The sequence below is a fragment of the Macaca mulatta genome, chromosome 2 (genome assembly GCF_049350105.2).
Source record: "Macaca mulatta isolate MMU2019108-1 chromosome 2, T2T-MMU8v2.0, whole genome shotgun sequence".
Lineage (NCBI taxonomy): Eukaryota > Metazoa > Chordata > Mammalia > Primates > Cercopithecidae > Macaca > Macaca mulatta.
Genome location: NC_133407.1, coordinates 91,531,662 through 91,648,447, shown reverse-complemented (window position 1 = coordinate 91,648,447; position 116,786 = coordinate 91,531,662). Strand labels below are relative to the sequence as shown.

The 116,786-nt window shown below is 40.3% G+C and overlaps 3 protein-coding genes and 1 non-coding gene across 9 annotated transcripts; 2 read left to right on the top strand and 2 right to left on the bottom strand.

The window, feature by feature from the left end:
- Window positions 1–15,472: 15,472 nt before the first annotated feature.
- Window positions 15,473–34,279, bottom strand: NDUFB5 (NADH:ubiquinone oxidoreductase subunit B5). 2 transcript variants are annotated; one of them, NM_001266533.2, is given in 6 exon segments: window positions 15,473–16,043; window positions 20,276–20,382; window positions 22,047–22,108; window positions 23,035–23,101; window positions 24,023–24,111; window positions 34,132–34,279. In NM_001266533.2, coding segments are annotated over 6 exon segments (570 nt in total). In that variant the 5' UTR covers window positions 34,256–34,279; the 3' UTR covers window positions 15,473–15,922.
- On the top strand, window positions 24,209–24,312 carry LOC114676619 (small nucleolar RNA U13). Its single transcript, XR_003727668.1, has one exon. It is a non-coding gene; the product is annotated as a small nucleolar RNA U13 (small nucleolar RNA).
- A 153-nt stretch (window positions 34,280–34,432) lies between the features above and the next one.
- Window positions 34,433–50,295, top strand: MRPL47 (mitochondrial ribosomal protein L47). 2 transcript variants are annotated; one of them, NM_001265881.1, is made up of 7 exons: window positions 34,439–34,544; window positions 36,254–36,399; window positions 37,259–37,319; window positions 40,289–40,385; window positions 45,190–45,320; window positions 46,387–46,482; window positions 50,086–50,218. In NM_001265881.1, the coding sequence occupies exons 1-7, from the start codon at window positions 34,447–34,449 to the stop codon at window positions 50,207–50,209; spliced, it is 753 nt and encodes a 250-aa protein (NP_001252810.1). In that variant the 5' UTR covers window positions 34,439–34,446; the 3' UTR covers window positions 50,210–50,218. The 2 variants fall into 2 exon arrangements, with proteins under 2 accessions (XP_028699140.1, NP_001252810.1); XM_028843307.2 differs by lacking the exon at window positions 36,254–36,399 and having other exon boundaries at window positions 34,433–34,544; window positions 50,086–50,295.
- ACTL6A (actin like 6A) lies at window positions 49,805–78,603 on the bottom strand. Of its 4 annotated transcripts, none has more exon segments than NM_001104559.2 (14): window positions 49,805–51,123; window positions 52,141–52,227; window positions 54,180–54,275; window positions 56,294–56,374; window positions 56,504–56,618; window positions 56,815–56,876; window positions 60,817–60,906; window positions 61,000–61,106; window positions 61,410–61,504; window positions 63,237–63,334; window positions 64,251–64,351; window positions 68,591–68,765; window positions 68,932–69,008; window positions 76,101–76,305. In NM_001104559.2, coding segments are annotated over 14 exon segments (1,290 nt in total). In that variant the 5' UTR covers window positions 76,126–76,305; the 3' UTR covers window positions 49,805–51,042.
- Between the last annotated feature and the right edge of the window lie 38,183 nt (window positions 78,604–116,786).

The window sequence follows — 116,786 nt, the reverse complement described above, 5'->3', positions numbered from 1 at the left end:
TAGTTTATTTGCGTAGAGGTGTTTATAGTATTCTCTGATGTTAGTTTGTATTTCTGCGGGGTCGGTGGTGATATCCCCTTTATCATTTTTTATTGCATCTATTTGATTCTTCTCTCTTTTCTTCTTTATTAGTCTTGCTAGCGGTCTATCAATTTTGTTGATCTTTTCAAAAAACCAGCTCCTGGATTCATTGATTTTTTTTGGAGGGTTTTTTGTGTCTCTATCTCCTTGAGTTCTGCTCTGATCTTAGTTATTTCTTGCCTTCTGCTAGCTTTTGCATATGTTTGCTCTTGCTTCTCTAGTTCTTTTAGTTGTGATGTTAGGGTGTCCATTTTAGATCTTTCCTGCTTTCTCTTGTAGGCATTTAGTGCTATAAATTTCCCTCTACACACTGCTTTAAATGTGTCCCAGAGATTCCAGTATGTTGTGTCTTTGTTCTCATTGGTTTCAAAGAACATCTTTATTTCTGCCTTCATTTCGTTATGTACCCAGTAGTCATTCAGGAGCAGGTTGTTCAGTTTCCATGTAGTTGAGTGGTTTTGATTGAGTTTCTTAGTCCTGAGTTCTAGTTTGATTGCATTGTGGTCTGAGAGACAGTTTGTTATAATTTCTGTTCTTTTACATTTGCTGAGGAGTGCTTTACTTCCAACTATGTGGTCAATTTTGGAATAAGTGCAATGTGGTGCTGAGAAGAATGTATATTCTGTTGATTTGGGGTGGAGAGTTCTGTAGATGTCTATTAGGTCCACTTGTTGCAGAGTTGAGTTCAATTCCTGGATATCCTTGTTAACTTTCTGTCATTGATCTGTCTAATGTTGGCAGTGGGGTGTTGAAGTCTCCCATTATTATTGTATGGGAGTCTAAGTCTCTTTGTAAGTCTCTAAGGACTTGATTTATGAATCTGGGTGCTTCTGTATTGGGTGCATATATGTTTAGGATAGTTAGCTCTTCCTGATGAATTGATCCCTTTACCATTATGTAATGGGCTTCTTTGTCTCTTTTGATCTTTGATGGTTTAAAGTCTGTTTTATCAGAGAATTAGATTGCAACCCCTGCTTTTTTTTGTTTTCCATTTGCTTGGTAGATCTTCCTCCACCCCTTTATTTTGAGCCTATGTGTGTTGCTGCATGTGAGATGGGTCTCCTGAATACAGCAAACTGATGGTCTTGATTCTTTATCCAATTTGCCAGTCTGTGTCTTTTAATTGGAGCATTTAGTCCATTTACATTTAAGGTTAATATTGTTATGTGTGAACTTGATCCTGTCATTATGATATTAGCTCGTTATTTTGCTCGTTAGTTGATGCAGTTTCTTCCTAGCACCGATGGACTTTACATTTTGATATGTTTTTGCAATGGCTGGTACCAGTTGTTCTTTTCCATGTTTAGTGCTTCCTTCAGGATCACATGTAGGGCAGGCCTGGTGGTGACAAAATCCCTAAGCATTTGCTTGTCTGTAAAGGATTTTATTTCTCCTTCACTTATGAAACTTAGTTTGGCTGGATATGAAATTCTGGGTTGAAAATTCTTTTCTTTAAGAATGTTGAATATTGGCCCCCACTCTCTTCTGGCTTGTAGAGTTTCTGCCGAGAGATCTGCTGTTAGTCTGATGGGCTTCCCTTTGTGTGTAACCCGACCCTTCTCTCTGGCTGCCCTTATCATTTTTTCCTTCATTTCAACTTTGGTGAATCTGACAATTATGTGTCTTGGAGTTGCCCTTCTCAAGGAGTATCTTTGTAACGTTCTCTGTATTTCCTGAATTTGAATGTTGGCCTGCCTTACTAGGTTCAGGAAGTTCTCCTGGTTGATATCCTGCAGTGTTTTCCAACTTGGTTCCATTTTCCCCATCACTTTCAGGCACACCAATCAGATGTAGATTTGGTCTTTTCACATAATCCCATATTTCTTGTAGGCTTTATTCATTTCTTTTTACTCTTTTTCTCTTCTTCTCTTCTCACTTCATTTCATTCATTTGATCTTCAATCACTGATACTCTTTCTTGCAGTTGATCGAGTCAGTTACTGAAGCTTGTGCATTTGTCATGTAGTTCTCGTGTCATGGTTTTCATCTCTATCAGTTCTTTTAAGGTCTTCTCTGCATTGATTATTCTAGTTATCCATTCACCCATTCTTTTTTCAAGGTTTTTAGTTGCTTTGCACTGGTTACGTAGTTCCTCCTTTAGCTCTGAGAAGTTTGATTGACTGAAGCTTTCTTCTCTCAACTCGTCAAAGTCATTCTCCATCCAGCTTTGTTCTGTTGCTGGTGATGAGCTGTGTTCCTTTGGAGGGGGAGATTCACTCTGATTTTTTGAATTTCCAGCTGTTCTGCACTGCTTTTTCCCCATCTTTGTGGTTTTATCTGCCTTTGGTCTTTGATGATGGTGACGTACTGATGGGATTTTGGTGTGGATGTCCTTTCTGTTTGTTAGTTTTCCTTCTAACAGTCAGGATCCTCAGCTGCAGGTCTGTTGGAGTTTGCTTGAGGCCCACTCTAGACCCTGTTTGCCTGGGTATCAGCAGCGGAGACTGCAGAAGATGGAATATTGCTGAACAGTGAGTGTTGCTGTCTGATTCTTGCTCTGGAAGGTTCGTCTCAGGGGTGTACCCTGCCATGTGAGGTGTGAAGTGTCGATCTGCACCTAGTGGGGGATGTCTCCCAGTTAGGCTACTGAGGGGTCAGGGACCCACTTGAGTAGGCAGTCTGTCCCTTCTCAGATCTCAGCCTCCATCCTGGGAGATCCACTGCTCTCTTCAAAACTGTCAGACAGGGGCATTTACCTCTGCCGAGGTTTCTGCTGCTTTTTGTTTAGCTATGCCCTGTCCCCAGAGGAGGAGTCTACAGAGGCAGGCCAGCCTCTTTGAGGCTTGGTGGGCTCCACCCAATTTGAGCTTCCTGGCGGCTTTGTTTACCTACTTAAGCCTCAGCAATGGTGGGCGCCCCTCCCCCAGCCTCACTGCCACCTTGCAGTTAGATCTCACACTGCTGTGCTAGCAATGAGGGAGGCTCTGTGGGCATGGGACCCTCTGGGCCAGGTGTGGGATATAATCTCCTGGTGTGCCATTTGCTAAGACCCTTGGTAAAGTACAGTATTAGGGTGTGAGTTACCTGATTTTCCAGGTGTTGTGTGTCTCAATTTCCTTTGGCTAGGAAAAGGAATTCCCTTCCCTGTTGTGCTTCCCAGGTGAGGTGATGCCTCGCCCTGCTTCAGCTCTCACTGGTCAGGCTGCACCCACGGACCAGCGTCAACTGTCCAACACACCCCAGTGAGATGAACCCGGTACCTCAGTTGAAAATGCAGAAATCACCCGTCTTCTGTGCTGCTCACACTGGGAGCTAGAGGCTGCAGCTGTTCCTATTCGGCCTACTTGGGTGCGCCCCCAGGGTTTTCTAAATATACAATCATGTCATCTGCAAATAGTGACACTTACCTTCCTGTTTTCCTGATTGAATACCCTACCTTCCTGTTTTCCTGATTGAATACCCTTTATTTCTTTATCTTGCCTGATTGCCCTACCCAGAACTTCCAACACTATGTTTAATAGGAATGGTGAGAGAGGGCATCCTTGTCTTGTGCTGGTTTCCAAAGGGAATGTTTCCAGTTTTTGTCCATTCAGTATGATATTGGCTGTGGGTTTGCCATAAATAGTTCTTATTATTTTGAAATACATTCCATCAATACCTAGTTTATTTACAGTTTTTAGCATGAAGGGCTGTTGAATTTTTTCAAAGGCCTTTTCTGCATTTGTTGAGATAATCATGTGTTTTTGTCATTGGTTCTGTTTATGTGACGGATTACATTTATTGATTTGTATATGTTGAACCAGCCTTGCATCCCAGGGATGAAGCTGACTTGCTTGTGGTGGATAAGCTTTTTGATGTGCTGCTGGATTCAGTTTGCCAGTATTTTATTGAGGATTTTTGCATCAATGTTCATCAGGGATATTGGTCTAAAATTATCTTTTTTTTTTGTTGTGTCTCTGCCAGTCTTTAGTATCAGGAAGATGTTGGCCTCATAAAATGAGTTAGCGAGGATTCTCTCTTTTTCTACTGATTGGAATAGTTTCAGAAGGAATGGTACCTGCTCCTCTTTATACCTCTGGTAGTATTTGACTGTGAATCCGTCTGCTCCTGGACTTTATTTGGTTGGTAGGCTATTAATTATTGCTTCAATTTCAGAGCCTGTTATTGGTCTTTTCAGAGATTCAACTTCTTCCTGGTTTAGTCTTGGGAGGGTGTAGGTGTCCAGGAATATATCCATTTTTCCTAGATTTTCTAGTTTATTTGCTTAGAGGTCTTTATACTATTCTCTGATGGTAGTTTGTATTTCTGTGGGATCAGTGGTGATATCCCCTTTTTCATTTTTTATTGCATCTGTTTGATTCTTCTCTCTTTTCTTCTTTATTAGTCTTGCTAGCAGTCTATCAATTTTGTTGATCCTTTCAAAAAATCAGCTCCTGGATTCATTGATTTTTTGGAGGGTTTTTGTGTCTCTATCACTTTCAGTTCTGCTCTGATCTTAGTTATTTCTTGCCTTCTGCTAGCTTTTGAATTTGTTTGCTCTTGCTTCTCTAGTTCTTTTAATTGTGATGTTAGGGTGTTGATTTTAGATCTTTCCTGTTTTCTTTTGTGGGCATTTATAAAGTGCTATAAATTTCCCTCTACACACTGCTTTATTATTATTATTATTTTTATACTTTAAGTTCTAGGGTACATGTTCATAACGTGCAGGTTTGTTACATATGTATACTTGTGCCATGTTGGTGTGCTGCACCCATCAACTCGTCAGCACCCATCAACCAGTCATTTACATCAGGTGTAACTCCCAATGCAATCGCTCCCCCCTCCCCCTCCCATAATAGGCCCCGGTGTGTGATGTTCCCCTTCCCGAGTCCAAGTGATCTCATTGTTCAGTTCCCACCTATGAGTGATACACACTGCTTTAAATGTGTCCCAGAGATTCTGGTATATTGTGTCTTTGTTCTCATTTGTTTCAAAGAACATCTTTATTTCTGCCTTCATTTCATTATTTACCAGTAGTCATTGAGGAGCACGTTGTTCACTTTCCATATAGTTGTGTGGTTTGGAGGGAGTTTCTTAATCCTGAGTTCTAACTTGATTGCATGGTGGTCTGAGAGACAGTTTGCTGTGATTTCTGTTCTTTCAGTGCTTTACTTCCAATTATGTGGACCATTTTAGAATAAGTGCGATGTGGTGCTGAGAAGAATGTATATTCTGTTGATTTGGGTTGGAGAGTTCTGTATATGTCTGTTAGGTCTGCATGTTGCAGAGCCGAGTTCAGGTCCTGGATATCCTTGTTAACCTTCTGTCCCATTGATTTGTTTAATATTGACAGTGTGGTGTCAAAGTCTCCCATTATTATTGTGTGGGAGTCTAAGTCTCTTTGTAGGTCCCTAAGGACTTGTTTTATGAATCTGGGTGCTCCTGTATTGAGTGCATATATATTTAGGATAGTTAGCTCTCCTTGTTGAATTGATCCCTTTACCATTATGTAATGGCCTTCTTTGTCTCTTTTGATCTTTGATGGTTTAAAGTCTGTTTTATCAGAGAGTAGGATTGCAACTCCTGCTTTTTTTTTTTTTTTTTTTTTTGCTTTTCATTTGCTTGGTAGATCTTCATCTATCCCTTTATTTTGAGCCCACATGCTGGGTCTCCTGAATACAACACACTGATGGGTCTTGACTCTTTATCCAATTTGCCAGTCTGCATCTTTTAATTGGGGCATTTAGCCCATTTAGATTTAAGGTTAATATGGTTATGTGTGAATTTGATCCTGTCATTATGATGTTTGCTGGTTGTTTTGCCCATTAATTAATGCAGTTTCTTCATAGCATTGAAAGTCTTTACAATTTGGCATGTTTTTGCAATGGCTGGTACCTGTTGTTCCTTTCCATGTTTAGTGCTTCCTTCAGGAGCTCTTGTAAGGCAGGCCTAGTGGTGACAAAATCTCTTAACATTTGCTTGTCTGTAAAGGATTTCATTTCTCCTTCATGTATGAAGCTTAGTTTCGCTGGATATGAAACTCTGGGTTGAAAATTATTTTCTTTAAGAATGTTGAATGTTGGCCCCCACTCTCTTGTGGCTTGTAGGGTTTCTGCCGAGAAATTCGCTGTTAGTCTGATAGGCTTCCCTTTTTGGGTAACCCGACCTTTCTCTCTGACTGCCCTTAACATTTTTTCCTTCATTTTAACCTTCGTGAATCTAACAATTACATGTCTTGGGTTTGCTCTTCTCGAGGAGCGTCTTTATGGTGTTCTCTGTATTTCCTGAATTTGAATGTTGGCCTTCCTTGCTAGGTTGGGGAAGTTCTCCTGGATAGTATGCTGAAGAGTGTTTTCCAGCTTGGTTCCATTCTCCCCATCACTTTCAGGTACACCAATCAAACATATATTTGTTCTTTTCACATAGTCCCATATTTCTTGGAGGCTTTGTTCATTTCTTTTTACTCTTTTTTCTCTAACCTTGTCTTCTGGCTTTATTTCATTAACTTGATCTTCAATCACTGATACCCTTTTTTCCACTAGATCAAATCAGCTACTGAAGCTTGTGCATGCATCACGAAGTTCTCATGCCATGGTTTTCAGCTCCATCAGGTCATTTAAGGTCTTCTCTACACTGTTTATTCCAGTTAGCCATTCATCTAATCTTTTTTCAAGGTTTTTAGCTTCTTTTTGATGGGTTCAAACATCCTCCTTTAGCTCGGAGAAGTTTATTATTACCGACCTTCTGAAGCCTACTTCCATCAACTCGTCAAAGTCATTCTCCGTCCAGCTTTGTTCCGTTGCTGGCGAGGAGTTGCGTTCCTTTGGAAGAGAAGAGGTACTCTGATTTTTAGAATTTTCAGCTTGTCTGCTCTGGTTTCTCCCCATCTTTGTGGTTTTATCTACCTTTGTTCTTTGATGTTGGTGAATTACAGATGGGGTTTTGGTATAAATAACCTTTTTGTTGACGTTGATGCTATTCGTTTCTGTTTGTTAGTTTTCCTTCTAACAGTCAGGTCCCTCAGCTGCAGGTCTGTTGGAGTTCTACTCCAGACCCTGTTTGCCTGGGTATCACCAGCATAGGCTGCAGAACTGCAAATATTGCAGAACAGCAAATATTGCTGCCTCATCCTTCCTCTGGAAGCGTCGTCCTAGAGAGGCAGCTGCCTATGTGAGGTGTCTGTCAGTCCCTACCGGGAGGTGTCTCCCAGTTAGGCTACATGGGGGTCAGGGACCCACTTGAGGAGGCAGTCTGTCTTTCTCAGAGCTCAAACGCCATGCTGGAAGAACCACTGCTCTCTTCAGAGCTGTCAGACAGGAACATTTAACTCTGCAGAAGTTGTCTGCTGCCTTTTGTTTAGTTATTCCCTGTCCACAGAGGTGGAGTCTAGAGGCAGTAAGCCTTGTTGTGCTGCTGTGGGCTACAAATAGTTCTAGTCTCCTGGCTGCTTTGTTTACCTATTCAAGCTTCAGCAATGGCAGATGTCCCTCCCCCAGCCAGTCTGCTGCTTTGCAGATCAATCTCAGACTGCTGTCCTAGCAGTGAGCAAGGCTCTGAGGGTGTGGGACCCACCCAGCCAGGCACGGGAGAGAATCACCTTGTCTGCCGGTTGCTAAGTCCTTGGGAAAAGCACAATATTTGGGCGGGAGTGTCCCATTTTTCCAGGTACAGTCTGTCATGGCTTCCCTTGGCTAGGAAAGGGAAATCCCCTGGTCCCTTGCACTTCCTGGGTGAGGCGATGCCCTGCCCTGCTTTGGCTCACCCATCGTGGGCTGCACCCACTTTCCAACCAGTCCCAATGAGATGAACCAGGTACTTCAGTTGGAAATGCAGAACTCACCCATCTTCTGTGTTGATCATGCTGGGAGCTGCAAACCAGAACTATTCCTATTTGGCCATCTTGCCTCTTTAGTTTTTATTTCTTTTCCTTCAGTAGTCAAAAGTCCTCTCTCTTTCTATATCACCCATGGGTGTGCAGAGTTGCAAAAGCATATTTGGAGTCAGTATATATCTTTACTTTCTTCCCCTTGGCCAATAACAGTGCTCTGGTTAATGCTATTAATTCAGCCTTCTGAGCAGAAGTCCCAGAAGGTATTGCTTGAGTCTCAACCACCGAGTGTTGGGTCACTACTGCATACCCTGCATATCGCACCCCATGTGTTATGAAACTGCTACCATCAGTGAAGTATTCAACATCTGGGCTCTCCAAGGGGGTATATTTGAGGTCTTCCCAGTTCAAGAACACTTTGTCCACTATATTTATGCAACAGTGGGGAAGGTCCTGCCATCAGTGAGGTAACCCACCGTCCTTCCAATAGGGTTCCTCCACAGGCAGCAGGGTAGCTGGATCAAGGTATTTACAGTCTCTAGTGTTATCTGGGGATTTTTACACAGAAGTCCTTGATACTTTAGCATTCTAAAGTTGGACAGCCAACGATGTCCTCTTTGTTCCATTAAGATGACTACACCTAAGGCACCCGAACTATTAATTGCTAACCTAGGGCTAGCTTGTTGGCATCTTCTATAAGGATTGTGGTAGCTGCCAATGCCCTGAGGCAGTGGGGCCAACCTAAGGCCACCAAGTCCAGTATTTTGGATAAGTATGTTACCGGCCGATGCCAAGAGCCCAACAACTGAGTTAAGACTCCGACTGCCATTCCCTTTTGTTCATTCACATACAAAAAGAGCTTTTTTACATCTGGCAATCCTAGTGCCAGGGCCTGGATGAGAGCTTCCTTTATATCCTTGAAGGCTTTTTCCTGTTCCTTTTCCCATAGGAGGGGCTCTCTTTCCTTACCTTTGGTGGCCTCATATAAGGGCCTTGCTATAACGGAGAAGTTTGGAATCCAGATTCGGCAGAATCCTGCCACGCCTAGAAATTCCCTGACCTGCCGCCTTGTAACTGAGGTAGGCAATGCACATAACAGCCTCCTTGTGTGCACTTCCAAGCCTGCGCTGGCCTTGGGATACCATGAATCCTAGATATCCAACCTCCCAAAAACAGGCTTTGCCTTCTTCTTGGACACTTTATAACCAACTTCACACAGCAGGTGAAGAAGCCTCTCTGTTCCTTGGAGGCATTCCTCCCTCATGGGGGCAGCGAATAACAAATCATAAATACATTGTAATAGCACACAATTGTCACTAGGTGGCGTAAAAGCCTCAATATCTGTAGCCAAGGCCTCCTCAAAAATGGTAGAATTCTTAAACCCTTGCAGCATCCTTGTCCAGGTATATTACCATTGCCCCCACTGGAAGGCAAATACAGGCTGACTTTGGGGAGCACGCCTCAAACAAAGGAAGGCATCTTACGGGTGCAGTACACCAATGTGGCACATGTATACATATGTAACAAACCTGCACGTTGTGCACATGTGCCCTAGAACAGAAGAAGAAGAAGAAGAAGAAGAAGAAGAAGAAGAAGAAGAAGAAGAAGAAGAAGAAGAGGAAGAGGAAGAGGAAGAGGAAGAGGAAGAGGAAGAGGAAGAGGAAGAGGAAGAGGAAGAGGAGGAAGAAGAAGAAGAAGGCATCCTTTAAGTCCAGACATGTGAACTAAGCAGCATCAACAGGAATATGTCCAGCATTGCGTATGGGTTGGGTACTATGGCATAGATAGTGACAGTGGCCTTGTTTACTGCCCAGAGATCCTGCACTGGCCTGTATTCTCCATTTAGTTTGCGCACTGGAAGCAGAGGAGTATTCCATGAGGACTTGCATTTTACTATAAAATTCCATGTGTATAAACCTGATTTAGATGCTTTGTTATTCCATCAATTGTCTCTCTGGGTAGTGGATACTGACAGACTTGTACTGGGGCAGCATGAAGGTTAAGCTCTACTACCATCTGGGGTCTGTTTGCAGCAAGTCCAGGGGAGTTATCCTCAGCCCATACGCCCAGTACCTTCAAAAGCATCCCCCACATATTGTGTAGGTCCCTCTGGTGGCCTTCTGGCACACAGTTCATAGAGCCACCATTCCTCAGTCCTTGGGACAGTTAGAATCAATATCATTGCCTTAGACTTTCCAAACTTTGGTGTCATATTCCCTTTAAGTGTAAAGGAAATTTGTGCCTGCAGTTTCTGGAGTAAGTCTCTCTCCAACAAGGGCACTGGACAATTTGGCATATATAGAAACTCATCTCAGCCGGGTGTGGTGGCTTACGCCTGTAATCCCAGCACTTTGGGAGGCCAAGGCAGGCAAATCATGAGGTCAGGAAATCGAGACCATCCTGGCTAACAAGGTGAAACCCCATTTCTACTAAAAATACAAAAAATTAGCCAGGCATAGTGGCGGGCACCTGTAGTCCCAGCTACTTGGGAGGCTGAGGCAGGAGAATGGCGTGAACCCGGTAGGCGGAGCTTGCAGTGAGCCAAGATTGTGCCACTGCTCTCCAGCCTGGGCGAAAGAGTGAGACTCCGTCTCAAAATAAAAAATAAATAAATAAATAAATAAGAAACTTATGCTGCACTTCTTGTCTGCCAATAACACATCTCCTTTACTTGCAAAAAGATCTCTTTTCTTTGGCCCCAGTAGCCCCTACTATAGTAGCACAGTTCTTCATTGGGGGGCTAACTGGGTGTATTTCCATGGAGAAATCAGCACCAGTATCGAGTAAAATCTCTGTTATCCAGCCCCCTACTTCCATAGAGACCGTAGGCTCCCCAGGATCTAAAAAGATGGAGCTCAGTCTGTTTCAGTCCTCAAAATTCTTGGCCCCCACTAAGCTGATCAGATCAGGATCTGCCTTTGAGGCACCATGACTAGCTACCAAATGCTGCACTTGGGTGTTAGACCATTGACCATCATTTCAATCCTTTTCCTTTTCAGGGCACTCATCTTTCCAGTGGCCCATTTGCCTACACCTTGTACATTGGTTCCTGTCCAACTGGGACCAGCTTTCCTCTCCCGGTGTTGTCTGGCCCCTTCTTCGGCCGCTACCTCAGCTACGCCCTCTATCAAATCCAGGGTTACTTTCTGCTAGGGCAGCAGCTATAAATTGAGCTGTGTCTTTGTTTCTGTTTCTGGTTTTTCTTTCTTTCTTTGGTTGGGCTGCCCGAGTCACTAATGCCTTGTAATATCCTTCTAGGCAGAGCTGTAGCCACTTGGGGCGAGTTTGTGCCACATTGAGCCAAGAGTCTATACAGGGAAACTGGTCTGGGTATCCTGGTTGTCCTCCAACTCCAGTGACCACCTTAAACACATGGCCAATTAATTCCCTGTCTATTGTACCTTCAGAGGGTCACCCCACATTGAAAGCAGGCCAACCTATCTCACAGTTTGTCCTTAACTTTTGAGCATCCAGTATCATCCCATAATCACCTCTAAATCCTTTTGTAAAATTCTTTATCATGCACTCCAAAGGAGTTGGTTTTGATGCTTTCCCTCCCATTTCCTCCCTTGCGGCGCACTTTCACTTTCATTTTCACTCTCAGGTCCACCAGACCGGGTCCTATTACTGGAGTTTCAGATGTTGCTTAGCCAGGAACGTGCCTTCCCCTGTCACAGCCTGCTGTGGCTGTGAAGCTGGTCCTATCAGCCGTATGCAGCATCCTAGGTCTGAGTTCCCCCACAGTCCCTTCAGAGCAACCAGCCCATGCTAAGGGATCCATGCCTCCCCACGTCACTCCCTGCATTGGCGTCTCCAGAGACTGTCTGTTTCACATACTTTCACACACCTCCCCTGCCCCAGGACTCCTCATCGGGCAAAATGAGCCTCTCTCATGTCCCAGGTGGGTTCACACACACCCACACACTCCCATTTCCTGTCTCCAGATCCAGTGAACCACTTTCACTTTGTTAGTGGGGACACGAGGTTCATCCAAATTGGCAAGCCACTCCTGCCGCCCCCAGCCACTCTGGGTTGGATTAGTCATTGTTCCCTGGGAGGTGATCAAGTTTCCCTTCATCCCTATGGGACAGGCTTCCCTGCATTGGGCCCTTGCTCCTTACCATGGTTCCTGAAGTGCTGGTATCATTCCACAACCCCGTCCCTGGTCCTGTTGCCCTGCCGGGCAGGCTGCTGGGACGTGGGAGCTGGTTTCCGCCTGGGTGAAGCTCCCCCATGGCATGCCTTGGATGCTGGGTCTCCTCCAGCCCTGGGGCTCTAGTCCCACAGGCAAAGGAGATGATAAATCTGTTGTCTCCAATCCCAGACAAGCCCCCAGAAATGTTGCAGGATTTTTATGGAATCAGAGAGACTGATGGGGTTCATGAGGATATTTATTATTTAGGTGCACTGGCCCAGTCAGATTAACATCCAAAGGACTGAGCCCTGAACAAAGAGTTAAGCTACCTTTTAAGCATTTCGTGGGGTTGGGGGAGATCTGTGCAGGGGAAGCATAATACAGAAGCAAGAAACAAAGACAGTTATTCAATCGAGATATGCATTACATCATTTCTTACTTTTCAAGGAAAAACATGTTTTACAACTTGGGTTTATCTGTCTAGTGACCTTGCAGCTGCACAGCTAGGGAAACATGGTCTTCACAATGCCTGGGAAGGGAGGAGAGATAAGGCTCACTAGCCACAGAAAAACAGGCAGTTAATTTTTAAAGGACTCCAGCTCTTTATCTTTCTCAGGGGGAATTGAGTTTTCTTACGTACAACTGAGTTTCTGCTTACACACTCTAATCTCTTTTAATGCCTGTTCCAACAAGAGTGAGTTCTTGAGAGACCTGGTTCTTTAAAACAGCGTGTGGTACCTCCTCCACCTCTCTCTCTCACTTTCTTGCCACGTGATGTGACTGCTCCTGCTTTGCTTTCTGCTATGAGTGAAAGTTCCTTGAGGCCTCCCCAGAAGCCAAGCAGATGCTGGTGCCATGCTTCCTGTACAGTCTGCAGAATTATGAGCCAATTAAACCTCTTTTCTTTATAAAATACCCAGACTCAGGATTTTCTTTATAGCAACACAAGAATGGCCTAACACACCATCTAACAAGGGATTCATAACCAGAATATATAAGGAACTCAAACAATTCAATAGCAAAAAACCAAATAACCTGATTTAAAAATGGACAGGCCGGGTGCGGTGGCTCACACCTGTAATCATAGTACTTTGGGAAGCCAAGGTGGGTGGATCATGAGGTCAGGAGTTCAAGACCACATTGGCCAACATTGTGAAACCCTCTCTCTACTAAAAATACAATAAAAGTTAGCTGGGTGTGGTGGTGCACACCTGTAATCGCAGCTACTCACGAGGCTGAGGCAGGAGAACTGCTTGAACCTGGGAGGCAGAGGTTGCAGTGAGTCGAGATAACACCACAGCACTGCAGCCTGGGTGACAGAGTGAGACTCCGTTAAAAAATAAAAAAATAAAATGGACAAAAAGGCCAGGCACACCTAAATTCCCTGCACTTCGGGAGGTTGAGGTGAGCAATCACTTGAGCACAGGAGTTCAAGACCAGCCTGGGCAACATGGTGAAACCCGGTCACTATAAAAGATACAAAAAAATTAGCCGAGTGTGGTGGCACTTGCCTTTGGTCCTAGCTACTTAGGTCATCCTGCGGTGGAATGATCACTTGAGCCCAGGATGCAGAAGCTGCAATGAGCCCAGATCACCTCCAGCCTGGGTGACAGAGTGAGACCCCATCTCAAAAAATTAAAAAAAAAAAAAGTTAAATAAAGGGCAAAAGATCTGTACAGACGTTTCTCAAAAGAAGACATATGAATGGCCATTAGATATGTGAAAAAATGCTCAACCATAATTAAGGAAATGTAAATCAAAACCACATTAAGGTATCATCTCACCCCAGTTAAAATGGGCATTTTTTAAAAAAGAAAAAAAAAACCATGCTGGTGAGGATGTGCAGAAAAGAATGCTCATCCACTGTTGGTAGGAATGTACACTAGTACAACCACTATGAAGGTTCCTCACCATGAAGGTTCCTCAAAAAACTACACATAGAACTATCATATAATCCAGCAATCCCTTTGCAACCTGTGTCCATCAACAGAAGATAAATGGATATAGAAAATGTGGTATGTATGGACAATATTATGAAAAAGAATGGGATTCTGTCATTTGTAGCAACATGGATAGAACTGGAGGTCATTATGTTAAGTGAAATAAGCCAAGCCTAGAAAGACAAATAGTGAATATTCTCACTCATATGTGGAAGATAAAAAAAAAGGATCGCGTGGAAGCAAACAGTAGAAAGGTGGTTATGAGGCTGGGAAGGGAAGGGGAGAGTAGGAAATTTAGAAAAGTTGGTTAATGGCTATAAGAATACAGTTAGATACAAGGAATAAGTTCTAGTATTTGATAGTACAGTAGGTAAATTATAGTTAACAATAACATATACTTATATGTTATCTTATTTTGAAATATAATTTTGAAATGTAGTTATCATAAGTTATATAACTCATACTATATTTCAAAATAAATGTTCCTAACACAAGGAAGATAGACGTTTGAGGTGATGGATATCCTAAATACCCTGATTTGACCATTATACATTGCACACATGTATTAAAATAGCATATTACATGTACAAGTACATTATCGATAAAAATAATAAAGGTATTTGTTGAATCAATGGCCTGTGTCTTTTCAATTCACTTGTGTGCTTAGGCAGCAAAAAATTATTTCTCCATTTGGTTTTAAGTGGAGACTCACTGGCCTGAATCTTAGGAAACCTGGATTCATTTTTACTTTTATGAAGAATGTAAAACATACTTGTAAGATGAGATGCATTGATAAGCTGTTACAGGTTTGAAAATCCTGAGTGCTTAAGCTACAAAGCCATTTTGGAAGTTGAAGTGTAAATATTTTAAATGTTTATTTTTGTAAATGCCGAGTTTGTGTTTAACATCTGAGCCTCAGGTTTCTAATGTGTAAAACTCAAGAGTAATACTACCTCGTAAGTCATTTTGAAAATAATGTTGGCTGGGCGCCATGGCTCAGGCCTGTAATCCCAGCACTTTGGGAGGCAGAGATAGGCCAATCACCTGAGATCAGGAGTTCAAGACCAGCCTGGCCAACACAGCGAAAGTCTTTACTGAAAGATACAAAAATTAGCCAGGTGTGGTGGTGGGTGCCTGTAATCCCAGCTACTCGGGAGGCTGAGACAAGAACTGCTTGAACCCAGGAGGCGGAGGTTGCAGCGAGCCAAGATCGCAGCATTGCACTCTAGCCTGGACGACAGTGCAAGACTCCGTCCAAAAAAAACCATGCAGTTATTTAATACAGTGCCTAGCAGACAATAAATACTTAATAAATGACAGTCATTTTTATCTTTTACTCACATTTTATAATCTCTGCAGGAATCATATTACCTAGTACAACTACTTCCCCAGTGTTTACAAAATAGGACTCTAAGGGATCTCAGAGATTGCATCTAGGAAAAGAATGTGTGTGTGCATGTGTGTGTGTGTGTGTGTACATGTCTGTGTGTATGTGTGTAGTTTAAAAAAAGAACAATACATAGCAAAAAAAAAAAAAAAAGAAACATGAAAGCATTATAAACTTTAAAATTTGCTTATTGAAAATCTGTTTATTAAGGAGTTAACATTACAGAGTTGGTTCAATGCTTTATGGAACTTCAAATCCTGAGTTGCACCTCAATAATACAGACATCTACAGTACAGGCATTTCTACAAAATACTACAATTACTTGTACTTAACATAATTAAACTTCTTTTCTATAACTTCCATTTGTCAGGTAAATAAAACACTAACCTTTCAAAGTTGCTACAACTTTAGGAGTTTACAAATTCCTATTTCTCCAGTTTTTATTAGTACATTTTAAATCTTCTTTGTGGACTGGAAGCCAAACTCCCTAAACGAAAGCCTCAGTCTGAACCAACACAGAGACAGTAATGTCAGAAGCTCGTTTGTTTTTCACGGAGAGCAAAAATACAGAATATATTTACTAATTTATTTTCCAACAAAGAGAACATACTTTGTATTTGGAGAAAAAAATGCTTAATTGTCAGGAGTTGCTTTTGGAGAATGATCAATAAGTTCCTTATCAATTGTCTCATAGTAATACCAGGGTCCATCTCCTCTCATACGCATCAATCTTCGTACTTCCAGCTCCTTCAACCTGTAACAAATGGAACAGCAATATTGACATCCCAGCACTTCCAATTATAAATTTAATGAGCCATTTCCATAAAGGACAATCACTAGAGTCTGCTTTTGTGTAAAGTATAATGTCCCTCCACAGACCTTTATGTAGGCATACATCTGGTATACATCTATAAGCAAAAGTTGGGACTTAAATTTTTGACTTTTATTATGTTGCTTATATAGGGAGCCATCAAACAATTTTTTTGTTTGTTTTTGTTTTTGTTTTTTTTGAGACAGAGTCTTGCTCGGTTGCCCAGGCTGGAGTGCTATGGCGCAGTCTCAGCTCACTGCAAATTCTACCTCCTAGGTTCAAGTGATCCTCCTGTCTCAGCCTCCCAAGTAGCTGGGGCTACAAGGGCCCACCACCACGCCCAGCTAATTTTTGTATTTTTAGTAGAGACAGGGTTTCACCATGTTGGCCAGGCTGGTCTCTAACTCCTGACCTTGTGACCTGCCTGCCTTGGCCTCCCAAAGTGCTGGGATTACAGGCGTGAGCCACCACACCCGGTCCACCAAACAGTTTTTAACACCAAAACATTACTCGAATTGATACCGAATTCTCTCCTTCACTGTGCCTGCACAGATCACTTTCATCTGAATTGTTACAGTGCTTTTCCTATCTTCTCACCTTTTAGATGCTAGGAGAGTCATTTATAGAATGTCTACTATTATGGTCATATGCTGTGCTAGGAATTAACATATGAATAAACTTTCTTGGAGTTTCACATCTTGTGTCTGCCCATCGCCATTAGGACAGAAAGCTTTCTGAGAGTAGAACTGGTTTTTTATTTGCCAGCATTATACCAGGCCCGGTCAACATCAGACACTCAGTCAATATTTATACAAACATAAATAGAAAGCAAGAAAAATCAAGATCAAGAAAAACATTCTCCAACTCTAACATCTACTTACTTGTTCTTGTTCTTCACAAACTGAATACTCTCGTATTTTATACAGGTGCTTTCCCACTTCAATATCTAAGTCTTTGCACAATCACACATTCCTGAAGCAGTGCCTTCTCCATCAAACCTTCTACTTTCTGTTTTTACAGAATACATATTTTTTCATAGGACTTAAAATTTATCACAGTTAAATGAGTCACTTTATTAACCTCAACCAGCTCACTAACCCTATGGGAGATTATATGCCTTTGTGATGGTGTATTTAGCAGGTATCATTTTTTGAAGGATTAAAAAACATCCTCTTTCTGGTCTACTCTTTAGAGTATAACTACCCAAACCATGAGTAATTAAAATATTTATCAACATGAGACTAACTGGTTAAATTATGATTCATCCACATAATGAACTACTATGTACCTGCTAAAAAGAATAAGGAGAATCTGTATGTAGTAACATGGGAGGAGATACTACATATACTGTTATGTCAAGGTATAAAATAAGCATGTGTAGCACTTTCCTATTTCATTAAAAAATAGTAAGCTGGGCCGGGCGCGGTGGCTCAAGCCTGTAATCCCAGCACTTTGGGAGGCCGAGACGGGCAGATCATGAGGTCAGGAGATCGAGACCACCCTGGCTAACACAGTGAAACCCCGTCTCTACTAAAAATACAAAAACTTAGCCGGGCGAGGTGGCAGGCGCCTGTAGTCCCAGCTACTCGGGAGGCTGAGGCAGGAGAATGGCGTAAACCCGGGAGGCGGAGCTTGCAGTGAGCTGAGATCCGGCCACTGCACTCCAGCCTGGGTGACAGAGCGAGACTCCGTCTCAAAAAAAAAAAAAAAAAAAAAAAAAAAAAATAGTAAGCTGGGAGCAGTGGCACATGTCTGTAGTCCTAGCTACTCGGGAGGCTGAGGTGGGAGGGTCACTTGAGCTCAGGAGCTCGAGTCCGTCCTGGGCAACACAGCAAGTCCCCATGTCAAAAAAAAAAAAAAAACACAAAAGCCAAAAACAGGCTGGGCAAGTTGACTCATGCCTGTAATCCCAGCACTTTGGGAGGCCAAGGCAGGAAGATTGCTTGAGCCCAGGAGTTCAAGATCAACCTGGGCAACAGAGCAAGATCCCATCTCTACCAAAACAAACAAACAAACAAAACCCCCAAACAATTAGTTGGGCATGGTGGCCAGCACCTGTGGTCCCAGCTATTCAGGAGGCTGAGGCTGGAGGATTGCTTAAACCCAGGAGGTCGGTGCTGCAGTGAGTCATGACTGCAACACTGCACTCCAGCCTAGGCAACAGAACGAGATCCTGTCTCAAAAAAACAAAAGGAAAGCACAAGTGAATATTAAAAAAAATAATTTTGGATTTATATATTTACTGATTTAATTATCATCAGAGATCTCTGTATGACACAAAATCCCAAAAGCCAAAGACTGGCAAACCTGACAATAATTAAATGAGTAAATACATAGAAAGTAATTAAAACACTGATACAAAACGTATTAAAAATTTTATTAGCGGCCAGGTACAGTGGCTCACGTCTGTAATCCCAGCACTTTGGGAGGCTGAGGCAGGCAGATCACTTGAGGCCAGGAGTTCAAGACCAGCCTGGCCAACATGGCAGAACCCTGTCTCTACTAAAAATACAAAAATTAGCTGGACGCGGGGTTGGGCGCCTGTAATCCCAACTACTTGGGAGGCTGAGGCAGAAGAATCGCTTGCACCCGGGAGGCAGAGGTTGCAGTGAGCCAAGACCACACCATTGCACTCCAGTCTGGGAGACAGAGCAAAACTGTCTCAAAAAATAAAAGGAAAAAAAGAAAATGCTCTTAGTTACTATTACAAATTTGTCTGAAAATATAAAAACACTTCTGTGTTGCAAAAATTTCTACACTGCCAAAAGACAACATATAGAGAAAGAAATACACACGGCCAGGTGCAGTGGCTCATGCCTGTAATCTCAGCATTTTGGGAGGCCCCGGAGGGTGGATTGCTTGAGCCCAGGCGTTTGAGACCAGCCTGGGCAACATGGTGAAATCATGTCTCTACAAAAAACAAAAATAAACTGGTCATGGTGTCATACACCTGTAATCTTGGCTACTAGGGAGGCTTGGGTGGGAGGATGGCTTGTACCTAGCAGACCAAGGCTGCAGTGAGTCAAGATCATGCCACTGTACTCCAGCCTGGCCAACAGAGCAAGACTTTGTCTCAGGAAAAAAAAAAAAGAAAGAAAAGAAATACACACAACTAACAGATATATGAAAAAACTACTCAACTTTACAAAGAAATATAAAATTGAAATGATGAGGCAACATATTTCAATTACCGTATCAGCAAAATGTTTCACTTTGATAAATTCCATTACAGAGAAACATGGAAAACTGAAACATGGAAACTGATGAAGAAACAACTCGTGCAACTTTTTGGAGAAGAGTTTGGCAATATGTACCCAAAGTTTAAAAGCATGTGCTATTTGGCTTATCAATGCCACTTCCAGAAATTTATTTTCCAGATATGTTACATAAATATGCAAACAATATGGGAGAAAATTAAACACAGCAGTATGTATAATACCAAAAAACTTGGAAAGAACCCAAGTATCAGCAACAGGGGACTGGTTAAAATAATACAGGCACTCAGCAGCATAAGAGAAGGGAAAAAATATATATGTCTAGTTTTTTAATATGTAAATAAAATATAATATATAAGAAAGAAAATCCACATAGCTTTCCATAACAGCATATATCCCTTTCTTTTTAATGGCCACATTATACATTTCATTGGATGGATATATCCATCCATTTGCTGCCCAGCTGGGGCAACAGAGCAAGACTTCAACTCTAAAAAAAAATTTTTAAATTTTAAAAAGAACTCCTTTTAATCTGACACATATCTCCTAATAGTCTCCTTGTCACCAGTTTATAATTTTCACTCCAAACAAGCGAATTCTATCTTTACCCCCCCGCCTTTTTTTTTTTGAGACAGAGTCTCGCACTGTCACCCAGGCTGCAGTGCATTGGCGTGGTCTTGGCTCACTGCAACCTCCACCTCCTGGGTTGAAGTGATTCTTCTGCCTCAGCTTCCTGAGTACCTGGGATTACAGGCACATACCACCATGCCCAGCTAATTTCTGTAGCCTCCCATAGTGTTGGGATTACAGGTGTAAGCCACTGCATCTGGATATAAATTTATCCTTTTACATAAAACATTCTATAGTGCTGAAATAGTAATAGTTTTATTAATTTTTTTTTTCTGGTGGTTGGCAACCCTAGGAAGATTTTCTTTCCCACCAACCCCTCTTTTTTCCTACCGTAATTCAGCCTTTTCAGCTTCAATCTGAAGGACGGCCATTGATTTTTCATAAATCTTTTCAGGACTGTCATAGAAATTACGGGCAATCCATCTCGATATGGGATGCTACAAGAGAAAATTTGTTTAATATTAGTCCATTTCTGAATAATATTTTGCTTTTCTAGTTGACTATTCTTTAAAATGATCATTTCAGTTAGATAAACCAATAACATCTAGTATGATGTTATTTGATTTATATCTAGTATGATTTATATATATATATATAAAATAATTTTAACAGATTAGGTGGATACTATTTTTGTCCACATTTTAAAGATAAGTGAATTGCACAAAGTTACGTAGCTAATAAATGGCAGCACCTGGACTCAAACCAAGTCTGACTCCAAAGCTATGTGCTCTTTTCCATTACACTATGCTGAGCATCTTAGGTGGCAGATTCAGAAGCCAAACCCAGGTTTTGGTAATTCAAAAATGGGGCTCTTTGCACCAGTTAGCATAAACGAACTAATTCTAAGGCCTGCCTTAAGATTTAATGGTTTAAGATTTATATTTAAAATATAATTCATTCAGATAATAAAACATGATGGGATAATAAGACATTTTTAGACATCTCTCTGTGTAAGGCATTATTTATAGGTATTCCATGAGTTTCTCATTTTGTTTTTATATACTGTAACAAGATATAATAAAAGACATATTATTTCTTCTGGTCTTCCCTATACCTATGATACGAAACATTTTAGGATTCAAGATGTTAGAAGTACTTTGAACAAAATTTCCCATGAAAATCTAACGTTTATTGTCATTGACATTTTCATTCTTTGTTAGAGGACTATAGTTTTGTTTTTTTTTTGGGACATACTCTATTCAAGGCTCATGATAACACTTGTAAACAAATAACAAAATTAATTTTGGGTTTTGGTAGCAGTGGCAGTATGGCGTAATGACCAACAGTGCAGGCTCTGGAGTCAAAGTTGCCTGGGTTGAAATAGTGACCCTATCTAGACAGGTCACTGAACTCTTTTAGCCTCAGTTTCTTCATCTCCAAAGAGGGAATAATAATAGTACATTTTACATGGGATGAAATAATAAATGTTTGTAAAACACTCAGCACAGTACCCGTTACACAGTAGGTGCTCAATAAATGACAGCTAGCATTAACATTGGTGAAATCTTTCCTAAGGCATTGAACTTAGGATAAATTATGTTAGTCTGTTAGGCTGAGAACACACTGCAATCATTCTTTAAAAAATTGTAAAGCTTAAAATGATTTTTAAAAAATTAAGTATCAAAACTAGTTGTTTATAAAAAGTATGCAAAAAATGTATCTACTTGATATAAAAAATGAAATATAAAACTCTATCATGGCTGGGCACAGTGGCTCACACCTTTAATCCCAGTACTTTGGGAGGCTGAGGTGGGCGGATCACTTGAGGCCAGGAGTTCGAGAAAAGCCTGGCCAACATGGTGAAATCCTGTCTCTACTAAAAATACCAAAATTAGCCAGGATCACACAGCAGACACCTGTGATCTCAGCGACATGGGAGGCTGAGGGATGACAATTGCCTGAACGCGGGAGGCAGAGATTGCAGTGAGCCGAAATCGTGCCACTGTATTCCAGCCTTGGCAACAGAGAGAGATGCTGTCTCAACAAAACAAAGCAAAACAAAACAAAAAACCTGACTATATCATAATTGCTGAATTAAGATATTAACTAGTGCATTGACAAGGCACGTAACAGTATGTAATTGTCAATGTCCTATACAAACCTTATAATATTCCCAGTGTTCTGGGATATAGCCTTCTGGAATTTCTGCTAGTTCAGCTTCACCTAATAAGAAAAAATGGTTATGTTCAACTTCAGCATGAGGAGTTTAAAAAATTAATTCTTCACCATTAAAGTAATAAAACCAACTTCTTGTGGTTTTAAAGGATCCTTTAAAAACTGTACCAATGAAGATATCTAATATCTTTAATTCACTTTAATCTGGTTGACAATCAATTCATTTGTTAGACATTTTTAGACATCTCTCTGTGTAAGGCATTATTTATAGGTATTCCATGAGTTTCTCATTTTGTTTTTATATACTGTAACAAGATATAATAAAAGACATATTATTCCTTCTGGTCTTCCCTATACCTATGATACGAAACATTTTAGGATTCAAGATGTTAGAAGTACTTTGAACAAAATTTCCCATGAAAATCTAATGTTTATTGTCATTGACATTTTCATTCTTTGTTAGAGGACTATAGTTTTGTTTTTTTTTTGAGATGGAGTCTTGTTCTGTCGCCCAGGTTGGAGTGCGATGGCACGATCTCAGTTCACTGCAACCTCCACCTCTCGGGTTCAAGTCATTCTCCTGCCTCAGCCTCCCGAGTAGCTGGCATTACAGGCGCCCACCACCACGCCCGGCTCATTTTTTGTATTTTTAGTAGAGACGGGGTTTCACTATGTTGGCCAGGCTGGTCTCTTGAACCCCTAACCTCATGATTCGCCCGCCTCGGCCTCCCAAAGTGCTGGGATTACAGGCATGAGGCACTGCGCCCGGCCGAGGATTATAGTTTTATGTGTTCTAGGATGGATTAAAAAATTCTTAGTTCAGGTTGAGATTTGGTTATTTTAAGATCAACTGCCATGCTTATGCTTAAAGAACTTTTCATTACAATATCCGTAATTTCTTTTTTATATTGATGTACATATGTTTAAAAATTTTTCCAATCTGGTGGTGCTGGCAGGGGATGGAAGTGACTTACCAATGAATACATTCACCAGAGTTATGATAATTACTACTGGAATCCCAGTCAATGCAATGTAGAATCTCTAAGATAAAAAATAAAAAAATGTTTCTCATGACCGTTTCGTAACTCTCCCCACACACAAATCATCCTCATGATATGATTTCCTCATATTTCTTATAAAATAAACTTGCCAAATTGGGCATACAGTACGAAATTATTAATTTCTGTGATTTTACTTTTTGGTAAAGCAATGTCATGAAAGAAAACAACACGTTAAGAACAAAAGTGTAAAAACATCAGGGTGATTTCTATCACTAAACAGGATTTGAGCTGGTCATAACAAGAAAAGCAAGGGCTCAACCAAGGAGATGAAAAAGGTCATTAAACACAATGGAAGGGCAAGAGAAAGTTTTAAGGTCAGTACTCAAATGATTCAGAGCTTTATCTACAGTGGCAGATGGTTCAGACAATCTCCCATTTTCTAAGCCTCTACTTTGTTCCTATTGAGCCTTGAGACAGAAATACAGTCAGCATTCTAAATAAGCAATGTAATTATATTATTGCTAAATTAAGATGGCACTATAGATCCCTGTTACCCTCTGAAATCAGTGTTCTTGAGCAACATATAAATATAAAACCATATCCCAAAATAATGTAGCTCCTTTATTTAAAAAAGTCTTTCAACAAATTCTTTGGTCATTTAAAGAATATTTTAGTTATAGCAACACAGATTCTATTTCGAAACGCCATAATCTTCAAAAGAAAGGAATGGTTCATGTTTTACCTCCATTTAGTGTAAATCCTTTTGTGAAGAAGGAAAGCTTCACTAATTTAAAGAGAAATTCAGTAACAAATCAGACTTTACAATCTCAGTCTCTTCTACAGAAAGAAATATAAATTTACAAAATAAAATATTTCATAAAATGAAAGATGTTTTCTAAAGAGGCAAAAATTTTTTCCATTACATGCAGAGACTCTAATTCAACAAAAAATTTAAACTTACCAATAACTTCAAAAACCGGATGTCATAGAATCTAGAAGGTTTGATGACAAATAGTCTTTTCCCATGGCCTCCACTGTGTCGAACAGGAGCTGGAAATATTGAATTACCCTGTTTTATACAAGGTTCATATGGGTATACTGTTATATTCTGAGTTAAAATCAGATTATAAAGAAAAAAAATACAAGGATCCTTTTGCAGATCATAAGCAGGGTGACTGGGTTTTCACATTCATGTGTGAGATATGCCTCCCTCAAACCTTGTTATGAGGTAGGCACATTACTCATCTGACATGAAACAAAAAGAAAATATACATTCTTAGATGTTTAATATAAGATTTTAAAATGTCTTATTTGAGTAACAAGGCCAGGTCAGATAGGATATCTTTAAACAAAGATGGATCTACTGTTCTAAAGCATAACTTTCCTCATTTTAATTCAAAGTTAAAGAAGTATCTAAATAATCATTTTAATTTGTTTCAATAGCAGGCCGAGAGGTTAGCTACTTAATGAGCTGTTTATCTGTGTCTCCTCTGCAACAAATATTTGCTAATGCTGCAAAAGAAATACATTTAATGTAAATTATTCCATTATGACATTTCACATGACACATTATCTGTATTATATGTATTATTATGCTGCAAAATAGATGGAAAGGACCAGCAGTATTTATTCAACAAATCACCAGCAGGAATTAGAACTTGTTATCAAACTACACACTCTAAAATATCTTGATAAAATCACATGGTAAACCATTGCTGATTAAGAATATCCTCTTCAAGTCTCCCCCCTGACAGAATTTAATCAAGCCTTGCTGGAAGTAAATTGAGGCAAAATTTCACTTCTGGATCCTCTTTTTACATTCTTCCTCTTGAAGGTCTGGAAGGATCACTACAGGCATTCCAAGCCCTTTGCACTGGGAACAGGAAAGGATCTAGCTGTTACTTAGAAACTGAAGGTTCCTATGTTTTCACTGTGTAACTACTCTCAAGGATATTTTGCATGTGAGTCACTGTGGAATAAAAAACTTTAATTTCCCATTGAAGGAATTTCAGTCATAATAGATGTCAGAAAGATCTGAATCTTTTGTTCATGTTTAATATCTAGAAAGGTGTCCCCTCTCCTAAAATCTGTATTAGGCCCAGATAACATCTTATCTTCCAAGATGCCAACATTCTTCCCAACCATACGAGATCTTTCCTACTTTTGAATTACTATACATTACTGTGATGTGTATATTTGTGTTCACTGCTGCCACTTTTAAGTATAAATATCTTGAAAGCAGGAACTGTCTTCTTAACTTTGGTTAACACCTGAAAGCAGCTTGCAGTGAGTTTGGGAGGTAGAATCACAAGGGAAATTAGAAACTGGCATGAATTTACTATATATAATTCATACTACTAAGGCTTTTTAAAGAACAAGATTAAGAGAATTTGACAAAGTAAGTATGGACTTCAGCAAATCATCTGAAAGATACATAATAGAATTTTTTTGTGGACTAGATGAAGAAAAAGGGTTGGATGACAGTACAAAGTACTCATTAATTCAATACATATTTAATTGCATACTATGTGCAGATCCTATGCTAGACCGATATACGGTCTAAGAGGGATATATATCTTGCTGGGAGAAATACACAATACACAAATAATTACAAATCTGTAACGGTAACAAGGGAAAGAAATAGGATACAGTGGCCCAGAAGAAAAGTTCCTATTTGGACAAGATGTGGGGGCTAGGAAGAGGAGACATTATAAGCTGAGAGAAAGAGCAAGTTAGAGAAATTTGTAATGGGTACTTGATTGACTGTAACCAAAAGGTACTGATTAATTATTGCAGTAACCTGGCAAAGGGATCTCTCAAAAGTCCTGCAGCATCAAGGTTTTTATGAATGGCTTAGATGAGGTGGATACAGCATTCCTGACTTGTCAAGTCTTAGAAACACAAAGCTACTGCTACAACACAAAGAACTACTTAGAAACACAACTACTTAGAAACACAAAGCTACTGCTACATCATCAGTGGCTAAGACACTGATGAAACAGGGTCCCTAAAGAGTCTTTACACACATTACAAAAGGCTGAATCCAAAAGGATTCAATGTAATAAGGTAAGTGGGTTTCCACCTGGAACTCCCAGAAATTTAGTTGCTCACAAAAAAGCAAAAGGCCAATTCAATATTAATCTGATACACTAGAAGTACAGGGTCAAAACAGGATGATCTTCCCTGTCCCTTATCCCCTGACTACACCTGCAGAAATGTGTTCATTCAAGAGCATACTCTCTTAGAGGGACAATCTATTTTCAGCTTAATATTAGGTTGGTGCAAAAGTAATTGCAGTTTTTGCAATTGAAAGTAATTGTGGTTTTTGGCCGGGTGCGGTGGCTCATGCCTGTAATCCCAGCACTTTGGGGGATTGAGGCAGGCAGATCACGAGGTCAGGAGATGGAGTCCAACCTGGCTAACACGATGAAACCCCGTCTCTACTAAAAATATATAAAAAAAAAATAGCCAGGTGTGGTGGTGGGCGCCTGTAGTTCCAGCTGCTGGGGAGGCTGAGGCAGGAGAATGGTGTAAGTAAACCCAGGAGTGAGCCTAGGTTGTGCCACTGCACTCCAGCCTGGGTGACAGAGCGAGACTCCGTCTCCAAAAAAAAAAAAAAAAGTTTAATGCATTTAGTAATGTGAACAGCTTGCTCTTTCTTTACACATATTACCCAATTATTAAACAATTAGTCATGTCACTAAAAGTCCTAGATAACTTATTAATATTGTTTCAAAGTAAATTTCATAGCATGTAACTCTTTTTTTCTTTTTTCTTTTCCAGAGACAAGGTTTTTCACTATGTTACTCAAGCTGGTCTCAAACTCCTGGGCTCAAGAGATCCTCCCACCTCAGCCTGCGGAGTAGCTGGGATTACATCACGCACCACCACAACTGACTTGCACTTAACTCTTTTTAAATGTTTTGAGCCGTCATGATTTTTGATGTAGTAGGGCCATCTGCTTAAATCTAAAAATATTAGTGTGTAACCAGGAATGGCGGTACGTGCTTGTAATCCCAGCTACTCAGGAGGCTGAGGCGGGAGGATCACTTGAGACCAGGAATTTGAGGCCAGCCTGAGCAACATAGCTAGACCCTTCCCCCTAAAAAAAAAATTAAATTATAGGGTGAACATTGCTTACAATGAAGTGACTACCAGGATTTCTGGAACCCTGATCCTCCTGACACCAAAAATAGGCATCTTTCACTGCTCTCTAAAGCCTGAAATTTCTCCATTAAGTATTCATTAATTTCATAGGCCCAAGGCCTCAATAACTAATTTTTTAAAAGCAAATAGCCTCAGAAAAGTTACTAAGCCTTTGACGATTGCGATTTTTATAAGAATTGAATAAGATAATGTAGGAACTTTTTGTGTATCAAAGACAACAATTGGGCTGGGCACAGTGGCTCACACCTGTAATCCCAGCACTTTGGGGGGCCGAGGCGGGCAGATCACTTGAGGTCAGGAGTTCGAGACCAGCCTGGCCAACATGGTGAAACCCTGTCTCTACTAAAAATACAAAAAATTAGCCAGGCCTGTAATCCCAGCTACTTGGGAGGCTGAGGCAAGAGAATCGCTTGAACCTGGGAGGTGGAGGTTGTGGTGAACCAAGACTGTGCCACTACGCTCCAGCCTCGGTGACAGAGTGAGACTCTGTCTCAAAAAAATAAAAAAATAAAAAGACGACAACAATAAAAATTGGTCATTTTCTTTCCGTCATTCCCAGTAAAGGGCACCACCATCTCAATTACCTTGGATAAAAATCTCAATCATCTTCCGTGCATCTATCCTTCATTCATCATTTGCCAAGGCCTCTTGATTCTAAGATTTAAACTCTCCATTTCATTCCATGCCTTCTTTACCTTACTGGCCTAGGTAATCAACATACCCTATAAGCCATCCAATATTCAGAAGCATCTTCCTAAAACACACTCCTGATATTGTTCTTCTGCTATAACACTCTGTTGCCTACAAAATCAAATGAAGATACTTTGGCTTTGTAGTCAGTCCCTCCCCTCCCCCAATTTGGTCCCAACTTTCCTTTATTTGCCTTTTCTCCCAACACCTACCTGCCCCAAGAGTCATATATCTAATAAAAAAAACTTAACCTTTACTTTTCTGCCAGTTCCACCAATTAAAACTATCCCTTTAATTCGGTTAAAATGCCCCATCTATTCCATGTCTGGATTAACTCCACAGCACTCTTGTTTATATATTCATATTAATATTCTTCACATTTTTAAAAACCATAAGTTGTGCATATCAGTCTTCAATTATAAATTAAATTTACCTGCAGCTGAGGGGAGAAATTAGCTCATTTCTGGAATTACACAATCTCTGATGTTTAATAAATAATTTAATTAAATAGAATAGCTTTATCTGCTAATTTTCTGAGAAAGGTTTACAGAGGGTGATGGAGAACATGACAGCACTAGACTTTTAGGAAAGATGAGGCTATAGGTATTTGTAGAAGGCTAATGCCAGGACTTCAAAGGCACAGACAAAAAAAGAAAAATCAGACAAACTGGACTTCATGAAAATTTAAAAATTTTGTCTGAAAGGACGCTATCAGCAGAGTAAAAAGGCAACCCACAGAATGGGAGAAAATATATGCAAATCATATATCTGATAAGGGATTGATATCAGAACACATAGAAAACTCAACAACAACAATAAAAAACCAAATAATCCAATTTAAAAATAGGCTGGGCATGGTGGCTCATGCCTGTAATCCCAGCACTTTGGGAGGCTGAGGTGGGGAATTTCTTGAGCCCAGGAGTTTAAAACTAGCCTGGTCAACATAGCCAGATCTCATCTCTACAAAAAACTTAAAAAATTAGCCGGGTGTGGTGGTGTGTACTTGTCATCCCAGCTACTCAGGAGGCTGAGGCAGGAAGATCACCTGAGTCTAGGAGGTTGAGGCTACAGTGAGCTATGACTGCGCCACTGCACTTCGGCCGGGGTGACAGAGCAAGATCCTGCCAAAAATAAACGAAAAAATAAAACAGGCAAATAGCTTGGCAGAGTGGCATGTACCTGTAGTCCCAGCTACTTGAGAGGCTGAAGCAAGATTGCTTGAGTCCAGGAGTTCAAGTTCGGCATGGGCAACATTAGGGAGACCTCATACTCAAGATAAAAAATAATAAAATAAATAATAAGCAAAGGATTTGAATAGACATTTCTCTAAAGAAGATATATATACAAATGGCCAAGAAGCAAACTAATTAGGGAAATGCAAATCAAAACTACAATGATATCATCACATACCCATCAGAATGGCTACTTTCAAAAAACCAGAAAATAACAAGTGTCAGAATATGGAGGAATTGGAATCTTTGCACACTGTTGGTAAACAAAGGAATGTAAAATGGTATTGCTGCTATGGAAAATAGCATGAGGGTTCCTCAAAAAATTAAAAACAGAATTACCATATTGTGGAATCCTAGTAAGATACATAAGCAACAAGTAAGGGGCCCCAGGAGGAGGAAAGCAATTCTGCTGAGACACGGCTAATCACAGGCGACGCACGGGCACAACATCCTGTTCCCAAATACCTCATTCAACACATAGCCCCAGCAGAGTGACCTTATCTGCACACCTTCTCTACTCATAGTCCCGTCAGTATGACCCTATAAAACTTCCCTGTAGCCCCTGATTCTGCAGATAGCCCCTTCTCTGCTGTGCTGCCCACTGTTCCCTTGCAACTTTATCTTTGTATTTTCTCTAACAAATCTGTCCTCTTTACCTATGACTGTCTTGGTAAATTCTTTTACCACCCACAATGCCAGTCCCAGCCAGTGACACCCATGACACACATGACCCAGCAATTACACTTCTGCAGATACACCCACAAGAATTGAAAGCAGGGTCTCAGAAGAGATATTTGTACATCCATGTTCACAGAAACATTATTCACAAAACAAGTCACACTCAATGTCACTGATAAGTTCTTGGAAACTGTGACTTTAAGTGAAACCACATACAGCAGGTCCTTAAACAACATCATTTCCATCTTTATTATAGGTTCTGAGGGTTGCAGTTTCAAAAGCCAATGATGTTAAGTGAAGCTTTACAGTAATTAAAATCTGCAAGTGCTTGGGTGTAGGCTCACAGCTGTAATCCCAACACTTTTAAGAGGCCAAGGCAGGTGGATCACTTGAGGACAGGAGTTTGAAGGAATTCTTAACAGAACCCATTTAGGATTAAACACGTTTTATTGTGGGTATGAAGAAACTCCCCAGGCCTCCACAAACAAGTTTACTGGGGGTCTGAAGGAACTTCCCAAACCTCCATGATTTAGCAGGAGACAAGATAAGGGTAATCACCCCAGTACCTGGACCCATTTAGATTAAGTAAATTTACTAAGGCTCCAGAGGAAGGTCTTCAGGACTCAGACCTTAATTATCGATTTTAAAAACTTAGTCACTTATGTCTTTAGATGAGTGCACACTTACACGTAGACATACAGCTTAAAAGGTCTACGGGCTCTGGAAAACCGTAATGTTAAGTTGGTCTGGCGATAATTTCCAGGACTTATCCCTGTAACCGTTTACAGGAATAAAAACTCTTTCTGGCCAGGCGTGGTGGCTCATGTCTATAATCCCAGCACTTTGGGAGGCCGAGGCAGGCAGATCACCTGAGGTCAGGAGTTCAAGACCAGCCTGGCCAACATGGTGAAACCCCATCTCTACTAAAAATACAAAAATCAGCCGGGCGTGGTGTGGCATGCACCTGTAATCCCAGCTATTTGGGAGGCTGAAGCAGGAGAATCCCTGGAACCCAGGAGGCGAAGGTTGCAGTGAGCCAAGATCGCACCACTGCACTCCAGCCTGGGCAACAGAATGAGACTGTGTCTCAAAAAAAAAAAAAAAAAACCCCTCTTCCTCCCCAGTTCATCTGCATCTCATTATTGGGCAGCAAGAAATAGCAGCCTGACCCTCAGTTTGATACGAGAACACTGGAAGCCAGGGGTTGCGGTGAGCCAAGATCATGCCACTGCACTCTAGCCTGGAAGACACAGCAAGACTCTGTCTCAAACAAACAAACAAACAAAAAACCTGAAGCAACCCAATTGACAGATGATGGATAAGCAAAATGGGGTAAATACATACAATGGACAATGGACAATTCAGCTTTAAAAAGAAGGAAATTCTGACATATGCTACAACATAAATATGCCTTGGGATATTATGCTAAGTGACAGACAAATATTTTATGATTCTACTTACATGAGAAATAGAGTAGTCAAAATCATAAAGACAGCAGAATGGTGGTTACCAGGGTCTACGTGGAAGGGGAATGGAGAGTTACTGTTTAACGGATACGGAGTTTTAGTTTTACCATATGAAAAAAGTTATGGAGTCGGATGACGGTGATGGTTGCATAGCATTAGGAATGTATTTAATACCACTGAACGGTGCACTTAAAAATGGTTAAAATGGTAAATGTTATGTGTACTTTACCACAATTTTCTTAAAGGTTACTGCTGCCAGGCACTGTTGATTTTTTCCACTCTTCACAACTACCTTTTGAGGCAGGTTAAAATTCTCATCTTTTTTAAAGAGGAGGAAACGCAGGTTATGAGCAATTAGGTGTCTTCCACTTTAGCTTCCAAGATGTGATGATCACAGACATGGCTTCTAAATTCTAGAGCCAGAATTTGAAGATAGGCAGTCTATCTCCAGAGAAAACAAGACAAGACAGGTTGTCTACTACACTAGAGCTTACATTCTTGTAGGGACAGATACAAACAACCATATAAGAGATTAAAACCTTTCATATCACAGTGACAGATGCAAAATACCTTTGAAAGCAGGTACACAGCAGAAAACACAGTAACCTTTAGTAAAGATAGCTATTAGATCCTTCCCTGCTCTGACTGGAAAGGGCGCAGAACACGGTAATGATTCTTTGAGAAGCCCAAGAAAGGGCAATAATGTAGAAAGAGAAACTAGGGGTGAAATTTTGCTGCAGTTTATCTCCAGCTAGATTTGATTGAATACTACCAGGGCGAGTATTTGAAGTATTTGTATTTGGCTATATGAGGATATTTGTAATCAGAAAAGACTTAAAAGGGATTTTCATCAAGGAATGTTAGCATATGTAATTTTGTAACAAGTTCAAATTCCTGCTGGAAATCTGTTAAATACCACTGGTTCTTTGCATCATGTTTCGAGCAAATCCCTATGTATATTGCCTCATCCTGTGGAGTGGCATAATTCAAATTAAATTGGGAGAATAAGGGTAAAAACAGAACAAGATATTTTGAGGCTGGAGACAACTTTTTGACTTTAAAGTTTCACTTCCTCTTTACCTGTTTCTATTGCACAGGGCAAATAGCTCACAGTATATATTTAACGAGGAGGATTAAATAAATTAATACTTTAAACCCTTAAAATGATGCTTGAGGTCAGGTGCGGTGGCTCACGCCTGTAATCTCAGCACTTTGGGAGGCCGAGGTGGGTGGATCACGAGGTCAGGAGTTCGAGACCAGACTGGCCAACATGGTGAAACCCCATCTCTACAAAAAAAAAAAAAAATTAGCCCGGCACGGAGGCATGCACCTGTAAACCCAGTTACTCAGAAGGCTGAGGCAGGATAATTGCCTGAACCCAGGAGGCAGAGGTCGCAGTGAGCCAAGATCACACCATTGCACTCCAGCCTGGGCAACGCAGCAAGACTCCGTCTTGAAAAAAAAAGGAAAATGATGCTTGACACATAACAGGTGCTCAGTAAATGTTGGCTGTCATTATCATTTAGTACAGTGACACATTATTTAATAATTGAGTCAGTTTCCTCATCTGTAAAATGAAAATAACATTGTAATTTCTTTGCACAGTCTTTGAGATAATAAAATGCACCGAATACCAAGCATTTGATGCTTTGCTATGATTATTCACACCACCATAATGCAACTCACTAGGTCCAAATAACCCTGTTAAGACTGTATTGGTCAGGTGCAATGGCTCACGCCTATAATCCCAGCACTTTGGGAGGCTGAGGCAGGCAGATCATTTGAGGTCAGGAGTTCGAGACCAGCCTGGCCAACATGATGACACCCCATCTCTACTAAATATACAAAAATTAGCCAGGCGTGGTGGTGTGCACCTGTAGTCTCAGCTACTGGGAGGCTGAGGCAGGAGAATGGCTTGAACCCGGGCAGTGAGCCAAGACGGTGCCACTGCACTCCAGCCTGTGTGACAGAGTGAGACTGTCTCAAAACAAACAAACAAAAAGACTGTATTATGACTTTCCTGAGACCTAGGCACTTTTGCCTTCAAGGGCCCCTTCCTCTTAAGTTACCAAAAATCGTATGTTATGACTGCATTGGTATAAAATGAATATAATACAGGCTAGATTCGTTATCATATTCATAAACATTATGATCTTTTTAAAAAAGAAATTTAAATTAAAACACTTTCGTGGACCCCTAAAACTATCATGAGTTCAGGCAGGTGAATCGCTTGAACCTAGGAGGCGGAGGTTGCAGTAAGCAAGATCGCGCCACTGCACTCCAGCCTGGGTGACAAAGTGAGACTGTCTCAAAACACAAAGAAAACAAAAAAAACCTCTCTTCCCCCCCAGTCCATCTGCATCTCATTATTGGGCGGCACCGTACTTACTGTGCCTAATGAATAAGTTGGCCCTGAGCCTCTTTACCTGTCTACATATTACCTGTCTTCATATTCCTTACATAGGTGGGCTTCTCAGCAACATGACTTTGCATATGTGGGACTAGAACCCAGCCTTTGGGCAGGTGGAACGCAACAATAAGCTTGTGACCTAGAGATACAGGTCTCAGCTCTATAGCTTCCTAGACTCAGCTTCATCCGCAAATTAGCATTGAGATGGTGAATAACAACGTTTTAGAAATGCTAATAATGTAAACGCGATCGATCTGACTACTTCAGGAAAACCCCTCCTATAGCTCGCGCTCCGTCTCTCCTCTCAGCCCCAAGCCCACAATTTGTCCCGGCTCCCTCCGGATCCCACCAAGGTCACCCTGGAAGCGTCCTCTCTTTTCTCGCCCTGCACCCGCTTCACGCCCGTTCTCCCAAGGCCAGCACCCACCAACAGCCTTCGGAAAGCCACGAGTGAGGAAGCCCCCAAATCCGAGTCGAGTGCCAAGGGAGCGGCCAGAAAGCGCTGCCACCGCAGTAACCGAAACCCGTCGCAACAAACTCATGCCCGCCATGGCTACTGCGAGCAACAGGAAAAATGGGGGCGGGTCACGGAAGCTGAGAGAGCCAATTTACCAATGAGGACAAAGGCAGGAAGTGGCCATCTTAAGTGAGGGCAAGTTTCTAGTCCCTTCACGGCCGGCTTGAGACGCCGGAAGTAACGCCATCGTTGGCGGAAACGCGGTTTGCCTAGTTATGCGAAAACATGGCTGCGGCAGGTTTGGCCCTTCTTTGTAGGAGAGTCTCAGCTGCCCTGAAAGCTTCCAGGTCGTTAATAACTCCTCAGGTCCCTGCCTGCACAGGGTAAGTGATGGGTAAAGTAGGTTTGCCCACCTCTCCAACTCTGGATCTTCTTTGGTTGCGGAGATGCCAAGAACAGTTCAAGAATGGAAAGGCCGCCTGGATGGCAGAGCAGGAGCCCACTTTGGTGAGGAGTGAGTGACCTTGGAGAAGTCGCCCACCTCCGACATTTCTATTTCTTCCTCATTTTGTTGCTGCCCGCTGCGGACAAGACAGTATATGGGGTTTGTAGATGTCCAGAATTTGTTCAAGTAAATAAACCTATAAGTACAGAAGCATCCTGTTGGGCTGGGTGAGGTGGGAAAAGCTTTACCTAAGATGTTTTTGTTATGATACTCAAGTCTGTGTCAAGTTTGGATGGTTTAAAAGGTGTTTGTATTTACAGAATGTGTTACAATGAAAGTAACTGGTAACTTCGTAACTTCTTTAATTTTTTTTTTTTTGGTTCTGGATCCAGTGAAGGATCATTTATTACATTGGTTGCCCTGACTCTTTAGTCTCTAATCCGGAACAATTTCTTTTTTTCTCTGTCTTAATGTTGTTGACATTTTGATGAGATTAGCTTTTTAAGAATCTCTCTTCTTTTGGATTTTTCTGATTGTTTCCTCATGATTAGATTTAGGCTAAATATTTTTGGTAGGGATACAACACTTGTGATAAACTTCATTATTTAGTTTCAGATCATCTCAGGTCATTATTTTTTAAAAACAGGAATTTTGAATTACTGCATAATAATTTATCCAGATGCACAATAATTTTTGAACCATTCTCAGCTGCACATTTACATAATTAAAAACTTGATATCCTATATAGTGCTTTAATAAACATCTTAATTTACAAATTCCCATCTATGATAATTTCTTCAGTTGAAATTTCTAGATGTAGAATTACTGAGTTAAAGGAGGAAGTATTTGAGGCTCCTGATACATGTTGCAGAATTGTGGGGCTTTTTTGTTTTTGTTTTTTGAGACAGGGACTGACTCTGTCGCCCAGGCTGGAGTGCAACGGTGTGATCTCAGCTCACTGAAACCCTCTGTCTCCCAGGCTCAAACCATCCTCCCACCTCAACCTCTCGAGTAGTTGTAACTATAAGACACATGCCACCACTCCTGGCTAATTTTTGTATTTTTGTTAAAAGACGAGGTTTTGCCATCTTGCCCAGGCTGCTCTTGAGCTCCTGGACTCAAAGTGATCCTCCCACCTCGGCCTCCCAAATTTCTGGGATAACAGGTGTGAGCCACCGTGCCCAGCCCACATGTTGCAAAATTGACTGCTCTTTTTACCTGTGCTTGCACCCATTAGCAATGTAAGAAGGACCCAAAAATGTTACCTTAAAATATAATTGTGTTAATGTGTTACCTCTGAAATTATAAGGTAGCAGCTTCTATAATGCAATATTGAAAATACTTTCTAAAGCATTTTCAACATTTATTGTGACCAAACATGGTGGCTCATGCTTGTAATCCCAGCACTTCGGGAGGCCAAGGTAGGAAGATCACTTGAGTCCAGGAGTTCGAGACCAGCCTGGACAACATAGTGAGACCAAGTCTCTAAATAAGAAAAAAAAAAAAATTAATTCTTGTGCAGAAACCCTGAGTAGCTTTTTAAAACATTATAGATGACAAAATGATTATATTTATTATGATAATGTTTGCTGCTTATAAAATCCAAATATTATAAAACTTTACTTGTTTATATGTGTTCAATTGCAGGTTTTTTCTTGGTTTGTTGCCTAAGAGTACACCAAATGTGACATCCTTTCACCAATATAGATTACTTCATACCACATTGTCAAGAAAAGGACTAGAAGAATTTTTTGATGACCCAAAAAACTGGGGGCAAGAAAAAGTAAAATCTGGTGAGATACTTGGATTTGTCAACATTAAATATATTTATGGAACCTCCCCCCATCATTCTAGGATTATTTATCCAGTTTAGGAATTATTTAGATGTTTCCTTTTTCAGTTTTCTTTGAGACTGTCTACTAGAGAAAATTAAAAGAACCATATAATAGTAGAGTTAATTGTTCCTTGGCAGATGGGCAAGATAGTTAGAAAAGGAATAGGTTGAAATTATTAACTAAAGTAAGGTTTAGGGCTTATTTTAGATTTTATTTTTTAATGATAATTAGAAGTTTATTTATTTATTTAGAGATGGAGTTTTGCTCTTGTTGCCCAGGCTCGGGTGCAGTGGCACAACCTTGGCTCACTGCAGCCTCTGCCTCTCGGATTCCAGTGATTCTCCTGCCTCGGCATCCCAAGTAGCTGGGATTACAGGCATGTGCCACCATGCCCAGCTAATTTTGTATTTTTAGTAGAGATGGGGTTTCGCCATCTTGGTTAGGCTGGTCTTGAACTCCCGACCTCAGGTGATCCCCACCATCTTGGCCTCCCAAAGTGCTAGGAATACAGGTTTGAGCCACTGCCCCCGGCCAAAAAGTTAACTTATAATGACATAAAGTATTTTGTCATTAGGGTGTGAAAATACATTCTGTACTAATGCTAACATTTTTTGAATGCTATTGCCAATCATGTTAATGTTATTTTCATATGTTACCTAATTTATCCCTAATTACAAATTATGTTATATACTGTAAAAAAGCTATTATATAGTTTACAGATAAGGAAACAGGTTTAGACAGGTTTAGAGAGCTTAAATAATTTGCCAAAGGGCACATGGCTAGAAATATTATTTCATGTTATGTATTATTTTAATAGGAGCAGCATGGACCTGTCAGCAACTAAGGAACAAAAGTAATGAAGATTTACACAAACTTTGGTAAGTATAGTAAGTACATTAATATCTAGACGTTTGAAGCAGTTATAATGTAACAATGAGGTAAAAACTAAATCTGATATAGGAAATTGAGTAAAGTGATTTGTTTTGTAGTACTATGGATGATAAATCTGATATTTAAGATCATGAAAGATTTTATATGACAGAGGTTAGGTTATGACAAATGTCACAGTTCTCAAGTGGTCGGGAATTCAGAAATTTTACTGTGATTTACATTGGTCCTACTAACACCTTTATACTAGCAATTTCAGTGAATTAATAAAATGAAACGGGGAACAGTTGGTTGCTTTTGTTTTTTTCTTTGAGACAAGGTCTCGCTCTGTTGCCCTGGCTGGAGTGCAGTGGTGCAGTCATGGCTTACTGCAGCCTTGACCTCCTGGGCTCAAGCGATCCCCCACCTCGGCCTCCTGAGTACCTGGGAGCACAGGTATGCATCACCACACCCAGCTAATTTTTTTGCATTTTGTGGTGAGGGAGTTTCCCTATGTTGCCCAGGCTGGTCTCACTGGGGCTCAAGTGATCCTCCCACCTCGGCCTCCCAACATCCTGGGATTACAGGCGTGAGCCACTGTGCCCAGCCATTGGTTATATTTAGAATTCTCTCCTTTTTATTATGTTTTCATGATCTGTAATCTTTAGCGTATTTGCTTTGGAAGGGCATGTTGGAGGGTGCATTTAATTGGGAATATAGGTAGATTTTTCTGGCGGGCTCTGATGAATTAGAGAGGGTTGAGAAGATTTAAGACAGGATTGCATTTTTAATGTACTATATGTAGGCCAAAGATATGTTTTGTTTGGACCATAATTGTTTTTTAAATTGGGAAGTTTCACACAGAAAATATTATTTCTGTCGGCTCTTGAATAACGAGACCTGTGATTTGGCAACACTGGCCCTGCATTCCTACGTGGCAACAACTTGGCTGGTCTGTGGAGCAACTGCCCCTCCTAGATGGAGCAGGGACACACCACTTCTTAGGCACCCTGTGGTTCTTTCACTGTGTCTACTTCCTTCATGATTGTTATCTGCCTAAGAACTCTAGTAGACATTTACTTTTTTTTATTTTCTTTTTTTGAGACACAGTCTCGCTCTGTCACCCAGGCTGGAATGCAGTGGTGTGATCTTGGCTCACTGCAACCTCCACCTCCGAGGTTCAAGCAATTCTCGTGCCTCAGCCTCTGAAGTAGCTGGGATTACAGGCTCACGCCGCCATGCCCAGCTAAATTTTTGTATTTTTAGTAGAGACGGGGTTTCACCATGTTGGTTAGGCTGGTCTTGAATTCCTGGCCTCAAGTGATCCGCCTCTCTTGGCCTCCCAAAGTGCTGGGATTATATACAGGCATGAGCCACCGTGCATGGCCAGCATTTATGTTTTTTCCCCTGATGTAAAGCATTGTTTATCTTTCTTGACAAATTAAAGAATTGTAAGGTATTTATAAAAACCACTGATACTATGTTTATTCATTATAGAAAAATAAGTTGTTTTAAAGCACTATTAGTTACCATGGGTTATCGGTGAAAGGATAGTTAAGGCTATTTCAACATTCATCATGGCTGCAACCAACCAAAGTTTTGCCATTTCTCTTTTTTGTTTTTGTTTTTGTTTTTTTGAGACAAAGTCTCACTTTGTCGCCCAGGTTGGAGTGCAATGGCGTGATCTCAGCCCACTGCAACATCTGCCTTCTAGGTTCTCGTGTCTCAGCCTCCTGAGTAGCTGGGATTACAGGCGCACACCACCACACCCAGCTAATTTTTGTATTTTAGTAGACACGGGGTTTCACCATGTTGGCCAGGCTGGTCTCAAACTCCTGACTTCAAGCGATCCACCCACCTCAGCCTCTGAAAGTGCTGGGATTACAGGTGTGAGCCGCTGTACTCGGCCCTAACTCTTATTCTCAAATAGATGTATTCAGAAAATCTGTCTTCACTTTAGCTCTGCTGCTTCAGTACCTTTGATTATGTTTGCTGTGCTCTCCCTTCTATGATAAACTGCATCTCCTCTATGAATCTTTCCCTGGTCATCTTAGCTAGAAAAGATGTTTCTCATCTCCCCCACTTAATTCTTCTGGTACTTATTGCCTGTCCCACTTATTATCCCACATACATTACAGTTTCAGAAGCAGCATGGTGGAGTTAAAATAGAATGGATTTTGTACACAGAGATCAGGGATTTGAATCTTGAATTACCTGTATGACCCAGAATACCTTACTTCTCTCAGCCTTAGCTTCTTTGTTTAGTAAGTGGAAATAATGCCAACCTCAGAAGGCGGTTGTGAAAACTAGATGAAATTAGTGTATATAAAATGGTTAACACATTGTCTGGCATATAATAGGTACTCAACAAATGTTATTTATCTTCCATCTGCCTTCTCTACTCTCCACTCAGAATGTAAGGACTATATTTTATGCCTCTTTGTAACTATCTTTGCACTTAATACATGTGGCAGATGAAAAGTTTATTGAACAAATGGATAAGCAAAGATAGTTATGTATATAGGATTATTCTTTGTAATCATATTCTATATATTGAGATTTCTAGTATGACTTTTTTTTTTTTTTTTTGAGACAAGATCTCACTTTATCCCCAGGCTGGAGTATAGTAGTGTGATCTTAGCCCACTGTAGCCTTGAATTCCCAGGCTCAAGCAATCCTCCTGTCTCAGTCTCCCAAACAGCTGGGGCTACAGGTGTGTGCCACCATGCCCGGCTAAGTATATTTTTTATTTTTTTGTAGAGATGGGGTCTTGCTGTGTTGCCCAGGCTGGTCTTGAATTCCTGAGGTCAAGCAATCCTCCCACCTCAACTTCCCAAAGTGCTGAGATTACAGGTGTGAGCCACAGCACCTCGCCCATAAGTGACTTTCAAGTACAGACAATTAATTTTGATGTCAGAAATCACAACTTTATTAACATAACCACAGAATAGCATCACAAGGTTTGTGTTCTTTTGTTTAGGTATGTCTTACTGAAAGAAAGAAACATGCTTTTAACCCTAGAGCAGGAGGCCAAGCGGCAGAGATTGCCAATGCCAAGTCCAGAGCGGTTAGATAAGGTAAGAATTGGGGGAGGCTGGAGACTGGTATACACGATTACAGCTAAAAGGAGTTTAGTTATGTGGTTCTTGTATTTGTTGTCAAATAGATTTTTTTTTCTTATTTGTTTGAGTTTTAGTAAATGTGAGTAGTGCAACCATCATAGCTCATTTGGAAACATTTCCATCCCCCCTAAAAGAAATCTGATACTCATCTGCAGTCATTCCTCATTTCTACCTGCAAGGTTTTTTTTTTTTTTTTTTTTTTTTTTGGTGGGGGCGTGGGGGGCAGGAGGGTCTCACTCTGTCACCCACGCTGGAGTGCAGTGGTGTGATATCTTAGCTCACTGCAACCTCCACCTCCCAGGATCAAGCGATTCTCTTGCCTCAGCCTCCCAAGTTGTTGGGATTACAGGCACGTACCAACATGCCAAGCTAATTTTTGTATTTTTGGTATAAATGGGGTTTCACCATGTTGCCAGGCTGGTCTCAAACTCTTGACCTCAAGTGATCTACTCACTTCGGCCTCCCAAACCTACCTGCAACTTCTAACATAAATGTGGACAACTGTTTTTATTTGAGTAGATACCTAGGAGTAAAATTACTGGCTTATATGGTAAATCTATGTTTAGCATTTTTAAGAAACTGCCAAACTGTTTTCTAAGTAGCTATACCACTTTACATTCCTAGTTCTGGTTTAACCATTTCATTAATAACTAGATCAGTTTTTTACTGCTTTTTAAAATACTGTGGTAAAAATCACATAACATAAAATTTACTATCTTGACCATTTTTAAGTGTAATAGTCAGTAGTGTTTAATAGATTAACAATGTTTTGAAAGGTTGGTTACTTTTTTTTTTTTTTGAGACAGAGTTTCGCTCTTGTTGCCCAGCCTGGAGTGCGATAGCGTGATCTCGGCTCGCTGCAACTTCCGCCTCCCATGTTCAAGCAATTCTCCTGCCTCAGCCTCCCAAGTAGCTGAGACCCCAGGCACACACCACCACGACTAGCTAATTTTTTGTATTTTTAGTAGAGACGAGGTTTCACCATGTTGGCCGGGCTGGTCTTGAACACCTGACCTCGTGATCTGCCTGTCTCGGCCTCCCAAAGTGCTGGGATTACAGGTATAAGCCATCGTGCCCAGCCAAAGACTTATGTTTTTATTTAGATTTATGTTTTTACTCGATTGCTTTCAAGATCAACCCTTTATTGATTTTTTTCTGTGGCATAGTAAGTAGTGAGAACAGAATTCAGTTTTTGTAATAGCATTAGTGCTGCTAGCTAACCTTAGCTACTTTAGTTTCCTTTCCTCACGCCAGTCGCAGCCATTGTTACCACACTGCCTTTAAGATGGAAGGACAACAATACCTGGAGAAAATCAAAGAGGAAAAAAATGAAACCTCATTGATTTGCCCTAATTATGGAGAAGGTTATTCTGATGTAGTTAAAGTTGAGTTATATAACATTTTTTTCTTTTATCTTTATTTTGACATAATATTAGACTCACAGAAAAATTACAAGAATAGTAGAAGGAATTCTCATATACCCTTTACCCCGATTCCTCTGTTTTACTGCATTTACCTTATCCTTCTATTCATCCATCACTCCTCCATACACATTATTTTTTCTCAAATGTTTGAGAGTAAGTTGTACACGTGACATCCCTTTATCTATAAAAACTTCATAAAAACCAGGATATTCCCTTATATAACCACTGTGTAATTTTCAAAATCAGGAAATTAACATTGATACAATTCTATTAGCTGTAATCTACAGATCTTATTCAGAGTTTATCAGTTATCCCAAGTGTCCTTTATGGCAAAAGAAAATTCTGCATCATGAATTTTCATGTGTCTCTTTAGTCTAATCTGGAGACTATCTCCTTTAATCTTTCATTGTGTTTCCTGACATTGAACTTTTTTAAAACGATAGGGCCTGGGAGGTTGAGGCTGCAGTGAGCCCCGATTGCACCACCAAACTCTAGCTTCGGTGACCGAGCAAGACCCTGTCTCAATAAATAAAAAACTGAAAGTGCATTGACAAGGATGTTTTATAAAGAACACATTATTTGATGAAAAAGCTTTTGTTATAATGGTGCTGTTATAGAACTTCAACAGTGGATTATCTGCTTTAAATATATATTTCAGAGGTGAACTTCAGCCCAGTAGGTCATATGTACTGCACTTTCTCAATCAGTAGAACCCAAAATAATAGAAGTTTACTCCAGAGAAGCTGAAAGTGACCGTAATTTTTTCAAACTTCAAATATATCTGGTGTTTCCAGTGTTTTGTGACATACTACTAGGAAACTTTATTAAGCAAAAATGTAAAAAAATTTCTCAATATAAGATAGAAACCAAAGATTTGGAACTATTTTAAGGAAAACAGAAAAGAAGAATTATAACTGGGATATAATTCTTATCACTGGGCTGATCTGAGTTGATACCCAGTTCAAGCATATTACAGACAAATTTTACTTACAGAATAATAGAAAAATTAAGGGAGAAATTGTATAATTCTGGCACAATAGCTATGATTGTAACTAAAGTATTAACTATCCATCTGAGATTAAAAAAACCCTCACTATATGTGCTTCTCTTCAGAGTATTAGTACCTATTTATCACACAAATAAATGATATTATGTTACTTCCCTTGTGTTTGAAATACAGAAACAAGGCACATGATAAAAGATTGATTATAATTTTGCAAGTGTATCTTTTTGTCTCTTTTTAAAAAATGTGTTTCAAGGGCTACTCTGTAATATTAATTCTTGGCTGTAAAGAGAAGTGTATACTCTTACCCTGGAACACAGTCCTATTAATTTTATATTCTCTCAACTGACACTTTTGGCACTAAGAAACTTACAGAAAAGATGGGCTCTTTGAGGTTGACTTGTTTACAGTTAGGTATATCTAAATAATACTTCTGATTTTCCTTCACATTTCTTGGCATGAACTTCTGAATGTTAATTCTGTGGACTTGGTAGCCATTTTCTTTCTATCTTTGTGAGCTAACACTGGATTTCAGCTGAAAGCCTCAAGTCTTACCCTTGCTTAGGCAAACTGTTAGTGTAGTTAATCAACAACCAGATTTACTAAAAATTTCTAAAGATTAGCGAATTTTATATAAAGCCCTTATCAGTGTGGTCCCTTTACCCTCCTGAGTTTGCTTGTCTTCAAAATAGAATTTGTCTTAGTCATCTTTTCTTTTTCAGGGATTTTGTAGAAAATAAAATAGTTAAGAGGAAGGCATGTGAATTCAGCTACTGTAAGCCATTTAGTGAAGTTGAGGATAGCAGAAGTGCTGAGTGTGAACCGAGCAGGTTATGGGCCGGGTGCGATGGCTCACGTCTGTAATCCCAGCACTTTGGGAGGCCAAGGCAAACAGATCACTTGAGCCAGGGAGTTTGAGACCAGTCTGGGCTACATGGCAAAACCCTGTCTCTACCAAAAACATACAAAAATCATTCGGGTGTGATAGTGCATGCCTGTAGTGCCAGCTACTTGGGAGGCTGAGGTGGGAGGACTGCTTGAGCCTAGGAGGCAGAGGTTGCAGTGAGCCAAGATCGTGCCACTGCACTCCAGCCCGGGTGACAGAGCTAGACCCTGTCTCAAAAAACAAAAATGAAACAGATTATGAAATAATTTATCTAAATTTGTGGCTTTCACATCTTTTTCAGATCTCATAGCTACCTGGGAGATTATAATCTGTGCTTTTTTTGAGGATTCTTATGAGAAACAAATGTGCTTATGCAGTATTTGATATCTCTTGTGATGCTTAAGGGACATACATAACACATAAAATGGCTCTCAGTATGTATTTAGAACTATGAAAAAGTTTGGCCCATCTCACATTACAATCCCCAACATATGAATATTTATGTATAAACAAATATAAGGCCGGGTATGGTGGCTTATGCCTGTAATCCCAGCACTTTGGGAGGCCAAGGTGGGCAGGTCACCTGGGGCCAGGAGTTCGAGAGCAGCCTGGCCAATATGGTGAAATCCCGTCTCTACTAAAAATACAAAAAATTAGCCGGGCTTGGTGGCGGGTGCCTGTAATCCCAGCTGCTCAGGAGGCTGAGGCGGGAGAAACACTTGAACCTGGAAGGTGGAGGTTGCAGTGAGCTAAGATAAGTGAGCCGAGATCACACCACTGCACTCCAGCCTGATTAACAGAGCAAGACTCTGTCTCAAAAAAAAAAAATATATATATATATATATAAAAAAACTCTGCCAATGTATACATTATAAAACAATAGAAATCTTAAAGAGGTAAAATTAAATAGAAGTTTAATAGTATCATCTTGCATCTTGATAAATCTTTGGAGATTCTTATCTAGATGGACTGCTATTCCTTTCCCTGTAGTAGCAACAGCTACCAAGCAGGCTGCAATATCTGTGTCTGCATGTCAGGGACACAATGATTAGTTGAGACCAGAACATGTCTTTTTTAATATAATGAAAATAGCAAATTGTTGTCACTTCTTATTAGCTCATTGAGTTTTGAAATAACATCAATCAAATTGGGTCTCCAAAAAGAATCTATATAAGTGTATCTCACTCCAAACAGAACTAATATGTGGAAATAGATTTGTAGTTAAATAAAACTATAAACTTTTTTAAAAACATAGAAAGTGGTAATCTAGACACCCATGTAGACATACTTGTGCCAAAAAGATTTTTAGGAAATCCTTAACAGAGTGGTTCTTTGGTATAAATATTCATCATAAGTTTTCTGTAGCGGAGTGTTTATACATTCTCTTTTTTTTGGAATTTTGTAGTAGGTGATTGTTGAAATTGTATCTTTCTGTTCTCCTTTCAGGTAGTAGATTCCATGGATGCATTAGATAAAGTTGTCCAGGAAAGAGAAGATGCCCTAAGGCTTCTTCAGACTGGCCAAGAAAGAGCCAGACCTGGTGCTTGGAGAAGAGACATCTTTGGAAGAATCATCTGGTAGGTAGTTACGCTGTGGCTCTTCTAAGATGAGAGTGGAAATCCATGCCTCATTCCCCTGCCCAATATCTTTAAAAAAAAAAAAAACACTTGCACCGTATGAGATATATTAGTGATATGTCTAATAAAAGAAGAGGCCCCACACTCCTTTGCACTTTAACGAAGGGGGATATGAATGAAGGTAGCTTTATCTGGTAAAACCAGCCCAGACATCCCATTCCCATGATTCAGTTACCTATAAGTCTTTATTGTAGTGGTTCGTAGTCTTACATGAATCACAAGGCCTTTTGAGACTTTGATGAAGGTTATGGATCGTTTCCTCAGAAGAATGTACATGCACACGTATCATTTCAGAAGGTATAAAATCCACGAAGCTAACTTCAGGACACACACCTGCCCTCTTTGCCCATTGAGAACCTGGAACTATTTTTTTTAAAGTCTCAGGGAATGTCACATGAACCAGTTTCAGTTTGCTCCCGTTGCCATCAGGATAAACCCTAGGACAAGTTATGAAATAGTTTATTTAAAAAAAAAAAAAGAGAGAAAAATAGTTTATTTTTTATACCTCCTTGTTTCTCCTACATTCATATCCCAGAGTCTTGTCGGCCTTTGGGAAAGGATCTGATAATCAGCATTCATGCTGAGGTGTGAGTAACTAAGAAGACCTGGTGTAAATAAACCTCGTTCGGTGGGAAGGCTGTTCAACCCAAAGGTAAATAAACTTCCGCTCAGAAGGAGGTTTATTTATCTTTGGGCTGAACAACCAAGATGAAGCATCATTAGACTTTTAAATGTAGGCAGAATGGGGAAGGCATTTTGGTTAGAGACCTTCCCTGTACTCTTGACATTATACCACTTAACTCATAGCTCATTTGGTAGGTTCTTTCAATGGAGTTTAAGTCCAACACAGAAAAGAGAGAAATTGCCAAAACATCTCACTAAAAACGTTTATCTGTTTTATTTTCTACTAATTTGTACTTGGACTAACCCATTTGAGGTAAATTAGGAAAGTGAAAATGTATGAAATGTTTTCTTTAAGGCAAATAACTTTTTGCTTTATTGGCAGGCACAAATTCAAGCAGTGGGTTATACCTTGGCACCTAAATAAAAGATACAATAGGAAACGATTCTTTGCCATGCCTTATGTGGACCATTTTCTCAGGTGAGCACAAGTACTCTTAATAAAACATACTATCTTTATACCAGATGACATAAAGAAAGTCATAAAGACATAAAGAAATATGACATAAAGACATAAAGAAAGCTTTCTTTAAATTTTAATTTCTGTTATTACATAAGTATTTTTAAAAATAGAAAAGTCAGGCCGGGTGCGGTGGCTCACACCTGTAATCCCAGCATTTTGGGAGGCCAAGGTGGGTGGATCACGAGGTCAGGCGATCGAGACCATCCCAGCTAACACAGTGAAACCCCGTCTCTACTAAATATACAAAAAATTAGCCGGGCATGATGGTGGACACCTGTACTCCAGCTACTCAGGAGGCTAAGGCAGGAGAATGGTGTGAAGCCAGGAGGCAGAACTTGCAGGGAGCAGAGATCGTGCCACTGCACTCCAGCCTAGGTGACAGAGTGAAACTCCGTCTCAAAAAAAAAAGAAAGAAAAACAGGAAAGTCAGGTAAAAAAGAAAATTGAAGTCACATATAAGCTCACTATCAGAAATAGCCACAGTCAGCCAAGCGCGCTGGCTCACACCTGTAATCCCAGCACTTTGGGAGGCCACAGCAGGCGGATCAGTTGAGGTCAGGAGTTTGAGACCAGCCTGGCCAACATGACGAAACCCTGTCTCTACTAAAAATACAAAAATTAGCCGGCCGTGGTAGCATGCACCTGTAATCTCAGCTACTTAGGAGGCTGAGGCATGAGAATTGATCGAACCTAGGAGGTGGAGGTTGCAGTGAGCTGAGATTGCACCACTGCACTCCAGCCCAGGTGACAGAGTGAGATTTCGTCTCAAAAAACAGAAAAAAAAAAAAAAAGAAATAGCCACTGTTAACATTATAATATGTATCCTTTGAAAAGTTTTATTGCCTTTCTATTCTTGTATCTATATGTAAATGGAAAAATTTCTCCTCTTATGTTAAAATGAAGGTCCAAATAATTCAGTTGCATACAGTGTGAGTTCATGTTATTCGAAGGCTGTTGAAAAGAAAATGGGGCTAGAAAGAGAAGTCTGTTGTATTATATGTAAACTCACATTGTCCTGCAGAATGTTGATCTCCAAATATTTCCTTTAGCACATTTTTCCTGCATTAGGTTTATCATTGAATAGGGAGAACATAGGGCTTCTGTTATGATAGAGGAGCGCGTGTTCCCATGAACCACTCGCTGATAACTATACAAACTTAAGATTTTTTTTTTAAAGAGCTATTTTAAAACACTTGGGCCATATCCAAAAGGAGACAAAGCCAGAGGATAGAGTTTAATCCCCAAAACTGCAATTAGAAGGGAAAAGTATTGCAAGTTAATGGTTTCCTGGGCCAAGGGTGCTACTCAATTCCCATTGCTGTGGCTCCAGAGAGAGGGCAGAGGAACCAAAAGGCTCCTGGCTAAGGGTGCTAGAAGTCAGAATTCAAGGCTGGGAAGGCAGCTAGAAAATTAAAAGGGAAATCGTAGCAGCACAAGAACCACAGCTTTTAACAACTCTCTTGAATAATACATTCTGCTTTTAGCAAGTTCCTCAAAAACTGATTCTCTCCCGCCCCCCACCACGAAAGATTTTCATACCAAAACAAACTTTTAAAAACAATTTAAACAGGAATGGAATGTATCTTTAAGCTTGGCTTTAAAGTGTTTAGTGTACCTTAGAATCACATTTAAAATTACTTATCTTCCCTACTGAACCAGCTACCTCTCCTCATTTCATGTGTAGTACATCCAGTCTGCATGGCACTAAACCATCAGTCGTCTTTTTCATCACCATTGCTGTATATTTAATCAGTCCTTGATTTAATTCTTGCTGCAGAATGTCTCCAGGATCTGTCTTTTCTTCTCCCATTGTCTTTGCCCTAGTGCAGTCTCTGTCTTTATCAAATTGAATTACCGCACATCCTCTTGACTGCAGTCCAATCAAGTATTGCTTCCTGGCTAATTTTCCTCAAGACTTTTTTTTTTTTTTTTAAATCACATCAGGGCTGTTCAGAAACATACAGCAGCTTCTTATCTACAGGATCAAATCTTAAACTCTTTTCCTCCCAGCATTCCTACAAGTCTTAGCTACCTACCCTTCATCGAAGTCAGAATTCTTGCCTTGTTTCCTAAATATTCCTTGCTCATTTTCCACTGTTGCTTCTTCTGTGGCAAAAGCTTTTAAATCTTTGCTATTCACATTTAAGACCTAGTTGAGATGCTAAGCAACTGAAGAAATCTGAGTCTGAGATTTCTCCAAGCCCAGTGTTGTGCTGTTTGATCCTTTTGTCCCTTAGTCATACAGGGTGGTTATAAATCACTTTTTTTTTTTTTTTTTTTGAGATGGAGTCTTGCTCTGTTGCCAGGCTGGAGTGCAGTGGTGTGATCTCAGCTTACTGCAACCTCTGCCTCCCAGGTTCTAGCGATTCTCCTGCTGCAGCCTCCCGAGTAGCTGGGACTACAGGTGCATGCCACCACGCCCAGCTAATTTTTGTAATCTTAGTAGAGACAGGGTTTCACCCTGTTGGCCAGGATGGTCTCGATCTCTTGACCTTGTGATTCTCTTGCCTTGGCTCCCAAAGTGGTGGAATTACAGACATGAGCCACTGCACCTGGCCATAACTTTTAAAATAATGTATGAGAATGTATCAATCCTGTATCACTTTTACAGGTTTTATACACATTCTGATTTTGTTTTTGAAAGTACCTTTTTTAGCCTCACCTTCAGAATTTGGCATCATCATCTTAATATTCTTAAGAATAGCAAACCTTTATTCCTTCAGATGGGTCTTTGTTTTTGTAAATGGTCAAAATTTAGTTGGAGCAAAGACTGATGAATAGAATGGGTAATCTCATTTTGACTGTAGCCTTTATACTTTTCCTATATATGTGCATATTTTTTACTTCACCCAATTTTCTATGACCTCTCCCACAGCACTGGCATATTGTATTCAGCCTTTTTTTCCCCAAAAAACTCATTTGTAGTAACTTTATTGCTGTATTTTATATAAGCTTATTTCTATTGATCAATATCCTGTAAGATATCAATTTAAATGGAGGTTTGGTATCCAAGCATTTTTTTTCATTTTCAATTTTTACAACTCCCAAGTTGACCCTACAGGTCAAGTAATTTATGTTGTAATTTATGCAGCACATGTGTCATGCCCTGGGATACTGATGTGTGGGAACAAACTCATTTAAGGAATAGTAAGCCTAGCCAGAGCCTAAGAATTTATTTTTGACATCATGAGATATATCCTGAGACTTGTGGGAATTCCCTACTTTCAAATAGTACTCACTCTAGCTTATCATTTCCCTTATACACAGAGTAAAACCCTGCTAAGAGATGATGCTTATTAAGTCCCAGTTTGTTACAGGTTCGTAAGATCGGGACATTCTTTCTAGTCAAGAAACAGGGATAGTTGGTATAGGGTTTCAGATGCTCTTGACTTGTATAGGTTTACAGTGATTACTATTCAAGTTTAATAATATATATAACACACCAGATACAGAGACTGGCATGTTTGAAGCTTTGATGTAATTGATTTATGCATATTTTGATAGTATTGAATAACAAGGAAATATTTTTGTATAAATTGCTTTATGCTTTTTTTATTCTAGACTGGAACGTGAGAAACGAGCCCGCATCAAAGCACGGAAGGAAAATTTAGAGAGAAAGAAAGCAAAAATTCTTCTAAAAAAGTTTCCACATCTTGCTGAAGCGCAGAAGTCAAGTCTTGTCTAAGATGTCTGAACTCTTAAATTTACCATTTTGTTTTTCTTGAATAGTCTGTGTACAAGAGTAAATATGTTAAGTGGTTTATAAAGAAATTCTGTTTTTAGTCAAGTGACTTTAATCAGTTGTTCTAAGTGTGAATATGGCATGCTAATTAGCTAATTTGGTAGAAGCTAATTTACCTCTAAAAATCAGGTATAAAGTTCGGATTAAATTCCCACTTTATGAATTCTGACATTTAAGCAGGCTTTAAATGTCGCCTGCTATCTTAGAGGGTGAAGGTGATGGTAACTGCCACGGCAAAGGCAATAACTGAATTTGAGTAATAATTTTACCTCTGTTGTTAATAGGATATGAAGAGGATGTGGGTACTGCTTCAAAATAATGATAAACACATTCAGTCCTTAAAGTAGTAAGTCACAGTGCACCACAGTCCAAAATTTATTTCTGGAATGGCTAATTTTTATTTAATTCTATAAGCCTAAGGTAAAAAGCATAGGCAGTAACTTTTACTAGTCAATAAAAAGCAATTCTACCAATCCACTGGTAATTAATATACTAAACAGAGTTGGAAAGCATTTTACTGAAAGCAAAATATTTAGAGAAAATAGACATTTATACAAAATTATAAAAATGCTTGTAATAAGAATAAGTGCATTTCAAGGAAAGCACAAACTTATCTTAATTTATAGAGCCAGTTAAAGCTTTAAAAAATTTAAGTGGAAATTGAAATATGCAAAAATGTATAAACATTCTACAAAAGATGGTCATTCTTTTCCTGAGTATACTAAAGCTATGAAACGTAAGGTGACAAAGGAAGGTAGAAGCTTGGGAACTCTTTCTCAAGGGCATTTTCTTTCTACACACTGCTTCCCTCCTTCTTCATATTCTTGCTTGGAAATCCACATCTGTTGAAAAGTACCCTGTAAAATGGAAAGAAATTTATATAATTATGCCTTACTTTTTACTAGAAATGGCTTTTCTTAATTTATTTTTTTGAGAGAGGGTCTTGCTCTGTCAGCCAGGCTGGAGTGCAATGGCGTAATCATAGCTCATAACAACCTCGAACTTCTTGGTTCAAGGGATCCTCCCACATCAGCCTGGGACTCCAGGGGCATGCCACCTTGCCTAATTTGTAACTGTTGTAGAGATGGGGCCTCACGCTATGTTGCTCAGGCTGGTCTTGTATTACTGGGCACATGTGATCCTCCTGCCTCAGCCTCCTAAAGTGCTGGAATTATAGGTGTGAACCACTGCACCAGCCTTTTTTTCTTTTAATATCTTATTTTCATAACTCCTAAACTTTGAATAATTCATTTAAGAGTCCCACCTCCCAAAATAGTACTCGATTATTTCTGTCCTCCTCCAGAACCATACTCCAGAACAGTATATATGGTGTGTATATATACAGTATATAAAGGGGGAGGATGCTGTAAGTCCAGGATGCAGAAAAGTATAAGGATTTTTTTCTCCTTATTCAAGGCAGATGGTAGTCCAAGAAACATCTTACACACAGCACCATGACTTCACCATTTGCTCCAAGAACCAATTCCTGACTTCCTAGACATCACTGTAGACCTCACTGTAAACTGGGGAATGACCAGAACTTGAGAAGGAATGTTTCGATTTTAAATACATTCCAGACAAGCCCTGACCAGTGCCAATGGGGGTATAATTAGAAGAGGCATGCATATGTTAACATATTTCCACCTCTGTTTGAGAGGGGACATTGAAATTAGGCTGACAGATGTCCACTAATTAGGCAAAGAGGCATTTTGTTATATCAGAACACATAAAACTGGTTATTCTATTAGGTCCTCCGCTCATTTGACAGTTATAAAATGCAAAGACAAATGAAGCACTGGAATTGTTTTTTGTATTTTTACTAAATTTAGTATAATTCAGTAAGAACATTTTTGCAAAGTAGCTCATCTACTAACCAAAGAGGCTAGAATGGAGCCGCCAATCCATGAGCTAAACCTCCGTTCCACTGTTGTATTATTTGCAATCAATTTCAGCCGCATACTCTGAAATAGAAGAATATGCATTAGTTCAATCAAATCTTGTGACTCAACTTAGGAAATTGTTTTTTCTTTTTTTTCTTTTTTAAAATAGAGACAGGGTCTTGCTCTCCATATTGTCCAGGCTGGTCTCCAACTTTTGCACTCAAGCAATTGGTCCATCTCACCCTCCCAAAGTGCTGGGATTACATGCATGAGCCACTGCACCCAGCCAGGAAATTCAATTTTGACAGACTTCTGAATGGCTCCCTGTGGTTCAAACACTGATTAAAATACGGTAATTTTGAAATAGGATAACAAATCTCAAATCAATCAATAAATCAATCTAATGATTAGTATTATAATTCAGGTAATGCTCTAGATCTCCAAGAATTTAGAAAATACAAGGCAGATGTCTGTGTGCCTATATATTTAGATATCACTTGTAATAATAGAAATGTGGCATATGTAAAACATTCTTTTATATGGGAAGCTAAAAGACTATTAAATATACAGATTTATAGACATTGTTAGGGCATATGTAACCACTAATATGGGTTTTAAAATTTAATATTTAGTGCAGAACACCTTACAAAAAAACCACTTGAAGTTTTGTTGTTTTTTTTTTTCCTGAGCCAGAGTCTTGCTTTGTCACCCAGACTGGAGTACAGTGGCATGATCTTGGCTCACTGCAACCTCAGCTTCCTGGGTTCAAGCAGTTCTCCTGCCTCAGCCTCCCAAGTAGCTGGGATTACAAGCACGTGCCACCATGTCCGGCTAATTTTTGTTTTGTTTTTTTTTTTGAGATGGAGTCTCGCGCTGTCACCCAGGCTGGAGTGTAGTGGCGCAATCTCAGCTCACTGCAACCTCTGCCTCCCGGGTTCAAGCAATTCTGCCTCAGCCTCCCGAGTAGCTGGAATTAAGAGACGCCCGCCACCAGGCCCAGCTAATTTTTGTATTTTTAGTAGAGATGGGGTTTCACCATGTTGGCCAGGCTGGTCTCCTGACCTCGTAATCCATCTGCCTCGGCCTCCCAAAGTGCTGGGATTATAGGCATGAGCCACTGCATCCAGCCAATAAAAATTTTAAATTTAAAGTTAAAAGATTATAACTGCCATTCTGTTATTGAAGTACTATATAAATTACCTTCTCAAACCGAGTTTTTCTATTCTCTTAAAAGTTATTACAATATACCCACTGATCTTTCTAAAACAAACATATGAGCTCATCAGTCCGCTGCTAGATTTTATCCTGTGAAGAAGGAAGTATTTTCCCCTAGAGATTCAGCATAGCCCCACTGACACCTTGAGGCTTCTAGCCTCAAGAACTATAAGACAATAAATTTCTGTTTTAAGCCACCAACATGTACTTTGTTATGGCAGCTCTAGGAAACTAATCCATCTTTCTAGCCATATTGCTTTCCCCACTTATGTAAAGACTAGAAGCCAACTACTTTGAATTACTGGAACATACCCATCTTCTCTTAATATTTTTGTAAATGGTTTTATTCCCTCCATCTAGATACCCTTTCATAAATTAGTAATGAGTTGAACTATTCATTCAAACTATAGCTTCTTCATGAGCTATTCTCTGATACTCCTAGCGAGTTAAGTAGTGGCTTCTTGGTGTTCCCGACAGCACCTGGTCCATGACATACTGAACTGTTTAGCATGCTACAGTCATCATTTTCTGCATGTCTAACCATCCTAGTAGACTGAGCCCTTGGTGTGCATGGACTAGTGCCTAGCAAACTATCCATATTTAAATATTAAGTTAATAAATGAGATTCAAATAATTTAAGAGAAACTAATAGATGTTAACTAGAAAAACTTGGTTAAAGGATATTAACTTTAGTGATACTATACCAAGCACATACAAAATATGTATCTATTGAAAGATGAATGCTTATCTACAAAATGACACCATCAGTGAGGAAAGATATGACTGAAGAATACCATTAAAGAACAAACAGAACTTACTGGAGGAGTTTTCTGAGACAGCTCTCTATTCAACCTGTCAGTAAAACTCTGTATTAGTGTGTTTCCTCCTGCCACTATTACACTGCCATAGAGACCCTAGGATAAAAATACAAGAAAAATCAGTTCCACATGTTTCCAAAAGTTTTAAATACAACTAAAAATGTGCGCTACTACAATCTTCCCTTTCATTTTTTGGAAATGTTTTACTATTATATAGACCTAATAGCTTAATCCATCGATTCTCCATCCTAGCTGTACATTCAACTCATCTAAGGAGCTTTTAAAACACAAATTCCTAGGGGCAATTACATAAAAATGTCTGGGGATGGGATCCAGGCAAGATTACGTTTAGAGACAGGGTCTCGTTATATTGCCTACATTGGAATGCAGTGGCTATTCACAGGCACAATCATAGTGTACCACAGCCTCAAACTCCTGGGTTCAAACATTCCTCCTGCCTCAGGCTCCCAAGTAGCTGGGACTACATGCCACTGTGCCTGGCAGGCATGGTTTTTAACTCCCAAGATTATTTTAATGTGCATGAAGTTTTAAGAACCACTAACTTAAAGGAATCATTCTAAAAATCATAATTTTTTTGGCAGATAGCTGCCAATATTTAATTAGAAGTACATTCTATAATGACTTTATCTTAGAATGGTCATCTGGAAATATTAATAGCAACCACCAGCCAAAAATTAAAATTACAAATATTTTGAAAAAGAATGCTCATCTGGAAGTTAGGATATTCAAAATTAGACAGATTATTTTATGATTGTGACAGACAATGATAAACTGAACATATTCCTGGCCAAAATGATTGCTACCTTTCTCTTTTGCAGAGGTATATATACATCAGAAGCACATGGGAGCTTTTCCAAAACACACATGCTAAGGCCTCCCCAAATACAAATAAATTACTACTTATATTTACTTTGAATTTGCATGTATGCATCAGAAAGTTAAATGTCAACCTGTTTTAGTGGATAAGTTCCTATTTTTAAAACGTATTTCAAATGTCTAAATCATCTAAGTTTTGAAGTAGAAAATAGAATGCAAAAGTATCTCATTAGTTAAAGGGAGAAATTTCACTAAAAACAAAGTTATCACTGTTGCAATAAATATACTTCAATTCAATTACCTTCCCCCAAAGGTGGAATTGTATTTGCACTAAAAAAATCCCAAACTTATATTACTATTGTCCTAGAAACATCACATGCCTACCAGGTTACCAGGTGAAATAAAGGTAAAATAAAGTATGATTTTCATAGCCACTCAAAGACTTTTTTGAACAACATAGTAGCTATTAGCACTATGCTTTAAGCAAATTCATTTATTCAAAATCTAGGCAGTATGTGGGTGAGAAGCTGAATTAGGTTTAAATAAGATAGTCAGTCCTCAATGTTATCAATATGACCTTGGAAACTGACTTTCAACAAAATGACATGTAACAAAACCAATTTTTTTCCTGAAACAATGTCCTTCAAGGACTTACTGTACATTGTTTCACTTAAAGTTCAGTCTCCAAGAACCTATCACTGATAATGAGTGAAATATATAATATGGAGTTAGTATTTAAAACCTGACAAAGCACAAAAAATATGAAGATCATTTAAAATAAACTTCATGTAAAAGTTACTCATACCATTTAAACCACACCTTCCTGAAAAATAAAAGTAGAAGTTGTACTATCTGTAAGAAAATCACCAACAATACATATTTTGGTTTGCTACATTTCAGGAAATCTCTAGTGCAGCATTGTCTACAGAACTTTCTGTGATGGTGCAAATGTTCTATATCTGCACTGTCTGATGCAGCAGCCACTAGCCACATTTATAATGAGGCTATTACAACTGAAGAATTGAGTTTTATGTTTTTACTTATTTTAATTTAAATTGCCACATGTGGAGGGTAGCTACAAAACTGGACACCATGGCTCTAGAGTTGCACATTTTTCTTTTTCTAGTACTTCATCTTTTTATAGATACTGTTATAAAATGAACTTCAAAGTCAATGACATTGACAACCATTAGGTCACTGTCAACCTAACAATGATTTGGGGGCATTTCAATCCCCTAAAAGGTACCTTTAAACCGTAACAGGAGACTGGCACTTACTGGTCTGATATCAATATCACACATCCCAACACTTGTGGTGACAACATGACTGACTCCTAACATTGTGTTTCCTGATAACCCCTACAACAAAAGAAAACAAGTAGTCACATGGAGGCTCTTCATACAGTAAAGCATATCCAAAACATTTTAGCCACAAAAGCTCTTCACCTATATAGGAAAAGCCAGGCTAATTATGAAAAGCTTTTATACCTTTACATTGGAAGGGTCAAATAATCCTTCTGGAATTTTTAGCCGCTCTGCACCAAAATCACAATTGTAGCCATTGGGGAACTCATAATGAACAGTTGGCATCTGTGCAGCCACTCTGAAAACATGTTAAACAGTATTACACAAAAGACAAAAATAATTCTCTTCAAAATTATAAAGTACTAGGGAATTATCAACTTGTAAAAAAATGGGAATGAGAATATTTTAAACATTATTCAATTAAGTACTTTCTATGTTTTCTAAACAAATCCTTTCCTCATTTATAAAGTATACAATTTAAATAAAAAACATACTGTTCATCATAAGTTGAATCCGACACTTGAAGTACCGAAGCTTGAAAATCCTGGATAACACACTGTGAGTAAAAGAAAAAAGTTTAACAAACAAGGTTGAGATTTATCTTTGTAATCTATACTTTTATAATATATTTTAAATACTTTTCAGAATGAAATTGGACCATGTTTCTAGATGTGTAAATCATTTCAACAGTATTAATCTACCTAACAAGAATTCTGAGTATCAAGAAACCTAATTCTAAACATTTGCATTAGAAGCTAAATTACACACATTTAAAAGTTACAACAGTTATGAAACGATGAGAGATAAACAACTGCAGGTGCAGGAACCCCTGCACCACAGTCCTGCATAACAAAACCAATTTCAGAACACCACTTTCTTCTTAAAAATAAGCTAGATTAGAAGCAAGATTTCATTACCTACATATACACATGTGCATATACATCACATTTTATGCAACTTTTAATGACTGTACATAGTATAAAACAGTTTAATAAAATGCTATGAACTAACATGACCTCTAGAAAAATCTTGTCTAATATCTAGGAAAAATGAGTAATACTAATTTTTCCTCATATATTACATGTACACACACACAAAATCTTTAGGTGCAAAAACTGTCAGAGCTGGGTGCAGTGGCTCATGCCTGTAATCTCAGCACTTTGAGAGGCCGAGACAGGAGGATCGCTTGAGGCCAGGAGTTCAAGACCAGCCTGGACAACATAGTGAGACCCTGTCTCTATAAAAATAAAAAATAAAAAATTAGCCGGGCATGGTGGCGTGCACCTGTAGTCCTCCCTACTTAGGAGGCTGAGGCAGGGGGAGCCCAGGTGTTTGAGGCTGCAGTGAATTACAATTGCACCACTGCACTCCAGCCTGGGTGACAGAGAGAGAGACCCTGTATTTATTTATTTATTTATTTAATTTTTATTTATTTAGACAGAGTCTTGCTCTATTTATTTAGACAGAGTCTTGCTCTGTTGTCCAGGCTGGAATGCAGTGGCACAATCTCAGCTCAACGCAACCTCCATCTCCCATGTTCAAGCAATTCTCCTGCCTCAGCCTCCCAAGTAGCTGGGATTACAGGCACTCAGCACCACACCCAGCTAATTTTTGTATTTTTACTAAAGACGGGGTTTCACCATGTTGGCCAGGATAGTCTTGAACTCCTTGCCTCAAGTGATCCACCACCTCGGCCTCCCAAAGTGCTGGGATTACAGGTGTGAGCCACCGTGCCCGGCCAACCCTATCTTTTTTAAAAAAAAAAAATATATATATATATATATGTATATGTGTGTGTGTGTATATATATACATATGTGTGTGTATATATATATAAATATATAAAAAATTATATCATATATATTTATATCATGTATATATCGTGTGTATATATCGTATATACATATATATACGATATATATACGATATATACATATATATACATATATATACGATATATACACACGATATATACATGATATAAATATATATGATATAATTTTAAAAAACCTGTTAGATGTGATCCTTCTCATAGTAATTATGACTTATATAATTTTACTCTTAGTTTCTTTTGCTGGATACACATTAATTTCTATCAACAGAGTAAGCAAACAACCTACAGAATGAGAAAATATTTGCGAACCATGTATCTAATGAAGGTCTAATACCCAGCTTCTATAAAAAACTTAAACAAAAAAACCCACCTCATTAAAAAGTGGGCAAAGGACATTAACAGACACTTCAAAAGAAAACATATATGCGGTCAACAGCATATGAAAAAAAGATCACTATCACTGACCATCAGATAAATGAAAATCAAAACCACAATGATACACCATCTCACACCAGTCAGAATGGCTATTATTTATTATAAAAAAGTAAAAAAATAGGGCTGGGCACGGTGGCTTACACTTGTAATCCTAGCACTTTGGGAGGCTGGGGCAGGTAGATCATGAGGTCAAGGGTTCGAGACCACCTTGGCCAACTAAGAATACAAAAATTAGCCGGGCGTGGTGGCACACGCCTGTAGTTGCAGCTACTCAGGAGGCTGAGGTAGGAGGATCACTTGAACCCGGGAGACGGAGGTTGCAGTGAGCCGAGATTGCACCACTGCACGCCAGCCTGGGCAACAAAGCAAGACTCTGTCTCGAAAAAAATAAATAAGTAACAGATGCTGCTGACAAGGCTGCAGAGAAAAATGAAAGTTTATTCATTTTTGGTGAGAATGTAAATTAGTTCAACTATTGTTGAAAGCCGTGTGGCAATTCCTCAAAGAGCTAAAGACAGAACTACCATTTGTTTTTTTTTTCTTTTTTGAGGTGGGTTCTCACTCTGTTACCCAGGCTAGAGGGCACTGGTACACTCACGGGTCACTGCAGACTCGACCTCCCAGGGCTCAGGTGATTTTCCCACCTCAGTCTCCCACGTAGCTGGGACTAAAGGTGCACACCCCTACACTTAGCTAATTTTTCTTTTTCTTTTTTTTGAGATGGAGTCTCACTCTGTCACCCAGGCAGGAGTGCAGTGGCACCATGTTAGCTCACTGCAACATCCATCTCCTGGGTTTAAGCAATTCTCCTGCCTCAGCCTCCCAAGTAGCCCACCTCCACACTCAGCTAATTTTTAAATATTTTTAGAGACGGGATTTCACCATGTTGGCCAGGCTGGTCTCAAACTCCTGACCTCAGGTGATCCACCCGCCTCGGACTCCCAAAGTGCTGGAATTACAGGAGTGAGCCACCGCACCTGGCCCCACTTAGCTAATTTTTCTGTTTTTGTAGAGACAGGGTTTTGCCATGATTCCCAGGCTGGTCTCTAACTCCTGAGCTCAAGGGATCCACCCACCTCAGCCTCTCAAATTACAAGCGTGAGCCACCATGCCTGGCCCAGTACTACCATTTGACCCGGCAATTTCATTACTGGGTATATACCCAAAGGAATATAAAGCACTGTATCATAAAGACACATGTATGCGTATGTTCACTGCAACACTATTCACAATAGCAGAGACATGGAATCAACTTAAATGCCCATCAGTGGAAGACTGGATTAAGAAAATGTGGTATATACAGACCACAGTGAAAAAAAAAAGAAACAAAGAATGAGATCATGTCTTTTGAAGGAACAGGGATGGAGCTAGAGGCCATTATCCTTAGCAAACTAATGCAGGAGCAGAAAACCAAACACAGCACGTTCTCACAAGTGGGAGCTAGATGATGAGAACACATGGACACAAAGAAGGGAACAACAGACAGTGGGGCCTCCCTGAGGGACGAGGGAATGGAGCAGAAAAAATAACTATTGGGTACTAGGCTTAGTACCTGGGGGACAATAATCTGTATGACAAACTTCCGTGATACGAGTTTACCTATATCACAAACCTGCACATGTACCCCTGAACCTAAAATAACAGTTTTTTTAAACAAAACAAAAAGAAATTAAGGTGTATCTGTGGTGTCAGGTTGTTTTACTAACCTCTTCCCCATCAGTAAGCCATATGTTCAGAGATGGGTTTTTAGTAGAGAATCTCTCATGGGTTCCTTGTTCTGAACAAAAACACATTTTTGATATGGCTGACTGATGCTGGGAAACAGAACATAACTGAGACATACTAGTAGGCCTCTCCAAAACCTAAAACCATTTTCTCAGTCAAAAATGTTCAGAATAGCATAAAACAAAAATTCCTTCCAGGTCTCACCATAGTAATCCAAGTGAATATGTAGTGATTTGCAGAGACATTTGTTTGGCAAATATGAAAAGCATGCCTCTCACAGCAAAGCTCTTTTGTTAGTAAAGTATCATTAAAAATATAGAGTGTAATCCTGAGATCATGCTCTATTTAATCTTCAAAATATATTTAGTAATTTAAAAAAAAGAGCTTGAAAATATAAAGTGCTCATATTTTACTCAAGGATTTACAGCCTATATATAACTTTTTTTTTAACACTCACGCAAAAAGCCTATAACATTTTTGTAAAGAGAATGAGGGTTACTTACATTACACATATAATTGTGCCAAGACCTTGTAACCTGAGGCAACTTCTCTTTTCTTTTCCAGTTTGCTGGAGATCCTTCACGAACAGCTTCCTGAGAGTACCAAGAGATGCTATGTTAATGGAGTTCATTTCATAGGGGTGGGGGAGCTAGAGGTAAGTTCTAGAAAGAAAATTCAATACTTACTTTTGATGCAATCATATATGGAGGAACCAATTCAATATTCATTTCTTGGAAGAGTTCTCTGCATTGCATAGTAATAAAGTCTCCAGCAAGAGGGGATTTCACAATGCCTATGAAACAGATGAGACAAGGCTAAGAGAGCAGTTAAGTCCAAACTTCCTAGAACGAATTTCCCCTACGGGTGTATTTATATGAATAACTTTTTCAGGTAAATGAACTATCCTTCAACACATAAATAAAGCAATGCATCAGTTTTAAATACACATTATATACTAAAGATTTTTAACATACTTAAAAATGATCTTATTCAGAAACTGATATGCTTTAAAAGTGCTACTCATCATTTTATTTCATTATGTGCGTCCTCATAACACCTAAAATCATCTCAGTGTATCCTGGTTAAATACATTTACCTTGTTGAAGGACATAGCCATCGTGGACTGGAATTGCAGTGGTATGAGTGGCTCCACTGTCCAAAATCAGCCCAGTAGAACGACCATTAGCAAATCTAGTTTAAAACATTAAGGAAAAGAAAGTATCAAGGCCGCTAAAATAATGTTTATTGTAAAGGGCAGGCTCTTATATTTCAGAAACTATTTCTTAAACATCTATCTCATAGTTAAAAATGTATTACAGTGAATCTAGGGATAAAAATTGGTATAAAATAATATTTATGGCTTAAGAACAAATAGCAAGAGGCAGGAATTCTAGAATGGAGGTATCAGGAACTCAGGGAAACCTTTATCCTAGAAACAGCTACTATTAAGCTGGTCAAAATTAACATAATCATTGAAAGTCTCTGGAGACTGATCAAAGCGCTTACAACAAACTGAGATGCATTTATTTAACAAAATGTACAGAAACTTGGTAAGAACAGTGGGAGGTTGTGACAACTGAGCTAGGGACTATAACCATTCTCACATAGCATTGAAGAGGACCTGTTTCAGCAGTTTGGCAAAGCCATATGGCAGTTCCTATCTCCTCTAACTCAATGGGCAGGAAAACTATGCCAGGTGAATTCCACAGCTGGTGAATATTGGCAGATCCCATTTTCCACATTCTGTGCTGCAGAAGGCCTATACTACCTGAATATACTAAACTGAAGTTTAGGAGTAGGGGCATTCACTCATTCATCAAATATTTACTGAGCATCTATTAGGTGTCTACTAAGTCTGGTGCTTAATAAGGAGGGAGGGAGGAAAGAGGGAGGCTGCTCACCTGGCACTAAAATTCCTTTAACACAGTAGACACACAATGGTGCACCAAAACTGCCTTTTCCCTGAAGGTTATCCTGTTTAGTGAAGTAGATGATCAATAAAGCTGTAAAAAGAAAAGCTCACGATGTCCCAGGGAAGGTGGTGGTGTAAAAGAGAAGCCTATTCCTGGGATATCCAATTGTTAATTATGGGGAAGGGAATATGGGCAAGAGTAGGAGCATGTGGGAAGACCAGGAGGCAAGAGAACACAGCGAGGTCAGAGAACTGCAAGCACCTCAGTACGGTCTGAAAGTAAAAGGAAGAAATGTAGAAGATGATTCTAGCTTAAAGCAGACTAGCACTTTAGAAAGATTATTAGAGGCTGGGCATGGTGGCTCATGCCTGTAATCTCAGCACTTTGGGAGACCGAGGCAAGCAGATCGCTTGAGTCCAGGAGTTAGAGAGCAGCCTGGGCAACATGGTGAAACTCCATCTCTACCAAATAAATAAATAAATAAAAATAGAAAGATTATTAGATCAACAGTGTAAAGAATGGGCAGACAAGAGGATGTGCTTCAGTAATCCTGGAAATAGCTTCCACCTAATGCTGTGGCAGTGGGAAAGAGAGAAACAAATAGCAGGAAAGAATAGGTGGGACTTGATGACTGACTAAATTTGAAGGGGAATGAATTTACAGCCAATTTCCAGTTTTCTGTGATATTGGAAGGGAGGGAGAAAATGGCAATCTTTCATTTCGTCTAAGCCAACTGGTTAAAATATTGCCTTCTATCCACATGCACCTTCCTAAAAACAAAAACGTCTTAACACTCAGAATTTGAGTGTTACTTTATTTCCCTCATACTTTCTAGTGTATCATCAGTTCTAATGAGAAACACCAAAAGATGAATAGCTAAAAAGCAAGAGAAAAGAGAAAAAAACAACTTCTGAACAAGCAATAATTGGCTTATGTCTTCTGCCAGAGTTATCACATTCAGTAGTATGGTATACACTTCAAGAGGAAAGGTATTACTCTTTCAAGGATACGCCGTCAAAACTGCAGTTTTGCAAAGGAAGAATGCAGGGATGTTGTAGTGTTCAAACATTAACTCTGTCAGTTTCTCTCTCTTTGCTCTAGTATTCCACTTGAGAAGAGGGGAAAAAGAAATGCAAGTTATTAAGAATTAAAAAGTTGATTTATCTCCAGATAAAATCTAGCACTATATTAACAAAGAAATAAAACAATAAGAACAGCAAAAAATACCATGGGAAATAATCTTTCATAATAATATCTCACAAAAATAAAAACAAAACCTCTATATTTCTTTAGATGTAGATTAAATTTAACAAATCAATCAGATAAGAATTAAAATTCTTTAATAATAAAATTGCTTCTATAAATTCTAGAAATTAGAGACTTTTCCACATATGAGGAAATCAGTATTCTTATAAACATATTATTAAATCTAAAGAGTAAATATGGTCAATCCAAATCCTAAGTATGAATTTTAGACCACCAAATTCTCCCACTTATAGATGGTATTCATAAAAGAAACTATAAGTTAGCAACAATAAGATACTGATAATTTATGACCATTATGCTTGCTTTCTGGGTCGTTTCTGTCTATGTACCAAATGTATTTCACAAGAGACTTTGGTCCAGAAATTTCCAGCCCTTGTTCAACATCTCAATTCTCTCTTGGAAACTTGAATAAAGTAGATATACGCTGCCCTTGGGGCACAAGAAATGATTCGTAATTCAAAATGGGAAGCAGTCCTAGGAAATAAAATGTTAAATCCCTAGAAATACATAAATAACCACAAGAATTCATTAGTGTGTTTTGTTGTTCTCTGCATATTTTATCAGAATAGTAAAATGAAAGTTACAATAGTATTAAAAAATTAATCTTTTTCCCTAATTTTCAAATTCAAAATATGAATTTCTGAATTTCTATGCCTCTTTATAGAAAAATATTCATCAAATGAGTAGAAAACTAAAGGAAAAAAGAAAAAAAAAAAAAAACAACTACAGAAACATGAAAAAGAAAATCTTTATCTCACCGGTGCCTCTGACATGAGAACAGGATGGAGGCTGGCTTCTGATTTGACATGCATTTTGTAGGTATGATCCAAAATAGCCTGGAAACTATCCCAGTCTTCAACTAGAATATAAGATTAGTAACTTGGAAACAATGCATAGTTGAAGATGAATACAACATATTTTGAGAAATTGTTTCTGTGACTTAACAATTAATACCGTATTATACAGAACCTACTGATTTTACAGATCAACTTCATACCACAGTACTTTATATAAAGATTACCTTTGTCTTCTAGATATATAGAACTTCTTTTTGGTCCCTCCAGCCCCCAGACCTATCCCAAATGTAATTAATCTAACAGACCTAAAATACCAAGTAAATGTTATTCAATTCAATAAATACTTATTAGAGGCCCAGAATGTGATCAGAATAACAGGAAGTACAGAAGAATTATATGGCCTTCTAAATGATACTACTGCTGGGTTTAAAAAAAAAAAAACAACAAAGATTTGTATGGTCTAGACCCAACACTCAAAAAAGCTTACAATCTATTTGGAAAAAGACTAAAAGACATGTTAAAAATTCAAAGAAGAACATCTGTCTTCAATTTGGCTTCCACCTAAACATTCCATTAAAACTACTGACATAAGTCATTAATGACCTTCTTTTTTTTGAGATGGAGTCTCACTCTCTCGCCCAGACTGGAGTACAATGGCGCAATCTCGGTTCACTGCAACCTCTGCTTTCTGGGGTCAAGCAATTCTCCTGTCTCAGGCTCCCAAGTAGCTGGGATTACAGGTGCCCGCCACCATGCCCAACTAATTTTTGCATTTTTAGTAGAGACAGGGTTTCACCATGTTGACTAGGCTGGTCTCTATCTCCTGACCTCAGGTGATCTACCCACCTCGGCCTCCAAAGTGCTGGGATTACAGGTGTGAGCCACCGCCCCCAGTCGCGAATGACCTTCTACTAGGCAAATTCATGGACACTTAACATTTTTAATCTCATCTGACTTCTCTAAATTATAACAGTATTGCCTTCACAAGAGTTTACAAACTTTTCTACTGCAGCCCAAAGAAAAAATGTCATTAATTATATATTTCCACAGGCCCACCTGGATTTTTTTAACTTCTTTCTTAGTGTAAAGCTTTCAATGTCACAGCGGAAAACACTGAGAATAAATGGAATTTTATGCTTCCAGAAACTTTTTCTTTTCTTATTCTTCCCCTGAATTTTTTCCTACATCCCTAATTGTTCCCTTTCATTCTCCTTTAAGGGTACCTTTTATTCTCTATTGGTTAAAATATACAAGTTTTTTGCTAAGAACTCCATCTTCAATCCTCTTCCCATATTCCAAATTTTTTCAGAGTAATAAAAAGCAATTCCATGTCTTAAAATCTTTCTTATAATCTTTTATTCCCCTGTTTACAGAATTGTCACCTGGATGTTCTAAGCACTTTTAACTTAGTGAACCCATTTACTTACTATACATGAAAGAGTTAACACTGCAAGCCTGAGAAAGGCCTGCTTGTAAAGCTCACTCTTAGCTGGTGTCTGGAAACACGATTGGCAAACAGTTCCCTATGTTCATATAAAACTTGTCCCTAAATGGTAAGAGTAGCTCGCTATACCTACACTGTTTGTACAATGTGGTTGGTTCTGAACACTTGCTTTCCTTCTGATAATCTAAAATTTTGTTACATGCCAGGTACATGGTACCTACATAACCAGCCCTCTGTAAAATCCTTGGGTACTGAGTTTCAGAGTTCTCCTGGAAGATAACACAGGTTGTAACTTGTTGATGGAGGGATTAAGCACATCCTGTGTGACTCCACTGTGAGAAAACTCTCCGAAGCTTGCATCTGGACTTCATCATCCCCTGTCCCTTTTCCCTTTGTCGATTTTGTTTTGAATCCGAATCTTCAGTACAATAAATCTTAGCTGTGAATACAACCATATGCTGAGTCCTGTGAGGGAGTCTTGCTGGTGAGTAACTGAACCTGAGAGTGATTTGGAGTATCCCTGATAACCTCGCTTTTTTCTTTTTCTTTCTTTTTTTTGAGACAGAATTTCGGTCTGTCACCCAGGTTGAAGTGCAGTCATGGGATCTCAGTTGCAACCTCTGCATCCTGGGTTCAAGTGATTCTCATGCCTTAGCCTCCTGAGTAGCTGGGATTACAGGTGGTATGTATCGCCACACCTGGCAAATTTTTGTATTTTTAGTAGAGATGGGGTTTCACCATGTTGCCCAGGCTGGTCTCGAACTCCTAGACTCAAGCAATCCACCCGCAGTCTCAGCCTCCCAAAGTGCTGGGATTATACAGACGCAAGCCACCGCGCATGGCCAACCATGCCTTTTAAAACCATAAAACTTGCTTCTTCCCTTTCTATTCCTATCTCAATGCATGGTACTCTCTGTTCAGAGTTACTCCAACCAAAAATCTAGGAAACTTTCTCAACTTCTCTCTTGCTTTCACTCCCTCGATCGTTTAGTACCATTTGTTTCCTGGTTACCCTGAAAGTCCCTTCAGGATCTCTACCAGCATTATATAAGAGTTTAAACCTTTTTCATTTCTCATCTGGACTCTTACCTCCCTTATTGAGCTCCATCTCTAGTGTCTCCTTCCAATCTAGACTACATATTACTATTCATCTTTCCAGCTGGCAAATACGAGCATATCACATCTGTTTAAATTCCTTTGGGGTTATCCTTCAGTAACTAGCTTAATACAACCCTGGGATGGTTTACAAGCCCTTTTATGACTGCTCCCTGCCTACCTTTCCTGCTACTGACCCTAATGAGCCCAATGCTGCAACCATACTTAATTCTATTACATTTTTAAGCACATAAGCTTCTTTCACAATTCCATCCCTTCACACATGCTGGTCCCTCTGCTTTACCCAGCTTTGTCAGCCAGACTCTTTTTTTTTTTTTTTAATTATACTTTAAGTTCTAGGGTACATGTGGATAACGTGCACGTTTGTTACATATGTATACTTGTGCCATGTTGGCGTGCTGCACCCATCAACTCATCAGCACCCATCAACTCATCATTTACATCAGGTATAACTCCCAATGCAATCCCTCCCCCCTCCCCTCTCCCCGTGATAGGCCCCGGTGTGTGATGTTCCCCTTCCCGAGTCCAAGTGTTCTCATTGTTCAGTTCCCACCTATGAGTGAGAACATGCGGTGTTTGGTTTTCTGTTCTTGCGATAGTTTGCTGAGAATGATGGTTTCCAGCTGCATCCATGTCCCTACAAAGGACACAAACTCATCCTTTTTTATGGCTGCATAGTATTCCATGGTGTATATGTGCCACATTTTCTTAATCCAGTCTGTCACTGATGGACATTTGGGTTGATTCCAAGTCTTTGCTATTGTGAATAATGCCACAATAAACATACATGTGCATGTGTCTTTATAGCAGCATGACTTATAATCCTTTGGGTATATACCCAGTAATGGGATGGCTGGGTCATATGGTACTTCTAGTTCTAGATCCTTGAGGAATTGCCATACTGTTTTCCATAATGGTTGAACTAGTTTACAATCCCACCAATAGTGTAAAAGTGTTCCTATTTCTCCACATCCTCTCCAGCACCTGTTGTTTCCTGACTTTTTAATGATTGCCATTCTAACTGGTGTGAGATGGTATCTCATTGTGGTTTTGATTTGCATTTCTCTGATGGCCAGTGGTGATGAGCATTTTTTCATGTGTCTGTTGGCTGTATGAATGTCTTCTTTTGAGAACTGTCTGTTCATATCCTTTGCCCACTTTTCGATGGGGTTGTTTGTTTTTTTCTTGTAAATTTGTTTGAGTTCTTTGTAGGTTCTGGATATTAGCCCTTTGTCAGATGGGTAGATTGCAAAAATTTTCTCCCATTCTGTAGGTTGCCTGTTCACTCTGATGGTAGTTTCTTTTGTTGTGCAGAAGCTCTTTAGTTTAATTAGATCCCATTTGTCAATTTTCAGCCAGACTAATTCTTATTCATTGATCAAGATTCATCACAAGTTACCTCCTTTGTGAAAACCATCACTGACTCCCAACACTAGAGTAAAATACCTCTCCTCTCTAATCCCATTGCTCATTGCATATACCTATATTGTAGCACTTATCACAGTGTACCATTATTTGTATATATACATACATCTATTTCTCCTAACTAAGCTTTTAAGGAAAAGGAACATTTCTTATGTATCTTTATATTCTCAGTGTCTGAAATCAGTTTGTGGAATAAAAACAAAACAAAAAACAAAAAAAAACCATGGCTGATGTTCAACTTATAGGAAGCTACTACTTTGTATGTAAACTGTAACATGTATACTCTATAATCAATTCCATGGGGAAAACATCTTACCCATCCCATTTTTTAGAGGTGAAATGGCCTCCATATTCTCCCTTGGAACACGCAGAGCATTAGTATCTATGTAGTAGGTGGGACCGCCTTGTTTGCCTTTATCGCCATCTATTTCCATTAATGTGCTTCCGTCATCTCTTTCTACCACCATACCAATAGCTGTAGGAAAATCCACCTGTAAGAGTCAGAAATATGATACACAAGTTTCACCTTTTATCAAGGAGGCATTTTTCCCCCAACTAATGTAATTTATTATATTTTGTTTTAAATTAGAATTTCTGCATGACTTTAATTTACATGAATAGCTCTACATATCCAATTAACTCTAACTTTACACTTACCTTGGGGCAGTCCTCACCAGCATAACCAGCTCTCACAGTATAGGATCCAATGTCAAAAACAAGGGCTCCAACTTCATCTGAAAAGATTAAAAGATAATTAGCATTAACAGCTTGCAGAAGTATCACATGAAAATCACAGCTCACTGCAGCCTCAATCTCCTAGGCTCAAGCAATCCTCCTGCCTCATCTTCCAAGTAGCTGGGGCTACAAATGCATGCCAGCATGCCCAGCAAATTTTAAAAAATTTTTTGTAGAGATAAGGTCTCACTATGTTGCCCAGGCTGGACTCAAACTCCAGGGCTCAAGCAATTCTCTGCCTCAGCATCCCCAAGTGCTGCAGGCATGAGCCACTGCACTCAACTCAATTATATTCATATTATTATTCACTTGAACCTAGTTTCAAATACACCTTAAAGAATCATTTAATTAAAATATAACAAGTCATATACCGTATTTCAGTAGAGGTTCAATCAGTTAAGAAATGGTACACTAAAACTGGGTAATTTGAGTTTACTTATTAAAGGGAATTATTTGCAAAGATATAGGTGAAATACGGACAACCAGAAGGAACAGTACAGTACCCCAGTACTATAATGATAACTAATAATAATGGATCCACTGCCATTCTTCAAACTGAAGAAACAAGAAGAAATTACTGTTATGAGAATCTGGAGAGAAAGTTGTATGGGGAGGGCTACCTGATAGGAGCTGTGACTTTTAGTAGAGGGGATGCAGTTAGCCATAGATTACCCTGAGGTGAATGAATCAGGCTAATAAATATACCAGTAACCTCCCTCCACCATCAACTAGGGTGATTCTATAATTTATTATCCAAAGTGGGACAACCACTATGGGAAATTTAGTTACATCTACTAAAGTTGAAATTGTGCATACATAGAATTACACTTATTTATTCTGGAGACACTCTCTCATACAGGTTGCAAGGAGACATGTACAAGAATGTTCAACAGCTACAAGAACTGAGCAATTTATTAACCTCTCTGCTTCAGTTTCCTAACATGTAAAATATACATAATAGCTCTTACCTCACCGGATGCGCTAATGATTAAACGTATTAAATACTTTCATGTATATGAAGTCTTAGAAAACTCACACACTAAATGTAAGCTGCTATTATAATTGACACACTGCTTGCCATAGGAAAAGGCAGAAATAATCTAACGGTCTCTCAGTAGTGAAATAGATAGGCAATAGTATATTCATACAATGGAATCCTGTACAGCAGTTCAAATGAACACTCTAGATCTACATATGTCAGCATCAATAAATCTAAAAGAACGCTTAGTTTTAAAAGCTAGTTACCAAAAAACTATATATGTATACACACACACACCCCCCTCAAAAAAAAAAAAAAAAAAAAGAAAGAAAAGAAAATACGCATGGGGTCTGGGAATGTTACATACCAACTTCAGTTCAGTGGTTACCTGAACTGAAGAAGTGAGAGGAAATCTGTATCAATTAACATTTTTATTCTTAAAATATCTGAGGTATTAATATGGCAAAATATGACATCTATTTAATCTCACTGGTGAATATAGTATTGTATTACATACAAACTTATAGTAATATTACCATAATATCACATACAAACATATATTTATATATTTTTTATGTTTATATATTTTTAGTATGCTTAAAATATTTCAAAAACTTCTTAAAAATTTTAAAAGTAAACCCATTACTTTGCAAATATCAGTTAAGAGATAGTATCTTTGCAGAATGATTTTTTTTTTTGGACTCGCAGTCTTGATGTGTCACCCAGACTGGAGTGCAGTGGTGTGATCTCGGCTCACTGCAACCCCCAACTCCCGGGTTCAACTGATTCTCCTGCCTCAGCCTCCCGAGCAGCTGGGACTACAGATGTGCACCACCACGCCCAGCTAATCTTTGTATTTTTAGTAGAGATGGGGTTTCATCATATTGGCCAGGCTGGTCTCAAACTCCTGACCTCGTGATCCACCTGCTTTGGCCTCTCAAAGTGCTGGGATTATAGGTGTGAGCCACCACACCCAGCCTTTCGTTTTTACTCAAATAAAACAAAGACACATTTAAATTTCTAATATAAAAGAAAGTTTATGTATTTGTTACATTTCTCAAGATAATTAACACAACCCTATAAAATTCTCTGGTCCAAATTATTTTGTCAGAAACTAGGGGATCCTTAAAAGGAGAACACTGTATTTGTTTTCACCACAGCACCTAAACTTGAGTACAAATGGTAAGTATAGCAATGAACAGGAGTTGATAACATTTAATACTTTTATTAACCAGAATGCTGGGTAAAGAGATTATCCTAATTAAATGAATTAATTGTATAGTTAACCAAAAATTTCAACTTCTGTTCCTCAAGGATTTATCTTTTGCCCTGCACTAGGAACCCTTAACCTGTTCTGTGTTATGGACCCTTGTGACAGTGTTGTGGACTGAATTGTGTCTCTAAAATTCCTATGTCAAAATCCTAACACCTAGTACCTCAGAATGTGATGTACTTGAAACCAGAGTCTTTATTCTGTACTTTTTTTTTTTTTTTTTTTTTTTTATGTTTTGAGAGAGAGTTTCGTTCCTGCCACCCAGGCTGGAGTGCAATGGCACAATCTCAGCTGACTGCAACCTCCGCCTCCTGGGTTCAAGAGATTCTTCTGCCTCAGCCTCCTGAGTAGCTGGGATTACATCTGCTGGCCACCAAGCCTGGCTAGGTTTTATATTTTTAGTCGACACTGGGTTTCACCATGTTGGCCAGGCTGGCCTCAAACTCCACACCTCAGGTGATCCACTCACCTTGGCCTCCCAAAGTGCTGGGATTATAGATGTCAGCTACCATGCCCAGTGAAACCAGAATCTCTGAAGAAGTAATTAAGTTAAAATGAAATCATTAGATTGGGTCCTAATCCAGTATAACTGATGTTTTTAAGAGAAAATTCGGGCCGGGTGTGGTGGCTCACACCTGTAATCCCAGCACTTTGGGAGGCAGGCGGGCGGAACAGGAGATCAAGACCATCCTAGCCAACATGGTGAAACCCCAACTCTACCCAAAATACAAAAAATTAGCCGGGCATGGCGGTGTGCACCTGTAGTCCCAGCTACTCGGGAGGCTGAGGCAGGAGAATTGCTTGAACCCAGGAGGCGGAGGCTGCAATGAGCTGAAATTGTGCCACTGCACTCCAGCCTGGGTGACAGAGCAAGTCTCCATCTCAAAAAACAAACAACAACAACAACAACAACAAAAACCACAGAAAATTCAGACTTGGACTTGTACAGAGGGAAGGCCATGTGAAGACAGAGGGAGGAGATAGCCATCTACGCACAGAGAGAGACCTCAGAAGAAACCAACTCTGCTGACACTAAGATCTACCTCTAGCCTCCACAACTGTGAGAAAACTAATTTCTGTTGTTTAAGCCACACAGACTGTGGTACTTTATTATGGCAACCTACAAACTAATACACACAGTTTAGGAAATTATGAATCCCTTCTTAGAATGTTTTTAAATGTTTATAAAAGAAACCAATTATAATAAAACATAGTTCTACCATGGAAACTTTGGGAAGGCCACAAACCCCATGTTAGGAGCCCTTTCCCTAATTTACCCTTTCCTGGATAATATACTGTACTCCTATAGCTTCAACTTCTACCTAAATACTGGTAATTCCAATCTCAAAACTCTCTCTCTCTCTCTCTCTCTCTCTCTCTGTCTCAGCTCTAACCAATGTCTAGATCCATATCCTGAACTTTTTACTGTACAACAACATAATTGTATCTGATGTCTCATGGGTATCTCAAATTCAACACATCTGAAGCACTGCTCATCTCAGCATTGCCTAACACATTGCTGACCACAGTCCACATTGGCAAAAAGCTGAGAGTTGTTGTGAACACCTCCATCTTTCAAGTTCTGCCAAATATTTCTGCTAAGTATTTCTCAAATCCCCTCCTTTTAAATACCATTGCCCCTGCCTTCAATCAAGCTCTTATCTCAACAGGGAAACTACAATTCCCTACAGATACCGTGCCTCCACCTCTTTGCCTCTTAAATCTACCCTTCCAACTGCTGCACTGTGATCTTTCAATATTGTAACTGTCATTATTTTGGTACATAAATCCTTCAACAAAAATAAGGGGGTGAATCATTCCGTGGTTTCTCATCATTGAATTTGATAAAATTTAAATCACTCTAGCCAGTTGAAATTCAAGGCGTAGCAATATCTGGTAGCAGTCTCACTTCCTGCCTCATACACTGACTTACTGGGTAATATGTCATCTCCTGAACACACCACATACTCTCAGCTAACCTTTGCATATGTTGTCCCTTTCCACTCCTCCTCCATCATCCCCATTACCTCTATTGTAAAGTCCCTTGACTCCACCACATGGAATCAATAACTTTATTCTCTGAACTACCTTTGCACTATATATATATAACATATGTAAATATATATAACATATATAAATATATAACATATAAATATATATAACATATATAACATAAAAATTATATATATAATTATATATATAAATTATATATAACATATATAAATATATATGTTTGTTTTTGTTTTTTTAGGATACAGTCCTGCTCTGTCACCCAGGCTGGAGTGCAGTTCCGGGTTCAAGTGATTCTTGTGCCTCAGCCTCCCCAGTAGCTGGGACTCCAGGCATGTGCCACCATGCCTGGCTAATTTTTGTATTTTTAGTAGAGACAGGGTTTTGTCATGTTGGCCAGGTTGATCTTGAACTCCTGGCCTCAAGTGATCCGCCCGCCTCAGCCTCCCAAGTTGTTGGGATTACAGGTGTGAGCCACCGCACCTGGCCCCTTCTACATATTGTTATCAATGAACAGCTCTCATTGAATTACAGTTACCATTTCTGATCAATATAAGATGCTATCAACTACATGATGCACCACTATTTCCGGCATCACTAAGAAAATAATATGGCAATTAAAACTCTGCCAGGCCAGCACTACTGAGACATATTCCGGCTGGGGGCAGTGGCTCAAACCTGTAATCCTAGCACTTTGGGAGGCTGAGGCGGGAGGACTGCCTGAGCTCAGGAGTTCAAGACCCGTCTCTATTAAAAACAAACAAACAAACAAAAGACATATTCCAACTTCAGCTGTTTAAATGTGGGAAAAATGTACAATTAAGAATCGGTGAAATATGGTGTCTATTTACCTAACGGATTCATCTACAAGACTGAACTTCTTGATGACAACAGCCTATACCTGCCACATAGTGCTCAAAAAACATTTTTGTGAAATAGAAAAAAATCCAACATATCAGCTCATTTTCCTGCCCTAATTAGTAAACTGGATATGGTGGAAGTTTAATTTAAGACTCTAAATTCTTAGAATTTTACATCTGTTCCTTTTTCAGGATGGGAGATACATCTAATTCCTGTACCCTGCTTCATTAAAAATCAAGCCCCATGAACCCTAAGTAGGAGAGTGGCAATGGGAGGCAGGAGGCTTAGTAGAAAGAACCACAGAGTTCTGGATGTTTAAAACCTAGGATGCAATTTCTAGTGTATAAAAATCCTCAAGAATTGAACCTCGGCCGGGCGCGGGGGCTCAAGCCTGTAATCTCAGCACTTTGGGAGGCCGAGACGGGCGGATCACGAGGTCAGGAGATCGAGGCCATCCTGGCTAACACGGTGAAACCCCGTCTCTACTAAAAAATACAGAAAAACTAGCCAGGCGAGGTGGCGGGTGCCTGTAGTCCCAGCTACTCGGGAGGCTGAGGCAGGAGAATGACGTAAACCCGGCCACTGCACTCCAGCCCACTCCAGCCCGGGCGACAGAGCGAGACTCCGTCTCAAAAAAAAAAAAAAAAAAAAAAGAATTGAACCTCTATTCTACTAAAAAGGCTTTTTTTCTTTTTTGAGGATTTAAATGTTTTTCTCCTTCCAAGTTTAGGGGTGATGTGATTTTCTTGGGGAACATGAAGGAAAAATCTTATTTTTGTTGTATCTTACCTGTAAAATGACATCCTTTATAGAAACAGCATCACTACTAGACACAGCAACAATAGCAATAGTCTGGATTTGTTTTCTGGGTCTCTAACTCATCAAACACAACCCAAAACATTAATTATATGTATCAGTGTTTTGATTCACCTGCAGATCTTGCAAAAATGGAGGCTCTAAATCAGTAGATTTTGAATGACGCGTGAGATTCTGCATTTCTAAGAGGCTTGCAGGTGATGCTGACACTGCTGGTCCATGGACCAGACTTTAAGTGGCAAATGTAGCATTATTTCATTTAACCTTTACGCCCATCCCCATTGGCTAGGAATTATTCCACAAATGAGGCCTGAAGTTGGAAAATTATGTAAATTGCCTAAGACCAAAGCGCTCAACAGTGAGGCGGATATTTCAACTCAGGTCTGTAACCCCCCGCACCTGGTAATCTTTCTGCCACACCAGTCTAATCAAGGATAAGTGAAAAAACAAGACGCCTAGGACCCCCGGCAAACTTTCTGGGCATCCTTAAACTACACGTGCTCCTGAATTAATCTCAAACAGACCCGCCCACGAGTCACTCTGGAGACTCCGCAGCCAACAAACAGGCAGGAGTTACTGAAAGGTGAGGCAGCTCGCGCATGGGGCACAGACAGGGAGGAGGCAGTACCCTAAGTGGCCGCCGCTTCCCTAGTCAGTTCTACGGCTTGAGGCTCGCATTGCCACCTGTGAGACGCTCTGGGAACCCTCCGTCCACGCTTGCAAACCGCCGGGACCTTCCAAGTTTAGGCGCGAGCACATGCGCCCCGACACAGCCGAGTCCAGGAGGCACTCGTGGAGATGCGACCCTGGGGCGGTAACGCAACCCGGGGCCCGGCGGCCGGCTGGACTGAGCTTCCCGCCCAGCCCCGAGGCTCTCTAGAGAAACGAGCGTGCATCCCAAAACCCTGCTTCTCCGGGGGCAGAGGCAGGAACCGGCCACAGAGAGCCGCCACTCCAGGGCGCCCGAGGCGCTGGCCGAGCCTGGTGGGCTCCGGGGGCGGGCAGAGCGTGGGGCGGGGATGGGGCGGGGAGGCCGGGGTCCCGAGAGGGGGAAACCGGAAGGGAACGCCGAGGAGGGGAGGGCTGGGAGCGGCGGTTACAAACCCCACACGCCGAAAACGCGCGCTCTCTCCTCCGGCCGCACTCACTCACCTCCCCCGTACACGCCGCCGCTCATGGCTGCTGCCGGCGCGACCCCTACCCTAAGGGCTAACTGGAGAAGTGACTGCAGTGGCCGCGACTGCGAGTCCCGAGAAGCGATAGCCCCTGACTCCCTTAACTTCCACCGCCACCCCCCTCAGGCAACAAAGCGGCGTCCACACACCCCGGAGCTCAGCTACACTTGCTGTCTCCTCCTATCAGCCAATCACGAGGGTCCAGGCCTACGTTTAGTCAATCAGAATGCGGCTGCGCCGCATCCCCGCCGCGGCCCAGCAGGTTTAGCCAATCGAAGGCAGCCATGGGGGCGGGGAAAGAGGAAAGCGACAGCCGGACAGAAGGAGTTGGGTTGCGGAGCTGAAGCGGGCGGAGCTTCCCGGGTGGGCGAGAGAGTGGGCGGAGGCAGTGGGAGAAGAAGGAGGAAGGCTGGAGGGAAGCATGGGAGGGGCGTAAGAGGTGCGGCTGGGCGCTGAGGAGCTGCGGGAACCTGGGTAGGGGAAGGTAGACTTCTGGAAATTGAACGTGTGTCTCCACGCTGAGATTCCTGTCCAGTGACTGTGGGCAATGTGGATTTCTTTCTTTTTTTCTTCAGAAAAAGTATTTTAAACTAACTTTAGGTTGAAGAAATAAAAATTTTGCGCTCCACTTTGGGATAGGGGAATCAGTAAATCAGACAAATTGATAGGATCTTGTAATTTTTAAAATGGTTATTAATAAGTAAAAGAAGAATGAAATGATGCATTATCCCAGCTAAACCTAGGTAGCGCTTTAAAAACGATTTAAAAAATCAATTTCTTAAAAAAAAAAAAAAAATTTCAGGCCGGGTGTGGTGGCTCACCCGTGTAATCCCAGCACTTTGGGAGGCCGAGGCGGGTAGATCACGAGGTCAGGAGTTCGAGACCAGCCTGGTCAACACAGTGAAACCCCGTCTCTACTAAAAATACGAAAATTAGCTGGGCGTGGTGGCACACACCTGTAGTCCCAGCTACTTGGGAGGCTGAGGCAGGAGAATCGCTTGAACCCAGGAGGTGAAGTGTCCGGAGCTGCACGCCCGGCCATAGTGAATAATCATTAAAGATTAAATGCCTGAGCTATATTCATTTCCACCCCACATCTTCTCCCTAGATTTACCTTCTTCCCTGTATTAATACCGCCATTAAAAGATGGCGCTCTTCCTGCTTCTTTTTCATTCTTTTTTCCCGCGCCTGGGACAAGACTACCTGACTGCGCAGGCGCAACATGACGTCCGACCGGAGAAACCGAGGCTTATCTGGCCACGCCTTCCTTTTTTAGGTAATTTCCGCCTTAGCCCAACCCCTTCCCCTCCAAATGTATATAAGGCATTGCATTACCGCCATTAAACGAGACTTGATCAGGATACTGTCTTGTCTCCATTTCTCGTGTCTCTTGTTCCCCAAATTCCCACCCCCTCTTCCAGGGCCTGCTTTGACAATCCCGTGGGCCGGGACTCGTGGCGCCCAAACGTGGGGCCTGGAAACGAGGGACTCCGTGAGGAAGAGGACGCGAAAGACCGGTCGATCGTTAACAAAGACAAAAGAAGTTAAACTCCTCCGATCACCGCGGGAACCTGCCGCGTCAGAATCGAAGGTAAGTGACGCGTCGGAAATGGGACAAGAATTAAGTCAACATCAAATCTATGTAGGACAATTAAAAGAGGCTTTAAAGATACGAGGAGTAAAGGTTAAAAGTAATGATTTGTTTAAATTTTTTGATTTTGTAAAAGATACTTGCCCTTGGTTTCCACAGGAAGGAACTATTGATATTAAAAGATGGCGTAGAGTAGGGGATTATTTTCAAGATTATTATAATACTTTTGGCCCAGAATAAATTCCTGTGACCGCCTTCTCTTATTGGAATCTCATTAAAGAGTTAATAGATAAGAAGGAGGCCAATCCGCAAGTCATGGCTGCGGTCGCTCAGACAGAGCATATTTTAAAGGTTAGCTCCCGCTCTAACCTCACAAAGCCTCCGCAAGATACGGAGGAAGATCTCATTTCCCTCGAAAGTGATCATGAAGAAATCAAGTCTCCTTCTGTAACAGATAAAGAAATACCACACGAAAATAAACCAAAAAAATACCCAATTTTACAGATGTTTCAAAAGGAGGAGGAAGTTAATAAGCCTAATCAATCGGATATAAATTGGGATAATTTAGAGGAAGAGGCGGCTAAATATCACGACCCTGATTTGCCTCCCTGTTCTTCATACCCACCCCCATATAATAAGACACATAATGAGGCTTCTGCGCCCATTGTTATGGCAGCAATAGATCCCAAAGAAGAATTAAAGCAAAAAATTGCTCAACTAGAAGAACAGATTAAACTTGAAGAGTTACATCAATCATTGATAATTAGGCTCCAAAAGCTAAAAACAGGAAATGAAAAAATACCTAACGCAGACGCTATGGAGGGTTCCTTGCGCCCACTTCAGCGGCCTGGACAACATGTCCCAAGAGGGGGGTTAGTTGCTAGCCGACACAGAGAAGACTCCTCCCCCAAAGACGTTTTTCCGGTCACTGAAACCATAGATGAACAGGGACAGGCTTGGAGACATCATGCTGGGTTTGATTTTACCATCATAAAAGCTAAAGACTGCTGCCTCTCAGTATGGGGCTACTGCTCCATATACTCTTGCTATAGTGGAATCTGTAGCCGATAATTGGCTCACCCCTACAGACTGGAATACCTTAGGGCAGTTCTTTCTGGGGGAGACCACTTAATTTGGAAGTCAGAGTTCTTTGAAAATTGTAGAGATACAGCTAAAAGAAATCAACAGGCAGGAAATGGTTGGGATTTTGATATGTTAACTGGTTCAGGTAACTATGCAGACACTCAGGCCCAAATGCAATATGACCCTGGACTGTTCTCACAAATCCAGGCTGCTGCTACAAAGGCCTGGAGAAAACTTCCCGTTAAAGGAGATCCAGGGGCCTCGCTCACAGCGGTTAAACAAGGACCCGATGAGCCATTTTCAGACTTTGTGCATAGACTTATGACCACGGCAGGTAGAATCTTTGGAAATGCAGAAACGGGTGTAAATTATGTTAAACAGTTAGCTTATGAAAACGCCAACCCCGCTTGCCAAGCGGCAATCAGACCTTATCGAAAGAAAACAGATTTAACAGGATATATTCGCCTTTGTTCAGATATTGGGCCCTCATACCAACAAGGTCTAGCAATGGCTGCCGCCTTCAGCGGTCAAACAGTAAGAGACTTCCTCACTAACAAAGGTAAAGATAAAGGGGGATGTTTTAGATGCGGTAAAAAGGGACACTTCGCAAAAGATTGCCATGAAAACCAAAATAAAAATCCAGAAACAAAAGTTCCAGGTCTTTGCCCAAGGTGTAAAAGAGGAAGGCACTGGGCAAACGAATGTAAATCTAAAACTGACAGTCAAGGAAATCCTTTACCCCCCAGGCAGGGAAACGGGATGAGGGGCCAGCCTCAGGCCCGGAAACAAGCATATGGGGCAGTCAGCTTTGTTCCAGCCAGCAACAGCAATCCATTTCAAAACTTAGTAGAGCAACCCCAGGAAGTGCAGGATTGGACCTCAGTTCCACCTCCCACACGATACTAACACCTGAAATGGGACCGCAAGCCTTAAATACAGGAATATATGGGCCTTTACCACCTAACACTTTTGGGCTACTTTTAGGAAGAAGTAGTGTCACCATGAGAGGCTTACAAGTCCTCCCTGGAGTTATCGATAATGATTATAAAGGAGAAATTAAAATTATGGCCAGAGCTATTGATAGTATTATTACTGTCCCTCAAGGAGTTAGAATAGCTCAATTACTCCTGCTACCTTTGGTTAAAACAGATAATAATATCCAATACTCTAATAGAAATATAAAAGGTTTCGGATCATCAGATATATATTGGGTGCAACCAATTACAAATCAAAAACCCTCTCTAACCTTATGGTTAGACGGGAAAGCATTCACTGGACTAATAGACACAGGGGCTGATGTAACTATCATTAAACAGGAAGATTGGCCCTCTCATTGGTCTACCACAGAAACTTTAACTCACTTGAGAGGAAGTGGACAAAGCAGTAATCCTAAACAAAGTTCTAAATACCTAACATGGACAGATAAAGAAAACAATTCAGGCCTCATTAAGCCATTTGTCATCCCTTACCTACCTGTTAACCTTTGGGGGCGAGATCTGCTCTCTCAAATGAAAATTATAATGTGTAGTCCAAATGATATAGTTACTGCACAAATGTTAACTCAAGGATACACCCCTGGTAAAGGTCTTGGAAAAGGAGAGAACGGTATCCCACAGTCTATACTGGTTTCAGGACAACTTGATAAAAAGGGGTTTGGAAATTTTTAGCTCAGGCCACTGACATACCTGCACCCCAAAGGTGCGCTGACCCCATTACTTGGAAGTCAGATAAGCCCGTTTGAGTTGATCAGTGGCCTTTACTCAATGATAAACTAAGTGCTGCCCAACAGTTAGTGCAGGAACAACTAGCAGCAGGACATATTGAGGAAAGTAATTCCCCTTGGAATACACCTATTTTTGTTATTAAAAAGAAGTCTGGTAAATGGAGACTCTTACAAGATTTAAGAGCAGTAAATATCACTATGATCCTTATGGGTGCCTTACAACCAGGATTGCCTTCACCGGTTGCGATTCCTCAAAAATATTTTAAAATCATTATTGACCTTAAAGATTGCTTTTTTACAATTCCCCTTCACCCTGCTGATCAGAAAAGATTTGCCTTTAGTCTTCCATCTACAAATTTTAAACAACCAATGAAGCGCTATCAATGGAAAGTCTTACCTCAGGGTATGGCCAATAGTTCTACCTTGTGTCAAAAATATGTAGCTGCCGCTATAGAGCCAGTCAAAAAAACATGGACACAAATGTATATTATACATTATATGGATGATATTTTAATAGCAGGAGAAATTGGCGAACAAGTCTTGCAGTGCTTCGCCCAACTCAAACAAGAGTTAACAGCAGCCAGACTACAAATAGCCCCAGAAAAAGTACAATTACAAGATCCATACACTTATCTTGGTTTCCAGATTAATGGACCCAAAATCATTAATCAAAAGGCCGTTATACGTCGTGATCATTTAAAAACTTTAAATGATTTCCAAAAATTACTGGGAGACATAAATTGGCTTCGACCGTATTTAAAGCTCACCACAGGAGAGTTAAAACCTCTTTTCGATATATTAAAAGGAGAATCTAATCCAAAATCCCCCAGGTCCATTACTAAAGAAGCATTAATAACACTCCAACAGGTGGAACATGCCATTGCAACACGATTTGTTACCGGTATTGATTATTCTCAGCCATTAATATTCCTTATTTTTAACACAACAATAACCCCTACTGGCCTATTTTGGCAGAACAATCCCATTATGTGGGTACACCTGCCCTCCTCCCCTAAAAAGGTTTTGTTGCCTTATTATGATGCCATAGCTGATCTAATTATCTTGGGAAAAGAAAACAGTAGGAAATACTTTGGAATAGAACCCTCTACCATTATACAGCCCTACACTCAACCACGCATCCATTGGCTGTTACAAAATACGGAAGCCTGGCCAATTGCTTGCCCTTCTTATACTGGCGCGATTGACAACCATTACCCACCTAACAAACTTATTCAATTTTGTAAACTTCATGCGTTTGTATTTCCCCATATTACCAGTAAAGAACCTCTCAATGACGCATTACTAATTTTCACTGATGGATCTTCCACAGGACTTGCCGCTTACACTTACAATAATGTAGTCGTTAAATTCCAGACCACTTATACATCAGCTCAGCTGGTCGAATTGCAAGCTATAATTGCAGCACTATCAGCTTTTCCTTGTCAGCCACTTAACATTTATACAGACAGCGCCTACTTGGCTCATTCAATACCCCTCTTAGAGACCGTGTCTCAAATTAAACATATTTCAGACACAGCTAACCTATTTTTACAATGTCAACAACTTATCCGAAAAAGGACTACTCCCTTTTTTCTTGGGCATATTAGAGCACATTCAGGATTACCGGGACCTCTAACACAAGGTAACGCAACAGCTGACACGGCAACAAAATCCATAGCCACAGTCACTATAGACAATTTGCAACAAGCACAAAAAGCACATGCCTTACATCATTTAAACGCCCAAACCTTAAGACTTATGTTTAAACTTACCAGAGAACAAGCTCGACAAATAGTTAAACAATGCGCCAACTGCATAACATATTTACCTGTTCCCCATCTAGGAGTTAACCCCCGAGGACTCATCCCCAACAAAATTTGGCAAATGGACGTTACTCACCACTTAGAACTCGGTCAACTAAAATATATCCATGTATGCATAGACACCTATAGTGGATTCATCAGTGCAACTCTCCAAACAGGAGAGGCCACCAAACATGTCATAGCTCATTTATTACACTGGTTTTCTATTTTAGGAATACCCAAACAAATCAAAACAGATAATGGCCCCGGTTATATAGCCAAAACCTTCTTACAATTTTGTAATACCCTACAAATTAAACATACCACAGGCATTCCCTATAATCCCCAAGGACAAGGTATAGTAGAAAGAGCTCATCTGTCATTAAAAACTATTATCACAAAATTAAAAGGGGGGAGCTGGTACCCCGTGAAGGGTACCCCCAGAAACATAATCATGCCCTGTTTATCCTTAATTTTTTAAATTTGGACAGTCATGGAAAATCGGCTGCCGACCGTTTTTGGCATCCTGAATCTCAAAAACAGTTTGCAATGGTAAAACGGAAAGATCCACTTGATAGTTCATGGCATGGCCCCGATCCAGTTTTAATTTGGGGAAGAGGCTCAGTATGCATCTTCTCACAAAAAAATGATGCAGCCAGATGGCTGCCTGAAAGATTGGTAAGACAAATAAATCATAACCATTGTCAGTCCAGGGAAGATAAATCTCCCTGAGAAGTTCTTTCCTTCTTGTTTTTCAGGAAATGAAGCCTAACATGAAATTCCTTTGGAGAATAATCGCTCTATATAACATAGTGACAGTCTGTGCAGGTTTTGGTGACCCTCGTAAGGCAAAAGAATTATTACGAAAACAATACGGCCAGCCTTGTGACTGCAGAGGGGGACAAATATCTGAACCTCCGTCAGATAGAATCACCCAGGTGACCTGCACGGGCAAGACAGCTTACCTAATGCCAAACCAGTTATGGAAATGTAAGTCTACCCCAAGAGATACCTCACCTAGCGGGCCGCTCCTAGAATGCCCTTGTAGCTCTTTCCAATCTTCTGTACATAGTTCCTGTTATACCTCCTATCAACAATGCAAATCAGGCAATAGAACATATTATACGGCCACGTTACTTAAAACACAAACTGGAGGTACCAATAACGTACAAGTATTAGGATCCACCAATAAACTTGTACAATCTCCTTGTAATGGCCAAAAAGGACAGCCTGTTTGTTGGAGCACTACCGCCCCCGTCCATATCTCTGATGGAGGGGGTCCATTAGATACTGCTAGAATTAAAACTGTTCAGAAAAAATTAGAAGAAATTCATAAAGCCATATCCTGAACTTCAATATCACCCTTTAGCCCTGCCTGAGCTTAGAGGTAATTTTAAGCTCAATGCCCAAACCTTTGATATCCTCAATGCTACTTACAATTTACTTCAAATGTCCAATACAAGCCTGGCCCACGATTGTTGGCTTTGTCTTAAAATGGGCCCCCCTATACCTCTAGCTATACCTAATCTTTTATTATCCTATGTCAATTACTCATGTGAGTCCTTGGTCAATAACTCCTGTCCTATTATCTCCCCCCTCTTAGTTCAACCAATGACGTTTTCTAATTCTTCTTGCCTCTTTTCACCATCATATAATAACACTAAAGAAATCGATCTAGGTTACGTTATATTCACCAACTGCACCTCTATAATCAATGCCACCAGCCCTTTATGTGCTGTAAAGGGCTTGGTCTTTGTCTGTGGAAATAACATGGCATATACTTATCTACCCATAAATTGGACAGGGGTTTGTGTTCTGGCCACTCTTCTCCCCGATATTGATATCATCCCTGGAGATGAACCTGTCCCCATCCCTGCTATTGAACATTTTTTATATAGGCCAAAACGAGCCATACGATTTATTCCTTTGTTGGCTGGACTAGAAATCACCACTGCATTTACAACAGGGGCTACAGGCCTAGAAGTTTCACTAACCCAATATACCAAATTATCCAATCAATTAATTTCCGATGTACAAACCTTATCTAGTACTATACAAGATCTACAAGATCAAGTAGACTCATTAGCTGAAGTAGTTCTCCAAAATAGAAGAGGTCTAGACTTACTAACAGCAGAACAGGGAGGGATCTGTTTGGCCCTACAGGAAAAATGTTGTTTTTACGCTAACAAATCCGGAATCGTCAGAAATAAAATAAAGACTTTACAAGAAGAACTAGAAAAGCGCAGAAAAGACCTGGCCGCCAATCCATTGTGGACTGGACTCGATGGACTTCTCCCCTATCTCCTGCCTTTTCTTGGTCCTTTACTCACTCTTCTACTCTTCCTCACTCTCGGGCCTATAATTCTTAATAAGCTTATGGCATTCGTCAAGCAACAAATTGAGGCCTTCCAGGCCAAACCTATACAGGTTCATTATCATCGCCTTGAGATGTCTGAAAATGGTGAGTCTTATTTGCCCTAAAGAGACCACCTCCCCTGTGAGCTGAACTGGTCAGTCAATGACGGGTAAGAGGACACTATCTCCATCAGAGCCTAAGACAGGAGGGCCGCCTTTGCTGCTGCCTTATCCCATGACGGGCCTAGAAGGTGGGGGTGAGTTGACCCAACCTAAGACAGGCGCAGTTCCCGAGGGGTTTTCTTATAAAAATATAAAAAGGGGGACCTGTCCGGAGCTGCACGCCCCGGCCATAGTGAATAATAATTAAAGATTAAACGCCTGAGCTATATTCATTTCCACCCCACACCTTCTCCCTAGATTTACCTTCTTCCCTGTATTAATACCGCCATTAAAAGATGGCGCTCTTCCTGCTTCATTCTTTTTTCCCGTGCCCACGAAAAGACTACCTGACTGCGCAGGCGCAACATGATGTCCGACCGGAGAAACCGAGGCTTATCTGGCCACGCCTTCCTTTTTTAGGTAATTTCCGCCTTAGCCCAACCCCTTCCCCTCCAAATGTATATAAGGCATTGCATTACCGCCATTAAACGAGACTTGATCAGGATACTGTCTTGTCTCCATTTCTTGTGTCTCTTGTTCCCCAAATTCCCACGCCCTCTTCCAGGGCCTGCTTTGACGATCCCGTGGGCCGGGACGGTGGAGGTTGCAGTGAGCCGAGATTGCACCACTGCACTCCAGCCTGGGCAACAGAGGGAGACTCTGTCTCAAATAAATAAATAAAAATAAATAAATTTATTTTATCCTGTGAGAGGTATTTAAAACAGCTAATCAATCTTCATTCAAGCAAGCACCCAATCCTAAATATACATCCTATAAACAGCCTGTCTTAGTCCCCTGTTTCTACCAGCCTAGTCCAGATCACCTTCCTTTATCCCCGGATTACTGCAGCAACTTGTTGCTCTGTCTCTTTGCCACTCTTGATCAACGGAGGTTCATCTGTAAAAACAACCAAACCCAATCAGGACACTCCAGCGCTCAAACCCGTAAGATTGTTGCCTATCCTTATAATTGATAGCAGTTCTTAAGTTGATATGTCTAGAGTCTAGACATGCAGAGCCTGCTTTTAACCTCAGAAACAATTGACTAAAACCCCATCAGTCTCAGTGGCAGCAGGGTGGCAGAAAGTGATGAGGCAGTAGGGTGGGAAACAAGGCTAGCGGGAAAACTCTTTCCCATTCACTTGACAATATAATCACAGTATATCTGATCATTTAGAAAAGCCCTATTAACCCAGTGAGATAATGCGGATGTCAGCAAATTAAGGCACTAGGGCCAAATCATCTTTTGTGTGTGGGGCAGGGAGGGGAGGTGGGGAAAAAGGGAAGTAGGTGGGAAGACTGCCTTTTTTTTTTTCTTTTTTTACGACCATGAGCTAAGAATGATTATTTCTGTTTTTAAATTATTTTTTAAAAAATTTTAAAGAATAATGTGTGACAGGTTGGGCATGGTGGCTCACACCTGTAATCCCAGCACTTTGGGAGGTCCAAGCGGGAGGATCTTGAGGCTAGGAGTTCAAGACCAGCCTGGGCAACACAGGGAGACCACCCACCCCTCTCCGTCTTTACAAAAAAATTTAAAAATTATCTGGGTATGGTGGTACATGCCCCCTAGCTACTCTGGAGACTAGGGTGAGAGGATGGCTTGAGCCCGGGAATGTAAAGCTACAGTAAGCCGTGATCTCCCCAATGCACTCCAGCCTGGGTGACAAAGCAAGTCCAAGAAAGAGAAAGAGAAAAAAAACTATACGAAATTCACACTTCAGTGACCTTAAACTAAGTTTTATTAGGACACAGCCCATGCTTATCCATTTATGACTACTTTTGCTCTGTAAGGGTAGAGTTGAGTAGTTGGGAGACAGAGACTGTATGTCCCACTAAACTGGAGAATACATTTATTACTGGACCCTTTACAAGAAAAGTTTGCAAATCTAAGCTAACACATGTGATATAAACAGCATAGCATGCATAAGTACCCTATGTCAACTGTTGTCCCCATTATTATAGCTGTCACTGTAGACGTATATCAAATCCCCAAATATTTCTTCTTCCAATCTGTTTTTATGATGTGTTTGACTAGTAGCTGAAGAGTTATAAAATATTGAGATGCTTTCTAATAATTAAATATTGAAGAGATGCTATTTGTGAGTTTATAATACACAGTTATCCATTTAAATCAATGTAGCATTTAAATGCCAAGTAATTTATATACAGCAAATTAACTAGATTTTGATATTGCTGAACATTGATATCTCTCTTCAATACTATCTCCAACATCTCTCATATTTGAAGATAATATGTCCTAGAAGTAAAATACCTATCTAGGCTAAGAGAGTAAAATATTTGTTCCACTTGTTCAGCGTTTATCAGAAAACAAAACGGTTCAAAAGGGTTGATGAGGACCACACCCCCTAGCCTCTGGAAAGCCTGAGATGGGACTGTCTCCTCCCCAGATTTAAGACTGTCCTGAACTGTGTGCAGAGTAACCACACTGTGCAGGAGAATCGTAAGCACAAAGAAGAAGAAAGTCACACTTACATGATTTTGCTTAAAGTCAGGTTTTGCACCATTTGATAATTTGGAAAAATACTAGACTGGTCATTCGTGTGTTTGTTCATTTGTAATTTCAGGTTGGCTTGATCTCTTGATGTCCCATTGGAACCACGGCTTCATTTAATAATAAGCCATTGAAATGAATTTCAAAGGAAATAAACTTCACAGTACATCTGATGTTTCAGGACAAATCACATGTTGACACAGATAGAAGTGCACACTTTTGAAGCCTTTAATAAATTTTAATCAATAAAAAATGTAATAGGACACTAAGATTATTAGCCCTGAAGTATTGAATTGCTGGAGGATGGGATTGTTCAGAAAGAAAATCTATTCAGGCTTCTAAGAGAACTATGTCAGGGGACGGGCATTCTCCACATTCATGACGTTATTTCCATTGACTTACAGCATAGCAGTTTGTTTTCTTTGATTCTTCTTTTTCTTTCTTTTTTCTTTCTTTTTTTTTTTTTTTTTTTGTGAAACAGAGTCTTGCTCTGTCACCCAGACTAGAGTGCAGTGGCATGGTCTCGGCTCACTGCAACCTCCATCTCCCAGGTTCAATTGATTCTCCTGCCTCAGTCTTCCCAGTAGTTAGGATTACAGGCATGTGCCACCACACCCAGCTAATTTTTGTATTTTTAGTAGAGAAGTAGTTTCACCACGTTGGCCAGGCTGGTCTCGGACTCCTGGCCTCAAAAGATCTGCCTGCCTCGGCCTCCCAATCTTCCATTCTTAGGAAAACTAGTTGAAAGTACATTAAAACAAAAGTACTAACCCAGCAAAATCTGCTTTATGAAATATAAAATATACGAAGGTTGGGGTTTTTTGAGTAGTGATATTTCTCCCCTGTTGTCTAAAATGTTTAAAGTGTTGGCTCAGCCTATATTAATGTTATCAATAACTAGTCAGATTAAACAGCAACAACAACTCAAGGTTATTGTCTGTTATTTCAGTTCTCAAGGGCACAGCATATCAAAACTATCAATGCTTGTAAAATTTCCCCTGAACCAATATATCAGGTATGTCAACCTAAAAACAAAAGATGTTGAAGTAACAAGTATATAAATTTATCTAGACCACAGTAGGTGCTCAGTGGTTGATTCTGAATCCAGTTCACAAAAATAAAGAGCCTTTCAAAAATCCTTTGTAATAGCCAAGCATCCAGAATTTCCTCTGCGACCCTGGGTGCAACAATTGGCTTTGCCACATTGGGTCGCTGGTCCTCCATTCTTGGAATGCTGCACCAGGACTTGTGATGCTGGATCCTCTCTCCTTTCTTCACCAGCCCTGTCTGCACTCAAGTTATAGAATTTCAGCAGTTATTATGAAATGTTACATATCTTGTCCTCTGTCTGAGCTTTTATTAAGTTCAGCATTGAAAAAAATGCAACTGCTATTTATGCAAGCTAGGAAACAAATTCAGAAAATTATCATCCGTCTGTCGGGAAGGAATGACACAGAAACTTATGTACATTTAGAATTATTTTGTTTCATGCTGCAAAATATATAAAGTTGGCAATAGTAAAAAGCAATTTTCAATATAGACATTTTGTATGTGTATGAGGAGTCATTGTAAGCACCATCCTTTGTGTACTGAAGTTCCAAATGTGTAACACTCATCGGAGCACTACTGAGATAAAAGATAAATACCTGGTATCATATATAGGGTTTTTCTTTTTTTGGGGGGGGGGGTTTCAACAATAGAAATATGATTGGTCGGATTCATACATGTTTGCCGTCGGAATAGTAAGAGATCTATCCATTTCAATAATATAACCTAGATATACAAAGAAGCAAATAAAAGTATGTTTGGTCACAGCTGGTAACTTTATAACACACTAATAGGTTTGCTATAGTATTAACAATGGTCCTGAAGAGACAAGAAAGGAAAGAAAAAAAGATGAAGTGCTAAATGCTCAGTGAATTTTACGAATCTGTACTGTTATTTTATTATCTTTAAAAAAAAAAAAAAAAAAACCTCTTCTTTGTTCGTTTGATAGAGCTTTTGGGGAAAATCACAATGTGCGTAAGCAATGCCAACATTTAATCAACTGGTGCTGTAAAGTGACACTGTGTTGCTTGGGGCCACTTTTGGGCAAATCGGGGCTTCTCATTGATCTAGGTCAGTAGCAACACCATGTTGTAAGGCTGTTGTTACACAGCTCAAGCAGCAACACTCTCCTGAGTCCAAGGTTCTTGCTATGGATGGCTTCTTTGGAACACTTGAAACTGTTTTGGAATAGAAAGGATTTCATTGGCCATATGATAATAATGACTACAAATTACTGAACTTTATGTGCTATCATAGGAAAGATGCTTTATGTATAATATTTTCCATTTAATCAACTTATCCTTCTGAGGGTTTTGGCAGAAGAGGCCCAGAGATTTACCAGCTTTCCCAACATCACAAAGCTATTGAGATTCAGGATTTGAAACTAGGGTTGTCTGAACCTACTGAGTATGCTGTTTCTACTTCAAGATTATTTTTCTCTTTCCACTTCCATGCTTCCAGTAAATGTTAAAAACAATAATTTCAATTATATGTAATATATAATAATATAATCTACACATATTACGTATGTATATATACAGATATGTATGTAAATCTAAAGGTACAAAAAGATACAGAGAACTAAGTCTTCCCTTTTACCTGTATCCCTAGCTGTCTCCTCTTCAGGGTGGTTCTATGCTTAAACAACTGATTATGTAGATATATTCCCCCTACTCTGTTTTTTCTGATCCAAATGTAACTCACAATACACTAGTGATCTTTAAGAAGCATTCTTGGCTGGGCACAATGACTCACACCTGTAATCCCAGCACTTTGGAAGGCTCTGATGGGAGAACTGCTTGAGCCCAGGAGTTCAAGGCCAGCCTGGGCAGCACAGTGAGACCCTCTTCTCAATAAAAAGTAATAAAAAAAAATTAGGCAGACTGGTGGTGTGTGCATGTAGTCCCAGCTATTCAGGAGGCTGAGGTGTGAGGATCACTTGAACCTGGGAGGTCCAGGGTGCAGTAAGCCATGATTACATTACTGCACTCCAGCCTGGGATACAGAAAGAAACGCTGTCTCAAAAAACAAAACAAAACAAAACAAAAAGCATTATTCTCTTTAGAAATCAATTTTAAAATATTTACTTTGGACATTTTTATTTTAATAATTTTAAATGGTCTACACACAGCTAGAAACTGAAATGACACAACAGTAAAAAACAAAGCTCCCTTCCTTCTCTTTCAATCCTCCCAATTCCTCAGTTCCTTTCCCCAAATTGAACAACTGTTACCAGTTTCTTATGTAACCTTCCAGAGATAGTCTTTTCAAATAGAAACCTATATTTATATTCCTTCCCCCCATTATTGTTATTTACACAAGCTGTAACATACTGAACAGGTGTTGGAGGTCAGTCCATGTCAACATGTATAATTCTTATTCCTTTTTAACATCAGTACAGAATTCCATTACATGTATATGTCATAATTTATTTCACCAGTTCTCTGTTGAAGAGACATTTGTTTCTAGTCTTTTACTATTACAAAGAATGCTGTAATGACTATTCTTTTCTTTGTGCATATATGAGAGTTTTTGTGCAGGATGAAATAGCAGAAGTGACATTGCTGGGTCACAGGGTATATACATTTTTAATTGTAATGGTCATTGCCAGATTACACAGGACTTAAACAATTTACATTTCCCCAATGATATGTTTGGGAGTACACTTTTTTCCTCCAACCCTCACCAACACAGGACTTTTTAAAACTTCTGTTAAGATGGAGCTTTTATATAAGATGTTTTGTTCATTCATTAGCTGTTTAGGTAGAGCCTATGATTTACTGTTTGTACCAACAACAGTGCACCAGATCCAAGAGCGCATTTTGGGGGCTCTAAGACTTTCAATGAAAAAAGAAGCAGAATAATTTACAAGCAAAACTTCTGATCTGCTAACTTTTTGAACTCCTGCTCTAAGCCTGGCCCCAGGGATACTAGGAGAAATGAGCCATTCTTTCACTCAAGGGCTGTAACAGTTCTCCCATTAATGTGAAAGTGGCTGATAGCACATTCCAGTTGCTATTTGGAGAATGGATCCCAAATATCCACTTAGGCTGAGGTTTCCACCAATGCTTGAGAAGATGTGGGTGGTGACTGCACAGTTCCTTCCTCCATTTAAAGTTGTTTCTCTTCCACCCTGGCACATGATTAAAACAATTGTAAACAAGAGAAAAGGCATTTGCCACACGTAATATGTAGTATTCACATTTTAATTGTAGTGTGCACTACATTTCTAACCAGGGATTGGTTATAGAGTTTGTTTTCTTTTGTTGGAATGAAGGAAAAAGGCATTTCTTTTGTTCTTTTGTTTTTTGTTTTTTTTGCAGGGGGAGGAGTGTGGAGGGAGGTGGGAAAGTTTGCTTTTTTCTTTTTAGGAAAAATCTGTGAGAAGCAGGGAGATTATTATTTTTATTTTCCCCCTCTTACTAACCACTATACAAATGAGAAGGGATTATTAGTTACCAAAATCATTGGTCTTTGTAAAATTATTCAAATAACTGCCAGTTACCAGCTCTACCTAAACTGACTGGAAGAAATCCTATATTTAAGCTTACCATTGTGTTTGTTAATTTCTAATAAAACCTGCTCCCCAAATGGTCATAACCAGAAGGAAAAACTAAATTATTGAAGAATTTGAGCATTAAATTAGGCCATAATCAGCCTACTGTGCCTACCTGATATTATGAGGTTAGCATTGTTGAGTGCACACTCTCCTTGCCACTCCTCCCCTTACCTCATATAACCTAGAGAATCACATTATGATACTCTAGGATCACTCACCTTGATTATCAACTGTCAGACTTTGATAAACTCCCACAGGGATTTAAAAGCCTCTGTTTGCTCTGTCTGTGGTACACCAGATCCAGAAGCACATGGGGACTCTAGACTCTGGATGACAAAAGCAAGCAGAATAATTTGCAAATAGAACCTGTGATCATTCCATATACACTTGACCCTTGAACAACATGGGTTTGAACTGTGCAGGTTCAAAATACATGATTTTTTTTATTTTTTATTTTTTTTTTTTAAATTTTTGAGACAGGGTCTCACTCTGTTGTCTAGGCTGGAGTGCAGTGGTGCAGTCTCCGCTCACTACAACCTCTGCCTCCCGAGTTCAAGTGATTCTCCTACCTCAGCCTCCCAAGTAGCTGGGATTACAGGCTTGTGCCCTCACATGCAGCTTTTTTTTTTTTTTTGTATTTTTAGTAGGGACAGGTTTTTGCTATGTTGACCAGGCTGGTCTTGAACTCCTGGCCTGAAGTGATCCACCTGCCTCTGCCTTCCAATGTGCTGAGATTACAGGCATGAGCCACCACACCTGGCCATGAATTTTTTTCAATAAATATATTGGAAAATTTTTTTGAGATCTGTGACAGTTACAAAAGACTGACGAATGAACTGCATAGCCTAGACATATCCAAAAAGTTAAGAAAAAGGCATGTCATCAATGCATAAGATATAGCAGATACCAGCTATTTTATCATTCACTAACATAATACACAAATCTATTATAAAAGGTTAAAATTTGTAAGAACTTACTATACACATAAACACAGATCTTAAATGAGCCCCGTTCACAGTCAAGAGAAATAAATGTAAAAATGCAGTATTAGGCTGGGCAAAATGTCTCACGCGTATAATCCCAGCACTTTGGGAGGTTGAGGCGGGCAGATTGCCTGAGCTCAGGAGTTGGCAACTAGCCTGGGTAACAAGGTGAAACCATGTCTACTAAAATACAAAAAGTTAGCTGGCATGGAGGCGTGTGCCTGTAATCCCAGCTACTTGGGAGGCTGAGGCAGGAGAATTGCTTGAAGCTGGGAGGTGGAGGTTGCAGTGAACCGAGATTGCACATGACAGAGTGAGACTCCATCTCGGGGAAAAAAAAAAAAAGCATTATTAAAACATGGCTGCATAAAATTAAATGTAGTACATACTGCACTACTGTAATAATTCTGTGATCATCTCCTGTTTCTATATCTGTGAGCTCAAGTGTTGCAAGTATTTGATTGAAACACGGCGTGGTACTATTCATCTTCGTGTGAGTAAGTCATGTCTCCATTAAATTGCATATTGCAGTAAAAAGTGATCTCTCATGGTTCTTAAATATTTTTTATGTTGTTTAGTGCAAACCATAAATCTTGAATAACACCATGGGACTCATATGAAATGCCACTGGTCGTGCTTTAAGTGCTCCCAAGAAGCAGAGAAAAGTCATGATATTACAAGAAACAACTTTCTTTACAAAAATAAGATGGCTGGCCCGCAGGTTGTAGTTTACTGACCCCTCTTCTAAACATTTTTTTAAAAAATTAGGTAAATCCATAAATAATGTGAAAACTTTTCAAATTACATTGTAAAAAAATGTATGTTTCAAAATAGATTGTGTAGGGTGGGTGCGGTGGCTCACACCTGTAATCCCGGCACTTTGGGAGGCCGAGGCAGGTGGATCACTAGGTCAGGAGTTTGAATCAGCCTGGCCAACATAGTGAAACCCTGTCTCTACTAAAAATACAAAAAACAAAAAAAATAAGCTGAGCGTGGTGGCGGTCACCTGTAGTCCCAGCTACTCAAAGGCTGAGGCAGGAGAATCGCTTGAATCCGTGAGGTGGAGGTTGCACTGAGCTGAGATCGTACCACTGCACTCCAGTCTGGGCGACAGAACGAGACTGTCTCAAAAAAAAAAAAAAAAACAGATTGTGTATTTATAGAGTATGTTGTTATTTTATTAAAAGTTATACATAAAAATTATATAAATAAAACTCTGTAACTACATAATTATATATAATTATTATATATTATGTGTGTAACTACATGTAATTATATATTAAAATATAGTTATATATGTCTATATATAAAATTATATCTTTATATAGATAAGCAGGTAATATAAGCAAAGGAAAAAAGCCTGATGTAATATGCACCAAAATGTTAACCTGGTGACTAAAACCTCAATTTGGGATTGTAGAAAGCTTTTCTTAATATAAAAGTTAAAAATTTTTTTCAGACAGAATCTCGCTCTGTCACCCAGGCTGGAGCGCAGTGGTGTGATCCTGGCTCACTGCAACATCTGCCTCCCGGGTTCAAGTGATTCTTCTGCCTTAGCCTCCTGAGTAGCTGGGACTACAGGCGCCCGCCACCATTCCTGGCTCATTTTTGCATTTTTACTAGAGACAGCATTTCACCATGTTGGCCAGGCTGGTATTGAACTCCTGACCTCAGGTGATCTGCTCACCTCAGCCTCTCAAAGTGCTGAGATTACAGGCGTGGGCCCCCGTGCCTGGCCTAAATGTTTTTTAGAAAGCAATAATCTTAAAACAAATTTATGACACAAAATGAAACATTTTAAAATGTACACATTACTAGTTATATACAATCACTTTTGTCTCTTTCTTTTCAATGCTTGTCTGCACTTTATGCTTGTCAAAGTTTACATATTTTCCTAGTTTTCTTTGCTTTATTCTTATTGTGTGCTCAGGGTCAGCAGCTTGCAATAAACCACAGTTTAAAAAATATTAGGCCAGGCGCAGTGGCTAACGCCTGTAATCCCAGCACTTTCAGAGGCTGAGGTGGGTGGGTGATCGCCTGAGGTTAGGAGTTCGAGAGCAGCCTGACCAACATGGTGAAACCCAGTCTCTACTAAGAATACAAAAATTAGCCTTGCGGGGTGGCGGGCGCCTGTAATCCCAGCTACTTGGGAAGCTGAGGTAGGAGAATCTCTTGGACCTGGGAGGCAGAGGTTGCAGTGAGCCGAGATTGCACCATTGCACTCCAGCCTGGGCGACAGAGCAAGACTCCATCTCAAAAAAGAAAAAAAAAGAAAAAAAAATTAGATAAAAGTTGTGATTATAATCATAGTGGTAGTAATGTGAAATAGAGCAAGTTTAGGTAAAATTTCTAAAAATAAGCCTTCTTGGGGAAAACCAACGCACTCAAAATGTTACTCTCAAGTGTTACTCAAGAACCTTTCAGATGGGCTATTGTGTAGAATCTTTCAGAATATCTTTGTTCACATGTCCCAGGAGACAGACACCAAAAAATTCCAGGAGCATTGCTACTCTCTGTTTCTTACTACAGCCCAGTTGGCACAATGGGAACGACTCTGATGCTTTTAATATCTGTAAGAACTACAGTTGACCCTCGAACAATGCAGGGGTTAGGGTTAGCCTAAGTTAACTACTAATAGCTTTCTGATGACTATTTATGGATAATGTAAATAGTTGATTGACATATTTTGTATGCTTGTACTGTATTCTTACAATAAAGTAAGCTAGAGAAAAGAAAACATAATGAAGAAAATCTTAAGGAAGAGAAAATACGTTTACAGTACTGTAAATGTATTTATAGGCACTATAGATTTATGTCATCTGTTTACAAAATGAATTGTATGCCTGAAATAGCGGGTAACTGCAGCTGCAGGCCTCAATCTCCGGTACATATCAAGTAATTCAACTTCTGTACTGCAGCCTGGGCAACAGAGGGAGGCTCCATCTCAAAAAAAAAAAAAAAAAAGGAATGGCTCACTTTTGTTAAAATAGTGAACCCCAGAACTCATAGGAACTATTTTTTTTTTTTTTCTTTCCAGAAAACCTAATCTTCTTCTGACTTCTCTAGTCCTTGGATGGGCCTGCTTGTTCTTTTTCCACCTATATCAGGAAAACGGCTCAAAACCAAAGTACAGTGGCAGGTAGCTGCTGCCTGGGACTTGGTCCCCTTACTCTGGTGTGCTCCAGCTGCCTGGGACTGAGCTGATCTTCTCAGGCTGTGGGTTGAATTCTTTTATCTCGTTATTTGTTTCACTTTCTCTGTCTCTGTCTCTGTCTCTCTCTCTCTCTCTCTCTTTCTTTCTTTCTTTCATTTTTAACTGTGACAGGGTCTCGCTCTTTCACCCAGACTGGAGTGCAGTGGCATGATCACAGCTCCCTGCAGCACTGGGGCCTTGAACGCTGTCACAGCTCACTGCAGCCTCAAACTCTGGGGTTCAATCCATCCTCCCACCTCAGTAGCTGAAACTATAGGCATGCACCACCACCACCACACCCCGCTAATTTGTTATTGTTGTGGTTGTAGAGACAGGATCTCTATATATTGCCTGGGTTGGTCTCAAACTGCTGGGCTCAAGCAATCCTCCTCCCTTGGCTTCCCAAAGTGCTAGGATTACAGGCATCAACTACTGTGCCCTGCCATCTCCTCATGCTGACTAGCACACTAGAGGACCCTGCCTGGGGTCCTGCCTGGCCTGGCTCTCCTCACACAGCCTACCCACGGCTCTACCTGTGTCCCTGCCTTATTTGGATTTGATTTTTGTATATGGCAAGGATACGGGTCTAGTTTCATTCTTCTATATATGGATATCCAGTTTTTCCAGCACCATTTATTGAAGAAACTGTCTTTTCCTCAATATATGTTCTTGGCACCTTTGTTGAAAATGAGTTCACCATAGCTGTATGGATTTATTTCTGTTCCATTGATCTATGTGTCTATTTTATGCCAGTACCATGTTGTTTGGGTTACAATAAGCTCTGAGGTATAATTCGAAGCCAGGTAATGTGACTGCTGTAGTTTTGTTCTTTTTGCTCAGAATAGATTTGGCTCTTCTTGGTCTTTTGTGGTTCATATAAATTTTAAGATTGTCTTTTCTTTTCTTTTCTTTTTTTCTTTTTTCTTTTTTCTTTTTTTTGAGATGGAGTTTCCCTCTCGTTGCCCAGGCTGGAGTGCAATGGCGTGATCTCGGCTCACCGCAACCTCCGCCTCCTGGGTTCAAGCAATTCTGCTGCCTCAGCCTCCTGAGTAGCTGGGATTACAGGCATGGACCACCATGCCTGCCTCATTTTGTATTTTTAGTAGAGATGGGGTTTCTCCATGTTAGTCAGGCTGGTCTCGAACTCCTGACCTCAGGTTATCTGCCTGCCTCGGCCTCCCAAAGTGCTGGGATTACAGGCATGAGCCACCATGCCTGACCAGGATTGTCTTTTCTATGTCTGTGAAGAATATTGTTTGTATTTTGATAGGGATTGCATTGATTCTGTAGATTGCTTTGGGTAGAATGGAATTTCAGCAATATTGATTCTTCCAATTCATGAACATGGAATATCTTTCTATATTTTGTGTCCTCTTCAATTTCTTGCATAAACGTTTTATAGTTTTCATGGTAGAAATCTTTCATTTTGGTTAATTCCTAGGTATTTAATTTTATTTGTAGCTATTGTAGATGGGATTACTTTTTAATTTCTTTTTCAGATCATTTGCTGTTGGCATATAGAAATGCTATGATTTTTATATGTTGATTTTGTATCCTGAAACTTTACTGAATTTGGTTATCAGTTTACATAGTTTTTTGGTGGAGTCTTCAGATTTTTCCAAATATAAGATTATATCATCTGTAAATAAGGATAATTTGACTTCTTTCATTCCTATTTGGATGCCTTTTATTTCTTTCTCTTGTCCAATGTTTCTTTGTTGATTTTCTGTCTGGATACTCTATCCAGTGATGCAAGAGGGGTGCTGAAGTCTCCAGCTATTATTCTGTTGGGGTCTATCTGTTTTGCTCTAATAATATTTGCTTTACCTAATCTGGGTGCTCCACTGTTGGGTGCATACATATTTACATCTGTTATCTCCTCTCGCTTAATTAACTCCTTTATAATTATATGATGACTTTCTTTGTCTCTTTTTATAGTTTTTGTCTTGAAATCTATTTTGTCTGATACAGCGATTCTCACTCTTCTTTTGGTTTCCATTTTCATGGAATATTTTTTTCCATCCCTTTATTTCCAGTCTATGTGCATCTTTATAGGTGAAGTGTGTGTCTTATAAGCAACAGATCATGGGGGCTTGCTTTTTTTAGAAAAATCCATTCAGTCACTCTATGTCTTTTGATTGGAGAGCTTATTCCATTTACATTCAGTTATTACTGATAAGTAAGGACTTACTCCTATAATTTTGGTATTTGTTTTCTGGTTGTTTTGTAGCTACTCTTCCTTCTTTTTTTCCTTCCTGTTTTCCTTTAGTGAAAGTGATTTTCTCTGATGACATATTTTAATTTGTTTTGCTTTTTATTTTTATACGTTCATTGAGGTTACCATTAGGCTTGTAAATAGTATCTTATAACCCATTACTTTAAACTCATGACAACTTAACACTGATGCCATAAACAAATTAACTAATGAGCAAAAATAAAATTCATAAAAACTCTGTAGTTTAACTTTATCTCCCCACTTTTTAACTTTTTTGTTGTTTCTGTTTATATTTTATTATACTATCTATGTCTTGTAAAGTTGTTGCAGTTATTTTTGGTGATTTCACCTTTTAGTCTTTCTGCTTAAGATACGAGTAGTTTACACATCACAATTACAGTGTTATATTCTGTGTTTTTTCTGTGTACTTACAATTACCAATGAGTTTTGTATCTTCAGATGATTTCTTATTGTTCATTAACATCATTTTCTTTCAGATTGAAGAACTTCCTTTAGCATTTCTTATAGGACAGGTCTGGTGTTGATGAAATCCCTCAGCTTTTGTTTGTCTGAAAGAGTCTTTATTTCTCTTTCATGTCTGAAAGCTATTTTCACCTGATCTACTATTCTAGGGTAAAAGTTTTTTTCCTTCAGCATATTAAATATGTCATGTCACTCTTCTTGGCCTATAAGGTTTCCATGGAAAAGTCAGACGTATTGGAGCTCCCTTGTATGCTATTTGTTTCTTTTCACTTGCTACTTTTAGGATCCTTTCTTTATCCTTGACCTTTGGGAGTTTGATTATTAAATGCCTTGACGTAGTCTTCTTTGTGTTAAATCTTCTTGGTGTTCTACAACCTTCTTGTACTTAAATACTGATATCTTTCTCTAGGTTTGGGATATCCTCTGCTATTATCCCTTTGAATAAACTTTCTACCCCATCTCTCTCTATATTTTCTCTTTAAGGCCAATAACTCTTACAGTTGCCCTTTTGAGGTTATTTTCTAGCTGTTGTAGGCATGCTTCACTCTTTTTATTCTTTTTTCTTTTGTCTTCTCTGACTATTTATGTTCAAATAGCCTGTCTTCAAGCTCACTAATTATTTCCTCTGCTTGATTGATTCTGCTACTAAGAGAATCTGATGCATTCTTCAGTATGTCAATTGCATTTTCTCAACCCCAGATCTTCTGCTTGATTTTTTTTTTTTTTTTTTTTTTTTTTTTTTTTTTTTTTTTGTGACAGGGTCTCACTCTGGAGTACAGTGGCACGATCATGGCTCATTGCAGCCTTGACCTCCTGGGCTCAAGCAATCCTCCCACCTCAGCCTCCCAAGTAGCTGGGACTACAGGTCACTGTAGTGCACCACCATGCCCAGCTAATTTTTGTATTTTTTGTGAAGATGGGGTTTCACCATGTTGCCTGGGCTGGTCTTGAACTCCTGAGCTCAAGCGAGATCCACTCATCTTGGCCTCCCAAAGTGCTGGGATTACAGATGTGAACCAGCATGCCTGGCTTTGATTCTTTTTAATTATTTCAATCTCTGTTAAATTTATCTGACAGGATTCTCAATTCCTCTATGTGTTATCTGGAATTTCTTTGAGTTTCCTCAAAACAGATATTTTGAATTCTCTGTCTGAAAGGTCACATATCTCTGTCTCTTCAAGCTTGGCCCCTGGTGCCTTATTTAGTTTGTTTGGTGAGGTCATGTTTTCCTGGCTAGTCCAAATGCTTGTGGATGTTCATTGGTGTCTGGGCATTGAAGAGTTAGATATTTATTATAGTCTTTGCAGTCTGGGCTTGTTTGTATTCCTCCTTCTTGGGAAGGTATTCCAGGTATTCAAAGAGACTTGGGTGTTGTGATCTAAGTTTTTGGTTACTGCAGCTGTATCTGCATTCGGGGGCTCCAAGCCCATTAATGCTGTGGTTCTTAAAGAGTGGAGGTACTGCCTTCATGATCTTTGATAAGACCTGCAAGAATCGTCTGGATTACCAGACAGAGACTTGTTCTCTTCCCTTACTTTCTCCCAACAAGTGGAGCTGCTGTCTGTGCAGAGCTGCCTGGAGCTGGGGGAGGGGTGACACAAGGACACCTGTGGCCACCAGCACTGGGACTATGCTGAGAGAGACCTGAAGCTGACAAGCATAGGCTTCACCCAAGGCCTGCTGTAACCACTACCTGTCTACCCTGTTTGCTCAAGGCCTTAAGTCTCTGCAATCAGCAGATGCCAAAGCCAGCCAGACTTGTGTCCATCCCTTAAGGGCAGCAAGTTCCCCTGGGCCCTGGGCAGGTCCAGAGATGTTGTCCAGGAGCCAGGGCCTAGAGCCAGAAATCTTAGAACTCTACCTGGTGCTCTCTTCTACTGCAGCTGAGCTGGTACAGAAACCACAAGACAAAGTCCTTCCTATTCTTCCCTCCCCTTTCCCCAGGTGGAGGAATTTCTCCCCATGTCCAACACCACCACAAGCCCACAGTAAGTGCTTCCAGGGTGTAGCTGATATTCACTTAAGGCCTAAGAGCTCTTCAGTTAGCTTGTGGTGGATGCTGCCAGGCTTGGGACTCACCGTTCTGGACAGTGGGCTCTCCTTTGGCCCAGAGTAGGTACAGAAATGCTACCCAAAAGCCAAGGGCTGGGACTGGGGACCATGAGAGCCTGTTTGGTGCTTTTCCTCAATGTGGCCAAGTTGGTTCCTAAGCTTCAAGACAAAGTCCCCTTTTTCTTCCTTCTTCTTTTCTCAAGCAGAAGGAGTCTATCCTCGTTGCCACCATAGCTGTGAATATGTTTGTTCACATCTGAAGCCAGTACATCCCAGAGTCTCACCCAAGGCCCATAGTGTGTACTACCTGGTTAATGCTGCTAATTATTTGGGGCCCAGAGATTCTTTAGTCTGCAGGTGATAAATCCTGCCAGGACTGAGTCCTTCCCTTCAAGACAGTGGGTTCCCTTCTGGCTCAACATGTGTCTAGAAATGTTATCCAGGAGCTAGGATGAGGGAGGCATGGTGTCAGCAATTCAAGACTCTTTCCTACCCTCTTCAATAACTCTTTCAGTGATATGAAGTTAAAACCAGGTGCTGTGATTGCTCACATGATTTTTGATTCTTATGAAGGTGCTTTTTTGTGTAGATAATTATTCAATTTGGTGTTCCTGCGGGGAGGATAATCAGTGAAGGGTTCTATTTGTCCATTTTGCTCTCTACCTTTCTCAATATTTTTTCATATTCTGAAAACTTATTATATGCCAGGTATAATATTCTATGTTCTATATATGTAACTCCAGTATTAAGACACTTACTGTGGAGGAATAAGTCCATTTCAAAATGATTTTACTCTTAGCCTATAAACCACTCCCATGAAATTCTGAGAAATACTAATTTAGGACTTTTACTTAAGTTCAAGTATTATATTCTAACTCTCACAGAGTCCATAGAAATAAGAAATGAGTGCAGAGGTATCAGAAATTTGGAAGTAGCTTCTCTAGTCCTTTCAACTTATCTCTAGTTCTGTTCATGGGACCTTTTATCCTGGACAGTGGGATCACATTACACAGTCACCTCCATGGTTGGCTAAAAGTAGCTCCCAGGGTGCTGTCCACACTTGAGCTGTGTCCACTCCTTTTATCTCTTCACTCCCGAGTTCTTCACTCACCTGCTCTGCTGTCCAGCCACCAGCCTAGGAGCCAGGCATTCTTTCTGGTTCCACTGCTGGAAGGAAGATGGGGGAGGCGACAAGTATCAGTAAGTCTTTGTGGCGGTCTGGTCGCAGGTTGGCACATCTGCAGGCAATCAGACTTTTTATATTTTAACAGTCAATACTCTCTTTGTTAATACTAAAAGAGCGTGTTTATATTCTTCCCAGTCTTAAGTCACATTACAAAAGGCTCTCATCATTATGGATGTGTCTGACTCACAGGAGTGTGGGAGAAAAAGAAAATCTGAATCCTCACATTAAATGCTCACATTGAATCTTCACAGAGCCCTTGAAAAAGAGGCACAGTTGATTCTCATTATTCATGGTAACTAGAAAATCACCATGAACACTGACTCAGTGAGTACTGAATCATTGTTCAGTACTGTTTAGTTCAGAACACTGAACCTAGGGACAACAAAGGGTTAGGTTCCTGTAAGCCTCTGGTCACAATATGTTCATCAACCAATCAGTACATAATATTGTTTTATGTTTGTTTTTGTTTAATGACATAGTCTTAGTTCATTTTCTGTTGCTTATAACAGAATTCTAAAATTGGAAAACTTATTTTTAAAAAGTTTTTTTTTTTTTTTTTTGAGATGGAGACTCACTCTGTCACCCAGGCTGGAGTGCAGTGGCGCAGTCTCAGCTCACTGCAACCTCCATCTCCCGGGTTCAAGAGATTCTCCTGTCTCAGCCTCCCAAGTAGCTGGGACTACAGGTGCACACTACCACGCCCAGCTAATTTTTGTATTTTTAGTAGAGACAGGGTTTCACCATATTGGTCAGGCTGATCTCGAACTCCTGACCTCAGGTGATCCACCCGCCTTGGCCTCCCAAAGTGCTGGGATTACAGGCATGAACCACTGCACCAGGAGTTTATTTCTTATAATTGATGGAGACTGACAAGTCCAAGGTCAAGAGGCCACATATGGTGAGGGCCTTCTTCCTGGTGGGGACTCTCTATAGAGTACCAAGGTGGCACAAGGCATCACATGGAGAGGGGGCTGAGTGGGCTAGTTCAGATCTCCCTTCTTCTTCCCTTAATTCCACCAGTCCCACTCTGTGACAACTAATTAATCCATTAACCCATTAATCCATAAATGGATTAATTCATAAGGACAGAGCCTTCATGTCCCAATTATGTCTTTTTTTTTTTTTTTTTTTTTTTTTTTTTTTTGCTTTTCAAGACAAGGTCTTGCTCCATCACCCAGACTGCAGTACAGTGATGTCATCTTGGCTCACTGCACCCTCAAGCTCCGGGCCTCAAGAGATCCAGCTCAGCCTCCCAAGTAGCTAGGACTACATATGCCACCATGCCCAGCTAATTTTTGTATTTTCGGTAGAGACAGGTTCTCACTGTGTTGCCCAGGCTGTTCTCAAACTCCTGGCCTGAAGCAATCTTCCCGCCTTGGCCTCCCAAAGTTCTGGGATTGCAGACATAAGCCATTACGCCCAGCCTCATTCACCTCTTAAGATCCTACCTCTCAATACTATCACATTGGGGATTAAGTTTCAACATGAGTTTTGGAGGGGACAAACATTCAAACCATAGCAGAATAATCATAGCATAAGTATTGTTGATTCATTAACATTGAACTCATACCTGACAGCACTATACCTCATGCCTGAACAAAGTTTATCTAACACTTATCTGCACTCCCATTTCTTTTGCAGCACTATTCACAAGAGTCAAACAATAGAATCAAACTAAGTGTCCATCAACGGATAAATGGATACAGAAAATGTGATATATATACACAATGGAATACTATTCAGACATTAAAAAGATGAAATTCTAGGCCGGGTGCAGTGGCTCATGCCTGTAATCCTAGTACTTTGGGAGGCCGAGGCATGCTAATCACCTGAGGTTGGGAGTTTGAGACCAGCCTGACCAACATGGAGAAACCCTGTCTCTACTAAAAATACAAAATTAGCTAGGCGTAGTGGCACATGCCTGTAATCCCAGCTACTCGGGAAGGCTGAGGCAGAAGAATTGCTTGAACCTGGGAGGCAGAGGTTGCAGTGAGCCGAGATTGCGCCATTGCACTCTCACCTGGGCAACAAGAGCGAAACTCCGTCTCAAAAAAAAAAAAAAAGATGAAATTCTGTCATTTATAGCAACATAGATGGAACTGGAGGTCATTATGTTGAGTGCAATACGCCAGGCACAGAAAGACAAATATCACATGTTCTCACTCATATGTGGGAGCTTAAAAAGTTGATCTCATGGAGGTAGAGAGTAGATGATGGTTACCAGAGGTTGGGAACGGTAGAGGGGAGGTGATGAAGAGAAACTGCTTTCCCAGTACAATTTGAAGGATTCTGAAAGCTTGCTTGTCTCTAAATGTATCCTTTGTTGATATGATTTGGATATTTGTGCCCTCCAAATCTCATATGGAAATGTGATTCCCGTTTTGGAGGTAGGGCCTGGCGGGAAGTGTTTGGATCATGAAGACTGGTCCCTCATGAATGGCTTAGTGCTGCCCTCTCAGTGGTGAGAATTCTCATTCTGTGTTCATGCAAGATCTGTTTTTTTTTATTTATTTATTTATTTATTTATTTATTTATTTTTAGGAGTGTGCCATCTCCCACATTACTTGCTCTTGCTCTTGCCATGTGATGCTCCTGCCACCTTCTTCCATAATTGTAAGGTTCTTAAGGCCTCACAAGGGATGCTGATGCCATGCTTCCTTACAGCCTGCAGAGCCGTGAGCTAATTAAATATATTTTATTTATAAATTACCCAACCTCAGGTTCCTTCCTTCCTTCCTTCCTTTTCCTTTCTTTTCCTCCTTCCCCTCCCCTCCTCCCTCTTTTTCTTTCTTTCTTTCTTTCTTTCTTTCTTTCTTTCTTTCTTTCTTTCTCTTTCTTTCTTTCTTTTCTCTTTCTCCTTCCTTCCTTCCTCCCTCTCTCCTTCCTTCCTCTTTCTTTTCTTTTCCTTTCCTTTCTTTTCTTTGCTTTTCTTCCCTCCCTCCCTCCCTCCCTCTCTCCCTCCCTCCCTCCCTTCTTTCCTTCCTTCCTTCCTTCCTTCCTTCCTTCCTTCCTTCCTTCCTTCCTTCCTTCCTTCCTTCCTTCCTTCCTTCTTTTCTTTCTTTCAACAGGGTCTCACTCTATTGCCTTGGTTGGAGTGCAATGGTGTGACCATGGCTCACAGCAGCCTCAACCTTCCAGGCTGAAGAGATCTTCCCATCTCAGCCTCCTGAGTAGCTGGGACAACAGGTACACACCACCACACCCAGCTAATTTTTAATTTTTTTGTAGAGACAAAGTCTTGCCATGTTGCCGGGGCTGGTCTCAAACTCTTGGGCTCAAGCAATCCTCCTGCCTCAGCCTCCCAAAGTGCTAGAATTGCAGGTGTGAGCTACTGCACCCAGCCATGTATTCCATTATAGCAACACAAACAGGATAACACATTCATCCATCTACATAATGCTTAAATGAAATCTCTTCTAAAATCCTACTATTTAAAAGCCTATCTCAGCAGGCATTGCCTGGAAATGGTAAAGAGGAGAGGCAAATATCTATGGTAAGAGTTGAGTGGTATTAGGAACTAGTCCCTATGGTTTGGGTATTTGTCCCCTCCAAACCTCATGTTGAGATTGGATTCCCAATGTTGCAGTTGGGGCCTAATGGGAGGGTGGTTGAGTTATGGTGGCAGATCCTTCATGAATAGATTGATACCCTCCTTGGGAGAGTGGGAGGCTGTGAGTGAGTTCTCACTCTCTTAGTTCCCACAGCAGATCATTGTTAAAAAGAGCCTGACACCTCCCACTCCCAACCCCCGCACCTTTCCTACTCTCTTTCCATATGATCTCTGCACAGACTCTCCTTCACCTTCTGCCACGAGTGGAAACAGCCTGATACCCTCACCAGAAGCCAAGCGGTTGCTGGTGCCATGCTTTTTGTAAGCCTGTGAAACCGTGAACCTTCACGCCTGTAATCCCAGCACTTTGGGAGGCCGAGGTGGGTGCATCACGAGGTCAGGAGATCGAGACCATTCTGGCTAACACGGTGAAAACCCATCTCTACTAAAAATACAAAAAATTAGCCGGGCATAGTGGTGGGCGCCTGTAGTCCCAGCTACTCAGGAGGCTGAGGCAGGAGAATGGCGTGAACCCAGGAGACGGAGCTTGCAGTGAGCCGAGATCGCGCCACTGCTCTCCAGCCTGGGCGATGAGTGAGACTCTGTCTCAAACAAACAAACAAACAAACAAAAAGTGAACTTTTTTTTTTTTTTTTTAAATAAATTACCTAGGTTTAGCTATTCCTTTATAGGAGCACAAAATAGACTAAGACACTGAGACAAGGACAAATATCTGAAGAATGAGCACTTTGGGGAAGAGCAATCTTATACAACAATTCAAAAGCAGAATCAACAAGAGGAAGCTACACTTTGCCTCCTTCGAAGTTTTGCCAAAGACCAGTCCTACATCTCAATTAGGCTAGAAGCTGAGATGACCTCAACTGTGAGCACAGGGCTTATGAGCTTGCAGCACTTCTGAGAGTTCCTTAAGAGGCCTTAAGAGAGCTGAGCATCAGCAGCAGATGGCTGGAATGTGCTCTGTACTGACTTACTCACTCCCATTGCCTGTGTTCCTTAAGTCACTCCTGGGGTTTGAGCTCCTGTGTCCAGTGCCAGCTTTATGCCCCTCAAGCTGGAGTGTATGTACTCCTGGAATACAACAAAGGAGGTGGCCAAAGAGACGAGGTCCTCTCTTTACGTGTTACAGCACGTAACATGGCACATCTTGTTAAGATGTGGTAAGAGGCTCTGTAGCCTCTTTTTTGCTCAAAGACAGAAGAGGGGGCATATGGAGAAAGGGAATTAACCTAATAGGAAAGTCAATGAAAACATTATTTAACCCATGTGTGGGTTAAAATATGAAAACCCTTTTTTTTTTTTGAGATGGAGTTTTGTTTCTGTTGCCCAGGCTGGAGTGCAATGGTGCGATCTCGGCTCACCACAACCTCCACCTCCCCGGTTCAAGTGATTCTCCTGCCTCAGCCTCCCAAGTAGCTGGGATTATAGGCATGTGCCACCACACCTGGCTAATTTTGTATTTTTTAGTAGAGACAGGGTTTCTCCATGTTGGTCAGGCTGGTCTCGAACTCCCAGCCTCTGGTGATCTGCCCACCTCAGCATCCCAAAGTGCTGGTCTTACAGGTGTGAGCCACCACACCCGGCCAAAACATTTTAACATTAAAACAAACACTGATAAAGCACTGAGTAGAATGTAAAATTTAAATAATTTTTGGAAAAAACCCAAACTTTTTACTTGCTGCAGGCCATTTCAAACTTTCTCCTCAGTGACCATTGCCTCACCCCTCATGCTGGACACACATCCATGCACATCTCTAGTTTGAGGAGAAGTGAAAGGAAGGTGCTTTGGCGTAAAGATTCCAAAATTGTTACTAGTCAAATAAACCAAAAAAGAGAGTACAACCTACCCAAGCATGGGACCAAACTAAATTTGGGGTCAGAGAATTAGGATGCAGGATCTGTTACATCAGCAGTTGCATTTTTGCAACAGTTTGTTGACCAGCAATACAGATACTGGCAAGTTGAAAAGGTAATAGCCAAATGACATTAAAGGTTATCAAGAAGCAGTTTTCATAATGATGAAACTCGGCAAAATTTTTCTCTCACTTTATTTTCTCTTTTTCCAGCAGTAACCACTGCCACCCTCCCATAGATGACACTTGGCCTTCGCCTGTCCCTTTGTTGTCTAAAGCACTCTTACTGAAGAACACTACTTAGGTTTTCTCTTTCTTTCCCTCCCTTCCTCCCTCCTTCCCTCCCTCCCTCCCTCTCTCTCTCTCTCTCTCTCTCTTTCTTTCTTTCTTTCTTCTTTTCTTTTCTCTTTTCAGACATAGACTGTCACTCTGTCATCCTAGGTAGAATGCAGTGGCATGATCGTAGCTCACTGCAGCTTCAAATGTGTAGGACCAAGTGATCCTCCAGCCTCAGCCTCTCAAATAGCTAGGACTATACATGTGAGTCACCATGCCTGACTGATTAAAAAAAATTGGGGGTAGGTAGAGATGGGGTCTCATTATGTTGCCCAGGTTGGTCTTGAACTCCTGGCCTCAAGCAATTCTCCCAAAGCGCTGGGATTACAGGCATGAGCCGCTGTGCCTGGCCAGGTTTTCATTCTACCCAGAGTTCTCCAAACTTTACATGCTTCAAACAAAAGATCAGGTCACGTTAACAAGTCAAATAGCGAGGGAAATTTTCAAAATAGAATTAGTCCTAAAAAAAAAAATTGAACTCCTGGTTAAGTTAATCATACTGAGATACTACCAGTCCTTCCATTCCTTCCTTCCATTCCTCCTAAGCAAAAATTTGAAGGCCCTCTATACTGGTTTCTGCTGAGCATTAAGAGCAAAGTATTTTGATTAGCTAATTACAAAACTTTACATGAAATGTAATGAACTCTTCCAGTTAACAATCTCAAGGGATGTTTGTGTTTTAAAATAGATGCCTGTGAATCCAAATGAATGAATCTCTACTTGGCTGAAAACATGGGGAAGATATTTTTCCTTTTTAATTTGAATTTCTTTATACATATGTTGTAATTTTACATAGATGAATAAATGCTATCACATTATACATACTGGATTTTCCAATGAAGTCTTTTAATGTTTTTCTTTTCTTTTTTTTTTTTTTTTTTGTATTGGTTCCCTAAACCCCACGTCACCCCCTGTATCCGTTTCCTAGGGCTGTCACAACAAAATATCACAAACGGAGTGGCTTCAAACAACTGTGAGAAATTCATTGTCTCACAGTTCTGGAGGCTAGAAGTTCAAGATCAAGGTGTTGGCAGGATCATGCTCCCTTGGAAGCCTCAGAGGAAGATCTTTCCTTTCCTCTTCCAGCTTCTGGCAGCCTCAGATGTTCCCTGGCTTGTGACAACACAACTCCAATCTCTCTGCCTCCATCCCGTCACCACAGGACCCCTCATACGGCTGTATTCTTCCGTGTCTACACTGCTTTCCCTCTGTGAGAGTCTGTCTCTATGTCCAAATGTTGCTCTCTAATAAGGATACCAGTCATGTTGAATTTAATTGAATTAGAGTTCACCGTAATGACCTCATCTTAACTTGAATACATCTGCAAACACCCTATTTCCAAATAAGGACACATTCACAGTGATATAATTTAGATATTTGTCCCCGCCCAAATCTCATGTTGAATTCTAATCCCCGGTGCTGGAAGTGAGGCCTGATGGGAGGTATTTGGATGATGGCAGATCCCTCATAGCTTGGTGCTCTCTTCAAGATAGTGAGTAAGATCTCACAAGATCTGGTCATTTAAAAGTGTGTGGCACCTTGCCCACCCATTCTCTTGCTCTTGCTCCCATTCTTACCCTATGATAAGCCTGCTCCCCCTTTGCCTTCTGCCATGACTGGTAGTTTCCTGAGGCCTCCCAAGAAGCAGATGCTGCTATGCTTCCTGGACAGCCTACAGAACTGTGAACCAGTTAAACCTCTTTCCTTATAAATTACCCAGTCTCAAGTATTTCTTTATTGCAGTGCAAGAATATTGCTGTGCCTAACAGACACAGGCAGTAGGGGTTACAACCTTACTGTATCTATTTGGGAGTGATATCACTCAACTCATGACACCTCCCAAACCCATGTTACCCATCCTGGTTTGCACCCTTCAGCACTTTCTCACTCGTTCTTCCAGTTTCCCATGCCTGCAGGGAGCCTTTCCGTTTCCTCCCTTCTTCCATCCAGCTCTTTCCTACCAAGACAACTGGGTTAGCAGCCTACAATCCCATTTGTAACCCAGCATTGGCCTTTGCTACAGTATCACAAAGGCAGGCAAGAGCAGTGATCACAGTGTCAGAGCCCCAGGAGCAGGAAAAAAATTTTCTGGGGCTCTTTTGGTATGAGCTTTGCGTTTGCTCAGTGCTCTAAAAACAACAGACAAGGAGAGGTGGACTGGGATAGATCTGCTTATCTTGACCAAAAACACATTTCCTCGGGAAGGGAAAGTTTAGGTACTTTTCCCTCCCCAGCACCCCTACCCTGCCTCTGCCTTGAACTTAGGTCGGAGGCTTTCTCTGTAGCCTGGCAGCAGCATTTTAATTATAAATAATTTTCCTACAGACTTCCTTCTGCTTTTCTAGTCATATGTCCACATTCTCTATTTTGATGAAAATCATTGAAAAATGCCCATGGTGTTTTAGAAAAGTTTAACAACTCAAACACCGAAAAGCAAATGCCTCAGTAAACTCTCTTGGCGTCTCTTTTCCCATCCCTCAAAACCCCTCAAATGCCAATAATAATCCATTTGAGAGAATTGTGAGTAGGGAAGGCATTTTTGAGCAACTGAGAATAGGGGTCAGTTCTCAGCCAAGACAACTTATAAATCAGGGCAATTCAAAGAGGCTGGCTGTTTCCAAGTCACGAGTTTGAGCTTTGTGGAGGTCACCTGCTACTGTCTGCCCAGCACTTCCCTCCTCTCCTCCTGAAGAACAGCTCCTGTCCTTACTCCAACTAGTTGGTTCTAGCAAATACTGATCTCAGGGCTAGGCAAGTGACCCAAGCATGGATCTTCAAAGTCCTCATTCGGGAGTTTAAAAATTGGAATAAAAACATCAGGGACTGTCTCATGTGTGATGAAGCTTTAATGATGAGCCTGGAAGGAGCTTCAGGCCTCTCCATCACTGTGCAGTCTGAGAAAGGGGCAGAGACAGGGAATCCTAATGGCATTTGACTTCCTGCTTCCAGGCATCCCTGGAAGCCCATTTGTGCCCTGCCCTTTCCTCAGTTTATCAGAGCCAAAAATTCCCTTTTGCTTATTCTATTTTGGCTTTATTTCTGTCATCTGCAACCAAAAGAGTCCTGCTTAGTACAACACTTCCTGTCTACAGGGAAGTTCAGCAACCACTTTGTCCCCTCCCCCAGAGCCCAATACAGCCAGAGCTGAGATGCTGAGACCCATATTTATCCATGGTCCACCAGTTAAATGAGGAATGCCACAGCTAATTGAATGGAATGGTTACGCCCCCTATCTTCCTTCTTCCCCCTAAAACAAACAAAACCCCCAAAACCCAACAGTGTTGTGCTGAATGTGAAATTTCATTTTATAAATGAATAAATCAATATATATTTTTTCTAGGAATCCTGTAGAAGAGACAGATTTTTGTCAGTTAAACTAAGTCAGGAAGAGATCCAGAGAGTTGAGGAAATCCGTCAAACACATTAACATGGAGCCTGCAAATAAAGAACAGTCTTTGCAAAAGCTTGCCAATTACACAAAGCATGCTTTCTGGGAATGGCACCAAGATATTAGGGAATAACAGTGTCACATTTTAAAACAAAAACTGCTAGTGCAGTACTAATATATTTATCTGATGGCCCCAGAGTCCAAATGACCTAAATCCACAGCCTTTGTTTCTGCAGAGTTTATGTTGCCATCTTCTCAATACAATTCTGTTGTTTTTTTTTTTTTTTTTAAAAAAAGTGCATTCACACCCAAGTAATTTGTAACATTTGAAAGCATAATCAGAGCTGTATAATACTAGGGCAATTCAAGGAACTAGTTGTCAAGTCTGTAAGGGTGACTTCAAGCACCGAAAGCGTAGTATACTTATATTACAACATGTCAATTTTTTTTTTGAGACGGAGTCTCATTCTGTCCCCCAGGCTAGAGTGCAGTGGCACGATCTCAGCTCACTGCAAGCTCCGCCTCCCGGGTTCACGCCATTCTCCTGCCTCAGCCTCCTGAGTAGCTGGGACTACAGGCGCCCGCCACCGAGCCCGGCTAATTTTTTGTATTTTTAGTAGAGACGGGGTATGTCAATTTTTTAAAGTGTTTATTTATTGTAAAAAATCTTATCGAGCTGCAATGGTGGAGTGGGTGTTAGGTTCTGAACATCGATTGTGAATATGAAATAATTCCTGCTTTGACCATATTCACAGCATAGTACCCAAGAGATATTTAAAAATAATTGTCTGACCGGGCGCGGTGGCTCACACCTGTAATCCCAGCACTTTGGGAGGTCGAGGTGGGTGGATCACCTGAGGTCAGGAGTTCGAGACCAGCCTGGTCAACATGGTGAAACCCCGTCTCTATTAAAAATACAAAAATTAGCTGGGCATGGTGGCATGTACCTGTAGTCCCAGCTACTCGGGAGGCTGAGGTAGGAGAATCGCTTGAACCCGGGAGGCGGAGGTTGCAGTGAGCCAAGATCATGCCACTGCACTCCAGCTGGGTGACAGAGTGAGACTCCATGGCAAAAAAAAAAAAAAAAAAAAAAAATTGTCTGTGTATATTTCTTGGTAGTTTCTCCCTGTTTCCTTTTCCCTCTTCTTCCCATACCTGATGCATCTGTAGATGTGCACAGCTGCTGAGAGCCTCTGACCAGAGCTCAAACCATCACCTCCCTTGGGGTCCGACACAACATATCAGCATATCCAGAGTGTCTAAAGCTTAATTGCAAAGCAAGTTCAACAACCCTGAGAAAAGAAAAGGTCAAGAATGATGAGGGGAAACAAGAAAGGGTCCTGAGAGTTTAAGGAAAATGGTAGCTTAGGACACTTTAGGAGAACTGTTCTTGTTTGTTTGTTTGTTGAGACAGTTTCCCTCTGTTGCCCAGGCTGGAATACAGTGGTGCCATCTCGGCTCACTGCAACCTTTGCCTCATGGGTTCAAGCGATTCTCCTGCCTCAGCCTCCCAAGTAGCTGGGATTACAGGTGTGTGCCACCACACCCAGCCAATTTTTATATTTTTAGTAGAGACAGTGTTTCCCCATGTTGGCTAGGCTGATCTCAAACTCCTGACCTCAAGTGATCCAACCACCTCAGCCTCCCAAAGTGACGGGATTACAGGTATGAGCCACTGTGCGTGGCCAGGAGACCTGTCTCTTGAAGAACTCTACCTTCACTGAGCCTCTACCCAGACATCAGACGCCACATGTTCCTGTTTTTCTTCTGCCACACAGACTCCACTTTGGCAGAGCCCACCTCTTCTTTCTGGCCTCTAAATATTAGTGTCCTAGGAGGCAGTCCTCAAAGCTCTTCTCTTCTATCTATTCACACTCTCTAAATGATCTCATCCAACCTCATTCAATCAGCAGCAGTGACTGCACCTAGAGAGGAACAGCTGTGGGGAGGCCTGTGTGACGGCAGCTATGGCTTTGATCAAGGGACTCAGGCAATCTTCAGGAAAGGAGCTGGGGGAATACACCACCTCACTTGCTCTTTTTTTCGGATCTGCCACAGGACTGGCTGACTCCAGCTGGAAACAAAGGGTTGAAGTCCATTGACTTAATCCATACAGGTCAGGCTGTGTGAAGGTAAAGAGCAGAGTGGAGAGGCATGGAGTGAGAATAAGGAAGGCTACAAAGATATGCAGCACACTGTAAATATGCTGAAGACTCCCACATTGTGTATTTCCAGCCCTAACCTTTCTGGTCGAATCCCAATGGCCTTCTTGGTTATCTCCTCCTGAATATTCACTTGACTGTCCCATCTCCCAGCCTGGTCCTCATCGCCTCCCTTCTATACTGTCCTCCCAATTTCACCACCATTCACACAGTTGTTTAGGCCAAACCTAGCTTTCATCCCTGAATCCTTTCTCTTATAACCAACCCATGAGCAAGTTATGTCAGTGCCACTTTTAAGAAATGTCCAGAATGTGGATATTTCTCACCACACCCACTGCTTCCACCCTAGTCCATGCCCACATTGTCTCTTGCTTGTATGAGGGCAGTAACTTCCTAACCCCCATGTCTACCCTTGCCCCCAGTATGGTCTGTTCTACCTTGGCCCCATGAGGTCTACACAGCAGCCAGAGTGATCCTTCTCCAGCTACTCTTTAACCCTTTACCTTATTTTAATTTTCTTTCCAGCAAGTAACTCCATGTAAATACCTATTATATGTTTATTCATTTATTTGTTTATCGTTGTCTCTTTTATTAAAATTTAGGTTTCATGACGGCAGGAATCTTCTTATCTACCAAGTTTTCCCCTCCGTTGAATAGGTTAATTGTTTAATGGAAAATGAATATAACTTTTCAAAACACACTGTCAAGAGGATGAGAAGACAAGCTATAGACTGGTAGAAAATATTTGCAATAGATGTATCTGATAAAGGACTATTACCCAAAATACAAAGAACTCTTAAAACTCAATAATAAGAAAACAAATAACCTGATGAATAAATGGCAAGAGACCTGAACAGATACCTCACCAAAGAAGATCCACAGAGGCAAATAAGCATGTGGAAAGGAGCTCAATATCATATGTCATTAGAAAAATGCAAATTAAAACAACAACGATGAGATTCTGCCACACAGCTATTGGAATGGCCAAAATCCAAAACACTGACATCACCAAATGCTGACAAGGATATGGAACAACAGGAGCTCTCATTCATTGCTGGTGGGAATGCAAAATGGTACAGCTACTTTGGAAGACAGTTTGGCAGCTTCTTACAAAACTAAACCTACTCTTACCATGTAATCCAGCAATCATGTTCCTTGGTATTTACTCAAATGAGTTGAAACCTTATGTCCACATAAAAACCTGCACATGAATGTTTATAGCAGCTTTATTCACAATTGCCAAAAATTGGAAGCAATCAAGATGTCCTTCAGTAGCTGAATAAATAAACTGTAGGACATCCAGATAAGGGGATGCTAAAAAGAAATGCTAAAAAGTGCTACAAAGAAATGAGCTATCAAACCATGAAAAAACATGGAAAAACTTTAAATGCATATTGCTAAGTGAAAAAAGCCAATCTGAAAACCTATATCACAGGTTCAGTTCTGCGATATAAAACAACACATCACAAAGCAGTTTTACAGATAGCTTGTTTCTAGTTTTCAGGACTGGATATTCATATTTTCTTATAAAAGGTCAATAGGTTCGGAAAATCACTTCTTAGATTCTACAAAAAGAGTGTTCCAAACTTGTAAATGCAAATTCAACTATGAGTTCAACTATGCAATCTCTGGAAAAGGTAAAACTGTTGAGACAATAAAAAGATCAGTGGTTCCCAGGGGAAGGTATGATTTCATCTATGTGATCTCTAGAAAAGGTAAAACTATTGAGAAAGTAAAGATCGGTGGTTACCAGGGGAAGGAGGGATGAACAGCAAAGCACTGAGGATTTTAAGGCAATGAAACTTCTGTTGGACTCTACCATGGTGGATGTATATTATTATATATTTGTTCAAACCCATAGCATGTAAAACACCAAGACTGAACACTAACGTAAGCTATGGACTGTATCAATGTAGGTTCATTGGTTGCAACAAATATACCACTCTGGTGTGGGACGTTGACAGTTGGGGAGGCTGTACATGGTGTTGGTGCAGGGGGCATATGGGAATTCTATGTACTTTCTGTTCAGTTTTGCTATGAACCTCAAACACCTCTAGAAAGTAAACTCCCTTTTAAAAAAGAAAAAGAATAATATGTGTGGAGATCCTAGAGGAAAAAAAAGAACCATAAATCCAGAAAAACTAGCCCACTACACTCTGAAACTAATCGTTTGTCAAAACAGCAAATATACACTTAAGATGTGTGCATTTCATTGTATGTAAATGTTTTATCAAAAGAAAATCTATAAACAAATATTGAATTCTAGTTGTGATATTCATGCTGAAATATTTATGGGGGAAGTGCACTCATGTCTGCAATTTATTTGAAATGCATCAAAATTGGATGGATTAAGGTATAGGTAAAAGAATAAATGGATGGATCGATGGATGCATGGTAGACAGACAGACATATGATAAGGCCAGTTTTGTATATTGAAAATAGAAGAATCTGGGTGATGAGTATTTGCTTGTTCACTGTAAAATTCTTTCAACTTGCTGTATGTCTGAATTTTTTCATAATAAAATGTTGGGATAAACTATATTCAAAACAAGGGTGCAGCTTCCACTTGTTTTTGAGATTTATTAGTGCCAAACATTTTAATGACCTTGGCAGTTATGGTGGGGCAGAACACTTAAGCTAATAACTGAATTGTCACTTTGCTTAAATAAAAACTCAAAGATGTTTTTTCAGACCTCCAAGTCCTTAAAAAGTTTATGAAGAATGTGAAATGGAAGAATTGCTTATGCTCATCTTTAAGCCACTTAGGACCGGCACAAGCCTCAGTCCTCAGAATCATCTATAATGCATGCAGTGTGTGCTCTCAGCAGTGTTTTTTCTCTTTTCTTGACGTCAGTTGCCATTTGTAAGGGTTTCCAAGGTAGTGACCAGACACATCTAAAGGCAAGCCTATAAGAAAGAACAACATACTTATTTTTTCCCTTTTAGCCTCAAATATATTTAAAATTCATAACACATTCAGTCTGATGAAATTCTACTTCAGAGAGAAGCAGACTTCACAGTACAGAAAAGAGCTCCCTACTCTTGTCTCTGCAGCTCTGCTTTTAATGACTGGATTTGCTTAAAAAAAAAAAAAAAAAACTGTATGTAGACTTCTCTTTATACCACAGTTTCCCCCCCTTCCACCCGCCCCCGGGGGAAAAAAATGTGAGAAAATGCTAGGTATATTTAAAAAATAATTTTGGTAAAATCAGTAGAAAGACCTAGTTTACCTCAAAAGTCGGCATGGGAAAAATTGGATCTGTTCAAAACAGGAATATATCATGTTCCTTGGAAAGTATGTGATTTAAAAAAATCAATTAAGACATAATACTTAGGGCTATCAATCAGCACGGTTAATTGATATATTTCTACCTGGACAGATGTTGCATTTTATCAGTTCTATATTTT

Bases quoted from the DNA above. Each gene is read 5' to 3' on its own strand.
- NDUFB5 (XM_015131546.3), bottom strand. From the start codon at position 34,255: ATGGCGGGCATGAGTTTGTTGCGACGGGTTTCGGTTACTGCGGTGGCA. The intron at 24,112-34,131 runs GTGGGTGCTGGC...CAATATTTCCAG, and splicing joins TGGCTTTCCGAAGGCTGTTG to CTCCTGTTCGACACAGTGGA. The intron at 23,102-24,022 runs GTAAGTTTAAAT...TTTTTATCTTAG, and splicing joins TCCGGTTTTTGAAGTTATTG to AGATTCTACATTGCATTGAC.
- MRPL47 (NM_001265881.1), top strand. From the start codon at position 34,447: ATGGCTGCGGCAGGTTTGGCCCTTCTTTGTAGGAGAGTCTCAGCTGCC. The intron at 37,320-40,288 runs GTAAGTATAGTA...TCTTTTGTTTAG, and splicing joins GAAGATTTACACAAACTTTG to GTATGTCTTACTGAAAGAAA. The intron at 46,483-50,085 runs GTGAGCACAAGT...TTTTTATTCTAG, and splicing joins TATGTGGACCATTTTCTCAG to ACTGGAACGTGAGAAACGAG.
- ACTL6A (XM_015131550.3), bottom strand. From the start codon at position 68,741: ATGGTGGTAGAAAGAGATGACGGAAGCACATTAATGGAAATAGATGGC. The intron at 60,907-60,999 runs GTAAGTATTGAA...TGGTACTCTCAG, and splicing joins CATATATGATTGCATCAAAA to GAAGCTGTTCGTGAAGGATC. The intron at 54,276-56,293 runs GTAAGTGCCAGT...TTTTTATCCTAG, and splicing joins GTGATATTGATATCAGACCA to GGTCTCTATGGCAGTGTAAT.